Below are 144179 nucleotides of genomic sequence, written 5' to 3'. Positions count from 1 at the left end.
GTTGATGATAAATGAAATTTGAAAATGGTATAAAAAAAGCGAAAAAAAATATTTTTTATTGACACAAAGTATACTTTTTGTTACAGAATGGGAATCTACGCTGGAATTTACGCCATCAATGCAGATAGGCAAGCACTGGCTAAGGCCTTCCGTGAAAACCGTAGGCGATAGTACCCAGTGTATCAAATACTGAACACAGAACAACAGGTCAGCAAAAAGAATTTGCTGAGTTTATAACAAAAATGTTTAACCTTTGAAGCGGAATTGCTTGCGCCACCACGAGTTTGTGACGATTCATGATGGTATTGGGGCCGATACAAACTAATTACTTTCTGGGATCAACGTTCAATTGAAATGCAATGTTGCGCACCAAAAAAGATTAGCGAGATATGGCTAGCGCAGCACTGGATTTACTCAAGAAAGAAGATATTCCTTCTCGACCAATGACACATGTTTTGATACCAAGGATTTCCTCAGATCCTGAATCCATGCTTGGGAGACTAAGGGAATCTAATCCCAATCTTTCAACCACTGACTGGTAGATTGGTAGATAGAATGAGGCCGATGGCGACTGGAGACATGCAGTATTCGTACTAAACTACGGCTCGCAGACTCCAACAAGTCCGAGAGAGAAGTATCCTACTCTGCCCCTCATCAAGACAATTTTGGAACGAATCTTGTGAGTATGAACTCCTGTCGGACTCAGAAGATAGGCTTTCGCATCGGTGGTGGAAATTCTGAATCCTGAGTATGGTCCAGTTTCCACAGATAAATCTCCATCATCGTAAGGCCGCTTCCGCGGCACTAAAGATCTGATGGCAGGAGGATATGTCGTGGTTCTTGTCCAGGATACCCACGGTTCCTGAGGAGGATGGTTCATGGGCTAAGAATTCATGGAATTTAACTACTCAATTGGTATGGGAAATGGAAGACACAGAGCCTGTCTAAGCATTGAAGATGCAGAAGTAGCCAGCCTTGAAATTAGTGAGTCTCATTTCTGACTTGCTTCCCCGTATATGGTACACGATTCAGAGACACCGCCTTTAAGCCTTAAGTTGCTGATTGAGGCCGCTTCTGCAGGAAAAAAGACCCTCATAGTAGTAAAAGAGGCTAATGCACATCACCAGATATGGGGCACCAGATATCGGCACAGCTATCCGAGCACGAGATAGCCATGAGCACCACCCAGGCTATAAGATTGACGTCCGATCTGTGTGGTGTGCATTGCTGTCTCGAGAAGCTTAGCTGCGAGCTACCGGTCGCGTCCACAAATTGGGGATAGTGGTATGCTACATACGATGTAGCTGCAACGGCAGTCGTGGACAATCGGCGGTATCGAGCGGAGAGTCTCAGTGAAAGGACGGGCGGCGCCGGCTCTTGCAAAAATTCCGAGTGCCTCAGATGCTCTATATGACAAGGCGAGTTATTGGCGCCTTTAAATAACCAACGGCCACGCTGTTTCCACGGCGATCGGTCCTTTAGATCGGAACGAGCTTGCTCACCTACAGGAGCCTGACGAGGATCACTACCCCCACATGAACATGCGGCTACAACAACAACCAGATGTGGGAAGTTCAGATATCAACGAAAGGTGTGAGCTCCTTATCGATTATATTATAAGCTGCAACTTGTAGTAAAGGGAATAAACCAACCTTTATTACAAGAACCAGGCAGGAGGTACTAGATGTCACCGTCGTATAAGAAGTTTTAAGCGGAAAGATATGCGGCTGGAAGTGTTGGATGACAACAGCTTCTCGGCTTGTCGTTATATTAACTTATCCTTGGCGAAAATACTGCAGAATTTGTTCCCCTGCTATTGACAGATTGGGTTCAATTTCGGTACACATTCAGCACAACTATCCCTTCTAGACCAAAAACAGAAGTGGAAACTGCGAAGGACGTAGACATAATGGTCAAGCGGATCACCAAGGCCCTGAATGTCTCGATTGTGTCATCATGTCCTAGTGTCAAGCCAAGGGGAAAACAGCGACGGCCATGGTGGACCCCAGAACTGGTTGGTCTAAGAAAGGGCTGCACAAATTTTTTCATTAGGCCGAAGGCCACAAGGGTACAATACGATAGGGCTGAGCTACGAAAATGCAGTCGTAAGCTGAAGAAGGCTCAGTACAAATCCTGGCTGGAATTCTGCAGCTCTGTGGAGGATACATGTGAGGCCTCTGGGCTGTGGAAGATCCTATCCTCAAAAACTTTTACGGTGGGATATATTCAGAACGCATGGACAATGTCTAGTGCGGAAACACTAGAACTACTCGGTGACACACATTTCCCGGGAAACTCTCCAACGGGAAACTCGAAAATCCTTTGGGCGATAAGAAGTTCCGACACCTTTAAGTAGCCAGCTATCAATGGTTGAATCACAAGCTATATCCGTCAGACAGGCTCTTTGGCTTAGGGAGATAAACTCTACTTGTATCAGCATGTCGTATATACCTGTGCGGTTGAGGGACACAAAGGCCATTTTCATTCAAAAAGAAGGAAAACCTTACCACATGAAGACGAAAGACTTTCGTCCTATTAGTCTGTCATCCTTTATGCTGAAGACTCTTGAGAGGTTGATAGAAACATATATTAGGGCAAAGATCCCTGGAGATCGCCTGTCGCGGCAGCAGCATGCATATAGTAAAGGCAAATCCACTGATACAGCCGTTCACGACCAAGCCCTGAAAGCGAAAAATACCGGGGTGTTCTTCTAAACAGGAAATTGAAGTTAAAATCAAACATTTTGGAATGGTCAAAAAAAGTAACTCTTTTCCTATATATCCGCAAGAGAGCGATTGGCAAAAGTTGGAGGTTTAAACCGCGTGTTATGCATTGGGTATATACTTCAGTCTACAGACCTATAATGCTAAAATGCACATTCCTGTTAGAACCGAACTACGACATTCCTGGTAATAGAATAGAATTTAATGTACTTCTAAACGGATGGTTCCAAGCTAGATGACCAGGTGGGCTTTGGAGTGTACGCTGAAGAACTAGGACTGGTCATATAGCGTAGGTTACCCGACCACTGTTTGTTGCTTGTTGTTGTTGTTGCTATAGCGCCTATGTAAAATTTTCAAAATTTTAAATTTGATAACAAAAAAATTTTTATTTTAAATCTATTTATAATCAACGCTCTGCCTTCCGGGGCAGTTTGACCACCTTCATTTATTCACAAATGCCACCAGTATGTATTACTAACTTACTTAAATTGGCTCTGACAGAACATTTGTTCCACTAGCCGAATGTAAAATAGCGTTCCAAGCGCCTCGATCTTCTGCGCTCATTCTAAAATCTCTGACACCAAATTTCGAAGTGTCTCCCACCACTTGATCTTTCCATCGGGCTTTTGGTCTTCCCGGTTTGCGTGTACCACCGTGTTTGCCTTCAAAAGACTTCTTTGCTGGAGCTTCTTCATTCATTCTGACAACACAACCTAGCCAACGCAGCCGTTGTATCTTGATACGTGTAACTATGCTGTCGTCGTCATACAGCTCGTGGTTCATACGACGCCTTTATTCTCCATTAACGCAAACTGGTCCGTATATTTTACGAAGAATCTTTCTCTCAAATACAACGAGCACTGTCTCATCTGCTTTCACAAGTAACCTTCGTCTGTTGAAAGGTGGCCTTGTTTCTTAATTGCTTACTTAATCCAAAGTAGCATCTGTTTGCCAGTATTATTCCTCGCTTTATCTCAAAACTGGTGTCATTCGTTTCGGTTACGGCGGTGCCGAGTTAGATAACATTGCTAACTATCTCAAAGTTTCTTTATCTGCTCGGTTGTACAAGACGTTTTGGGAGTTGAAACCATCCATTTCGTCTTGTCTCCATTTACTGCCAGACCCATTTTCACTGACTCTCTTTCGATTCTTTCAAAGGCAGCAGTTACTACCTCCGGTGACCGACCTATGGTGTCGATGTCGTCAGCACAGGCGAGTAGCATGTGTTCTCTTGTGATTAGTGTGGCATATCTATTAACATCTGCATCTCGTATAATCTTCTCCAGCAGGATATTAAAGAGATAGGCTGTCTCCTTGTCTGAATCCACGTTTGGTATTGAATGGTTCGGAGAGATTCTTTCCTATTCTTACTGAGGAACGCGTGTCAGCAAGTTTCATCCTGCAGAGTCTTATTAATTTTTCAGGGATACCAAACTCAGACATGGCTTGAAATACCTTTGAACGTAAAGGGGTCTCGAAAGCGGCTATGTAGTCAACAAAAAGATGGTAGGTATTGATTTGTCTTTCTCCGGTCTTTTCCAGGATTTGGCGCAGTGTGAATATCTGGTCCAGGGTGGATTTACCAGGTCTAAAGCCACATTGATAAGGCCCAATTATCGCATTGACTTTAGGTTTTAATCTTTCGCATAGTACGTCGAGAGTATCTTGTATGCGATGGGGAGGAGACTTATTCCTCTGTAGTTGGCACATTCCGTCTTGTCTCCTTTCTTGTATACGGGACATAGCATGCTGAGGTTCCAATCATCGGGTATGAGTTCTTCTAGCCAGATTGCGCAGACAAGCTGATGCATACGCCTTATCAGCGTGCCGCCTCCGGTCTTAAATAGTTCATCGGGTAAGCCGTCGGCTCCTGCTTACTTATTGTTCTTTAGTTGGGTCACTGCTACTTGGACCGGTATCCTCTTCGCCGCCAACGTCGGACACTAACAGTTGGGTAAAAGGTTCTTTCCATCTCCTCAGCATGCTATCTGTGTCAGTTACCAGATTTCCTACGTAACTAAAAACTTTAGATCTGCATTAACTAAAAACTAATAAAAATTTATTAAGCGCTATATGAAGTTTAATTCTATTTAAAACTTTATTTTAACTCAACAATTGGGTCAATTTTTTTGTGAGTTATTTTTCATTTTTCATATATATATCATCCTTGCACGGGATATTTTCAGATCTTTAGCCATTTGATTGCCACTACGGCGTGGATTTCATGGATTCGAGCTTACACTCCCCAAACCATTTCAGGTGTTGATTGCTCATTTTAAGGCGTTTGAGTTCGCTAACAATAGCCGGTATTGACTCCACACTGTTACGGTTAAACTCCATTAGGAATATACATATTCTTGTGGCTTTTAAATAATATAATAAGCTGGCGATAAAACAAATATCATGTAACCGTCATTTCTAATTTAGCGGGTATAGTAGAATTTTCTGCGCACAATTTTTACAAAATATTTTCATCTGCTCGAATGTCATTTCAAAAAAAGCGACCGAGAGAGCTCCTTTTTTTTTAAATAACGCAATATATACAAATGAGGAAAGTCGGGGCTATTGAAATTTTAAGTTTATAGATTCAGGAGATATCACTGTAGAGCACTGTAAAAAGGTTTGGGAGAACCAAGTCGAACCCTTCCAAATATTTTAATTTTGATAGTTACTACAATGCGTTACTAACCAAATGTTCATCGCTATCACTAGAAACTTATCTGCGAGCTACCGGGCGCGTCCACTGGTTGCGGATAGTGGAATACTCCATATGGATTAGCTGAATCGGCAGTTGCGGACAATCAGCGGTATCGAGAGGTGAGTCTCAGTGAGAGGTCAAGTGGCACCGGCTCTTACACAAATACTGTATGCCTATGATGTTCGATATGACAAGGCGAGTTATTGGCACCTATAAATAACCAATGGCCGCCTTGTTCCCTACAGGAGCTTGACGAGGATCGCCACCTCTACATGAAAATGTGGCAATAACAACAACAAATCTGAAGATTCCGAGTCGACCCGCACGTTTTTTTTTATCAATGTAGGTTGTTGAGGATTGCAAATGGGTCATACCGGCTCAAAGTCATTTCATCCGATTTGGCTGAAATTTGCTATAAGAAGTACACCTTTGCCCTTTGACACTCACGCCATATCCCAACTAGGTAGGTTTATAAATATATATAGACCCCAAATTATCCAATATCCGGATTTGAATACTAGAAAGCTAAATGTATGCCCGATTTGAATACAAATTGGTATGTGAAGTGCAATTGTGTCCTCCAATACCTCTCAGTCAATACCAGATGTGATTGTTTCAAAATAATTCAAATACAAACTGAGTTAGCAAGGGTGCATACCTACCACCATAGATTCTGCTAAAATATCTATAGTGGTAGATATGCAAGATTCGGTCCGGCCGAACTTAGCGGGCTTAGTAAATAATTACATAATGATTAAAGTTTTTGTTCACTCCTTATAGCAGCTATTAGAGTCAACACAATTTATAAAAATTGCATAAAAAAGGCATCTACATTAAGTTTTTTTTACGGTACAATGAGCCAATTTGAAAGTGTTCGGTTAAATTTTCTTTATAGAGACGAGACAATGAAATTAACTTTTTGGACGAAAAAATGCCATAAATTCAATTTTTCACAGTTTTTGACATAGTATCAGCTTTTCAAATTAGTCAAAAATTTAAATCGGTTGAGAGATACCTTCACAAGTAACAAAATAAGGGACTAGCCTCTGCGAAAATTTCAAGAAAAAACTTGTTCGTCAAATTTCTTGGACACTATAAAAGATCTCCTGGACAAGTAAGCATTTTTTTCAAGCTCTTTCCAGCAAATAAAAAGTTTTGGAAATCGAGCCCGAACAAAATTTGGGCCTTCAGGTTAATTCTTCAGCTACAACAATGTAAAATTTCATGAATATATCTTTATTCGTTCAAAAGTGGCAGGCTTATTTCCACTTATTTGTCCTCACCCCATTGTGCAACGGTTCTGATTGGTTTTGACTTGGCAAAATTCAGGCTAATCTTGGTCTTTCTTCTTCATTCGAATACACTCAACCTAACTGCAAACCGTATTATAAACCCAATGTATGACTTCTTATGGATAATTTTATTTTGTGTGGCCTTTGCATCGTTGTGATTTGCCAAACATGTTCTGTTTTATTGTTAAATTGTATTATTTAATGCAAACTTGGCTTAAGCTATTTTTGCTCTCAAAAACGCAGCATCCATCCTCTTATGATGAATGGTAACGCAAATACCTGTATTTAAAATCTCAAGCAAGCACCTTTGCTGTTTTGCGTTTTAAAGTTCAACTTCAATAACGTCGTCGTCATCATCATGATCATCGTCGTCATCATCATCACCAACTTAGCTCCCATAGAAAAATATTGAGATATTGATGGAATCTGTGGAATGCTGTTGATTTTGTAAATTTACCTTGATAATGGTGTAACAATCAAAATAAGCAAAAATAACACAAAAACTTTAACAAAACGATCGCTGTGACTGCGTACATTTGTACTTACTCAGGGGCCACAGACGGTAGGAGATATCTACCGTTCCACCAACCCACCGACTAACATACCTGGTAGATAGATCCATTCACAGACTTATCGAAATTGAGGTAAAACTCGAACACGTGTACATTCGTAAATACACATACACACACAGCCCATCAATGTTTACACATTCCATACTTTTATATAAATCTACAACGACTTTGCCTTCACAGCTACCAAATGGAGTTTCGCTATTGCGGTCTTGGAACTTTTCTGTTTGGGCTCCAACCATCTCTATGGTAACAACATAAATAGCAGCAGATATGTTGAGGAATGTCCAACTTATTAATGCTAATCCAACACTTTGGCTGATTGTTTTGCAACGTGCCATTCGTTGTAATGTCAACAAGGAGAAATGGAATGTCCACGCTTTTCTTTACCAAGCAGATCAGCCGTGTGTCCAATTAAATTACTTTTTCACAATTTCTTTTATCGAACGATGAGAACATTTTTCTTCTTTTACATTTCATGTCGCAATGCCATTTGAACTAGAACGGCTACTGGATGGAGTGTGCAAGAGATCACACTTTTGGAGGCAAACATACATACTTTACTCTACTTCAGCTGACTATGACAGAACATATGTCCCATTAGCCGAATTTAGAATAGAGCGCTGTTTCTCCAATCTCTGACATCAAGTTTCGAGATCTTTCACGACTTGATCTTTCCATCGGAGTTTTGGTCGTTCCGGTTTGCTAGTACCACCGTGAGCCTTCAAAAGGCATCTTCACTAGAGCTTCTCCATTCATTCTGACAACATGACCTAGCCAACGCCACCGTTGTATTTTGATACGTAGAACTATGCTAACGTCGTCATACAGTTCGTGGTTCACACGGCGCAGATACTGGTCCATTTTTTTTTACGAGATTCTTTCTCTTAAACGCTCCAAGCACTTTCTCGTCTGCCTACACAAGTACCATGCCTCGGAACAAACCAAAAACAACGCTGGTAGTATCAGTCTCTTGTATAGTGTAATATTCATCTGTCGAGAGTTGGCCTTGTGTCTAGCAGTTTAGACACAAGGCTTACCTTATCCAAAGCTGCATCTACTTGCTAGTATTATTCTTCGCTTTATTTTAAAACCGGTGTCATTCGCGTCGGTTACGGCGATGCCGAGGTAGATACAGTGGCTGACTATCTGCAAGTTGGGGATCGCAACTTTCTCCATTTTCTTTATTCAGCTTGGATGTTAAAGGCGTTGTGGCAGCTTATAACACCCATTTTGACTTATCTCTATTTACTGTCAGACCCACTTTCATTGATTATCTTTCGATTCTTTCAAATGCTGGAGTTACTACTTCTTCTCTATTAGGATATTAAAGAGATCACTCGATAAGTTGTTTCCTTATATGAAACCTCATTTGGTAGTGAATGGTTCGGAGAGATTCTTTCCTATTCTTATTAAGTAGTCAACGAAGAGATGGTAAGAGTGGGCCTGTTCTTCTCGGGTCTTTTCCAAGATTTGGCGCAGGGAACATTTGGTCTTCGGTGGATTTACCAGGTCAAAAGTCGCATGATAGGGCCCAATTGTCACATTGAATTTAGGTTTTAATCTATTACACAGTACGCTCGAGAATATCTTGAATGCGATGGGGAGGAGACGTATTCCTCTGCAGTCGGCACATTCCGTCATGTCTCCTTTCTTGTATAGCAGGGATGGTGGAGTTGCTATTTATATAAGAAATGAAATAGATTTCAGACCCATTACTTCGTCTGGTTCAACAGACAAAGGTAATAAATTTGTGCTGAATTGCACTGTTTGTGTAGAAAAGTTCTGGTTGGGGTTGTATATCGTCCCAATAAGAAGATGAAATATGATGACTTTGTGAAGAGACTTGAGGACATAAACTATCATTATAATGATATAATAGCCGCTGGTGACTTTAACTGTAATGTGCTTGAGGAAACCCATTTGACGGGGATCGTGCAATCAATATGGTTGCATGTTGTTCATTCCAATACTGCTTCACAACGACAACAGAGACTCTTATTGACTTGTTTTTCGTAAGTTCCAAGACTGATGTGAAGCCATATGATCAATTGTCGGCACCCCTATTTTCAAAACATGATTTATATTTTCTGACTTATGGCGTTCCAATGACGTACATGTATATCATATACGTACATAGATTATAGAAACATTGAATATAACTCACTACTTTGTGAAATTGCCACCGTTGAGTCGCAGGAGCTTTATGGTATGTCTTGCATAGACGAACAGACTGCATTTCTTCAACGTAATGTGATTGAGATTTTCGACCAATGTGTTCCTGTGAAGACCCGAATTGTTTTTACGAATGAGAATCAGTGGTTTGTTAATGATATTAAAGTATTTATACGTAGAAGAGATTGTGCGTACTCTTGATGGAAGCGTTTTAGAACACCTGAGCTTTTTAATGATCACAAGGTGAAAGGAATCAGACCACTTCTAGTATAAAGGCGAATAAAATAGCAAGAGGCATTAAACACGAAAGATACTTGGAGACGTATTAAGTCAATTGGAATAGGAAGTGATAATGCACCAATTGGTAGTCATGTTGATCTGGATGAAATTAATAAGAGTTTCTTGAACATATCTTTTCCTGAACCAAACGTTCATTTCAATGACAGTAAATTTAAAAACTTATGGTATTTTCGATTCTGAAAAAAAAAAATTAAATTAATGTTAAACTAAGCTAAATGCACTTATACGGGACAACATTTTACAAATGTCGCCCCACCCCTCTCAAAGTGTTACACTTTTTGCATTTTTAATTGAAACGCGTTCACTTACAAACGAACACTACACCCGGTGGTGGAGTTAAATTTTTTTGGACAAACGAACACAAAATGTCTATTTCAATGCAACATGTCGAAAAAATGCTACACTTTTTTGCACAATCGAAAACACCAATAGACCATAATGGTAACAACACCTCACAAGATCCGCGTTTTGATCTTGAGCATTTTGAACAAAGCGATATTGTTTAGGCTGTAGACTCAATAATGTCTAATGCCATTGGTTCTGATGGCATTGATCCAAAAATGTTTAGGATAAATCTACCCTTTATTCTTCCGTATTTGTGCCATCATTTTACCCATATTAATTTAAGGAGTTGCTATCCCCAGTCTTGGAAACGGGCGAGGATAGTCCCAATCAGTGTTGCCACTCAAGAAAAATATTTCCAACCAAAATTTAAGACAAATCCTACCAAATCCGACCGAAACCTACAAAAAGATCTACAAGCCAAAATTATTCATTTTCGACGCTACAAAGTACTAGATCGTCGTTTCGATCACGATCTAGACATCTCCGTCCGTCTGTTTGTTGAAATCATTCTACAGCCTAAAGTTCAAAGATGACCTTTATCTTGATGTAGCACCCTTTATACCGATTTCCCATAAGAAATCTTGAGTTCATAAAGTCGTATTTTTGCCCAGATTTCAATGAAAACTTTGTCGAGTTTGAATAAAGCAATCTCCCGATTGAAGTAAACCGATAATTACGGTTTGCTTGTTCGCCCTTACAGTGAGTTGCATGGACCCCTCATCATCTAAGTATGGACCAAATCCATATTTGTATCCATCTGCCGCATAGCCCTGTTTCCGATTGAACGCACTAAAACCGTATTTATTACACAGAATTTGCGAAATTGGGAAGAAATCCCTCAACTCTCATACAGTAACAGTCAATATCAAAATTTACGACCTTTATCGCAAAATTTTAAACAGTGAGTCCTCTTGTAATATAATTTGGGCCATCGACATGTATTCTGCACTATTAACGTCTGCACAGGAAAGACAAGAATTAATTTGAGCTATCCCCGTCGATTTTTTTGTCAATAATTAGGTTAGGTTAGGTTAGGTTGAAAGAGGGTGCAGATATCAAATCTCCCCATGCCACTTTAGACATACACGTAAGCCAGTAATCGGCTTATTGTGCGCTGTAAAAACTATAAAGTAACCTCTAAAAAAAAAGTTAGGAATTCCGTGCTACTTACAAATTCCTTAATTGTTTCAAGGCCACTCCCCTAAGTTGGTTCATCTCTGATATGGTATCTCCACCTAAGTACCGGTATCTGTTAGACGCCAAAGCCGGGCAATGATAAAGGAAATGCTCCAACGTCTCATCATTTTCCCCACATGCTATCACTTGCCGCACCGATTTAACATGAGGGAGCTCGTAGTCCGATGTGTCCCGTTATGATACCAATAGCTATACTGACCTCCTTCTTGCTTCCTTTCAGTAATAGCCTCGCCTTCTCACGATCTGGATCCCCCCCCCCCCCCCCCCATAGAATTTTTGACGTCCTACCGACCGTTTCGCTGTTCCACAATGTTGCACCACAATGTTGTTGGGCGCATTCCTTGCCCACTACCTTAACTCGGACTGCGTCGACCCGAAAGGCTTCGTGTTAATCATGTTTATTGACGGCAGTCCTCTGGCCTTCACCGTCAAATCGTCTGCTCTTTCATTTCCCCTTACTCCATTATGGCCCGGCACCCAAACGATGCGGATTTTCCCATCCTCAGAGAAAGCGTTAATCTCCTTCTTACACTGCAAGACTGTTCGTGACCTTACCATCCTGGTTGTTATTGCCCTTATGGCAATTTTACTGTCGGTAAAGGTGTTCACACTCGACGTCCTCGCGTTAGCACCACACCACTTTACACATTCCGTGATCGCCCGGATCTCTGCCTGCAGGACCGTATTGGGGTCAGACAGTCTAAAACAGATGTCAGTCTCTGGGTTTTCAATGTAGACGCCCAGGCCCACTCTGTCCTCCAGCTTTGATCCATCCGTGTACCATGATCTTCCAGATGGCAATACAAGGGTTCCGTCAATCCAAGACTGTGCCGATGGCAGCAGTGCGTCGCACTCGACTTCAAGGTTCATATCAGGTATCCGATCGCACACCCCTTCCCTTCCTTCCAGGTTTCCCATCGTCGCCTCGAATATACCGCGATGGTATGAGCTGCTCCCATCCTCAATCCATTCTCCATTGGTCGGATATCTAGAATAGTCTCCAGTGCCCTAGTGGGCGTGGTCCTCATCGCTCCACCTATGTCAAGACAACATATCTCTGAACCTGTTGTATAGTCCTTATGTTGCACTTTTCTTCATCAAACTACTGAGGCGTAAGTAAGTATTGGTGTAATCACGCTACTGTAGAGCCAGTGAACTATGCTAGGATTCAGGCCCCATTTCGAGCCTACGGCCCGTCTACATAGTGCCCAACATCTGTGAGCCTTCCCAGTACGCTCCTGAATGTGACACTTCCAATTCTGTTTCCTATCCAAGATCACACCTAAGTATTTGACCTTGTCAGTTATCGAAATCGTCTTATTGAGGAAACGTGGTACGTTAAATTCGCCCACCTCCGTCTTCCTCGTACAGGCATATTTCAGTCTTCTCTGGGTTAACATTGAGACCTTTGGGCCTATCCCAGTCATATGCCATATACAAAACCCTTTCGGCTTCTGCATAGCTCGCTCAGATCCTTACCAGTTAGAAGTATTATAACATCGTCTGCGTAGCAAACGGGTTCAAATTCCTCCTTAGTCAGCATCCGTAATAGGTCATTAATGGGTCGATGCATCCGTAATAGGTCGATGTCAATGCATTCCGCCAGTGTGTACGTCTTGGCATCGAAGGATTCTTCTATTTTATGCACTACCTCGTGCAGGGCAGCTTCCACCGACCTTCCCTTGACATAGGCATGCTGTTTGTATTTGAGCAGTTCGCTGGATGTCCTACTCTTTATCAAGGTGTCCACAATACATTCCATGGTTTTGAGTAATTCACTAATTACTCTTTTATTTATATGTTGGAAAAAGCTACGAATTATTCATTCTGTTTGTAACACCTCGAAATATGTGTCTTAAACCCCATAAAGTATATATATTCTTGATCGTCATGGCATTTTAAGTCGATCTAGCCATGTCCGTCCGTCAGTCTGTCGAAAGCACGCTAACTTTCGAAGGAGTTAAGCTGACCGTTTGAAATTTTGCACAAATACTTTTTATAAGTGTAGGTCGGTTGGTATTGTAAATGGGTCAAATCGGTCCATGTTTCGATATAGCTGCCATATAAACCGATATTGGGTCTTGACTTCTTGAGCCTCTAGAGGGCGCAATTCTCCTCCGATTTTATTGAAATTTTGCACGATATGTTTTGGTAGCACTTCCAACAATTACTCTATGTATGGTTTAAATCGGTTCATGTTTTGATATAGCTGCCATATAAACCGATCTTGGGTCTTGACTTCTTAAGCCTCTAGAGGGCGCAATTCCCGTCCGATTTAACTGAAATTTTGCACGTAGTGTTTTGGTAGCACTTTCAACAACTGTGCTAAGTATGATTCAAATCGGTTCATAATCTGGTATAGCTGTCATACAAACCTATCTTGGAACTTGACTTCTTGAGCCAATAGAGCGGGCAATTCTCATCCGACTTGGCTTAAATTTTGCATGATGTGTTTTGTTATGACTTTCAATAACTGTGCTAAGTATGGCGTAAATCGGTAAAGAACCTGATATAGCTGCCATATAAACCGATCTGGGATCTTGACTTCTTGAACCTCTAGAGGGCGCAATTCTCATCCGATTTTGTACAACGGCTTCTCTCATGACCTTCAACATACGTGCCTAATATGGTCTGAATCGATGAATAGCTTGATACAGCCCCCATATAAACCAATCTCCCGATTTTGCTTCTTGAGCCCCTACAAGGCGCAATTCTTATCCGAATGAACTGAATTATTACACAATGACTTCCACAATGTTCAGTATTCATTTATGGTCCGAATCGGACTATAACTTGATATAGTTCCAATAGCAAAACAGTTCTTATTCAATATTCATGTTTGTCTAAAAAGAGATACCGCGCATAGAACTCGACAAATGCGATCAATGGTGGAGGGTATATATGATTTGGCCCGGCCGAACTTAGCACGCTCTTACTTGTTTTCTTTTTTTTTGAAAATTGTGATAGCTGTAGGTTGCAGGAACTGACACATCGGCGGTGACATTTAGCCATAAAGTCAGAGCTGAATTTAACACTGAATGCCAACACAGTGCAAATGTCTTCTGGAAGTTGTATTAATGGCTTCGATCGCTAGACAACTGCAACTGCTCTTGCTGCCCAGGTTCGCATTAACAACGAAAAATACCCAAGAGTAGAGCCGCCTTAGAAAAATTCTAGCTCGAGTTAGGAAAGATGTATCGTAGTGAAAAGTAGACGACTGAAACCAGTTACAACAATTTTTCCAGTTTTGGGGGAAAACAGGCTTATCAAAAGTCGGCAATTTTTTATAACCCAAAAATCTAACGAAAAAATTTCTCAAAATTCTTAGGAGTGAGATTACTGGAATCCGTTTTAATGTGTTGTTACCTTTGATGGTTTCTATAAAAAAAAAATAAACTCATGGCAATAATTCTACTTCTTTTGACAGCAGATTCTATATAATGCCAAAATCATTAAATCCAGCTTTCTTTGCTAAATGCTTATAAAATATTAGGGAAAGGTTTTTTTTTTTGTTATAGGGGCTAAGGAAATAAAAAGATTCTTTTTTTAATTGTTAAAATGTTAAATATTTAAAAAAAATTGCAACGTCAATATATATTCTCTAAATTATAAATATACTAGCATATGCCCGGTCGCTTCCCTGCCACCCAATATCAAGGTGTAACTGTATCGCAATTTTGAGATCATCAGCTGAATGCGTAAAAATAGTAAAATTTTTACGTTTTAGTACCTAAATGTAGAAAGTTCAAAACAATCTAGCCACCCGTTATATACTGCCAAGATTAACCTGTATCCCTAATTTCTTAGATGTAGCTCAGTCTGTAAATAAAGTACCACTTTGACGTTTTAGTACCAAAATGAACGAATATCAAAACAAATCTTCTAGTCGCTCGGTACTTAGTACCTAGATGTAATTGTATTCCAAATTTCAGAGCTGTAGCTCAATCCATAAAGAAGGTGCCATATTATAAGTTTTAGTACCAAAATGTGCGAATATCAACAAAATCTTTTAGTCGTTCGTTACATACTGCCAAGATGTGCCTGTCTATAGCTCTGTCTATAAAGAAAGTACCAAATAATACCAATTACAGCACTTAAGTACTTTTTATTCCACTCTTGATAAGATTTCGACATTTCATATTTGGTACAACTTATTGTATATTTGTCAAGACATCGATCATTTTTAGTAAATTTTTTAATTTTACCCTTCTTTCGTACTTTTTGGTACCAAAAAGTTAAAAAATCACTTAGTCAACCAACAAATATTTCTTATATACCCTCCACCACGGATCGCATTTGTCGAGTTCTTTGCGCGGTTTCTCCTTTTAGGCAAGCAAAGAATAATGGATAAGAATTGTTGTGCTATCAAGTTATAGTCCGATTCGTACTATAAGTGAATTGAATATTGAAGATCATAGTGGACGTCATTGGGTTATATTACAGCCCATTCTATAAGAATTGCGCCTTGTAGGGGATCAATAAGCATAACCAGGGGATCGGTTTATGTGGGAGCTGTGTGCGGCTATAGAACGATTAAGACCAAATGGATACATATCTTGAAGGTCATGACAGAAGCCGTTGTACAAAATGTCTGCCAAATCGGATGAGAATTGCGCCCTCTAGAGGCTTAAGAAGTCAAGATCCCAGATCGGTTTATATGGCAGCTACATCAAGTTATGTACCGATTTGATCCATATTTATCGCAGTTGTTGGAAGTCATAACGAAATACTTCATGCCAAATTTCAGCAAAATCGGATACGAATTGCGCTCCTAGTGCCTCAAGAAATCAAGATCCAAGATCGGTTTATATGGCAGCAATATCAGGTTATAAACCGATTTTAACCATACTTAGCACAGTTATTGGAACTTATACCGAAACACAACGTGCAAAATTTCAGCCACATCGGATAAGAATTGAGCCCTCTAGATGCTCAAGAATTCAAGACCCAAGATCGATTTATATGACAGCTATATCAGGTTAAAAACCGATTTGAACCATACTTGGCACAGTTGTCGGAAGTGGTACCAAAACACTTCATGCTAAATTTCAGCCATATCGGATAAGAATTGCGTTCTCTAGATGCTCAAGAAGTCAAGACCCATGATCGGTTTACATGGCAGCAATATCAAAACATGGACCAATATTGCACGTTTCCAATCCCAATCGACCTACACTAATAAGATATATTTGTGCAAAATTTCAAGCGCCTAGCTTTGATCCTTCGAAAGTAAGCGTGCTTTCAACAGACAGACGGGCGGACAAGGCTAGATCGACCTAAAATGTCATAACAATCAAGAATATATATACTTTATAGGGTCTTAGACGCATTCTTCGAGGTGTTACAAACTGAATGACGAAATTAGTACACCCCTCCATCCTATGGTGGAGGGTATAAAATTCATACACACGAAGCGATTTATACGTTATTGCAGTTGTAAACTGCTTTCTTTCTTTGCCAACTAATTGATGTCAAATGACCTAGCGGCAAACGTAGGTGTAAAATAAAACTAGCTCTCATAGATATAAATCTGCTAACTAATATTATTTTAAGTTCGGAATTAAGTTCGTGTTTCACAGTGAAAATTTATATTTTTTACGATTAATTTTTGTTGATAATAGATTTGAAAGCAAAAACTCTTTCTAATTTTATTAATTTGGGCATTCCCATTATTTATGACTAAATTTCAATAAAATTGTTATGTAATCAGTAAAGTCCGGATTTTTATGCAAAATCGAAATTTTGACATCCTTTTTTTTTGCAAATGCGTTGGTATTTTGTAACATATTTAATTTTGTAAACATATATAATGTCTTCAGAACTTCGATTCTGCATGCATATATGCAAACTACCAACGCATGTCCCAAATAATTGATGCCAAATTTTGGATTATGCATAAACATCCGGACTCTAGTTATCAGTGATATTTTTGTAGTTTTTCAAAAAATAATAGTGAAAAACGTGGGTATTTCACCGTGGAACACCAAACACCAACTCGTCGAATTTCATTAGAGATTTTCGTACACAAGGAAATCATTATTCGCAAAATATTTTCATCGTAAAATGAATGGAAGAAAATCAAAAATTCAAAAGTAAATTTTAAAATGTTTTAAATTATATTTCACTGTGCCCAAATCTACAGTCAAAGCCAACAGAACTAAAAATTTCTACTAGAATTTTCGTCCCTTAATCACTATGAGCTCCGTATCAATTGCCTTAAATACTGTATTGTGAATTATGGAATTTCAAGAAAAAAAAAAACGAAACGGTTTTATTTGAAATAATTATTTTTAAATGTAAATTAATCTGGGTGATCATTTCGGGTTTTTAAAATTGTGTTCCCGAGTCCATAAAATTTTACATTTCAACAAGGCGTAAAGTGACACCAGTTACTACAATTTTTCCTGTCATGTTTTGGGGGGAAAACTGGGTTGCCGAAAGTCGGCAATTTTTTATATCCCAAATATAAAACAAAAAATTTCTCAAAATTCTCAGGAGTGAGATTTCAGGCTTTAATGTCTTGTTGCATTTGATGGTTTCTATATTAAACAAATAAATTTATGGCAACAATCCTACTTCTTTGACAGCAAGTGCGATTTTATGCCAAAATCATTAAATCCAGCTTTCTTCGCTAAATGGTCATAAAATATTAAAACAAATAAAAAGGCGTTAAGTTCGGCCGGGCCGACCTTTGGATACCCACCACCTCGGGTGTATACGTAAACCACCTTTCATCAAAATCCAGTGAAAATTGCATACCTTATGTCCCATAGCAATGTATTGTATATCGAAATATGATCCGATTTGGACCAAATACTAATAAGTAGAAGTCATTGTTCAATTATGTATAACAAAATATTGATCTTTTTAGAAGGTATATCTAAAAATAAACCGATCTGAACCATATACAACAGGAATGTCGAAAAGCCTAACATAAGTCAATGTGTCAAATTTCAGTTAAATCGGATTATAAATGCGCCTGTTTTGGGTCCAAGACTTTAAATCGAGATATCGGTCTTTATGGCAGCTATATGCAAATCTTGATGATAGACCAAATTGCAGAAATATGTGAAGGGGCTTAACTTAACTCTGTCCCAAATTTCGGCAACATCGCACAATAAATCCGCCTTTTATCGGCCCAAAACTTAAAATCGAGAGATCGGTCTAAATGGCAGCTCTATCCAAATCTGAACCGATCTAAATGAAATTTAAGAAGTATTTCGAAGGGCCTAACACAACTCACTGTCCCAAATTTCAGCAAAATCGGATAATAAATGCGGCTTTTATGGGCCTAAGACCCTAAATCGGAGAATCGGTTTATATGACAGCTATATCCAAATCTGGACCGATCTGGGCTAAATTGACGAAGGATGTCGAAGGGCCTAACACAACTCACTGTCCAAATTTCAGCAAAATCGTATAATAAATGTGGCTTTTATGGGCCTAAGACCCTAAATCGGAGGATCGGTCTATATTACAGCTATATCCAAATCCTGACCGAACTGGGCCAAATTGACGACGGATGTTGAATGGCCTAACACAACTCACTGTCCCAAATTTCAGCAAAATCGGATAATAAATGTGGCTTTTATGGGCCTAAGACCCTAAATAGGAGGATCGGTCTATGGCAGCTATATCAAATCTGGACCGATCTGAAACAAATTGACGAAGGATGTCGAAGGGCCTAACACAACTCACTGTCCCAAATTTCAGCAAAAGCGGGTAATAAATGTGGCTTTTATGCGCTTAAGACCCCAAATCGAAGGATCGGTCTATATGATAGATATATCCAAATCTAAACCGATCTGGGCCAAATTGACGAAGGATGTCGAAGGGCCTAACATAACTCACTGTCCCAAATTTCAGGAAAATCGGATAGTAAATGTGGCTTTTATTGACTTAAGACCCTAAAAAAGGAAAAACAAGTTAAAGCGTGCTAAGTTCGGCCGGGCCGAATCTTATATACTCCCGGCATCTCTTCTTAGGCAAAAAAAAGGATATAAGAAAAGATTTGCTCTGCTATTAGAGCGATATTAAGATATGGTCCGGTTTGGACCACAATTAAATTATATTTATGTTGGATACCTGTGTAAAATGTCAGCCAATTCGAATAAGAATTGCGCTCTTTGTGGGCTCAAGAAGTAAAATAGAGAGATCAATTTATATGGGAGCTGTATCGGGCTATAGACCGATTCAGACCATAATAAACACGTTAATGGTCATAAGAGAATACGTCGTACAAAATTTCAGGAAAATCGGATAATAATTGCGATCTCTAGAGGCTCAAGAAGTCAAGATCCCATATCGGTTTATATGGCAGCTAAATCAGGTTGTGAACCGACTTGTACTTTATTTGACATAGTTGTTGAAAGTGACAATAAAACACGTCTTGCGAAATTTCAGCCAAATCGGATAGGAATTGCGCCCTCTAAAAGCTCAAGAAGTAAGTCCCCAGATCTGTTTATATGACAGCTATATCAGGTTATGAACCAATTTGAACCATATTTGGCACAGTTGTTGGACATCATAACAAAACACGTCGTGCAAAATTTCATTCCAATTGGATAAGAATGGCGCCCTCTAGAGGCTCAAGAAGTCAAGACCCAACATCGGTTTATATCACAGCTATATAAGGTTATTTACCGATTTGAACCATACCTGGCACAGTTGTTGGATATCATAACAAAACACGTCGAGCCAAATTTCATTCCAATCGGATAAGAATTGCGCACTCTACAGGCTCAAGAAGTCAAGACCCAAGATCGGTTTATATGACAGCTATATACGGTTATAGACCGATTTGAACCATACCTGGTTCAGTTGTTGGATATCATAGCGAAACACGTCGTGCAAAATTTCATTCCAATCGGATAAGAATTGCGCACTCTAGAGGCTCAAGAAGTCAAGACCCAAGATCGGTTTATATGGCAGCTATATCAAAACATTGACCGATATGGCCCATTTACAATACCAACTGACCTACACTAATAAGAAGTATTTGTGCAAAATTTCAAGCGGCTAGCTTTACTCCTTCGGAAGTTAGCGTGCTTTCGACAGACAGACGGACGGACGGACAGGCGGACAGACGGACGGACATGGCTAGATCGATATAAAATTTCACGACGATCAATAATATATATACTTTATGGGGTCTCAGACGAATATTTCGAGTAGTTACAATCAGAATGACAAAATTAGTATACCCCCCATCTTATGGTGGAGGGTATAAAAAGAATCTGTACAAAATTTTAGCTCAATATCTCTATTTTTGAAGACTGTAGCGTGATTTCAACAGACAGACGGACGGACATGGCTAGATCGTCTTAGATTTTTACGCTGATAAAGAATATATATACTTTATAGGGTCGGAAATGGATATTTCGATGTGTTGCAAACGGAATGACAAAATGAATATACCCCCATCCTTCGGTGGTGGGTATAACAAAGATTAGGAAATAATATTTTTTGTTTTCAAAAATTTTTAAAATTGAAAATATTTAAAAAAAAATGCAACGTCAATACAAATTCACTAAATTATTAATATATAAAATTTCATCAAAATCGGACAACGAAATCAAGGGTCAGACGTATTGAAATTTGTTTATAGACAAAAAATTAGGAAAATGTTGTCTGTAGTGTCGCAAAATGCTAAATTTTGGCATTGAAAAATAATCTCGAGGTTAGGTTGTCTTAAGAGAGTTTTGCGCTGAAATTTAATTCTGAATAAAAATTCGTTAATATCTTTAACAAAAAAATTATTGAACTTTTTTTAATTGAAATGTTGTCTTTTAAAGAAATTTTGTCTTTAAAAATTAAATTATTTCGAGGGGTGTCTGGCCCGTGCTGAAGTTTTGTCATTAGAATATAAGGATATAAGGCTGGAATTTTGTCTTTAGAAAAATTTCATTAAAATTTTTTAGAAAAAAAATTCATTCAAATTTTGTTTTTTGCAATTTTGACCTTATGAAAAATACTTTTAAGGCGGCCTGGGAATCAGCAAAGTTATGTCTCTGTAGAATATTATAAATAAGAAATTTTGTCATTTTAAAAAATGTTACTCAAATTTTTTTTAGAATAAATTTAATTTTAATTTTCTTTGGAATACAGCTGGCCTGATGGGAGCTATATATAAATCTGAACCGATTACTATGAAATTGGCCAGTAATTTCAAGAGTCATAGGAAAATCCTTAGTGCCAAATTTTGAGAGAATCGAATATAGCACTTTTTTGCAATATTTCTCAAAATCGGACGAACATATATGAAAGCTATATCTAAATCTGAACCGATTTCGACCAAACTAAATATATATATGTATATATATTATGGTAGTCGTCGAGGAAAACGTTGCACAAAATTTTGGGAAGATTAGCCAAAAAATGCGCTTGCAGTGGAATTCAAAATCGGGCGATATAATTATAAATGAGATTTATATCTAAATCTGAACCAATTTTTATGAAATTCACTAGTAGTATCGAGAGTCAAAAGAAGCTTCTTTCTGTCAATATTCAAATAGAATCGTTAAACAAATGACCATATTTTTACAATATTTGTCCAAATCGGTAGAACTTATATATCCAAATCTCAACCGATTTTTTCCAATTTCAATACGCTTGGTCTCTACGCAAAAAAAAATGTATGTGCCAAATTTGAAGACGATCGGATGAAAATTGCGACCTGTAGTTGGTACACAAATTAACAAGGACAGACGGACGGACGAACGGACGGATATAGCTAAATCGGATCGGAAAGTAGTTCTGAGTCGATCGGTGTACTTATCAATGGGTCTACCTCTCTTCCTTCTGGGTGTTACAAACAAATGCCCTAAGTTACAATACTTTGTTAATATTTCCCCGATCCAGAAGGGATAGAAATCTTGTCCCTTTTAGAAGAAGGAGCTTAGTTTCTGAATGGCAGTTTTATACGAGTACCATATGTCTTTGGAATATTCTTCCTCACAATATCCAAAACATCAGGAACGCATCAATTTATAAAAAAAAAAACTTTCCATTTTTCGTCGAAATTAGCTGTTTTAAAATTTTTTTCTTTTAAACAATATTATTTTCTAACCTATTCTAGGGTTTATTTTACAAATTCACTAAATTCTAGAGTTCTTTTTTGATTATTTTCTATAAAAATATTCGAAAATATTTATTCCTTTAAAAATTATTTTATTATTTTCTTAAGAAGGATAAATGACTGTTCTTATAAGCCTGCACTATTACTATAAGATTTAATCTTGCTGTGTAGGTCTTCATTAAATAAATAAATAAAAATTTGTGCCAAATTCATCGGTTAAAAATAGCATCTATTATGGGTCTGAGATCGGAATATTATGTGCATATGGCACCTATATCTAAATATAGATCGATCTGAACCATATACGACACGGATGTCGAAAAGCCTAACATAAGCCACTGAGTCAAATTTCAGAGAAATCTGATTATAAATGTGCTTTTTATGGGGCCAAGACCTTAAATCGAGAGATCGGTCTATATGGCAGTTTTTTTCCAAATCTGGGCCAAATTAAAAAAAAAAAAATTTGAAGGGCCTAACACAACTCACTGTCGCAAATTTAGGCGAAATCGGACAATAAAAGCGCCTTTTATCAGCAAAATCGGGTAATAAATATGGCTTTTATGGGCCTATGAGACTCTAAATCGGCGGATCGGTCTATATGGGGGCTATATCAAGATATAGTCCGATATTGACCATCTTCGAACTTAACCTGCTTATGGACACAAAAAGAATCTTGCAAAGTTTCAGCTCAATATCTCTATTTTTAAAGACTGTAGCCTGATTTCAACAGACAGATAGACAGACGGGCAGACGGACGGAAATGGCTAGATCGTCTTAGATTTTTACGCTGATCAAGAATATATATACTTTATAGGGTCGGAAATGGATATTTCGATGTCTTGCAAACGGAATGACAAAATGAATATACCCCCATCCTGCGGTGGTGGGTATAAAAATTTTTGATGTACATATTTCGCCCGTTTAAATTAATATGTCATGTTCAATACGGCCCAGATCGGTTCAGATTTGAATATAGCTGTCATATATACCGATCTCCCGAATTAAAGTTTTATGCTCATAAAAGATGAACTTATTAACCGATTTTGCTGAAATTAGGTACAATGAGTTTCGTAAGGTCCCTTGATATTCGTAGCGAATATGATCGATATCGGTCTAGATTTGGATATAACTGCCATATATACTTATCTCTCGATTTAAGGTCTTGGGCCCATAGTATGTGCATTTTCTGTCCGATTACGCAGAAATTTGGGACAGTGAAAAAATTATTTCTGACTGAATTTTTCTACAAAAATCCCCAAAATACAATATCTTTGCCCAAAGGCAAAGATGTTTTCAAAATCGGGGTCTTTTAAAAAATTGGGTGAGGATGCTACAAACATTGTTAGGTGGTAACATTTTTTTTCATGGTTTAGAGGACATATGGTGTAAAAAACATGTACCCAAAGTGGGCTTGATAATTTGAGAACCCGATGGGTTTTTAGAAATATTTAAAAAAATGCATATTTTGAAGTGTATATAGCACACGTTTAAGTTACATATCTTGTCTGAATTTCACTTAAAGCGCATCAACAATATGCCCTCTTTCCAAGAAAGGTAGAAAAATTACGATATTAAAGCAAATTTTTTCAATAAAGACTGGTCAAGGGAAATACAGTTTTTAGCTCAATGAATGCAAAAAACACTTTTTCACTTTTTTTTGCCATCCAAACTGTATAACTTTTAACTGAATTATCAGATATGGACACTTTTACTAGCAAAGTCGTTGTAAATGTTGTCACAAATTCAAACCAAAAACGAAGATTTGGGAGGCACAAGAGACGAAGCCTATTGAAATTGGAAGAAATCGGTTCTGATAAATAGTAGCTCCCATATATGTTTGTCCCATATATGTTTGGAATAAAATGGACATAAATGTCCATTGGAGCTACATTTTTATCAGAACCGATTTCTTCCAATATATATATATATATATATATATATATATATATATATGTTTTTTTTTTCTGAACCAATCTTCCCAAATTTTTGTACAAAGTTTTCCTCAATGACAACCACAATACATGAGAGGTTCGCTCAGATTCAGATCAAGACATAGCAAGATATAGACATAGCTCCCATATATGTATATCGCCCGATTTTCTCCTCGACGCCTACCACAATATCTGAGTTTGATCCAAATCGGATCAGATTTAGATATAGCTGCCATACATATGTCATTTGTCAACCGTAGTTATTACATATTCAACATATTTGCTCCAAATTTGATAAGGATTGTTTAATAACCCATCTGAAAACATTTGTCGAGGTCCATCAAAATTGTCTCAAAATTGGATATAGCTCCCACATTGCACTTATAGGGTAGTGTAGGGTATTATACAGTCGGCGCCGCAAGACTTTTGCCCTTCCTTACTGGTTTTTTACTACCTTTTTTCGATTTTCTCCACGTTGCACCGTCTCCCTGTCTCATCACAGTTGCATCTGACTTTCTGCGTACTTAATTCTACGCTAACTCGGACCAACAATATAAACAAAACTATTGGCGGGATATATAGCATGCTACGCAATTTGTAGGTATTTCGCCTGTCTACACCATTCCATATTTGTATGTTTCTAGCAAAATGCTATAAGATACCAACCCTCCTATATGGCTGTGATATCTTCTCTAACTGTGATTTTAAAGACAGTTGAAGATTAAATGTAGCTTTCATCGCAGTCACACCATACATCGTTATACAAAATCGGGAGCCCGAATATTTGTTTAACCATTTGAAATTTGCTTGTTCGAAAAGAGAAAAGAAAATAATCCCTCTCAGAATTTAGTGCCTGAACACCGACAGACAATTCTCCATATCCGCAACAGGTTTCTGGAGTAAGGTTAGCTTAGGATTAAGTGGCAGTCTGCCATCACAATGGACATTTTCGCCCATTGTGATACCCCAGGAAGAGAAGCAGGATACTTTTAACTTCCTACCGTTGTCCCATCCAGATCACTCTAACAGGCCCAACAACTTGCGAGTTTCACAACCGCTAAATCAGACAGGTTCTCAAAGAAATGAGAACCTTAAGTGGAACTCTTGTTTTCCGATCAAACAATCACCTGACGGAAAATCGTTGTTATGACATTATATCATAGCCATTCCAACACTTCTATTGGGTTGCCCAAAAAGTAATTGCGGATTTTTTAAAAGAAAGTGAATGCATTTTTAATAAAACTTAGAATGAACTTTAATCAAATATACTTTTGTACACTTTTTTTCTAAAGCAAGCTAAAAGTAACAGCTGATAACTGACAGAAGAAAGAATGCAATTACAGAGTCACAAGCCGTTGAAAAATTTGTCAACGCCGACTATATTAAAAATCCGGAATTACTTTTTGGGCAACCCTATAATTGCAAGGATCTCCGCTTGATACACACTGCAGTGTTCGGGTATAATTCTCGATATGGCCAGTCCACTTTCTTTAGAGTACACCCCAAAGCTCAACTGGTCGTCTAGTTTGGAATCATCCGAATAGAAGTCCATGTAATTTCTTTTACCAGGAAAATGGTACTTCCAATGGGTTCTATCAGGAAGAGTGGTACAGTAATTTTTATCAAAAAACGCCTCAGGCAATGTGCAATTCACACCGCCGGGAACATCGGACATTTTGCAAAGGATAGCACGAAAAGCTCCCTTTGCCTCACAGCAGTGGTTGCAGTTATTTGTCTAGCCATAATATCATTAGATATAGCATTATATCGAGTGCATCAGATGGTGTCATCCTCAATGCGGTTGTGATGGACAAACAAGCCATCCTTTGCTTCAGGCTGCGTATTGAACGGTAGGTGGCCTTTTGGAGCGCCGACCACCACACCACAACAACATATAGCATTATAGGTCTCTCAATTGCCGTATATACCCAGTATAAAACCCCAACTTTTGTCAATAGCTCTCTTGTTGTATAGTGCAAGATTTGCCTTCCTTGCCCTTTCCAAAAAGTAAGATTTGAAGTTCAATTTCCTGTCCAGGTGAACACCCAAGTATTTTGCGTTTTCAGTTAGAACATTCTCTCCTCCCAAGAAAAATATGCCTCTGAAGGTAATATGTAACTGCTGGTGAAAATAACTATATTCGTCTTGCAATGATTTACGTCTAGACCACCTTCGGTAACCAACTGTACCACTAAGAGCTTCCTGAAATATATTCCAAAGAGTGCCTGCCCTCTATCCGCAATTGCCTCTTTCTTCCTCCTAGTGCTGGCAACATTTGTGAGGTACTATGCCATGTAAAACTTCTCTTCAAAGAGGTGTCGCACTGCGGCACGATATCGGACTCGGCTATAAAAAGGAGGCCTCTAATCATTGAGCTTAAAACTTGAATTGGACTGCACTCATTGATACGTGAGAAGTTCGCCCCTGTTCCTAAGCGGAATGGTCATGAGCAAAATTTGAGTTACAATATTATATTGTTGATGGCAATATTACAAAGTAAAGGAGACAGTACGCCTCCTTGAGGTGTTCCTCTGCTTACCCATCTTTTTAAATCTACAGATCCCTGGCCTTTCGTAATGCATGCAACTTTCAATGTCAAAAAAATGCTACCACTGTAGATTCCTTGACAGCGAGAGACCACTCTATGTAGACGACTAGGTCGTGTAGGGCTGTTTCAGTGGACGTGCTTTTACTATATGCATGCTGTTGCCGAGACAAACGAACACCTGATATGTTTCTATCAGCCTCTTTAGAATCTTCACCATTAAGAATGACAGACTTATAGGGCGAAAATCTTTCTTCTTCGTGTGGTAAGGTTTTCCTGCTTTTGGAATGTAAATGACCTTTGTGTCCCTCAATTCCAAAGTGATGTACTTTACAAGCAGAGTATATCTCCCTAAGCCATCAGGGCCTGGCGATTTAAAGGAGTCGAACCGTTTCATCGCCAAAAGGATTTTCGACTCAGACACAATTTCCCCAAAAACCTCCGACGAATGCATATCAGTGACAAACTCTTCTGCATATCAGTGACAAACTCTTCCGCCATGTTGTACGTTGGAGTGTTACTCGGGCAATGTATATCAACGAGTAGTTCTAGAGTATCCTCACTAGACATTGTGCATATATTTTCTGACCCCTGGATATATCCCATCGTAATAGGTTTCGAAGACAGGATCATCCTTAGCCTAGAAGCCTCAGATGTATCCTCCACAGAGCTGCGGAATTCCACCCAGGATTTGTTCTGAGCCTTTCTCAGCCCGCCCTTGTATTTTCCTAGCTCAACCTTATAGACGTCCCAATCTTGTGGTACCCTTGTGGTTTTCTTTCTGTTGAAGAGGTGTCTGCAGCCCTTCCTTAGGCCAACCAGTTCTGGTGTCCACCATTGCGGTCGCTGTTTGTCCATTGGTTTGGCCCTAGGACATGCTGACACAAGCGAGTCATTCAAGGCCTTCGTAAACCGCTAGACCATTATGTCTATGTCCTCCGCAGTTTCCACTTCCTTTTCTGGTCTTGAAAGGAAAGTCGTGCAGAAAGTATGCCTAAATTTATCCTAATCCGCATTTCTTCTGCCTAGCTGATGGACCACTTCTGCAGTATTTTCCCCAATGGTGAAACTACTATACACTTTCCAGTCGATTATCCTTCCGCTTATATCTTCCGATATCTTCCCATCTAGTACCTTCTGCCTGCTTCCTAAAATAAAGGTTGGTTTATTCCCTTTATACAAATCAACAGATTGCAACTTATAATATTGCAGTCACCTGCAATCCGCCAGACTTAAAAGTTGTGGTCGATAGTTCATCAGACATTTGGTTAGCAACAAATGCTGAGTCGTCTCCTGATTCCCCAACATCACCGTTTCTATACATCTTCAATCTCAACTTGTTGAAGCCGTAGGATACACTCCTTCAGACTTATTGTGTTCTGAAACACAGTCGAAGTTTAGTACGAATATTGCATGTCTCCTGTCGCCATCAGCCTCATCCAATCTTCTAGTCGATGGTTGATAGATTGGGATTAGGTTCCCTTAGTCTCCTAAGTATGGATTCAGAATCTGAGGGAATCCTTGGTATTCAAGCGTTTGCCAGCAGTCGAGAAGGAATATCTTCCTTCTTGACTAGATTCAGTGCCGTGCCTGGTCAAAACTCGCGAATTTTTCTTAGGGCGCACACATGTATTTCAACTGAGCGTTAATCCCCGAAAACAATTAGTCACAAACTGGAGGAGGCCCAGGCAATTCCGCAAGGATATCGGAGTATGCAGATGACAGTCCATTGACTACCCACTCCAATTGTTCCTAGGTATGCACCCCTGTTCTTCTCCCTTGTTGCCAACTACCATAGCAAAGTTTCTTGAACCCGTATTACTATTGTTCTTATGTGCACGGGAGCCCTCCAGGTGGCTGACTGGGGTGCCATTTCCGAGCCCAATTTAGAGATCTATGCGCCTTTTACTATTCCAAACTTTAAAACGCTTATTGATTTCCCGAAGAAGACCGATTAAAGACCGATCAAATTAAAGGCATGCCATGTGTCTTCGTCAAAAGGCCCTGTTGACCAGTCGACTGTTGGCTAGTGGAGCCTGGAGCAGCCACTCCACCAGTTAATGTTTCAGTAGATTAACAAAATGCTATGGCCGACACCACCACCGCAGCTGTTGGGTCTTTGGAGTTCATTCTAAGCCTACTCCCGGGCTCTAGATCTGCCTCTCCAAATGAAAACAGACGCAGATCATCAACCACCAAATGAATAACACTATCGTAGCGACCCTTAAGTGACTTAAATTTTTTCCCGAAAATAACTTCCTATTAGGAGTTTTCTTGCGGAGCGAGTTAACAAAACGTCCGCTCCATTCAACGTTTCAAACAAGAATTCAAAGTAATCTTCTGTCCAAAACTCAACGCATAAGAAGAGATGGGCAAGAAGTATTTACCCCTATATAGCCAATAGCTGGGTGTTAATAATTTTGCGGATATCTCGGGTATAAAAACATTTTCCAAAAAAATTTTGTTGATTTCGTATTCTGTGTATATAAACCTAAATATGATATCATAAAATTGGAATTTAGTTATATATAGCCGCTATATCTATATATAGACCGATCTACAGACATAAAGTCTTGAGGCAATAAATTGGTAATTTTTCATTCGATTTCGATGAAAATTGAGACAGTGAGTCAGGTAGACTCCTATCCATTTCAGTTAAATGTGGTCCAGATCGGACCATATTTGGATATAGCTGCCTTAAAGACCGTTTTCTCGATATAGTGTATTGAGCCTATTAAAATAAGCATTTTTCATCCGATTTCGATTAGATTTGGCATAGTGAGTTTTGGTAGATCCCTACACCTATTTGTTGAATATTGTCCAGATCGGTTCATATTTAGATATAGCCAGAATTCTACACCGATCTCCCGATATAGAGTGTTGAGCCCATTAGAGGAGCATTTTTTCCGATTTCGATGAAATTTTGCTCAGTGTGTTTTGGTAGACCCCTACACTTTTTTGCTGAATGTTATCCAGAATGTTATCCGATCTGCCGATATAGTGTATTGAGCTTATAAAAGGAGCAATTTTCATCCGGGAGTTCTACTAGACCCCTACCCACTCCCGTCAAATGTGGTCCAGATCGGACTATATTTTGGATATAGCTGCCATAAGACCGATCTTGCGATATAGAGTATTGAGCTCTTAAGAGGAGCATTTTTCATCCGATTTCGATGAAATTTGGCACAGTGACTTTGGTAGACGGCTATTCATTTTTGTGAAATGTCCAGATCGGATCATATTTGGATATAACTGCCATATAGACCGATCTCCTGATATAGGGTAATGAGCCCATAAAAGTCGTATTTTTCATATTTTTATACCCACCACCGAAGGATGGGGGTATATTCATTATGTCATTCTGTTTGCAACACATCGAGATATCAATTTCCGACCCTATAAAGTATATATATATTCTTGATCAGCGTAAAAATTTAAGACGATCTAGCCATGTCCGTCCGTCTGTCTGTTGAAATCACGCTACAATCTTTAAAAATTGAGACATTGAGCTGAAACTTTGCACAGATTCTTTTTTGTCCACAAGCAGGTTAAAGCAGGTTTAAAGATTGGCTATATCGGACTTTATCTTGATATAGCCCCATATGGACCGATCCGCCGATTTAGGGTTTGAGGCCCATAAAAGCCACATTTATTATCCGATTTTGCTGATATCCCACTTCAATTTGGCTCAGATCGGTTCCGATTTAGATATAGCTGCCATATAGACCGATCTCTCGATTTAAGGTCTTGGGCCCATAAAAGGCGCATTTATTGCCCCATTTTACCAAAATTTGGGACAGTTGTCTTAGGCCCCTTGACATCTGTTTGCTATTTGGCCCAGATCGGTCGATATTTGAATATAGCTGCAATATAGACCGATCTCTCTATTTAAAGTCTTGGGCTGATAAAAGGCGCATTTATAATCTGATTTCGCTGAAATTTAAAACAGTGACTTATGTTAGGCTTTTCGACATCTGTATCGTAAGTGGGTCAGATCGGTCTATATTAGGATATGGTTACCAAAAAGACCAATATTTAGTTCTACAAAATTGAACAATGACTTGTACTTATTAGACCTCTCAATATCCATGTCGAATTTGGTCCAAATCGAACCATATTTGGATTAAGTTGCTATGGGGGCATAAATAACGCATTTTTCGCCAGATTATGATGAAAGGTGTTTTACATATATACCCGACGTGGCGGGTATCCAAAGTTCGGCCCGGCAGAACTAAACGCCTTTTTACTTTTTTGAATTTGAAACAGTTAGTTTTGATACCCTTCCATACTTGAATATTGCTGCCATATAGACCTATCTCCCAATATGGAATATTAAGTCAATAAAAGAAGCCTTTTTTTCAACAGATTTTGATGCAATTTGAACCAATGAGTTTTGATTGACTTCTAACCAATCTCTACGCATAAGCAAGAGACTATCTTGTTGTGTTGGTATGACAAAAACAATAAAATAAAATAAAATTATCCTGAACCACTCTGCGTCGTTTTGGCACAGGTTAAGGTTAACCGATTGTCATGCAAATTTGCCCATGAACAAACTTCTCACATTTAAATGAGTACTGTCCGATTCAAATTTAAGCTCAATGATACGGAGTCTCCTAGCCGAGGCGGCGGGCCGCAGTGCGACACCTCCATAGGGAAAAGTCTTTACATGGCATAGTAGCGCACAAATGAAGCTTCTCGCCAGGATTCGATCCCAGGCGTTCAGCATCATAGGCGGACATGCTACCGAACCGATTGGCCTCCAAACCGATTGCTATAATATAATCGGCACCTATGAGTTTCCCTATTTGTAAAAACAATATCCTTTCTAGCGTGGGTCACTTTGATATACTTTGTACATCATACGGAGTACATATCTGTCCAAAATTTCAAGATGGTTTATTTGTTTGAACGCTATTGTGATTTCGACAGACGGTCCTTGTAGAGTATTTCACTGTGCGCTAAGATATATTTACATTATGATCCACTGTTTCGATTAATCAGCATTTTTGGTTTACGAGTCGCTGGCCGTGTGGTATTTAACAAAAAAAAAGAAACTGTTGTCGGCTAAAGTTCAAAGTTATCACGACGATGCGCGCATGCGCATTAGTTGAAAACCACCTATAGCAACAAAAACAATTGTAACTCAACATCGACCACATCATCTCACAACGACAGCAGCGGTGACGACGACAACAACTTATCTGTAGGCACGGTTGCCATATTTTTTTTACAGAGAATTCCCCAAAATTAAAAAAAAAAACCTAAAAAATTCCCAATTAAAGGGCGGTATGCATCTCAAGCAAAATTTTCGTTTCCATATGATATACATTAAAACATTCTAAGCGAAATTTTCAGTTTCGATTCCTTTAGCGAAAATTTCGATTGCGAGAACGCACCTCAAATGAAATTTTCTTTGCATAACAGGGTGGCATGATAGGGATTAAAGAATGTTTTCTTGAAGTTATAAATAAAAATTTTTATATATTAATAGCTCCTTGCATCATGAAATAAAGTTATTTGCAAATAATAACGGTTCATTTCAACACATATGTACTTTATTAGCCAAAAATTATTAAAAATCTTCATAAATGGTAAATTGATGTTTGTCGCCATCTTGTAGTCTACATAGCTATTTTTCAGTGGTGACATAAATGTCGTGACTGCAACCGATAATTTCACGAGAGGTGCATAACCAGCTTAAATTTTTATACCCTCCACCATAAGATGGGGGGTATACTAATTTCGTCATTCTGTTTGTAACTACTTGAAATATTCGTCTGAGACCCCATAAAGTATATACTATATTCTTGATCGTCGCGACATTTTATGTCGATCTAGCCATGTCCGTCCGTCCATCCGTCCGTCTGTCTGTCGAAAGCACGCTAACTTCCGAAGGAGTAAAGCTAGCCGCTTGAAATTTTGCACAAATACTTCTTATTAGTGTAGGTCGGTTGGTATTGTAAATGGGCCATATCGGTCCATGTTTTGATATAGCTGCCATATAAACCGATCTTGGGTCTTGACTTCTTGAGCCTCTAGAGTGCGCAATTCTTATCCGATTGGAATGAAATTTTGCACGACGTGTTTTGCTACGATATCCAACAACTGTGCCAAGTATAGTTCAAATCGGTCCATAACCTGATATAGCTGCCATATAAACCGATCTTGGCTCTTGACTTCTTGAGCCTCTAGCGTGCGCAATTCTTATCCGATCAGAATGAAATTTTGCACGACGTGTTTTGTTATGATATCCAACAACTGTGCCAAGTATGGTTCAAATCGGTCCATAACCTGATATAGCTGCCATATAAACCGATCTTGGGTGTTGACTTCTTGAGCCTCTAGAGTGCGCAATTCTTATCCGATTAGAATGGAATTTCGCACGACGTGTTTTGTTATGATACCCAACAACTGTGCCAAGTATGGTTCAATTCGGTTCATAACCTGATATAGCTGCCATATAAACCGATCTTGGGTCTTGACTTCTTGAGCCTCTAGAGGGCGCAATTCTTATTCGATTGGAATGGAATTTTTTGTACGATGTGTTTTGTTATGATACCCAACAACTGTGACAAGTATGGTTTAAATCGGTCCATAACCTGATATAGCTGCCATATAAACCGATCTTGGGTCTTGACTTCTTGAGCCTCTAGAGGACACAATTCTTATCCGATTTGAATGAATTTTTGCACGAAGTATTTCGTTATGATATCCAACAACTGTGCCAAGTATGGTTGAAATCGGTTCATAACATGATATAGCTGTCATATAAACAGATCTGGGGATTTGACTTCTTGAGCTACTAGAGGGCGCAATTCCTATCCGATTTGGCTGAAATTTAGCATGACGTATTTTATTTTTACTTTTAACAACTGTGTCAAATAAGGTTCAAATCGGTTCATAACCTGATATAGCTGCCATATAAACCGATCTGGGATCTTGACTTCTTGACCCCTAGAGGTCGCAATTATTATCCGATATGCCTGAAATTTTGTACGATGGATCCTCTTATGACCATCAACAAACGTGTTTATTATGGTCTGAATCGGTCTATAGCCCGATACAGATCCCATATAAATCGTACTCTCTATTTTACTTCGTGAGCCCCAATGGGCGCAATTCTTATACGAATTGGCGGAAATTTTACACAGGTCTCCAACATATAATTTAATTGTGGTCCGAACCGGACCATATCTTGATATCGTTTTAATAGCAGAGCAACTCTTTTCTTATATCCTTTTTTGCCTAAGAAGAGATGCCGGGAAAAGAACTCGACAAATGCGATCCATGGTGGAGGGTATATAAGATTCGGCCCGGCCGAACTTAGCACGCTTTTACTTGTTTTTCCCTAAAGAAAACCCCTTAAAAAGACTTGAGGCCAAAAGAGAATGAGAGATTTGTTTTTGAGTGAAGCAAAATCAACTCGGTACAATTAAGCAAGTAAAAGCGTGCTTAAGGCGTTATTACACGGCATGTAGATGTCTTATGGCATGTCACTTTTTGTATTGACATGTAATTGAAAAGTGTTTATCAAAATTGTCAATTTACATACGATTTATCATTTTTGCTATCACACCTAAAAATTTTAGCAAAATCTGTTTATTTATGCGTAATATTTGTTAAAGTTGTGAGACTCATAAATTTATAAAAACAATTTAATTTGGAGTTGCTCTCATTCGACTAACAACAAAAACAGCTAATTTCTTTATGTTTTTCTCAGAAGGAATAGAGCACGCTCTAATCAAAAAAAAATAGCATGTGCTATTTTGAAAAGTGATTTTCATATGTTAGTTTCGCTTATATCACACGACATGTACAACTCAACATGTGCTAAATTTGACATGTCATAAGACAACTAATTGCCGTGTAAGAGAGCCTTAAGTGCGGTCAGACCGAATCTTATATACCCTTCACCATGGAACGCATTTGACAAGTTCTTTGAATTACTTTTTCAAATATACATTTAAGAACTATATCCAGTTATTGAACAATATGGACCGTACTTGTCATGCCGTACAAGTCATAGAAATATATCACCTCGAAAATTTCAGACAAATTGAATAATAATTGCGTCCTCAAGAGGTTCAAACAGTCAAATTTGGAGATCAGTTTAAATGGAAGCTATATCAGGTTATGAACCGATTAAGATCATACTTGGCATAGTTGTTGGAAGTCATACCAAAGCGACATATGTAAAATTTCAGCTAAATTGGATAAGCTATATCAGGAAATGGACTGATTTAGATCATACTTAACACAGTTGTTGGAAGACATAACAAAACACCTCACGCAAAATTTCATCCAAATCGTATAAGATTTGCGCCCCATAGGAGGTCCAGAAGTGTAGTCGGGAGATCGATTTACATGACAACTATATCAGGAGTAAGAGCAGTGATCTATTTTCCACAGGATACGACAGAACTCACGGAGACACCGGCATCTTGGAATATTGACGTTGACCAAAGGTTTATAATTACGGAATTTATGGTGAAGGAATCCTTCAGGAGCTTCAAACCATTTAAGTCACCCAGATCTGATGGAATATTTCCGGAGATACTACAGAAAGAGGCAGACTATCTGGCGCCTCCTCTGGCCAATATTTTCACAGCGTGCCTAGGACTTGCATATACTTTGAAAGCCTGGCAGGAGGCAAGCGTGGTGTTTATACCCAAGCCCAGCAAGGCAAGTTATGCGACACCAAAGGCCTACAGACCCATAGGCCTTACGTCCTCTCTACTCAAAACCTGGACAATATGATAAAGAGTAGGACATCCAGTGAACCGCTCAAATTCGAAAAGCATACCTATGTCAAGGGAAGGTCGGTAGAACGATCCTTCGATGCCAAAACGTACACCCTGGCGGTATGCATTGACATCGAGGGGCCTTTTACCAATGTGCGGACCGACAGAGTGATCCAATCCTTAAACCAGTACCGGGTGGACCCGGTCCTTAGAGACTGGAAAACCATATGCTAAGGAACAGGTGGATAAATTATGTGTCCCATGGCAAACATATAAGGGAGAAAGTGGCACAAGGCACGCCACAGGGTGGCATTTTCCGAAAGGACGAAAAGGTTTTCCATATGGCATATGACTGAAATAGACCCAGAGAGCTCAATGTTAACCCAGAGAAGACTGAAATATGCCTGTTCACGAGGAAAACGAAGGTGGGCCAATTTAACGCACCACGTTTCCTCAATAAAACGATTTCGATATCTGACAAGGTCAAATACTTAGGTGTGATCTTGGACAGGAAACTGAATTGGAAGTGTCACATTCAGGAGCGTACTGAGAAGGCTCACCGATGTTGGGCACTATGAAGACGGGCCGGGACGGGACTGAACGCCTGGGTTCGAATCCTGGCGAGAACATCAGAGAAAAATGTGGGCACGCCGTTCGAACTCGGCTATAAAAAGGAGGCCCGTTATCATTCAGCTTAAACTTGAATCGGACTGCTCTCATTGATATGTGAGAAGTTTGCCCCTGTTCCTTACTGGAATGTTCATGGGCAAAATGTGCAATTTACAACACACATACACTGCATTGGGAAAAGAACTGCTAGCAGACGGGGTGTCGAGTATTTGGTATGTTCTGCATTAACTTTTCAATTGCAAAAAATTCTTCGATTAATAAGCTCGTCTCGAAAGAGAAATAAAATGAGAATTTTAAAAAAGATCCTCGCCCTAACAGACAAACAAACTTAAACCAGTAAGGAAAGGAAAAAGTCGGCCGGTGCCGACTGTATAATAGCCTACATCTACCCTATATGGGAGCTATATCCAAGTCTGAAGCAATTTTGATGGACCTTGGCGGATGCTTTCAGATCAAATTGCGAGCAAACAACATATGTTTTAACTGTAATAAATACGGTTGACAAATGACAACGTTATTGCAAATTACTCAAAATCTGACGACCATATATGTGGGAGCTATATCTAAATCTGAACCGATTACTATGAAATTCACTAGTAATGTTAAGAGTTATAAGAAAATCCTTCCTGCCAATTTCGAGAAAATCGGTCAATAAATGAGCACTTAATTGTATTATTTCTCAAAATCGGACGAACATATATATGGGACTTACTTTACTTTAATTGGCTATGACAGAATATTTGTTCCACTAGCCGAACGTAGAATAGCGTTCCAAGCGCCTCGATCTTCTGCGCTCATTCTAAAATCTCTGACACCAAGTTTCGAGGTGTCTCGCACAAATTGATCTTTCCATCGGGCTTTTGGTCTTCCCGGTTTGCGTGTACCATCGTGTTTGCCTTCAAAAGACTTCTTTGCTGGAGCTTCTTCATCCAATCTGACAACATGACCTAGCCAACGCAGCCGATGTATTTTGATGCGTGTAACTATGCTATCGTCGATTATTCTCCATTAATGCAGAGTGGTCCATATATTTTACGAAGAATCTTTCTCTCAAATACTCCTCTCTTTTCATAAGTACCCATGCTTTAGAACCATATAACAGCACGGGCAGTATCAGTGTCTTGTATTTCAGAAGTTTGATTGAAATCGGTTCAGATTTAGATAAAGCCGTCTTGTCGAGACATATATATGGGAGCTTTACCTAAATCTGAACCGATTTCAATCAAACTTCTGAAATATTATGGTCATCGAGGAAAGCGTTGTGCAAAATTTTGGGATTGTAGAAGTTACAATCAGACGATATATATGCGAGAGCTATAACCAAATCTGAATCGATTTCCATGAAATGCACCATTATTGTTGAGAGTCATAAAAACATCCTTCCTGCCAAATTTCGATAGAATCGGTTAACAAATGACCACTTTATTGTAAAATTAGTAAAATCGGACGAACATATATAAGGAAGCTGTATCCAAATCTGAACCAATTTTTTCCAATTGCAATACCAAATTTTAGCAATACTATCGGCGACCTGTTCTTTGTACACAAACATGGACAGTCGGGCGGACATAGCTAAATCGAATCAGAAAGTGATTGTTAGTCGATCGGTATACTTATCAATGGGTCTATCTCTCTTCCCTCTGGGTGTTACAAATAAATGCACTACGTTATAATACCCTGTACCACAGTAGTTGTGTAGGGTATACCAAGTAAAAGTGTGCTAAGTTCGGCCGGGCTGAATCTTATATACCCTCCACCATGGATGGCTTTTGTCGAGTTCTTTTCCCGGTATCCCTTTTTAGGCAAATAAATATTAAAAGAAAAAAATTACTAGGAGCTATATCAAATTATGGTCCAATTCAGAGCATAATTGAAATGAGGGTTGGAGACCACAGTAGATGTCATTTAGTAAAATTTCAGCTTAATCGAATAAGAATTGCGCCCCTAAGCGGTTGAAGAAGTAAAATAGGTAGATCGCTGTAAAGGGGAGTTGTATCAGGCTATAGAACGATTCAGACCATATTTGCCACGTATATCGAAGGTCATGGGAGAAGCCAATGTAGAAAATTTCAGCCAAATCGGTTAATAATTGGGCCCTCTAGAGGCTCAGAAAGTCAAGATCCCATATCGGTTTATATGGCAGCTATTGAAGGTTATGGACCGATTTGAACCATATTTGGCACTGTTGTTGGAAGTCATAACAAAACACGTCGTACAAAATTTCAGCTAAATCGGATAAGAATTGCACCTTCTAGTGGGTTAAGAAGTCAAGACCCCAGATCGGTTTATATGGCATCTATGTCAGGTTATGAACTTAGCACAGTTGTTGGAAATCATAACAAAACACCTCATGTAAAATTTCAGCTAAATCGGATAAAAATTTCGCCCTATAGTAATTCAAGAAGTCAAGATCCAAGATCGGTCTATATGGCAGCTATATCAAGACATGGACCGATATGGCCCATTTACAATCCCAACCGACCTACACTAATAAGAAGTATTTGTACAAAATTTCAAGGGGCTAGCTTTACTGCTTTCGAAAGTTTGCGTGCTTGCGACAATCTGACGGACGGCGGACGAACATGGCTAGATCGACCTAAAATGTCATGACGATCAAGAATATATATACGTTATGGGGTCTGAGACGAATATTTCGGGGAGTAACAAATATCCTATACACTCAACCATCTTTGTTTTTCAAAACAGCAAAAATGTTTGCCAAAACAGCAGTTTTTGTCTGCTGAAAATGGGAAAGCAGACCTTACTGCTGTTTTAGCAAAAAATAGGGCTGCTGTATTAGCAAACATTTCTTAAAGCTGTTTCAACTAACAAAATTTTGGTGTTTTGAGTACACAAGTCCGGTGTGAAATATTATTGTAAAGAAGCTACCTAATCCATCTATCTATTGGTATACAGCTAAGCTAGCTCGCATTTTTGTTATTGCTCTGCTAATGTGAACATGACTGGCATGTTTTTTTGTTTCTAAAATTAAAGAAAATGCATTATGAAAATTATACATTCATTGGTGATTATAAACATCCGCGGAGACACATTTATGTATATTTACATTTGTGTTTTATTTTTGCTTCTAACATCGCCTTCATAATAAAGCAGCAGTAATTTTCGGCAAACAACAGACTTTTCAGCAGTGTGCCTGCTGCTCTGTAATTGCAGTACTACTGCTACAATGGGAGCAAAATGAACTACTAATATTCAGCAGGCAGTGTTTGCTATTTTTGGCAAACTTTTTTCTATGAGTGTAGTGGAGGGTATAAAAATAAGCCTCGGTGGAGTCCGGCCGGGATTCGAGCCTGGACACTCAGAGCAACAGCGATAGCCGTTGTATTTGTATAGCGTTCGAAGCCAGCGACAAAACTTCCGAAAGCTGCACAGAAACATGTGTATTCCAAGGTTATCATGTAGTTGCGTGAACAAAAATCTTCCACTACAGCACACAAAACATGCATAGGGAAAATAACAGCTAGCAGACGGGGGTCGACCTAGATCAGTGTGGTGCTTATATCATAAAGGCGTTCTGTGTAGCCAAGCTGTCAGTATAATTAGCAATTTTTGACGTTGTGAAAGTTTTCGGGTTCATCCAGTGCTCCTTCTTATACGGTGTGTGCTAGAGAATTCCACTTACTTGAAAGGTCACCAAAAAGTTATTGCTTCAATTCTTTTTTTATTTAAGAAAACAATATCTCATTTTTTATGCAGTCTTTGAAAATACTGCATAGAGGTTAGCATGTCCGCCTATGACGATGACGCTAAATGCCTGGGTTCAAATCCTGGCGAGATCAACAGAAAATTTGTTTAGCGATGGTTTTTCTCCTCCTAATTCTGATGACTGGTGAGATACTATGCCATGTAAAAACTTCTACCCAAGGAGATGTCGCATTGCGGCAAGCCGTTTGGACTCCGCTATAAAAGGAAGCCCCTTATCATTAACATTAAAATTTGAATCGGACAGCACTCATTGATATGTGAGAAATATCTAACTGGAATGTTCATGGTTAAATTTTCATTGCCTTGAAAATGACGTCGGTTAAATGGCGACAAGTGTTGGCAAGTGGCTTCTCGTTAAGTTCTTGCGGAACTATCTCGCTCCAATAACGCATGTTTTGCTTGAAATATGAAAGTTAGCCTCGTCACTGGAAAAAACTACCGCGTCTTCAAGCAGGTTGTAAATCGCGTTTAGTTAATTCGTGCACAACAGTCGATTTAAAGGGTGGAATGTATGTAAAGTCTTGATGGAGAATTCGTCGAACAGTGGTGTCAGAAATTCCCCCAGCAGCTGCGTGTTTGCTAGCCGAACGGCTGGCAGAACGCAGAAATGACTGCCTCACTCTTTCGATATTTTCTGGAGTTCTAATGGTTCATTGAAGTCCATTTATTCATGTTTGAAATTTGATACGGATTGTTTAATAACCCACCTGAAAATATTCGCGGAGGTCGTAAAATTTACCTATGAAAATTCCATTAAGGAACATAGGCAAACTTCACACATACGTATCAATGAGTTCTGTGAGATTCAAGTTTAATCTCAATTTTTAGTGACCTTTTTGTAGCCGAGTCCGAACGGCGTGCCATTGTGTGACACCTCGTTTGGGAGAATTGTTTACATGGCTGCCATACTAAATAGTACAGTACCTCACAATGTCGTTAACCTCTGTGCTAGAGTGGAATCCATTAATAAGAAGTATTTGTGACAAATTTCAGGCTCATAGCTAACCTCTTTCGAAAGTTAGCGTGCTTCCGACAGACAGACGGACATGGCTAAATTAGATCAATACTTCGATGTATTATAAACGGATTGATGAAATTTGTGCACCCCCATCTTATGGTGGAGGGTAAAAATATAACTGTTAAACCTATGGTGATGAAATTTCCCCTAGAAAATCCCAGTACCCCAAATGAGAACATTTTTCCCCGATCATGAAAAAAAATCCCCAGATTGGGGAAAGTTCCCCTAATCTGACAACACTGTCTGTAGGTAACACCAACACTTCATCCCAATAATTTCCGTTGGTAAACGAGCGTGAAGTTCCTAAGCATTTAGACAGCAGCGAACAAAAATTTTCGGCTGCGGTCTTCGGCCTGCTTTTGGCTTTCGAACTGGTTGGCCTTTTTCTCTATCTTCGTCGTCGTTATGTATTTTCGTTGGTAAGGTCTGGTACGGGGAGAGAGAGTGGTATCTACCTACCTCTTAGTACGAAAAATTATGACAGTGGGAAAATATTTGTTGAAGTTTCGCTTGGAATGTTGGATTATTTTTTGTTGGTGTTGCGTGTTGAATATGTAAGTATGTTTGTTTATTTTTGTTGTTGTTGCTGTGGCTGAATTTGTTTTAGTTGGCATTCATTGACAAAATCAGCTTTCAAAATGATCTCACTTTGAAAAAATAAGTCAAATCAAATCGAAAACCGGTTTCGTAGTCAAATCAATCGAAGAAGAAGAACAACAGAACAACACTTCATTATTAGATTAGGTCTCACTGCTACGCTCACTCATACACTAATACACTGGCGCGCGCACAAACACGTATGAATTAAAAGAATATATCATTAAATTTTTTTAGCACTTCACCACCAATCACAATTGAATTAATACAGAGAGAAGAATGGATCGCCTCTCACTCTCTTTGACGATGTGATATTTGCACACGAATTTAAGGCAGCGTTGCCATAAGACCATTGAGAACTATTTAGAACACTGTTTAATTTTTGCCATCGAATAGAGTTCATTGAACTTCACCTATTAACAGCAGTTGTTGGTTCCTTGCGTGCGTTGTTTTTTCTCGGAGCGAGGGATGGTTAATTCAGCTGCGAAACCAGTGCTCAACAAAATTATGGCGTCCTGCTTGTTTGAGGATTTTCAAAAGCATGAAATTTGCATTTGGTAGACGGACGCTATGGTACGGTACCGTTTGGTTGACACACTCATTTCAGTGTATGTGCGTTTACGTGTGTGTGTGTGTGTGTATTACTGTACACAAAGTATGAATAAAATGGAATAGCTTCACACTGAAAAAATTATCACTTATTAATTGATATTTGGATGTTTTTATTTCAAAATGTATACCTACTTCCATTCAATTGCTAAGGCGTGAGAGCTGTTTTCTAGACTTTGCCAGACAGTATGTCTTGGATAAATCTCAAGCCAAAGAAAAAGCCTCGCCACGCCTTAATTTTTGTTTTGTTTTGTAGTTTAAATTTGGGTCAGTTAGCAGCTTTCTTATGAGATTTTTAATTTCATTATGAATAAATCAAGTTTTATTCGTTTTTTACGTCACTGACTCCACACATGCATAGGAACTTTTTGTGTTTTTATTTCATTATAAAGCTCGACACTTTTTTCCATAAACTGCTCTATGCTAATGAGTTTCGTTATTATTTTAAAAATTCATACACAACTTCATTCGATTATTTATGTACATCCGTATGATGATAAATATCTAAACTTAAAACGTTTACCGCCGATTTATGATGATCATTGTTTTTGTTTTACCCTTATGCTTATAACGTCGGCGACTAAAGTCTAACAAGACTGATACACATTAAAATTTTGTGTTGGAGAAAATGGGTTTTCAAAAAACAAAACTTTTAAATTAAATCGCAATTTTACTATCAATACCGTTTACATATATTTTTTTGCTATATGCGGTCAAACAATGCCTTTGGAATACATTTTTTATTTTATTTTCTGTTACAAATAGTTTCTTTTATGAGCTTTTAAAGTAGTTTTCTTTTTTAAATCGAATAAAACGCAAATTTGTATTACATATTCAAAACTTTTATTGAAATCGATATAATGGACTTTGGGGGTTCAAATGGTCGATTCGTAAGGTGCAAGTTTTTTCACCAAATTTTCGTGCAATACGGTTTGTATTCCACGAATAACACTTGTTATGTTACTCTAACGGCCTTATTCTCAAAACATAAAGTTCATTTGAAATAGGTATATTTGACAGATTTCCTTTATAGAACTGTCACATAAACCTATTTTAAGGCTGCATTAAGTTTTGTGAATAAGGCCGTAATGCTTCAATCGTGTTTGGGTTGCCACCTCGACAAACGACTTCACATAATTCCTCAAGAAATAGTCAAGATGCGTCAAACACACGATCTTGGCTGCCAACTGACAGTCCAATGTCATTATTCAATATGTTAATTGTTTCACGAGATGAAGAGTATCATGGCTCGATATCGTTCGCCATTGACGGTAACGTTTCTTCCACGGTCGTCTTAACGAAAAAATTACCGAAGATGCCACCAGCCCATAAAACTTTAATTTTCCGGAATGCATCGGTATCTCTCGTACCATATGGGGCTGTTCCTCATCCCAGATGTGACAGTTCTACTTGTTTACGTATCCACTTACCCAGAAATGAGCCTCATCGCTGAACACATTTCTTCAATTTTCGACATTTGTTACAGAGCACGAACTATGATAATATATTTCAACAAATCGCAGTCTTGCTCGTTTAAATGTTTCTGTAAAATATAATGGCAAAATATAATGAACACTTTTCACACAGATATAAACCAGTTCTTCCAACCAGAAAAACTAAACTATGTAATCAAAAATCACCAGTAATAATTAGAAATAGACCTACTACTTTGGACTATGTATTGGTAAGATTTTAAGTCAAAGACATTAACATCCACTTTTCTTTGCTAATTGGTCATAAAATATGAATAATTAAACTAACTGAATAGAAATTTTTCAAAATAGTTTTTTTCCGTGAAAACATAGCATATTCCTTTGCAATAGTTAAGAGAGTATAAATAGTTCTTCATTATTAGTTTTTAATTTTTCGCTGCAATATTTCAAATTTTATTTATTTTTCTTATTTATTATAAATGTGTTGTGATGTTCAACTTTTTAATAAATTAAGAGAATAATGCAAATGTAAACATACATTTTAATAAATAAACTCTTGAAGAGGTCGGAAAAACTTTGCGAAAATTATGAAAAAAAAACTTATTTTATTTGAATTTTAAAAAATATTGGCCCTAACAACCCGCAAGACCTCAACAACTCGAAAGAAATTAACAAATAACAGTGGTCACTAACAAAACTAACACGAACGAATACATTTTTTACTTTTTTAAATTTTTTAAAATTAAAATCTTATATACCCCCACCATGGATCGCATTTGTCAAGGATAATGGAACAGAATTACAACACTCATAGAAATTTGATAAAAAAAAATTAAGTCAGCACGTAACTTTTGAAGGAGTAGTGCTAGCCGCTTGAAATTTTGCACAAATACTTCTTATTAGTGTAGGTCGGTTGGGATTGTAAATGGGTCAAATCCATGTTTTGATATAGCTGCCATATAAACCAATCTTGGGTCTTGACTTCTTGAGCATCTAGAGGGCGCAATTCTCGTCCAATTTGATTTGGCACATAGTGTTTTTTGATATCACTTCCAACAACTGTGCTAAGTATGGTTCAAATCGGTCCATAACCTGATATAGCTGCCATATAAACCGATCATGGGTCTTGACTTCTTGATCTTGTTTGTATCACTTCCAACAACTGTGCTAAGTATGGTCCAAATCGGTCTATAACCTGATGTAGCTGCCATATAAACCGATCTTGTGTCTTTGTACAACGACTCCTCCCATGGCCTTCAACATACGTGTGCAATATGGTCATAATAGATCTATAGCTTGATGCAGCTCCTATATAAACCGGTCTCCCGATTTTGCTTCTTGAGCCCCGAATCGGACTATAACTTCATATAGCTCCTCCTCCGTCCTTATTCACTATTCTTTGTTTGCCTAAAGACAGATACTGCGCATAGAACTCGACAGATGCGACCATGGTGGAGGGTATATAAAATTCGGCCCGGCCGAAATTAGACGCTCTTACTTGTTTCTTTAAATTTAGACACAAAAGCCAATTTTAGTCATATGCACTTTAGTAGACAAAAACAAAAAATGCGATGTGCCTGAGCTACATTTCGAAATGTATAAGAATGGATGAATCAGGTAGCTTCCTTACAGTAATATTCCACAAAGTAAAATCCTCTCTTCCAACAATTTCTGAGAAAATTAAAACAAGTAAGAGCGTGCTAAGTTCGGCCGGGCCGAATCTTATATACCCTCCACCATCAATCGCATTTGTCGAGTTCTTTTCCCGACATCTCTTCTTAGGCAAAAAAGGATATATTTAAAACGATATCAAGATATGGTCCGGTTCGGACCACAATTAAATTATATGTTAGAGACCTGTGTAAAATTTCAGCCAATTCGTATAAGAATTGCGCCCATTGGGGCTCACGAAGTAAAATAGAGAGAACGATGTATATGGGATCAGTATCAGGCTATAGACCGATTCAGACCATAATAAACACGTTAGTTGATGGTCATGAGAGAATCCGTCGTACAAAATTTCGGGCAATTCGGATAATAAATGCGACTTCTAGAGGCTCAAAGAGTCAAGATCTTAGATCGGTTTATATAACAGCTATATCAGGTTATGAACCGATTTGAACCTTATTTTGACACAGTTGTTGAAAGTAAAAATAAAATACGTCATGCAAAATTTCAGCTAAATCTGATAGGAATTGCGCCCTCTAGAAGCTCAAGAAGTCAAATCCCCAGATCTGTTTATATCACAGCTATATCAGGTTATCGACCGATTTCAACCATACTTGGCACAGTTGTTGGATATCATAACGAAATACTTCGTGCAAAAATTCATTCAAATCGGGTAAGAATTACGCACTCTAGAGGCTCAAGAAGTCAAGACCCAAGATCGGTTTATATGGCAGCTATATCAAGTTATGAACCGATTTGAACCATACTTAGCACAGTTGTTGAATATAATAACAAAACACGTCGTGCAAAATTTCATTCCAATCGGATAAGAATTGCGCACTCTAGAGGCTCAAGAAGTCAAGACCCAAGATCGGTTTATATGGCAGCTATATCAGGTTATGGACCGATTCGAACCATACTTGGCACAGTTGTTGGATATCATAACAAAACACGTCGTGCAAAATTTCATTCTGATCGGATAAAAATTGCGCACGCTAGAGGCTCAAGAAGTCAAGACCCAAGATCGGTTTATATGGCAGCTATATCAGGTTATGGACCGATTTGAACTATACTTGGCACAGTTATTGGATATCATAGCAAAACACGTCGTGCAAAATTTCACTCCAATCGGATAAGAATTGTCCACTCTAGAGGCTCAAGAAGTCAAGAGCCAAGATCGGTTTATATGGCAGCTATATCAAAACATGGACCGATATGGCCCATTTGCAATACCAACCGACCTACACTAATAAGAAGTATTTGTGCAAAATTTCAAGAGGCTAGCTTTACTCCTTCGGAAGTTAGCGTGCTTTCGACAGACAGACGGACGGACGGACGGACGGACGGACGGACAGACGGACGGACATGGCTAGATCGACATAAAATGTCACAACGATCAAGAATATATATACTTTATGGGGTCCCAGACGAATATTTCGAGTAGTTACAAACAGAATGACGAAATTAGTATACCCCCCATCTTATGGTGGAGGGTATAAAAATGCCTAAAGCAATCAAAACATATAACAGGCAACCGTTAATAGTAGCATACAAATGTTTTTTCTCAGACTTGTGTACTCAAAACAGCAGATTTTGCTAGGTGAAATAGCAGTAAGAAATGTTTGCTAATACAGCAGCAGTTGAAGCAGCAGTAATGTCTGCCTTCCCATTTTCAGCAGACAAAACCTGCTGTTTTCGCAAACATTTTTGCTGATTTGAATTACAAATTTGGTTGAGTGTAGGATTGCTCCCTAAATTGGCTCAAGAAGTCAAGATTTGAGATCGGTTTAAATAGGAGCTATATTAGGTTATAAACCGATTTAAACCATACTTGGCACAGTTACTGCAAATCAATATAAACCACTTCACGCAAAATTTCGGTTTATATGGGAGCTATATCAGGTAATGAACCTATTTGGACCATACATACTAACTCACTCAACTACTAAGAGCGCACAACATGCCGATTACTAGGTTAGGTGTATGTCCATAATCGCATGGGGCGGACCGCACCCTCTTTTCAACCTAATCTAACCTAACCTAAACTACTAACTTAATTTCGCATGAACATTCCATTAAGGAACATGGGATGCTTCTATCATATCAATGAGTGCAGTCCGATTAAATTTTAAGCTAAATGATTAAGCGCCTCCGTTTTTATACGGAGCCTGAACGGCTTGCGCATATCCACTTGGTACAGAGTGGATATTCTGAAAATTTTTCTGATGTTCATACCGAGATTTTTATCCAGGCGTTCAGCTCTATAGGCTGTACGCCACGGTGGCCTCCTTCAACTACATCAGTTCATTTGTGTAAATATTGAGTAGAATCTATGGTGATAGCTTACCAAGATTTGGTCCGGCCGAACTTAGAGCATTTGTGTGCATATAGCACACAAAACATACAGAAATTTTAACCAATTCTTCAATTACAAATTTAATTGAAAACAAAATCGTTTTCAACTTAAAATTAATTCAATAATTTTTTTTATTGTATATTTTTTCGCAATTACAGTTGTGATTGGCATTTTCAATTAAAAAATTAATTGATTCAATTAATTTTATATTGAATCTGAAAACAATGTCAATCGCAATCGTAATTAATTTTTGTTTAATTTCAACTAAAACTTAATTGAACAATAATATTTTTTATTAGATCTGAAAATTATATCACAATCATGATTCAAAAATTTCATATTCCCAATCGAAAACTAATTGATTCAAAAACTTTTTTAATTGAAGCTAGAATAATATTCGATAAAAGATGTTTGAAAGTTTTAACTTCTTTAACTAAAAAAATTACTGTTTCAATACTTTTTTTATTGAATCGAAAATTTTTGAATTACCCCTTGGTTTAGACCCTACACCGAACGAAAAAATGCAAAGTGAATTAATACCAAAACAATACCGTATGGTATGGATGATGAGAAGAGTTATACATTCCATAGCGTATTGTTTGATATTACTTCACAGTATTGCTTCATTATCAATGCTAATGATACCATTCTTTATAAATTTTTCGTTGAGTGTATGAGTTTTCTCTTATGATAGCTGTCATGTAGTCTTAATTGATTTTACTCAAGCATCATATTACATATCGTGGAAGGAGATTTCAAAAATCCACTCACAGAGAAAAGTTGATACCAGAAGTGCTCATTTAAGTACGATACATTATTGATAGTAAATCAACACTTTATGGTACAAAAATAATACCGTATGGTGTGGAGGAAACATAAAATGAATAGTACCGTTTGGTAGTAGCCTTATTACCGAACTAGTATTGGTTTTAATATCAACCTTTTATTGGTTTTAGCACGAGACCGTTATTGGTTTTAGTGCCAGACTGTTATTGACTATTCCTCCTCCGAATGAACCAAAAAAAAAAAAAAACACTGAAAATAATTTCAATCTAATTTTATTTCGATTATTTATGTTAATAATTGCAAAATGTAATGTTACACAGTGACCAACCTCAATTTTTTGTATTCAGCAATTGATTTCATACGCATTGATTCCCAGAAGTGGTTTTTGTATGAGTATATCAATATGTAATCGTTTTCCACACTAGAGACTATGAGTTTTTAGTGTAGAATGTCCTTAGAATTTGTACTATTTCCATTTTCACCGCTTTCGAGTATTTTAACAGGTGTTTAAGCACTCAAATTGTATAAAAACATTATATTTATTTGTTTAACAAATATTTTATAATGGCGTCAATATTTTAAATACAGCGGTCAAAAAAAGTATTCATCATTAGCAAAATTGATAATAAATTCACTTATTTTGGGTAATTGAAGAAAATTTAAAGTAAACAAATAATGCAGTTTTATGCAATAGTTTATTTTTCGTAATATGTTTTAAAATAAATTCAAAAAATAAATTTAATTAGCGCAAAAAATGCAATTTTATATAATAACACCAAAAACAGAACAAAAAAAGTATTCATCATTGATGTGCTATCATCAAAGTCAAATTCAAATATTATTTGGGAATCCCCCTTTTCTGTTTTATTTAGTAAAGGAGGCTTTGCCCTTGACAGCAAATATTTAATTTCATTGAAAATATAGTTTATGTCAAAATGGGTCGTAAGCAAAACGAGGTTTCTGATGAGGTAAAAGTTTTGATAATAAAACACCACAGGAATGGTTTAACTCAAAAAACTATCAGTGAAATATTAAATAGACCACGATCTACTATACAATCCATCATCAGAAAGTGGACAGAAACGAAAACTGTTGACAATAAACCAAGATCTGGTCGACCAAAAGCACTTTCAGTTGGAGATGTGCGTTGGCTAGTGCGGCAAGTTCAGAAAACTCCGAAGACAAATGCGACCATTCTTCGTAAAAACACTATGGAATATTTAGGGAAGGAAGTTACTACACAAACAATTCGAAATACACTCAAAAGGCATAGTTACAGAGGAAGAACTGCACGTAAGAAGCCCTTTATAAATAAAATAAACCGAGTAAAAAGGCTAAACTTCGCAAAAATGTATGTAAAACAGCCCGAATCATTTTGGAAAACAGTCATTTTTGCAGACGAGAGCAAGTTTAATCTTTTTGGGTGCGATGGAAAGGTCATAGTGTACAGAAAACCAAATACAGAGCTTGAAGAACGAAACACAGTTGCTACTGTAAAACATGGTGGAGGTGGTTTAATGGTTTGGGGGTGTATGGCGGCTTCAGGAGCGGGAAATCTTGAAATTATTAATGGAGTAATGGATCATAAGTATTACATTGACATTTTAAAGAGGAATTTAAAAGATAGTGCTGTAAAACTTGGGCTTGGTAATAACTTTCAATATTATCAAGATAATGACCCCAAACATTCTGCTTTAAATACCAAGATGTGGATGCTGTATAACTGCCCCAAAGTCATTAAAACTCCTCCTCAAAGTCCCGACTTGAACCCAATTGAACATCTTTGGGAACATCTCGAACGCAAATTGAGAACGCGCAATTTTTCGAGCAAGAGTCAAATGCAACAGGTGATAATGGAGGAATGGACTAATATAGACCAAAATATAACCGCTAAATTAGTCCAATCGATGTAAAACCGTTTAAAAGAAGTTATAAGACGCGGTGGTCGAATAACAAAGTATTAATTTTTTTAAATTATGTTATTTATTTTTTTGTTTTTTTGCAATGATGAATACTTTTTTTGTTTAATTTTTTGTGTTCAGCTGTAAAATGGCCCTTTTTGTTCCAATAAATACTATTTTTTTCTTTAAAAACAATGAAATTGTGTACATATATATCACACAAGCACTACTGCATCATTAGTTTAATATGTTTTTATTCCAATTGTCTTTTGTAGACTTATTAAAAAAAAAACATTGAATGATGAATACTTTTTTTGACCGCTGTACAAAACTCAACAACATTTCTGGCACGATGACAAGAATACAAATGTGACGTCGTCAATTCTCATAGCCTCCTTTGTCTGGTATTGAATTGATACCAAATGGTATTAAAACTCTTTGCCAATGAAGCGAACAAAACAATACCAGGCGGTATTGGAAAAGTTCCGTCATTTTTCTAACAGTGCATATATCCCACAGCTGGTCAAATCTGAGTAATCCCATGGCAGCCGGTTCAACGTACCGGATTAACCCGATGGAGTCTTTCGTCGGCAAGGGCATCCACCTCATTGCACAATACACTGCTACAGCAACAACAAATCTATAGGGCAACCCTAACCAGTACCCCAAATTTTTTGAAAACCTACCACTGGGGCAGTTTTTGTTAACAGGGCTGCCCACGTACATTTGCCCAAACAACGCACCTAGAGTTTATTTTATTGAAATGTTCAAAACAAATTCAGCACGGGTTTTTAATTAGATCAATTTAAAAATTGCATATTTACGTATTCCTTCTGAAGCCAGCCATAAAATATGTACGACACATGTAGGTTTATGGGAAATACAAATATGGCTGCCTGGGTTCATACCCCGGCGGGAACATCAATGCATATAGATACCTATATAATGTAGTGTTTTGGACATTTAATATATGTTGGTATATATCTACAAGGGAGAAAGATTAATCAGGCCATGTTTGATATGGGAGATAATTCCCATAGAAACTAGAAAGAATCGCATAGCAGTTTGTCTGTGTAAAAGTCTTGAAAAATAACAAAACCAAAACGATGTTATTGAACTTCCAGAAATGCCATGTTTCCATTGAAATGTGAAATTTGGCCTTTCTCTTAAAGGGTAATCTTCGTCATCATCATTAGTTTAACTTGTGCCACTCCAACCAACTACAATACTTTCGATTTCGAATGAATTTGAAAAGTGGCGTAGTTGTTCTTGTTGATTCCTCTATACCAAACACACACACACACACATGACCCTACATACATAGATATGTACATATTTTATTTTCAATATTCTAAATAGACTTCGAGATAGTCGTCGTTGCCGAGAGGTCGCAACTATTTATTCGCTCGTTACTTGGCTTGTTTGTTTTCGTTTTGTTGTTTCAGTCAATTAAATGAAACTATTTTTATAATTTCTCTCTGTTTTAAATTAACAACAGAGACAGACGACTGCGGCAGAAATACAAACAACACAAAACCACAACAAACACAAACAAGCCAGCAAATAGAGAAACAGCAAGTGAGAGAGAAAAAGAGCGAAAACGAGGAAACTCAGAAAACAAAATAAATAAATACGCAGTATATAAACGTAACGCCACACAACACAAAACAACAGCAAAAATAACAATATAATCAAAAAATTAAATATATATTTCAAATTAAAAGTGGATCACCAACAACAACAACAATAATAATAACAGCATGGAGATTCGTTGCTCTTCTTGTTGTTGTGTGAGCCTATGCCACCCAAAATAAATAACACGCATTTAAGTCTGAACTATTTGGGAAAGTATATAATATTTGCGTACAGACGGAAGGACGGTCGAACGAACGGACGGCCATTTAAACAGACGATAGTTTTTTTTCCATACACACGAATCGCACATATACGACGAGTCGTACCTAGAAAACTACGCATTTCCCCGCTTCCGAAAACAATAGCTAAACGGATTTTTTTTATATAGGCAGACATCCCTGCGTACGTACATTTATACAAATTGTACTATGGTGTGCGCTATAATAAGCACACATACATACATGGGAAACCTCTTTGTCTGATAGTTATAGTGTTGGTATTCCTAATTTTTGTATTTCCACTCTTTTTTGTTTTATGGGCACATTTTTATATCTATAGAAGACTACCTATGGGTATTGCAATTAAATTAAGAAAATATCCGTTAAACAAAAACTTTTTCACTACTTCAAATGCAAATGGCATAAAGCTTAACATGCATACATACATATGTACATAAATGTCTGGTAGTTTCCCAGCAGACCACGTCGTCAAGACGTTTTGAATGAAGGGTGCAAGCATTCTAAATTGTTGAAGAGATGCCGCGTTCAAGCCTTAAGTTGCTTGCTGAAGTCGCTTTTGCAGGGAAAAAGACCTCCATTCTAGGAAGTTATGCTAAAGCACATCATCAAATATGGGGATGTTCGGATATAAACGAAAGGGGTGAGCTGCTTATCGAATATATTACAAGTTGTAATCTGGCGATTTGTAACAAAGGAAATAAACCAGTCTTTATTGCAGGAAACAGGCAGGAGGTACTAGATATCACCTTTTTATCGGAAGATATAAGCCCACAGCTTCTCTGATCAGAAGTGCTCCATCGGTTAAGAAGAAGAAAGGCGGATTGGGATACATTCTGCACGACTATCCTTTCTAGAACAGAAAAGGAAGTGGAAGCTGTGACATAACGGTCAACCGGATTACGAAGGTCCTGAATGACACGCTTGTCTCAGCATGGCCTATTGCTAAACCAAGGGGGAAACAGTGGACCCAGAACTGGTTGGTGTAAGGAAGTGTTGCATGGGAAAATCCACAGAGCACACCACACGATTGGGACGTCGAAAAGGCTGAACTAAGAAAATACAAGGGTGTGCTGACAAAGGCTCAGAACATATATTGGGTGGAATTCTGCAAGAGGATACATCTGAAGCCGAAGATCCTATCCGTGAGCCCTATTACGGTGGGTTACATTCAAAAGTCAGATGATGTATGGACAAAGTCTAGTGAGGAAACACTAGAACTGCTAGTTGATACACATTTCCCGCGAAACTCTCCAACGGAGAACGTGGCGCCAGAAGAGGTTGTCACTGGCATGCAATCGTCGGACGTTAGTCAAAAAATTTTGTCTTAGTCGAAAATCCTTTGGGCGCTAAAAAGTTTCGGCTCTTTTAAGTCGCCAGCCCCTGATGATGTATCATCGGTTGACTGGCTCCTGAGTGAAGTGTAATAGTGGTCGCATAAGCTGATAACGTAGCAATTAAGGTTAGGAAAAAGTTTCCCAACACTCTTAGAGATATACTTCAGGAACCTCTAGTGCGACAGCGAAGTAGGCTACCGATTGTGGTCCATAAGTAAATCCGTGTGAGACGGAAGTAGTTCTTTTCAACAGGAAATACAAGTTACCTACAGTGGCACCTGTCTCCTTGGGAGGAAAGAATGTTCCATTTACTGAAAACGCAAAATACCTGGGTGTTTTTCTAGACAGAAAATTGACCTTCAGTGTTGCCTTTCTTGATCTTTCCAAAATGCTGGACTATTTTGGAAAGGTCAAGAAAGGCAACTCTTGCCCTATACACCTGCAAGAGAGCTATAGGCAAAAGTTGGGGGTTTAAACCGCGTGTCATATATTGGGTGTATACTGCAGTTGTCAAACCTATAATGCTGTATGGTGTTGTGGTCTGGTGGACGGCGCCTCAAAAGTCCACCTACAGTTGAATAATCAGCCGAAGGCAATGGATGGCTTGTTTGTGCATGACAGCCGCACTGAGGACGACACCATCTGATGCACTGAATTTAATGCTACACCTAATGCCTCTGGACACCGTGGGTAAAAAAGTTGTTGCGACCACTGCGACAAGGAAGCTTTCATTTTGGTTATTCGGCACCTAAAGACAATGTGTTTTTCTTGATACAATGCCCCAGAAACACAATGATACAATGGATTACACACTGCCTGAGCCATAAATATCTTCTTCGACAGCTATTAAATCCCTGGAGAATGTATTTCTGAATTCAAAAACCGGCTGCCATAGGATTGTCCCGCAGTGGTAGTCAGAAGGAGTTTCACTTTAGGTTCTCATTTCATTGAGAGCTTCTCTGATTTAGCGGATGTGAACATTCGCAATTTGTTTGGCCTTTTTAAGCGATCTGGATGGTTCAACGGTAGGAAATACAAAGCAAAAATTATGTGATCAATTTTTTAGTGCGATCTTAGATTACTTTAAATTTTTTCAAAAAAAAAAAAAAAAATAGTTGAACATGTTTATAAGTGATTCAAAACTTTTAATGTAAAATTAAGAATATGACATTGAGAGATTTGTCAAAACAATTTTCCCATTTTTTAGAGAAAAATTTTTTTGACAAACAAATGGAACCGTCTTGTTTGTATTAAAAATGGAATTCTTTAAAAAATATTTGAAATTAAATAATTTTTTTTAATAAGATCAAAATGAATTCAACTAATCTTTTTTGCGAAATTTCTCCCAAAGGGGAGAGCGGCGGGCGAGCTAATGACTATCAGAATGAATATCGTCGGAGAACAAAGGATTTTTATAGATTACTGAACAGAAATCGCCAGACAACATATGGAATTGATCACAGACATGTAAATAAAAGTACAGTAGTGTTCATAGCCTGACAGTTTTTATTGTGAAAACTTAAATCTAGGGAAAAAGCATATTTGATTTTTAAGTTTGGTTCCCACAAGCTCATTCTTGTAGCCGTTGGATCAATATTTTTTCATGTGTCAGTATAGCTCCTACTGTTCTCTGAGTGATTTCTTTGTTTCAAATGTCTGGTTTTTTCAGCTTTAATTGTCCTTAGACTAATAAAAAAGTTAATTGGAAATTTCTATATTTTTTTTTCATTGCATATGCAATATTTTTCAAAAGCCTTTTTCAAAAAAGGGTGATTGATATGAAGCAGGAGGCCACCATAGCGCAGAGGTTAGCATTTCCGCGTGTGACTCTGAACGCCTGGATTCGAATCCTGGTGAGACCATCAGAGATAATTTTCAGCGGTGGCCTTCCCCTCCTAATGCTGGCAACATTTGTGAGGAAATATACCATGTGAAAACTTCTCTCCCAAAAGGTGTCGCACTGCGGCACGCCGTTCGGACTCGGCTGTAAAAGGGAGGTCCCTTATCATTGAGCATAAAAGTTGAATCGGAGTGCACTCATTGATATGTGAGAAGTTTGCTCCTGTTCCTTAGTGGATTGTTCAGGGGCAAAATTTGCATTTTGATTGAAGCAATCTCAATTAAAAACTAATTGGATTAATTAATTTGTTTATTGAAACCAATTTACAATAACTGTTAAAACAAATCTTACCTCTGAAGATGGATACAATGACCAGAAATTTCGTTTGACCTAAAAGTAGAAAGAAAACAAAAATTTTGGTCAATCCATAGAATATTCCAAACTAGATACATATATATATATATATATATATATATATATATATATATATATATATATATATATATATATATATATATATATATATATATATATATATATATATATATATATATATATATATATATATATATATATATATATATATATATATATACTTATAATTCGAAACAAATGTCGTATTTCGTACCTGGCTATATTAGTGCTATGTTTAGGCTGCAAATGCTTGGGTTAAAATAAGTTGCCTGTTGCCAAAACAGGTTGGTCAGAATTGATCACAAGATAGCAACAGCTGGATATCCAGAAAGGCATTTACTGTCTTTGTGGAATGAAACATTTTTCCATGTTGTATAATATTTTATTTTATTCATTAAGGGGAATAGGTAATACATCATTTTTTCTCATAATGCCTAGCAAAATTCTTAAAAAGGGATCAAAAAGAGATTCTTGGGAACCAACCCTGCTCCATGTGCACAATAGAAAGGGCATATGAATTCTTAAATGAAAAACAAATGTCTTGCCCAAATTTAATAGCACAATTTCAAGTAAGAACAAAGAGTTTCACTGTGTATGTTTATGAAAAGGGATTCAGTTCCTGATTATTTTTGGGTTTACAATTTTAAAAGAAAAAAACTACTTTCGACGTATGTACATCTCGCCCATCATTCATTGTATGCAAATTTCTGTGTATGTTCTTTCTTTTTTGCAAAGAAATTAGATAAAGATTTTTTTGACTTGCACAAAAATGCGGAAGAAACAGCGGCAAAAAGGCAACAAAGAATGTTGAAGATTTGCTTAAGTACCCAGACACATTCACTTAAAAGCCATATCGTGGTGGTCTCTAAATCCATAGTTGCGGTGCAAGAGAATGGGAAAAAATTTTACCAGGAAAACTGGTTGTACCACATTCCAGCACGTTTCTGGCTTTCTTCGATGATCATGATGATGATGGTGGCAGTGGTAGGTTTTCTTCGCCGTCGAAGTTGTAGTCGACTTTACATGGATTTTTGGTGACTGGGAATAGTGGCCACAATGTTGAGGAGATGGTCGCTGCCGTGGTTGTTGCATAAAGAAAATACAATGTCCAAATAGGTTGTTGTGTACATGCTCCATTATGTGTTCATTTAGGTAGGAATTCTGCGATATCCATCCTTCTGTATGAACAATTGCTTTCAAGGAGCTTCACACATACTCAAAATTCCTGGGAATTCTGCATATTTTGATATTTTAAACTGAATACAGCAATTGGAGAAATAAGCAAGATCGAAAAATACAATTCCTTTTTTGCTTAGAGCCAGCAAGATGATGCTTCAATGATCACACAATAGCTATGGAAGATTTCCTTATTCGCGAATAAGCATTACTGCATACCAATAAGTTTGTCGATTAAGTTAAATTAATAAAGTGTCGAAAACACTTTAAAACAAAAATTTATAAGAAATACATATTTTTTTTAACAAATTTTCTTAAAATTTTTTAAAGAAAAAACATTTAAAAAAGATGGCCGGCTGCGGGATTCTATCCCGGGTTAGCAAAAAAGTAAGTAAAATTGAGATGTTTAACCACAAACTAAAAATAGTATTATCAATATTAATAATAGTTTAAAAATAATATTTTAAATCTTTACCATATTGTGAAAATAATTAAATCCGGCAAACGACAACTACATTACGTTTTTAAATGTTGACTATGTTATGAAATTTCGTTGGTTGTTGTTGTTTCATATGGTCAAGTATTTATTTTTATGATACAAATTGCTATATATATTGTTACCACAATCATGGCATTGTCGCGACAACAATAATATGCTAAAAACTGGCCATATAAAACCATATCTCTTCTCTGCGTGCGGATAATTAGTAAAGTCTTATAAAACTGAAATGTCCGTAAAGAATATATTACGAATTAGACGTAGATCTTATTGCAGCGCCCCCATTTATTTGTCTATTATAAATGGCACGAGATTATATAATACCCGAAGCACAAGATACCGGATAAATCGAGGATGTTGCCTAAACATTGTAAATGTTAAACTAAGCTGCTGAGACAACTAGCCCACGATTAATTCATAAAATAAGAAAAGGCTAGCTTCTTTGCCGAAGAGATATGCTGGGAAATTGTCCGGTACACAAGTTTTTCATTCTATACAATAGGAATTATGTTACGCATTTTTAATGGAACTGTTACATTCTCTTTTAATACCCTCTACCATAGGTTTGGGGGTTTGTAACACTTAGAAATATGTATTGTTCTAGGACCTAAGCATTTTTTATTGAGGTTAACGATCAACTCACCGTACGATAAAGAATTTAAGCGTTTCCATTTAGTTCTAGCCGTATATTATTAATTAATTGAAATCACGCAAATATAAAAAAGTTTGGTTTACATGGATGAATGAAGCAAATTAGTGTTTACTTGAAATGGAAATTTCCGAAATTTTAAGATATCTTTGTACAACAGATAAAACTTGTACAAATTCAATACGGTGATCCAAAATAATGCAATGCAAAGGCAACAGTATGATTGGTCTCATAAGGCACCTACCGACACCAAAATCTGTCACCGTCGATTACATCACTAAAAAAGCTTATTGGCTATGGACTGTTTTCTTAAACGCAAGCTGATCAAGGATTAATAGCAAAACTAGCTGCTTAATATTGCTTTTCTAACAGAGGTACAACTAAATATTGAATATTAAAATGTATGTACATGTATACTAAATGTATTTTGTTATCTAACACTTATTTTTATTGGAACAGATCTTAATAACTTGACAATAAGATACTAATCCTCAAAGTCTTGAACTATTTACGTTGCAATTAAATTTTATATACGTTAACAAATAATAATAATTCTTTGAAAAAAATATTTTTTCCGTCGTTATCTTTGGAAAACCCCGGGAAATTCCAAACTATTGGTTATCCCCCCATAATGCTGGGGACATTTGTGAGGTACCATACCTCCCAAAACTTCTTCCCAAAGGAGTGTCGCACTGCGATACACCGTTTCGACTTTGCTATAAAAAGGAGGCCCCTAATCATAAACTTGAATCGAACAGCACTTGGAGATTTGTGCGAAGTTTGCCCTGTTCCTTAATGGAATGTTTATCGTCAAATAAACACGCCAGTAGAACTATATGCATAGATCATTTTGGATGTCAGCCATCCCAGCAAACCAATAGGATGCTACATCCGACTTCGAATCTGAAATTGTAACGAACGAATTCTGGACGATTTCGCAATTAATTTCGTATTGAAAAATAAACATGTGTTAAGGACATCGCACGTATAACAACAACCTAACCCGGTTCAATAATTAAAAAAAACAAAACAAAAATTTCCGTCTGTGACTAAGAGAGAATAACCCACAAGACAAGCAGGAGAGAAATATGTATAGGCGAACATTATAAAACAACAAAAATATCTCCTTTAATGTAAAGAAATGGGTAAAATTATCCCTCAGAAAAATCGGACAGCAATCGGTTCGAAGATTGTTTCGAAATTGTTCAGACGTGTCGGATATCCGACATGTGGTTTGCTGGGATGTTCAGCGTTGGCTTGTGGGGATCGTGGTAAAGTGTCATCTTGTGTCATACTTAAAGACCATTGGTCTTTTAAGCGGGTGAAAGTATGGGCTTCGAAGAAATCGTTGGACGGTGGACCTGATAGCAATTATATTGAAATATTGGAGTTGCTCTATACACCAGATCCATTAGACAGTATATAAAATGTGGCAGGGTGCTTGTCGCTTTTGTTGTCGGTAATAACTTTGCTTGCTTTTTATCCCGCTTTCTAAGAAATTGCACTATAGGAGTTGATGAAGATGGGTTCTTATTTGACCAATACATAATGACTGCTGGAGTATCGCAAGGCTATGATATTTCTCCCAAACTTTTTCCTATTTTCATTAACAATATATTAGATCAGACTTCGAATCCGATCTGTTCCATCGGAGATGACAGCAACCTCTGTCATTCGGTTTTTATTTCACCGTAGATCGAGTCTTCAAAAGGTTAAAGTCAAAAGGCCAAATATGTACGAAACTTTTGTGAAAACTTGCTGAATTCTTATACATGCAAGATACAGTGTTGTGTCGATGGCACACTACAATCGAAAATATCTATCGACGGTGTAAATGTTAAGCAGTCACAAGCTCTTGATGTTCTCGGCATGAAGGTGCAATATGATGTCCGTTGGTCGAAAAATGTATTCGAAGCGTCGAAAAAGTATTCAAGTTCTTGGCCTTTTTAAGGTTAGGTTCTTACATAGACAATATTAGTCCACTGTGTTACTACAATAGCAAAAGACCATAGGCTCAGAAGGCAATCGAAAAAAAACAGCCCCCGCAACGGTAATCCAAGCACGCTACCCCTTCAGCCAAGGGGCGCTTGAGGTGAAAAAAGTATATATCTTCCTATAATCTTTTAATATCCACCCTAAGTACATCACGCCGAAGACGAAATATAACTCGCATATATGGACCGGCGGCTCTAGATTGTACTTGGAGCAACTTGACCGTATATACAGCTAAGCTATGGTGTTGATAAAAGACGTTGGACTATCCAGTTTTGTTTATTTGTTTGTTTCTATCAGTGCACGATCAACAGAAGTCAGAATTTTCATACCTGACCAAAAGTTTTATGCCAGAAATTCGGTTTGTAATCGATTTTCCAACTAACAACTTCGTATGTGGAACCGTCGCTATGTTCTGAGAGAAGCTGCCAGCACCAAATATTTCACAAATACTTTTAATTGATTTAGGTCGGTTGGCTTAAATCGTACCATGTTAAAATGTTACTCCCCATAGATCATTATCCCGGTATGACTTTTTGGGCCACTGGAGACGACACTTTTTATACGAATTGACTGAAAGTTTGCATGTTTGGTACTTTTACGATTTCCAGTGTCCATGCTAATCAAAACTTAATAAAGCTCCCATGTAAACTATCTTCAGATGTGACTGCTTGAGCCAATGAAGAACACAATTATTGTGTGATTTGGCGTCAAACATTACTTGTTTGGTTCTGTCATGAGATTCAATGTCAAAAATCAATGATCGTTTCAATCCAATCTCATCTTTTGATTTTTTGAGCGTCCTATCCGCCTGTGTGTATAGAATCACCAATTCCAATGTTTCTAAAACTATAAATACCGTTCATATAAATCGATCCTCCAATTAGATTATGGCTACGTGGCTATGTGACTACAATTTTGAATGTTCAAAATTTTCTTTTATGACTTTCAATGCCCGTTTTAGGTGTGGTCTAGATATAGCTCCCTTATAGACGATATCCCGATATGACTTTGCGAACCTCTGGCGAGCAGAATTCTTCTTTCATACGCGTTAGCCCGTATTTCTAATAAGAATTTGATAAATTTTATTATGTGGACTTTTGTTTTGACTTCAATCAACACAAATTCACTGCTTACCTGCGAAGGATGGGGTTGTTTTCATTTTGTCATTCCGTTTGCAGCATATCGAAATATCCATTTCCGACCCTTTAAAGTATATATATTCTTGATCGCCGTTAAAATCTAAAAAATGACGAGGTGGTCGGTATCAAATGTTCAGTCAGGCCGAACTTAATACCTTCCCTGTGAACCAAACGTTTAAATTTTGGCCAAAGTCTGTACGAAAATTTGCAAATTCATCCGAATTCGGACCCGAAATCTGTCCGAATTGTTGACGAAAAATATATGAAAAGGATGACACGACTTCGGAATGCAATGTCGGAGGGAAATTTATGGTTTTTGCCGACACTTCGTTCGACAAAATTATGGGAAATTCGGAAAATCTGACCGAATTCTGATGTTCAGTCTTAATGAATACGGATATGTTTTCCGACTTGTCCTATCGTTTTCTCCTGAAATTCCTTAAGATCCGGATGTACTTTCCGACCCGTTCTATCGAATTTCTTTCAGAATTCTTACAGTATTCGAAAGTATTTTCCGCGGGCAAATTAGCGCTTGAACATTCCCTTTTTATAGCCGAGTGCGAACGGGAGAACTTTTTAAATCGCATAATAACGCACAAATGTCACCAGCATGAAATAACCACGACTTAAAATTTTTTCTGATATTCTAGCCAGGATTTTGTCATATGCAAACATGCTAACCTCTGTGCTACGGTGACATCCAACGGTTCGTTCACAAACAAAAATATGCAAACAAGGAAGCGCAAAAAAGACAAAAACTTTCGACAACGAGTTCAGACATCGTTCAGAAGTCCTTCCGAACTATCGGAAAAATCCAAAAAAAACCAAGCACTCCAGAAATCGGTCAGAATTCATTTCGAACTGTCGGACGAAAAATTCAAAAAAAAAACTCCTACGAAAAGACATTCAGAACTCTTTCAGAGCTGTCGGAGGAAATCCCTCAGAAAATCGGACGAGTTCAGAATTTGTCCAGAAAACTGTTTTAATCAGAAAATAAATGACATTAAGTAATTTCGTTTTCGAAGCGAAATTCCATTTTTTTGTCGGTGTGGCAAGCCCACCTGTAATGTTCGTAATTAGCAGGGATTTTACAACAGCCTTACAAATCGAGCTCTTCCATACATTTTTGAAGACACTACTTATAATGGGATGGAATCTTTTTTAACGATTCGATGCCGTTGCCTTAGCATGACCATCGATCGTATAGACAGACGGCTCGTGCATGCACGAGTAGACTGTGAATGAAATTGGCTCGTGTTTTTATGAAATTGGGTCAATACTTTTTCAGTTTGTTTGGCATTTAATAGTGTTCCGTCGTTTGTGGCTACAGCAACGTCGACGACAGTTATTGTTTGCTGATGATGTTAATGCTGCTGCTGGCAATTTTTGCTTACTAGCTGTGGTTGCTGCTGCTCTTGTCAGTTTTGTTGCAGTCGAATGACTTTGTGGAGCCAACCGATGTTGTTTCGGCTCGACTCGGCTGTGCTTGAATAAACTTTTTAGTGGCGTTTTGTTGTTGCTACTGCTACTGCTGCTTTCAATTTGCTTCATTCATTTCTTTCACGCATACAATTTTTCACATTTCATTTCGACTTGATTAACGTGCATTTAATTATCTTATGTGGCACCAGCAGACTGTAGATGCTTTTACCGTTGTTGTTGCTGCCGTTGCTGCCTCTATAGCCGCGCCGCAGCACATTCATAGTGGAATAAGTGTCTGGGCTGTGCTTCTTTTTCGTTTCTTTCTTCAATGGTTTAACTGAACTTTCTATGTCTTCGGTGGGCTAGTATCATATATAACATTTTTATGGGCCAGCCAAGTTTATGAACTCCCAGCTAGTTGAATTGATTGAACTCTTTCTTTTCGGCAGAGCTTTTGAAGTGGACTTTACTTACTGACTGACTGGCTGACTGATTCGAAGAAATCAAAAGCGAGCCACGAGCATAAATAATTCACATTCTTTAAACCACACACAGCCTTCAAACATTGTTAAAAAAAAAACAAAACCAACCCAACCAACTACCTTTTTATAAATATATGTACATACATACCATTTCATATAAATTAATATATCATAATCTCAGAAAACGAAACAAAAAAAGCTTTGTGGTAGCACATCGTGGGAAACGTCTATAGAGCGCGTTGTTACGCTTGCGCTTAACCATTTTTAACATTCCTCACATCACCTTTATCGGTCACAGAGACGGTGGCACGCACAGTGGTGTGAAAACGCGATGAAATTCCGAATCGATTTAAAAAAATTCCCATGCATGACATGTTCTTTCCTTTGGAATTGATGGAAAAGCCAGAAAACTTTCCCTTACAAAGTGAATTGTTGAGCTTATTTTATGCAAAAACACTAATCTGATATTGCCATTTGTGAAATCTGATATTGCATAAGGAAACGTTGCAGGTAACCGTAGCTCAGAGGTTAGCATGTTCGCCTATGATGCTAAATGCCCGGGTTCGTATCCTGAGCGGTCATCCGATCCTAATGTTGGCAACGGTTGTGCGGTACTTTGCCATGTAAAACCTTCCCCCCAAAGAGGTGTCGCACTGCAGCATGCCGTTCGGACACGGTTATAAAAAGGAGACCCTTTTCATTGAGCTTAAAACTTGAGTCGGACAGCACTTATTGATATGGGAGAAGTTTACCCCTGTTCTTTAATGGAGCGCCAGGCAGTTCGGACTCGAAGGCCCCTTATCATTGCTCTTAAACTTTAGTCGAACTGGACTCATTGATATGAGAGAAGTATCCCCTGTTCCTTAGTGGAATGTTCATGGAAAATTTAGTAGTAGTAGTCATTACGCAAATTCTTTTTTTTTAGTAAAAAGGGCTTTATGCTAATGATGGAATGAATGAAATGACTAACTGATATATCTCATCTAATCTGTTTGGGTGTAGAGTACAAATCTGACATTCCAATTTGGCATCAAGTGCCCAAACCTTTAAACCAAACAGCAGGCCAATTGGTCTTCTAATAAAATGTATTTGGAACTAAAGTACGGTTCTAAAAATTAAATTTGTAGTCACGGAACAAAAGGGAAGGAAATATCCGTAAAAAACACCCAAAACTGTATAATTCTGATATGTTTGAAGTGCATTTGATTTTACGTGAAACTGACATTTCTAGAAATTAAGGTTGTAAAAAGCTCGTTGATTCTTTGATAAAATGGAGAAATTTGTGAAAATGTTCCAAATAATAGCACCGGTATTCATAAAATGAAATAGGTTTATTTAATAGGTTTCCTATACAGAATTGTCGTGGATTTTGGTACACTTTTAAAGAAAATCGTTTTTCGACAATTATTTTTTATACCCTCCACCATAAGATGGGGGGTATACTAATTTCGTCATTCTGATTGTAACTACTCGAAATATTTGTCTGAGACCCCATAAAGTATATATATTCTTGATCGTCGTGAAATTTTATGTCGATCTAGCCATGTCCGTCCGTCTGTCTGTCGAAAGCACGCTAACTTCCGAAGGAGTAAAGCTAGCCGCTTGAAATTTTGCACAAATACTTCTTATTAGTGTAGGTCGGTTGGTATTGTAAATGGGCCTTTTCGGTCCATGTTTTGATATAGCTGCCATATAAACCGATCTTGGGTCAAGACTTCTTGAGCCTCTAGAGTGCGCAATTCTTATCCGATTGGAATGAAATTTTGCACGACGTGTTTTGTTATGATATCCAACAACAGTGCCAAGTATGGTTCAAATCGGTTTATAACCTGATATAGCTGCCATATAAACCGATCTTGGGTCTTGACTTCTTGAGCCTCTAGAGTGCGCAATTCTTATCCGATTGGAATGAAATTTTGCACGACGTATTTTGTTATTATATCCAACATTTGTGCCAAGTATGGTTCAAATCGGTTCATAACCTGATATAGCTGCCATATAAACCGATCTGGGGTCTTGACTTCTTGAGCCTCTAGAGTGCGCAATTCTTATCCGATTGGAATGAAATTTTGCACGACGTGTTTTGTTACGATATCCAACAACTGTGCAAAGTATGGTTCAAATCGGTCTATAACCTTATATAGCTGTCATATAAACCGATCTTGGGTCTTGACTTCTTGAGCCTCTAGAGGGCGCAATTCTTCTCCAATTTGAATGAATTTTGGCACGTAGTATTTTGTTATGATATCCAACAACTGTGCCAAATATGGTTCAAATCGGTTCATAACCTGATATAGCTGTTATATAAACAGATCTGGGGACTTGACTTCTTGAGCTTCTAGAGGGCTCAATTTCTATCCGATTTGGCTGAAATTTCGCAAGACTTTTTTTATTGTTACTTTCAACAACTATGTCAAATAAAGTACAAGTCGGTTCATAACCTGATATAGCTGCCATATAAATCGATCTGGGATCTTGACTTCTTGAGCCTCTAGAGGTCGCAATTATTATCCGATTGGAATGAAATTTTGCACGACGTGTTTTGTTATGATATCCAACAACTGCGCCAAGTATAGTTCAAATCGGTCCATAACCTGATATAGCTGCCATATAAACCGATCTTGGGTCTTGACTTCTTGAGCCTCTAGCGTGCGCAATTCTTATCCGATTGGAATGAAATTTTGCACGATGTGTTTTGTTATTATATCCAACAACTGTGCCAAGTAGGGTTCAAATCGGTCCATAACCTGATATAGCTGTCATATAAACCGATCTTGGGTCTTGACTTCTTGAGCCTCTAGAGTGCGCAATTCTTATCCGATTGAAATGAAATTTTGCACGACGTGTTTTGCTATTATATCCAACAACTGTGGCAAGTATGGTTTAAATCGGTCCATAACCGGATATAGCTGCCATATAAACCGATCTTGGGTCTTGACTTCTTGAGCCTCTAGAGGGCGCAATTCTTATCCGAATGGAATGGAATTTCGCACGACGTGTTTTGTTATGATATCCAATAACTGTGCCAAGTATGGTTTAAATCGGTCCATAACCTGATATAGCTGCCATATAAACCGATCTTGGGTCTTGGCTTCTTGAGCCTCTAGAGGACACAATTCTTATCCGATTTGAATAAATTTTTGCACGAAGTATTTCGTTATGATATCCAACAACTGTGCTAAGTATGGTTGAAATCGGTCCATAACCTGATATAGCTGTCATATAAACAGATCTGGGGATTTGATTTCTTGAGCTTCTAGAGGGCGCAATTCCTATCCTATTTGGCTGAAATTTTGCATGACGTATTTTATTTTTACTTTCAACAACTTTGTCAAATAAGGTTCAAATCGGTTCATAACCTGATATAGCTGCCATATAAACCGATCTGGGATCTTGAATTCTTGACCCCTAGAGGTCGCAATTATTATCCGATATGCCTGAAATTTTGTACGACAGATCCTCTCATGACCATCAACAAACGTGTTTATTATGGTCTGAATCGGTCTATAGCCCGATACAGATCCCATATAAATCGTTCTCTCTACTTTACTTCGTGAGCCCAATGGGCCCAATTCTTATACGAATTGGCTGAAATTTTACACAGGTCTCAAACATATAATTTAATTGTGGTCCGAACCGGACCATATCTTGATATCGTTTTAATAGCAGAGCAACTCTTTTCTTATATCCTTTTTTGCCTAAGAAGAGATGCCGGGAAAAGAACTCGACAAATGCGATCCATGGTGGAGGGTATATAAGATTCGGCCCGGCCGAACTTAGCACGCTTTTACTTGTTTTTGCCTAAGAAGAGATGCCGGGAAAAGAACTCGACAAATGCGATCCATGGTGGAGGGTATATAAGATTCGGCCCGGCCGAACTTAGCACGCTTTTACTTGTTTTACACTAAAGATTATTTCTAATGTATTTTTACCAGTAATCCGAGTATTAGAGCTGGCAAACTATCGATAATCTCAATTCTCGATATTTCTAATAATAACTATCGATACTATCGTTTATTTCCAATCACCTGCATTTCGAAAGAAAATTAGAAGTAAAAATCGGGAGATCGATTTATTAATGCACGGACTGAAGAAACTAAATTTAATAAAGTCAGTTGGAAGTGCGTCACACGGAATCAATTTGGGGATATGAATAAATTCACATACAATAAGTGAGTTATTTCGGTTACAAAGCGCCTGTAAAAATTCAGCAATTTTGAAATTTCAATTATCAACTAGCTACAGTCGAAACCGGATAAGTGAAACGCAAAAAAATACATCAATTTGGAAGACTAAAGAGAAATTTCACGTTAACGTTCTAATTATTTAAGAAAATGCTTGGGTTGCAAAATGGCAATGCTCAGTAGAACTCTTTACTCCGATTTGACTGAAGTTTTGTACAACGACTTTTCCTATGACCTTTAAAATCGTGCCAAATATGATTCAATCAAAGAAATGATTTGGAAATTTTCAACAAATTTTTTTATTGGTTCAATTAAAAAAACGTTCAATCGATTTTTTAATTGGATCAATTACAAATTTAATTGAAAGTATGCAAATATAAAATTCAATTAAAATTTGTTCGGGAAGCCCGCTGTATAAATCACACTCTCGATTTCAATCCCACATGGTTCACATATGTATAACTCTTGGAACACGAATTTGATGTTTATGATGGGTCCATGATCTCTCACTTGGAAACAAATGATTCCCTGTTTTTTTTTCCAAAAATGCAGCAGAAAATATTGTATAAAAGAACAGTAACTATATGAATTACATACATTGGGGAAGTAAACCCAACAGAAAAACATTTATCTAGAATATGTTATAATTGGATCGAAGCACCTTTTGCTCATAAACAATAATTACAATTGTGTCTAGAAATTTAAAAAGGTAGTCGAAGGACTGTTTTTTTTTTTTTTTGGGAGATTTTTATCTTCTATAAATTGATGGTATTTATCAAAATTTTGAACGGCTTTTTCATCAACGGACAGTCATAACAAAAAAATTCCGATTCAATGTATGTCACTCGATTCGTTCCCCAATTCAATGAAATGATCGATGGATCGAGTGACAAAAAGAAAGAAATTTCTAGGTCGTTATTCTTTAATCGAAAAAGATAACATTCACAGTCACATTTTATATATAAAATCTTTTTAGATTCAATTAATAAAATGTTTGAATCAATCAATTTTTTAGTTGACAATTGGAGGGTTTAACTTAACTCCTTTTCTGGGCCCAAAATATTAAATCGAGAGATCGGTCTATATGGCAGCTATATCCAAATCTGGACCGATCGGAGTGAAATTGAAAAAGGATGTCGAAGGGCCCAACACAACTCACTGTCCCAAATTGCCGCAACATCGGACAATAAATGCGCCTTTTCTGGCCCCAAAACCGAGAGATCGGTCTATATGGCAGCTATATCCAAATCTTCACCGATCTGTGCCATAATGCAGAACTATGTCAAGGGGTTTAACTTAACTCAATGTCCCAAATTTCGGCAACATCGGACAATAAATGCGCCTTTTATGGGCCTTAATCGAAGCTATATCCAAATCTGTACCGAACTGAGCCAAATTGACGAAGGACGTAGAAGAGCCATACACAACTCAATGTCCTAAATTTCGGCAAAATCGGATAATAAATGTGGCTTTTATGGGCCTAAAACCCTAAATCGGAGGATCGGTTTATATGGCAGCTATATCCAAATCTGGAGCGATCTGGGCCAATTTGACGAAGGCTGTCCAGGGGCCTAACACAACTCACTGCCCCAAATTTCAGCAAAATCGGATAATAAATGGGCTTTTAAGGGCCTAAGACCCTAAATCGGCGGATCGGTCTATATGACAGCTATATCCAAATCTGGACCGATCTGGGCCAAATTGACGAAGAATGTCGAAGGGCCTAACACAACTCACTAGGGTCGGGAATGGATATTTCGATGTGTTGCAAACAGAATGATAAAATGAATATACCCCCATCCTTTGGTGGTGGGTATAAAAAAATCAGACTCAATTAAAAATGATTGAATTAATTAATATCTTAATTGAAAAAGACAAAAATTTCATTCGATTTCATGCGATTGAACTTGAAAAAAATCAGATTCAATTAAAAAAATTACTGAATCAATTAATTTTTTAATTAAAAATTGCATAATTTGCAATCACGATCGTAACTGAAAAAACTTCAATTTTAATTAAAAAATGATTAAATCAATTAATTTTTTAAGTAAAATCATTTTTGTTTTCAATTAAATTTTTATTTGAAAACATTTTGGTGATATTTTTTTGTGTGTAGGTCGCGATTCTTATCCGATTTGGTCCGAATCACTCCATAATATGATATAGCTCCAATAGCATGACATTTTGTATACATTATTCTTTGTTTGCTTATAAAGAGATACCGGGCAAAGAACTTGACTTGCGATCCACGACGGAGGTTATATAAGATTCAGTTTGTAAACACACACTCATGGGATGGATGAAACACAGGTTCGAATCTCTGCAGCACACAAAAACTTTTTTCAATCTTAAAGAAAGACAAGTCGTTGTCAGAATGTGAATGGTAGTGGAAAGTTTGTGACGTTTTGTTCACAAAACGAACTGTTGTTAATTTATGAACATTTGTGGTTGATCTGATAACATCTGTGTGTTGATTCACTTTTATTGATTTATTGACTATTTCTATGGGTGAAAGAACGGTTGGAGCTAAAAGTAATGTATTTTTAGAATTCTTTTGGTTCAAATAATTCCTAACAAAAATCTCCTTAATATATATTTTTGCGGAAAATTTTAGTGTGATATGGACTAAACTAAACTAAAAGCGGGCAAGAACAAAATGCTTTATATAGTAGGTGTAAGCCAATAGTTGAAGGCATTTCTCTTGTGGACCAACCAAGTTTAGTTTTTATGTGCCACGCAGACACTGTGTGGGAGAAGGACACATGCATACGAAAATTTAAGAAATTTATTTTGCCACTCCACAAACTATCTTTCCACAACACACACATACTTTGAAGTGGTATCGATTTTTTGGCATTGACTGTATGTGAGTTATTTGATTTCAAACACGTTTTTAAAGCACGCCGTATGTGTTTGGGCCCATTCCCCCCATGCATACACACACTCACACACACACATACAAATGTAGTGCAGATAGGACATAAAAACAAAACAATATTTGTGTATCTTTTAACAAAGTCAACAACTTCAACATTCTTTTAATGTCTTATGTCTGCTTGCTTATTGTTGTAGCTCTTTTTTTTTCCTAGTCTTCGTCTGCATTCTTTTACAAAATTTGCTGACTCTCTCCTTTTTTTTTGCTGTAGTTAGACTTTGCGTTCTGCGCTCCACACTACTTAAGCTACATTCCGTTAAAAACGATTTCTGAGACAGTAGTGAGCATCGAGCCAGCTAACACCTCCTCCGCGCTCTAACTTTGCCATCAATAAACTATAAATCTCCGAAGAGAGAACTCCCCATGCACCCTTTGTTTCGCTCTCCATATATATCTTTCTCTTACAGTGTGCTTGACTGGCGTTTGCTACAAGTATAGTTCTGCACTCGCTCATAAATCACCGTACTACTGCGAATATTACTACTAGTTCCAGTAGGGTGCTGTTAATCGTGTCTCGTCGTCACAGTGTGGTGTTCGCGTGCATGAGTTGTTGTTGTCGAACGATCATCAATGACGGCGACATTCCATGCTGGTGGTTGACTTTTCACAAAAAAAGAAGCAAATAAAACAATATTCAAGTATTGCCTTGTTGTTTTATTCTGTTATTCTGGTTGGTTTTGGTTCGTTCTTCGTTGTTAGTTTTTGCTGTGTCGGCTAATTTGAGCTTGAGTTTTATGGGAGCTTTTCACAAGATTACCACAGTAATGCTATGAATTTGCTCCAATGATCCATGAAAGTCTTAGGGGACCTAAGGCAATTTTACTCCACCAGCACCACACACACATTGTGTATTGAATTACACTCATTCACAATTTATTAACGCTGAATATATAAAAATTTTTGATCACCCGAATGGTGGGAACAGCAGTCGTCACTCTCTTTTAAATCAATGAAGGAAGGAAATGCACCAAAACAAATTTGTGGTATGCGTGGAAAAGGCAACCATGTTAATATCTAAGGAGAACTCCTCCGAAATTTGAAGTTATTGTCAGCAATGCATGTGATTATAAAATTTGTTATTCCTCTATTCATAATTTTGCCATAATGGCTGGTACTATGTTCGTTTTTCAAAGTAGAAAACACATGTTTTTCGCGACACTACAAAAATCTCAATGATAACATAATACATTTATTAAAATTACTTAGTTATGAGAGCATGTCCTGCTGAATGAAATCATCAAGTTTTTTTTGGATCAAAATCAATTACCTAAAAAATATAATCAATCAATCGAACATAGTACCAGCCTTAAGCTGTTTTTAGAGTGTCCTTTGGTTATGAGTTTTCAAAATAAGAATTCGAAATAAATGTTATACAGGGTGGCTGATGAATATTGCTACAATGATGAATATTGCTACATTTTTTTTTCGGTGTATGGAATACATTTTTCTTTTATTCATGTTAAATTAAATTATTAAATTAATTATTAAATTATTATTAATTAAATTAATTAATTAATTAATTAAATTAATTATTAAATTATTATTATTAAATAGAAAAAAAGTTATTACATTTTTTTTTGGTAGCGGCTTTCATCAGCCACCCTGTAATAGCAATTGAACTGTTTAAAAATTGTCTAGACTTCCAGTTGATAGACTTTTACTTCGGTCAATCCCAACTTTCCATGAGGATAAGTTTATAATTGCAAAAACATTTCTGTATTCAAATTAAACAATTACTTTCTACAAAATCCTAAAAAAAAACGAAGATACAGTTTCCGAAAATCACGAAACCAAACCGATATTTGCGTATTTAAAATATATCCATAAAAATCATTGCGAACTAAGGGAGCGTAAAGATAAATTTTTGTTAAAATATCATATCTCGAGAACATCCTATTAAAGAATTTATATCAAAGAGAACGGCAAGTCCTTGCCCCAGTGTAAAGCTACGTGTACACTGCACACTAAAGCATGGTTTATGATTGTTGCATAATTTACGTGCTAGATCCTGTTTTTTTTTTGCGCCATGTTTTATCATACAAAAAGAAATCCAATTTTCGCTGGATTTATAAATAAATTCTATTTCGTGGCGGCATAATCGATACAAATGCCAAAAATACATCTGTCGTCATATGCAAGTACATGTATAAGCATGTACGCTTATGTATGTGTCACTTTACCCCAAACGCAGTGTAAACGGTCTGGATTAATTTTTGGATTTAGGTAAATCGAGATAATTTATTTTGCAAGGTAAATGTAGCATCACTATCCCAGCAGTAGGATAATGAAAGTCTTTTACTGGAGGAAATAACGACTAGACTAGAGATCATCAGACAAACAACTATATCAAGGATGAATTATAGATAGTGTGAGTAGTGTAGTAAAACTTCTAATCTTACATACTGCTCATGGTACTGCTACATGGTACTCATGGAAAACCAATTTTAAACCGAATTAAAATTTGGACTTTAATATGTATGAGAAAAATATTGTAAGAGAAAAGAGAATAATCCCTGGAAGCGAGAATCCACTTTGGAATCTTTGTTCCATACAAAGAGTTCATCCCATTAAACAAATTCAATTAATTTTTTTTAATTTAAAGGCTCTGCTATATACTTTTTGGCGTTGTTTTTTTTCTTGTCCCTTTTAAAATAATAAATTATATAATATATAATAATATTAGTTGTGAACTGTACAAAAATATTCTAGTACATAAGATTAAATGTGTTTAATTACAGAATTGTCATAACATATGGATATGATGCACGTTCTCACATAAAACCTCTTCAGATATGCCAAAATGAGAGATTAAAAATTATATTTTATCTACACTGGAATAATTCTACAATCATGTTGGACAAGCTCTCGCAAGTATACGAAATATTTATCATTGAAATATTTACTGCCACGCTCGATGGCAACAATCAGAAAATAACCTTATTGAAAACATTTTTAGACAAACCAAAGTCTGCTGCTTAATTATGCTTTAGTTCATATTTGTTTTTTCAAGGGGTTTCAAGTTTTATTTTCTTTCACTATTCTGTTTTATTTGATATAATCACTAAAAATTTCTTCAAAGATTCGTGCGTATACTATTTTAGAACTAGGGTAAAATCATTTCTTTAGTATTTTCATTGTAATTTATAAATAGATATGAATAAATGTTTTACTACTTGCATAAAAAATAGCATATGATATGTCATATCAAAGTAAAATCAATAATCTGAGGAAGTGAATAATAACATATACTTTTCACCGATTTATTGTATGTCTTATTGACATCGTGTATCAATATGTATATATTGCTCTCGTTCATTTATAAAAAAATGTATAGCGTTTCATCATTTCTCTTTCTTGTATACATTAAATGTCACAGATGTATATATTGCTCTCGTTTATTTGTAAAAAATGTATAGCGTTTCATCATTTCTCTTTCTTGCATACATTAAGTGTCACAGAGATCAGGCTTTTTTATTATCACAGACTGAAAGGAGTAATTACGCGTATTTTGTTAAGTATGCCAACAATAGAAAAAAACTAACTTTTGCTATTTCCTGTCCTCCGTTTCCCACAAATATTGAATCACACATAACTAAGCATTGAAGAATATCTATTATTGTAGGAATGATGATCATAAGCTTCATCACTTATCAGTAAACTGTATATATATGTGTGTGAGCGAGAGAACAAGAGAAAAAAATAGGAAGCGAGAGAGAGTGCGCTTAGTGATGTAAATATGGGCTGTACGTATGATGACGACTTTAAAGATTTTTAAGATGTTGCTATGAATAGTTTACGCTACGATTGTTGTAGTGTTAATTGTTGTTGATCATGGACAATATGATGATGACTCATGCCAGAGGAATGTGGTAGCGTCAAGTCTTCTGTTCCCCTTTGATAAACAATGGATGTATTGTTGTATGCGTTTGAAACAGCTTTTTTTTCTTTAAATTATAATAAATATGGACTACATTACTAAATCAATGGGGACGTATGTTAAGCGGAAGTTTGACACTTGAATTTGTTGGTGATTCTTAGCTAAGATCAGAACTTACTTTTGGTGTGCGGCGGCATCTGCCGACGGTTATTGTTGGCAATAGCTGGAAGTCTTCTTTACTTAGTTCCGTTCATATTTGGCTGGGGAATTTTACAAACAATCTCGATATTGATTAGAAGTAGTAAGTGACGTTGATGACATTATCGCGGACTACTTATTGTAGTTGTAAAAATATTTGTATTTGCCTGGTTGGTTCTGGAAAAACCAGTATACACATTTCCAGCGTCATACATCCATCGAGCGATAAACACACCATCATACACCGCAGCCAGCCAGCAGTACAAAGCACGCTAATTCAATGGTATGTATGCTGTATGCCCAGAGAACGGAACCACATTCCAAAGCTTGGCGTTGCTGTTTTTTTTCTGCTACTCCTTTTTGCAACTAATGGGGTTCGAGTCAGTGTCGTCTACATTCAGGCATTCATAGAATTACCCGTCCGTGGTAGATCAAAACGACTTACATATGTATAAAGACGATAGTTTTCTTCAACACATTTTCTCTTTTTAGCACTTGTTGCGTTTTGCATAGAAATTTTGTTTGAATTTTTAGCTAAGCTCACATATGTACTTGGTCACATTGCTTCAACGTTTTATTGCGTTTTTATTTCAATTCAATTGGCTTCTTCGCATTTAAATATAGATATCCTTAAATTTTTAGTTGAGAAAGCCACTAGATCTTGACAGTTTTCATAATTTTGTTCATTTTTTTGTTTTTCTTTTTCCATTGTAGGTAGTTTTTTAAATATATGTACTTATATGTATGGTTTTTTATATGTGTCATATTAATTATTAAATTTATTTTTCTTCTTTTTTGCGCTTCCCATATGGTTTTTGTCTCTCGCTTTAAACTCAAGTCACATTTTTTTTATCAATACATGTACATGAAGATTTTCACTTGAAGCGGAGCGGAGCGCGCGTGCTCACCGTTACGATGTGTTAACTACAACTGAATTTTACTGAATGAAAATGTTAGTTTTCTTTCGCCCGATCTTTCTTTAGGCGTATTTTTGCTCCGTTGCTGTATTTACACAGATACACTCGCACACACAGCCAACGGTTTTTTTGCTTCTTAAAAACCGACAGAATGTGTAACGCCTCTGCGACTGCGGCGTACTCTCTGACAATCTTCAATGATCTTCGGTGTCCAAACATTCAAATTCACTCGGCCGCTCAGCGCTGTAAGTCAAATGACGCTGTTTGTAAGAGTGTTAGAATGAGAAATCATGGTGGCGGAATAAGAAGGAAAAAAGCAAAACAAGCAAAGAGCACAAAAATCAAGTGAGAGAGATCGGAAGTCATTCGGCTGGTTGCTGGGGAGTGGAAGAGCGAAAGAGAAAGAAAGATACCAAGTCACTGCCAGTGATAATGGCAGCTGCCTTAGCTCGCCCGTGCGGGCGAAACCAAGATAGACGTTTATTCAATGGCAGCATGTTCCCCGGCTGTGTTATGAAAACAAATGTGATGTATGAAAATTTCAGAGAGCTGTGCTGTGAGCGAATTGTTCGTATTTTCGTTATGATTGTGTTGTAAATTGTTGACGTCGATGTGGTATTGTTGTTGCTATTGCTGTTTCTTACTTTACAAGTTTTGTTTGTTGTAAGTGATGACGGGGTCGTTCACGATGACAGACAGTAAAATATGTAGCCTCGAAGAAGAACAAGAGAAAACAATAACAACAACACAACCTCAAACTCATTCTAGAAGTTACAAAACGACATTCCACAGTTAGGTTTGTTGTTGTTTGTTGGCTTTGAATGTGTTTGTACAAGTACTCGCGTCCATCCTTCCCCACTGTACGTCTTCAGCAACAAGGTTCTAGCAACACAATTTCTTGCACAAACATTGCTGTCGTGGTCTGTAAAAGCGCCCCAATATGAGAGTGGTAAGTTAAACATCGACATAATCACATGTATTATGCGCCAGTGATGGAATTTAAGGTACCCCATAATTTTGGATTGTACTTTTCGAATCGAAATGGGATCTTTTGCAGAAAACGTTAATCATAACAGAATCTGGCCTTTGCAAAAAGTCCTCGAGTTAATGTTACTGTTATGTTAATTAATTGTTAATTTCAAATAATGTTGTTAAATACAAATATTATTATTCTGTTTTCCTAATTCTGTTCCAAAAATGTCGAGCCTGACTTCAACTGGATCAGGTAGCTTCTTGACAGTAATATTCCATAAATTTAAATCATCTCTTTCAATAAAACTTCTAAAAAATGCCTAAAGTAATCAAAACAAGTAACAGGCAAACATAAAAATTGGCATAACATTTTTCCAGCAGATTTTTGTACTTAAAACAGCAGATTTTGTTTGCTGATTTAGCTGACTGACATGTTTGCTAATATAGCAGCCCTGTGTTTGCTGAAACAGCAATAATGTCTGCTTTCCTATTTTCAGCAGATCAAAATTGCTTTTTAAGCAAACATTTTTGCTGTTTTGAAGGTGCATTTTAACGTACAAATAGAGGCACACTGTCAATATTGGAAAAGTATCGAAAAAGTAAAAGCATATACATTATAAGTTAAACCGTGCTACGTTCGACCGTGCCGAATCTCTGAAACCCACCATTATGGATTCTGCGTAAAATTGGCACAGAATAAAATTAGTTGGAGGACAAAATTTGACTCTACGTACCAAATTTCTGGCAAAAATTATAGCTTCTAGGAATCGTAGAAGGATAATGGAGAGATCGATTTATATGGGAGCTACATAAGGTTAAAGACCGATTTTGACCGTACTTGGCACAGTTACTGGAAGTCGTACAAGAACTCCATACCCAGAAAAATTAGTCTGCTGATATCAGTAAACACTGTCTGCTGATATTAAATTAAAAACTTTAAACTTTTCAGTAAACACATTCAAAAATTTTTTAAGTTTTATCAACAATGAAGGCATTTGCTATCCAATTTATACAAAATGTACGCCAATTTAGGCTTAACTATTTTTGTTTAAAAGCATAAATATAATAGTAGTAGTTACTTTGTCTGCTGTTATTTAAATTTGATGAAAAACTAGCAAATTGTACAATATTTTACAAAAATATGTAAGTAATAAGCTTGTAATAGCAGAGTATAAATTTTTTTAATATTTCCGACATTCATGAGCTTTTTTTAACTTTTTGGAGTTTGAAGCGGAAAATGTTTGCTGTTTTACCCACAAATTACTGTTGTCCCATTTTCAGCAGACTTTGTACTGTTTCAGCAAACATTTTTGCTGTGTTTACTAAAAAATTGCTAAGAGTGCACGTTTATATGGGAGATATATCAAGTTATAGACCAATTTCAATCGTAATTGGCACAGTTGTTGAAAGTCATAACACTACATGCTAAATTTTAGCCAAATCGGGCAAAAATTATGGACTGCGGGGGCTACAGATATCAAATAGAAAGATCGGGTTTTATGGGTGCTATATCAGGTTATAGACCGATTTCAGCCGTACTAGGCACAGTTGTTGGAAGTCGTAACAGAGCACTACATTCAAAATTTCCCCCTAATCTGATTACTTCTTGTGGCTAAATAAATATATCAAATCGGGATATGGCCCGTTTGCAATCCCCAATCATCTACATCAATAAGATGTGTCTGTGCAAAATAAGTGGTTGTGCAGAGCACCGACGTAGCCCGACCCAATTTTTTCCAAATCGAATTTCTCAGCATTTTCTGCAATTGGGAAATGGATAGATATACTTTCATTTTTTTCTACTCGGCTCATGAACTGACCCATCGATGGTGACATTTGGTCACTAAAGGTTTTCGATATACTATTACAGAATTTTTGGTTGGTTTTTTCTCTAACAGTTTGTAAGGTAGTTTTTATGCCGACTTGACGTGGCGTGTTTCGTTCTAGTTTCCAAGATCTTATTAAATATAATAAAATAAGCTGAAGAGGATGTAGAAAAAATGTTGCATTTTTGACGACAACCCTATTTTAAAATAATAACATTTGGTGCAGTTTTGGAATACATCCAGATTCACAAAAATACATTTCTTCTACATCCTTGAAAGCAAATATTTGGCTAAGGCTATTAAGGGGACGGTTAGACCATCCAAAATCAAAATCAGAATGTGGTGTCTGTGCGGGTAAATCAGTTTTATAAGAAGATGTGGGCTATTCAATTGTTTTGTTAGAAATTTCGGCGAATTAACTTCAGGGCCGCTTTCTCGTAGAAAAAATAGAGTTTAGGCCTATCCAGAATGCGCGCGTTGAGGAGCGTCGCTTTGAAAAGTGCAACTCTGCAAACAAATGTTAAAAAAGCAACTCCCAAAAGTTAAACTACATCTAACTTTGACGACCAAAAATACTTCTTCAAGTGTGGCAACACCGAATGGCGCTCAGGTTTAAGCATCAAAAACCAAAGCTCAACCCCCTCATTTTGTTTTGGTATTTAGTGATAACTAAACGGTACATGAATTGATCGAGGGAATAAACCTCATGTAAACAAATTTGATTTTATTGTACACTTTTAAGGCAATCAGCAACAAGAGTGTTCGCGTACTCAAAAATGTGTACAAATTTGCAAAAATTTTTACTGGAAGTCGTTCGTTTGCCGGTAAGAGGGAGCGCACAATGTTGTGATTTCATGGTAAAGACCAAAAATAGAAGGAGTTAACCTAGGTGGATGAAACATGAAACAGATGTTAAGAATTTTTATGAAGACTTAGAACAAAACATGGACCAAATAGGCCCACTGTTTGGAATAGGTTCCATACAGACGGTCCTTCCGATTTAAGGTCTTAAGCCCATAAAAGCTGCATTTTTCCCGATTTGGCTGAAATTTTAAATAATGAATTGTTTTAAGCCTACCGTCATCCGACCCGAATATGGTCGACATCGGACCATATCTAGATTTAGCTACCATATAGACCGAACTGCCGATTTAGGGTCTTTAGCCCATAATAGACGCATTCATTAGTTAAGTTGTTTTAAAACTTCTTTCACCCGACCCGAATATGGTTAAGATCGGACTATATTTAGATATATCTGCCATATAGTCAGATCTGCCGACATATACCCGCATTCGCAAGACTTAGTGCACCTTTAAAGTAGGTCTATTTGACAATTCTATAAAGCAAATCTGTCACATAAACCTACTTTAAACCTGCACTAAATTTTGTGAACATGGGCAATAGTCTCTAAAGCACCTAAAAGACGCATTTATTACCCAATTTCGTTGGAATTTAAACAATTGAGTTGTATTAAAATTCCCGACGTCCGACCTAAATATGGTCTAGATCTAAAACCCACCACCATGGATTCTGCGAAAAATTTCCACAAACTAGTTGAACCACATGTATATACTTAACATACCAAAGTTATGCCAAATCAAACAAATATTGAAATTTCCAGGGACCGTAGAAGATTATTCGCGGAATCGGTTTATATGTGAGCTATATCAGATTACAGTACAATTTGGACAATGTTTGCCATGGATATGGAAAGTCAAATTAACCCGCTACTTGCAAATTTTCAGCCCAATCGTACATCAATTACGATTTCAAGGGGCTAAAGATGTCAAATCGGCAGATAGGTTTTTATGGGAGCTATGTCAGATTATGGCCGGATTTAAACCATACTTGGCACTGTAATTGTAAGTCATAACAAATCAATCCGATCAAAATGTCAGCCAAATCGGACAAAAATTGAGGCTTCTAGTGGCTTAAGAAGTCAAATCGATATTTTATATGGGAGTTATCCAATCCCGCCCTATGGTGGCGACTTTTTAAAGATGTATAACTTTTGTTGTTGCAAACAGATGCACATGCCACTTTTACAGGTTTAAGAACATACTTTTTAAGACTTGAAAAACATGTGTGCTTTTTCACTCACAAGAAAAAAAATGTAGTTAACTCACGACTTTCTATACCGACTCTCGTTCACGAGACAAAAATTTTATTCACGCACGACTCACGAGAAAATCACGACTGACGAGACAATCATGATTCACGAAACACTCACCACTCACGAGAAAATCACTACTCACAAGCCATTCACGACTCACGAGGCTCTCACGACTTACGAAACGCTCACGAAAAACTCACGACTCACGAGACAATCACGACGCACTAGACTCTCACGAGTCATGGTTAAACAAATATTTTTCCGAATAATTTTTTTTCCATACATTTCAAATCATACCGCATTTGAACGTATGAATGTTAATGTATAAAATATATATTGGGTTGCCCAAAAAGTAATTGCGGATTTTTTAAAAGAAAGTAAATGCATTTTTAATAAAACTTAGAATGAACTTTAATCAAATAAACTTTTTTTACACCTTTTTTCTAAAGCATGCTAAAAGTAACAGCTGATAACTGACAGAAGAAAGAATGCAATTACAGAGTCACAAGCTGTGAAAAAATTTGTCAACGCCGACAACCATCTGAGCCAAATTGAAGTCGGATATTGAAGGACTTTACACAACTCACTGTCCCAAATTTTGGTGAAATCCGATAATAAATGCGCCCTTTATGGGCCCAAACCCTTAAATCGAGAGATAGGTCTATATGGCAGCTATATCCAAATCTAAACCGATCTGGGCCAAATTGTAGAAAGATGTCGAAGGGCTTAACGCAACTCCCTATCCGAAATTTTGGCAAAATTGGACAATTAAATCGAGAGATCGGTTTATATGACAGCTATATCCAAATCTGGACTGATCTGGTCCAAGTTGAAAAAGGATGTCGAAGGGCCTAACAAAACTCACTGTCCCAAATTTCAGTAAAATCAGACAATAAATGTGGTTTTTATGGCCCTAAGACTTTAAATCGGCGAATCGGGCTTTATGGGGGCAATATCAAGATATAGTCCAATATAGTCCGTCTTCGAACTTAACCTGCTTATGGACAAAAAAAAATCTGTGCAGACGGTGCAGCTCAATATTTCTATTTTTAAAGACTGTAGCGTGATTACAACAGACTGACGGACGGACGTGGCTATATCGTCTTAGATTTTTAGGATGACCAAGAATATATATAATTTATAGGGTCGGAAACGGATACTTCGATGTGTTGCAAACGGAATGACAAAATGAATATACCCCCATCCTTCGGTGGTGAGCATAAAAATCTGCTGAAAAAAAATTTTACTCTACCTTTTTATGTTTACTTGTTACATGTTTTACTTTAGGCATTATGTTTTTTTAATTTGTTGGGCGAGATGATTTTAATTTATGGAATATTGCAGTAATGAAGCTAGCTGATCCATCCATTGGTATACATTTTTAAATGTGGTTTAGCTCGCTCGCATATTTTGATATTGCTCTACTAATGTTCACATGACTGGCTTAGCCTTTTGTATCTTAATTTAAAGAAAAAATATTATGGAATTATGGTTTATGGTTTACATTCAATGGTGGTAATAAACATCCAATGAGACACACATTTGCATTTGAATTTTATTTTTTCGTGTAACATCCCCTTCATAATTAAGAAGCAGTCATTTTCAGCCAACAACAGACTTTTCAGCAGTAAGCCTGCTGCTCCAAAATTGCAGAACTACTGCTGTAATAGCAGAACTATTGCTACAATAGCAGCAAACTTTTTTCTATGAGTGCAGTAGTTGAAATGTTATCTAGTAAATTGCATCCAAAATTTTGTATTCCTTATATGTTGGCTTTTGCCTTTTTGGTCACGGCCGTGACACTGTGGAACGTGAGAGGAAAAACATTTTGAGAGACTTGTACAGGTTGCAAATTTCTGTTGGAAGTTTTCTCCCAGCAGAAATTTTTTACACTCCTGCAAATTTTTACTGGAAAAGTTGGCCAACACCCAATATTACGAAGCAATCGCAAAGCTGCTTACTATTGAATGATAGATTTGGATCCTGGAGCACGAAATATGGTCTTATCTGGACCATATGCTAGTCGTATGATGGGATGCTTAAATTAACTCACTGCTTCGAATTTCCACGAAATCTGGTAATAATAGCCGATTTTATGGGCTTAAGACCCTACATCGGCAGATCTATGGATATAGCGGCTATATCGAAATATGAACCGATCTGTATAATATTCGGACCGGATGAGGGGACGCCCAATGCAACACACTGTTTAGCATATCAGCGAAATCGGTTAATAAATGCGGGCTGAAGACCCCAAATCGGAATATCGGTGTATATGGCAGCTACATATATCTAAATATGGTCCGATTGTGCTCATTCAAGAACTTAACCTGCGTATGGATAAAATACCAAACTTTAGCTCAATATCTCCATTTTTGAAGGCTGTTGGGTGTTACAACAGACATACACGGATATCGTTAAAATGTCTTAGAATTTTAGGACGATCCAGAATTGATATTCTTTGTAGAATCGGAAATGGATATCTCGATGTGTTGCAAACGCAACGACAAAATTAATATGCCAACTTTTCCTATGGTGGTGGGTACAAAAATTTGACTTCAAATTGGGCCTAAAAAAAAAATTTGAAAAAAAGAAAATTGCATTACAATTACAAATTACATTACAATTACAAAATAAGAAAAAGTTTCATTTAAATTTTGTGTGTAAATAAACATTTATTGAAATTTTATTTTTAAAATATATGTTATAAAACTTTGTTTTTTTTTATAAAAATAATTTTTCAAGTTTTTTGTCTGTAAGGCCAAAGATCACTTTTATTTTACAATTTTCGTTTGTTTCTCTTTCGAGACGAGCTCAAGGGAAAAACAGGAGATCACCACATACCAATCACTATGGGACATGTTTCGTCATTTGGTTAGAATAACTTATCGGCAATATTAGGTGTGAAGTCTTCAAAGGCCGTATGTTGTGCTTATACCTTTTTTATTCCGAAAACGTCTCTATGATATCACATTACCCACGCTCAACAACCCCTTTTTCTAGCTGTTCCTTTCCCAATGCATGTGTTTGTGTATTGGCAGATTTTTTATCTACGCTATTACACCACTCCTATGGCATACACATGATTCTGTGCGTCTTTTGGAAGTTGTATTGATGGCTTCGAAAGCTAAGACAACAGTTGTCTAAGCGTTCGAACAGTTGTCTAAGCGTGAATACGATATAAGTACAACATACCATCGTACGGCCCTTGAAGTCTTCACACCAAATATTGTCGATGTGTTATTCTAACCAAATGACGAAACGCGTCCCATGGTGGTTGGTGTGTGTGATGATCTCTAGCTTACTTTTTACAATGCAAAAACAAAACAAAATCTCCAATCATTGAGCTCGGGCCCTTGAAGTCTTCACACCAACTATTGCCGATGAGTTATTCTAACCAAATGATGAAACGCATCCCATAGTAATTGGTGTGTGTGGAGATCTCTGGCTTTCCTTTTACAATGCAAAAAAGCAAACAACAATTCTTCAATCATTGAACTCGTCTCGAAAGAGAAACAAACGAAAAGTTTAGAAAAAATTTTTGAAATTTTGTCTGTAGAAAAATGTCAGTGAATTTCATTGAGATTTTGTGTTTAGAGGGCATTTCATTGAAACTTAGTCTTCAGAAAAATAATTTTGGGAGGAGCCCCCAACCCCTACCAACGTCCCTGGCTCCCATATAAACCGATCCCCGGATTTGGCTTCTTGAGCATCTAGAAGCCTTGTTTTTTCCGATTTGGCTGAAATTTCGTACATAAAGTACACTTATGGCCTCCAACACTCATGCCAAGTCCCAACCAGATAGATTTAAATATATATTTATATCCAAATAAACCGTTCTCCGGGTTTGACTCCTAAAAGCCTTAGTTTTTGTCCGATTTGTCTAAAATTTGGAACTGAAGTACACTGGTGGCCTCCAATAATCACAACGATTTGTTCATAAATATATAGGTCCCATTAAAACCTATACCCCAATATGACTTCTTGAGACCACATTATTGGGTCCTACTTCTTCGTTGACGATACCAAGCGTCGTTGACGATACAACGCTACCGCAACGTGCTCACTGACTATTTTTGACCTGAATTGGAAGATATGGACCTGGACGATATTTGGCTTCAGCAGAACAGTGCCACATTTTATTGAAGTGTAAAACAAGAGTTGTCAAGTCCTTAAATGAAAACTCGATACTGTGTAGGGTCGGAAATAGAAATTTCAATGTGTGTTCAATGTTCAATTATAAGCGGTACTCTTTATGGCCGAGTCCGAACGGCGTGCCCCAGTGCGACTATTTGAGCAGTAGTTTTTACATGCCACAGTACATCACAAATGTCGCCAGCATAATGAGGGATAAACCACCGCAGAAAAATGTTTTTCTGCTGATTTCGCCAGGATTCGAAAACAGGCGTTTAGCGTCATAGGAGGAAGGAAGGCTTAATTTTGGGTTGGAAATAATTGTAGCTAAAATCACCGACACCGCTTGCTAGAAATGAAAGACGTTAATGTCTTTGGCTTTGTGAGTCTCATGCAGACTCCCAATTTCCGACTTTTTGACAACCACGAGAATTGAAGTTAGCATACAGTTCGCAACCAAGCATTCTTACCCAAACAAAAATGATATGATCCAATGTTCGTCTAACAAAGGCATGTTTCTACCATTGCACAGCTCACTAATTCGTTAGTGGTGGAAGCATGTAATCTTTTTTGGGACAAAGCGGACTGATGATGCAGCTTGATTAGCTTCGAAATCTCGTTCTCTGTAGCCTGCCCGATGCATTATTTGCAACCACATTTTGCCTAAAACTTAAAAAGGGGTTTTATTTTGTTTTATAATTTAAATAGAAACAAAACATTGGTTTCTTCTGGACAAAAAAAAAATCCAACAACAAAATAAAACAACCAAAATAAAGTAGCGCAAAACAAAAAAAAATTTCTAGGCTAAAAATCACACTTAATATGGTTGAAAAGTCTTCTAACAAAAGACGAAACGCGTCCCATAGTGGTTGGTGTGTGTTGCTATCTTTGGCTTTCCTTTTTCATTTGCATCTCCGATCATTGAGCTTTTCTCGAAAGCGAAACAAACCAAAATTGTAAAATTTGATGATCTTGCCCTAACAGGCAAAAAACTTGAAAAATTAAAAATTCGGCAGAGCCCGGCCAAGATTCGAACCTGGGCACACGGAGCAACAGCGAGAGCCATTGCCGTTGTCTTAGCATTCGAAGCCATTAATACAACTTCCAACAGATGAACAAAATCATGTGTAGTACGGAAGAAGTGTAATTTATCACAGATATAATGCCTGTCATTACACAAACATACATACATTGGGAAAAGTACAGCTAATAAGCAGGGTTGTTGACCTTGGTTAACGTGGTAATTGTATCATAGATGCGTTTTAGGTATTAATAGGATTCAAATACAGCATACCAACGCACGGCCCTTGAAGGCATCACACCTATTATGGTGGAAAAGTCTTCCAACCAAAGACGAAACGCGTCCCATAGTGGTTGGTGTGTGTTGCTTTCTTTGGCTTTCCTTTTCCATTTGCATCTCCGATCATTGAGCTCGACTCGAAAGAGAAACAAACAAAAATTTTAAAATTTCAATGACAAAATTTAAACAAATTTTAATGAAATTCTTTCTAAAGAGAAAATTTCCAAAAAAAAATTTTAAGGACAAATTTTTTTGTTAATAAAATTTTTTTTTTTGTGTTGAAACATTTTTGGTGTTTTGTCCGGAGCTGACTGTAAGGAAAATTGTTCGACTCCGCAGCCCTGTTTACAACAATGTTCCTTCAAAGAACTTCTTATCTTCTATTCTGCATTTATTCTGACGGCACGATCTAGACAACGCCATCGTTTTATTTTGATGCGTTTAACTACGCTTAAGGCCAAAACAGAATGAACGCGTTGTACTTTGTTTATGAGTGTCGCGTTGAAAAATGCAACTCAAAAAATGCAAACAAATCCCACAAAAGCAACGCGCAAAAGGAAAACAATTTTTAACTTCGACGCCTTAAAACACTACTTCACGTACGGCAACACGAAACGACGCTCGATTTCCGTCGTCAAAGTTGAAAATTCTTTAATTTATGCGCTTTGCTTTGTCGCATTTGTTTGCAGAGTTGCATTTTTCAATGCAACGCTCCAAAACGAAGCACAATGCACTCATTCCGTTTTGGCCTTTATTTCGCTCGAAGACGATTTTTGAAGCGATTGCTCTTCAACAGCAGAACAAAGCCATATGCGCCATATACAAATTAATATGCAACGACATCACATCAATCGGGAACAGCATAGCTGTGAGGAATTGTCATCTGATGGTGAATATAGGGTCAGTCATCTGAACACCTATTCATCATTAAATTGTACAACCAGCGATCAGCAGTAGACCTTAGTGAGGAGCGAGCCATATTTATTCACATGTGCCTTGGAAAATCTTTCCCAGCATGATATAAAATCGATCTTACGATGTGTTGTCTCTCTGTTTAAAATCACGTTCAGTATTGTAGGTTTCAGAATGGTTCATTCCCTTTCTAACTGAGAAACGTGCATGCATCAACCTTCAGTCTTAACAGTTTTGCTGGGATACCGAAGTCTGACATGGTTAAAATGCGATTGAACGCATAGGGCTCTCGAAAGCGGCTTTGTACTTCACAAAGTGATGGTAAGTGTTTCACTTTAGGTTTTAATATTTCACACAGTACCTAATATGTAGTGGCAAGGATACTTATTCCTCTGTAGTAGGCACATACTGTCCTGTCTCATTTCTTGTGTACGTGGCATATTATGCAGCATTTCCAATGCTTGTACCAAAACCAAGGATTTGATGTTTGATTCTTTGGTAGGTTAGGTTCGATTTAAGCGGCAGTATGCCATCAGACTCACTTAGACGTTATCATCCATTATGATACCATAGGAACAGGAAAAGGAATTTACCTTCTAGTCCCTATAGTTGAACTATCCAGATCGCTTAAAAAAAACCAACCTTAAGTGGAACTCTATAGTCTCTTCTTCCTCGACGCTCTCACAGCTTCTGCAAAAGTCGTTACTTGCAACCTTCAGTATGTCTGCATGTTTTCCGGTCAGACAGTGACCTGTCACGTCGGACACAATGACTGAGACGCCTGTTTTGGTCAGCGACAGAAAAGCGGTAGTTCTCTTCAAGTCTAGATTAGGCAACACAATTTTGGAGTGTTCAGAAAACTCTCTTTGTGACCATCTGTCATTCGTTGACCTCCGGGCCTGATCTCGAAGAGTAAGCTTAAATGTCGCTAGAGGTATGGAGATTGTGGCTAGACAAATTGCTGCGACCACTGCTGTGGAGCTAAGGGAGCTTTCTCTTTGGTCATGCGGCGCTAAAGACACTGTGTTACACTTGATATAATGCCCGAAGTCCTGATAGAACCGTTTGGTGCAACAATCCCTTGTAATAGAAATTACATTGACTACTATACTGATGGTTTCGAACTAGACGAGCAGGTGGGCTTTGGGGTGTACTCTGAAGAACTAGAACTGATCATATCGAGAAGGTTGCCCGACAACTGAAGTGTGTATTAAGCGGATATCCTTGCAAATAAAGATGTGGTGGAATGCCTAAGATGAAATGTCATAACAACGATTGGCGTATATATATACATAAATGTTTTGTTATTCCAATTAGAGGAAATAGTACACATCCTTGAGGAGTTCCCCTGCTATCCCATCATTTTAGATCCCAAACCAGCCGTAATGCATCATTTTGTAAGTGAATTAGCAACAAACTTTCTTACGGTAATGTTGATACCTCCAGCTCCGTCATGATTGACGTCGGTTTTCCTTTATTGAAAACAATATTAATGTCAAGAAATGCTACCATTGTTTATGCATTCGATGAAGCCGATTAGATCGTGAAGGCCCGTTGCATGCTGCTGCCTTCTTCGTGAAATAAATAATGAAACTAAAACTTGTGGTACTCAAGTACTGGAGTTTAAAATGCGGTGGGCTATGGGGCTGTGACATTGGTCCGTTATGTAGTCGAGACCAGGAGTGCTTGCATCAAATAATTGTGTGAGTCGAGGAGAGTATGCCGTTGCGTTTGCGGCTTTTCGACGTTCGGCTTCCGTGCAGAATCATTTCGTATGTTTTGCATCACGCTAATGCGTACATCAAATACACTCGATGAATGCCTTCTTTGGCCTTGTGGACTTTACAATGTTGAAATCTGATGCTGCTAACTATCATGTTTTTTGGCGATGCAAGGTCCATTAGCTTAAATCCATTATCGGCCGTTATCTCGTGAAGGCTGAAGGGACTTGACATCAGGGCTGCCAGACGTGATAATTTTAGTTCATTTTGACGATTTTTTGGCCAAAACTTGGTCTTTTGACGCTTGGCGGTTTTTGCTTTGAATCCCATTAAGATTTGATGATTTTTTTGGAGAAATATATTTTTAAATGTTTCGCAAATTGGGAGAATTTTTTCGAAATTGTTAAAGTTTTGTTCTTAATATATTAAATTTTTTTATCTAGAGAAAAAATCACGGAATGCACAATTTTATTGAAATTTGTTTTATTGGGAAATTTTCATTTAAATTGTTATGTTGTTAAAATTTTCATTCAAAACCTTTTTATTAAAATTCTTGTCTTCGAAAATCTTTTTTTTTTTTTTGAAATTTTGCCTTTACATAAAATTTTGTTGAAGTTTTGTCTTTACAGAAATTTCTTTTTTATACCCTCCACCATAGGTTGGGGGGTATACTAATTTCGTCATTCTGTTTGTAACTACTCGAAATATTCGTCTGAGACCTCATAAAGTATAAATATTCTTGATCGTCGCGACATTTTATGTCGATCTAGCCATGTCCGTCCGCCCGTCTGTCTGTCGAAAGCACGCTAACTTCCGAAGGAGTAAAGCTAGCCGCTTGAAATTTTGCACAAATACTTCTTATTAGTGTAGGTCCATGTTTCGATATAGCTGCCATATAAACCGATCTTGGGTCTTGACTTCTTGAGCCTCTAGAGTGCACAATTGTTATCCGATTGCAATGAAATTTTGCACGACGTGTTTTGTTATGATATCCAATAACTTTGCCAAGTATGGTTGTAATCGGTCCATAACCTAATATAGCTGCCATATGAACCGATCTTGGGTCTTGACTTCTTGAGCCTCTAGATGGCGCAATTCTTATCCGATTGGAATGGAATTTCGCACGAACTATTTCGCCATGATATCCAACAACTGTGCCAAGTATGGTTCAAATCGGTGCATAACCTGATATAGCTGTCATGGAAACAGATCTGGGGACTAACCGATTTGGCTGAAATTTTGCATGACGTATTTTATTCTTACTTTCAACAACTGTGTCAAATAAGGATCAAATCGGTTCATAACCTGCTATAGCTCATATAAACCGATCTGAGATCTTGACTTCTTGAGCCTCTAGAGGTCACAGTTATTATCCTGAAATTTTGTGCGACGGATCTTCCTATGACCATCAATATACGTGTTTATTATGGTCTGAATCGGTTTATAGCCCGATACAGCTCCCATATAAATCGATCTCTCTATTTTATTTCTTGAGCCACCAAAGGGAGCAATTCTGTTACGAATTGGCTGACATTTTACACAGGTCTCCAACATATAATTTAATTGTGGTCCAAACCGGACCATATCTTGATATCGCTCTAATAGCAGAGTAAATCTTTTCTTATATCCTTTTTTTCCTAAGAAGAGATGCCGGGAAAAGAACTCGACAAATGCGATCCATGGTGGAGGGTATATAAGATTCGGCCCGGCCGAACTTAGCACGCTTTTACTTGTTTTAATTTTGTTTTTATTTGTCCATACAAAAAATTTTATTGAAATTTTGTATTTAGGGAAAATTTAATTGACTTAAAAAAGAGAGTTAAATTCTTGTCTTCGGAGAAAATTTCATCAAATATTAATATATTTATGATTCTATTGATTATAATAGTTAACAACCAACAAATCAAGCAACAGCCATAGCATTAACTTTTAGTGGTATTGTATCCATCGTAAATTGTGAAGTCTTGCTGAGTCGGTCAAATTTAAGGTGTGAAGATTAAAAAAATAAAAATTTGAAATTTTGCATTTTAAAAATAGTGTGGACCTAGAAAATCTAAGTCCAAATCACCATGAGGGCTTCAAAGGTCGTACGTTGGAAGGTTGTATTTATGTATCTCGCAGAAATTGCGAAAGAACCTCTAGGAAATGCATACCAACACACAAACCTATCCCGACACTCTTTCCTATTGGCTGTATCACTTTTTCAACGCATGTGTAGTCGTCTATTGCAGCGTGAATTTCTTGTCCGCATGCCTAAAATTTATCTTCCCGAGTATACACACCAGCTCTGGAGTCCACAATGGCGGTCGGTGTTTGCCTCTTGGCTTGGCACTAGGGCATGCTGACGCAAGCGAGTCATTCAGGGCCTTCGTGATCCGCCTGACCACTATGTCTATATCTTCCGTAGTTTCCACTTCCTTTTCTAGTCTAGAAGGGATAGTGGTGCACAATTTGTGCCGAAATTTATCCCAATCCGCCTTTTTTCTGTTTAGCTGAGGGACCACTACTGCAGTATTTTCTCCAAGGTTGAAAATAATATAACAATGATCGGAGAAGCTGTGGTCATCCGACACTTTCTAGTCGCATATTCTTACGCTTATATCTTCCGACACAAAGGCAATATCTAGTACCTCCTGCCTGTTTCTGGTAATAAGTAGCGGTTTTTTTTTATCGCCTTTATTACAAATCGCCAGATAGCAACTTATAATATATTCGCTAAGCAGCTCACCCCTTTCGTTGACATTCGATCTTCCCCATATCTGGTGACGTTCATTAGCATCACTTCCTACAATGATGCTCTTCTTCCCTGCAGAAGCGCCTTCAACCAGTACCCTAAGGCTTGAAGGGGGCATCTCTGAATCGTGTGCCATATGTAGGGAAGCCAGCCAGTAATGAGATTTATTTATTTTAAGGCTGGCTACTATTGAATCTTCAGGGTATAGCGACAGAAGAAGAATAAAATTTAGACTGCTCCTTGCAAGAATACAGGCTTTGTATCTCCCATTCCCCGTACCTTTGAGAAGTTTAAATTCCGGAATTCTTAGTCCACAAACCATTCCTCCACACAGCCATGGTCTCTGGATAAGAACCACGTCAAATCCCCCTGCCTTCAGGAGAACCTTTAATGCCGCCGAAGCGGCCTTACAATGGTGGGGATTTATCTGTAGAAACCGGACCATGGTCAGGGTTCAGAACTTCAACCACTGTACCGTTAGCGTCGTCTTCTGATTTCGCCAGGAGTTCATCCCGAACAATCTTAACTCTCTGATAAATCTATAATTTCACTGAGTTTTTTAAATTGCAAATTTTGCCTTTGAACATTCTACCAAGGAACAGGGGCAAACTTCTCCCATATCAATGAGTGCAGTCCGATTCAAGTTAAAGCTTAATGCTAAGGGCCTCCTTTTATAGCCGAGTCCGAACAGCGTGCCGCAGTGCGACACCTCGTCGGAGAGAAGTTTTACATGGCATAGTACCTCACAAATGTTGCCAGCATTAGGAGGGGAAAACCAAAGCTGAATATTTTTTTTTCTGATGGTCTCGCCAGGATTCGAACCCGTGGGTTCAGCGTCATAGGCGGACATACTAACCTCTGCGCTACGGTGGCCTCCAGGAGTTTATTAAGTGGTATATATATACGACGGCAGTGGTCATTGTCAGCTGAGTTTGAGCGATAGTAATGCACATGCAGAAGTTTAAGGTTGCTAGTGGGTCTACTAGCAATATTAAACGATAAGCGGTTAATAAGAAAACTGAGCTTATATTTCCGCAAAGTAAATTTAATATAAACGAGACATTAAGTATAATTTTTCTATTCTGGTAGTTTAATAAGGGTTAATTTTAAATCTTAAGATGGGGAGTTGGTATTATTCAAGCCTCTGTCACGCAGACAAAATTCACGCAATGAATTAAAAACATTGGATCCCAAATTACACAACAATATTCAAGTATACTACGGACCAAATGTTTGGTAATTGCAATATCAAGGAATTCCTTAAACCACCGCTTCAAAAAATCCAGACCAATGAAGGCTTTATTGACTACTTGAGTATATGTCATCTGAAATCTAGACGATGATCCAACAAAATACCATGATCCTGAATAGATGCTACAGTTTCAAGTTCTTGATCTGCTATATAGTAATTTACAAAGTTAATCAGTCGATGTACGGGAAAAGGAAATTATTTTGCATTTAGCTATGTTTAACTGCATTTAATTTAAATTACACCAATCGACAAAATTTTTAAGATCTAATTTTAAACTCTCAATGCCAGTAGGATTATTGAATCGTCAGCAAACATCAAAACATTGGATCTTTTAATAACATCTGGCAGATCGTTAGTAAATAACATAAAAAGAATAAAACCGAGATGGCTACCTTGGGGTACACCAGAGGTTACATAAATTTCTTCCACAAGGTACTTCCGAATTTTACCCTTTGGGAACGATTGTCAAGTTAAGATTTAATCCACAATGATAACGAATTGCAAAAACCTATTGAGCGGAGTTTTATTAACAACAGTTTATGATAAACTTTGTCAAAAGCTCTACTGAAGTCAGCGTAAACAGTACCGGTTTGCAATTTATCTCTAAAACTCTCATTAACCGTAGTCGTGAATTTCAAAATGTTTGTGACAGTAGATCGCGATTTCTGATAACCGTGCCGACAAGATGACAGATACCTGATGAGAAAGCATGTCTGTGACGATTTTTTCAAGCAATTTAGGAATGACACTTAGTTTTGCGATAGCTCTATAATTAGATGCATCTATTCTATTGCCTGATTTAAACAGTGGTATAACGAATGCAGAAGGAAAAAAAATATTTTTTACTGATCTGTTGATATCAGCACAATATTTAAGCATATTGCTGGGAACTCCGTCTGGACCGGGGGCAAATGAATCCTTCAACAACTTCAAATTCTTTAGAACAGTCTGAGAACTTAGTGTTGAAATAGATACTGGAGAAGTCTCAAGTATGATATGTGGATATTCATATTTAGTTTGGAATAAGTAGTTGCAAAAAAATCTGGAAATAGGTTATTGGTATCATGTTCACTATTGCTACAGTGGAACCATATTTAAGAGATTACGAAATTTTTTTACCTAGTCTTTTTTTCCAACTCAGATTTCTCGAAACTATACAACATAAAAATATGGTCGAATTTATGAATTATTTTAGGTTAGGTTAGGTTGAAAAGAGGGTGCATATATTAATCCGCCCCATGCCACTATGGACATACACCTATGCCAGTAATCAGCTTGTTGTGCGCTCTAAAAACTATAAAGTAACCTATAAAAAGAAAATTTTAAATTGGGAATTCCGTGTAACTTAAATCTCTTTCTTACACTGCAAGACTGTTCGTGACCTTACCGTCCTGGTTGTTATTGCCCTTATGGCCATTTTACTGTCGGTAAAGATGTTCACACTAGACGTCCTCGCGTTAGTACCACCCCACTTCCCGCATTCCGTGATCGCCTGGATCTCCGCCTGCAGGAGCGTATTATGGTCTAGCTTTGATCCATCCGTGTAACATGATCTTCCTGATGGCAATACTAGGGTTCCGTCAATCCAAGCCTGTGCCGATGGCAGCAGTGCCTCGCACTCGGCTTTAAAGTTAATCTCAGGTATCCGATCGATAACCTCTTCCCTTCCTCCCAGGTTTCCTATCGTCGCCTCGATATACCGCGATGGTATGAGCTGCTCTCATCCTCAATCCATTCTCCCATCTTATAGCCGCAGTGGCTGCTTTGCACTTAATTTGTATGTCAATGGGTCGGATATCTAGAATAGTCTCCAGTGCCCTAGTGGGCGTGGTCCTCATCGCTCCGCCTTTTCAAAGACAACATGTTCTCTGAACCTGTTGTATGGTCCTTATGTTGCACTTTTTCTCCATAGCAATCCACCAACCAAACTACTGAGGCGTAGGTAAGTATTGGTGGACTATCCTCGAATTCAAGCCCCATTTCGAGCCTACGACCCGTCTACATAGTGCCCAACATCTGTGAGCATTCTCATTACGCTCCTGAATGTGACACTTCAATTCAGTTTCCTATCCAAGATCACACCTGTGTATTTGACTTTGTCAGATATCAAAATCGTCTTATTGAGGTCTACCTTCGTTTTCCTCATTGAGGAAAACGACCTCTGCGACCTTAAGACCTCTGCGTCTAGCCCAGTAATATGCCATATGCAAGACCCTTTCGGCCTGTCTGCATAGCTCGTTCGGATCCTTACCCTTAGAAGTATTATAACATCGTCTGCGTAGCAGATGGGTTCAAATCCCTCCTCAGTCAGCATAGGAGTGGCGATAAAATGCCCACCTGTGCCACTTTCTCCCTTATATTTTTGCCATGAGAAACACAATTTATCCACCCGTTACTAGGCATATGGTTTATCCAGTCTCTAAGGACCGGGTCCACCCGGTACTGGTCTAAGGATTGAATCAGTGTGTCGGTCCGCACATTGTTAAAAGCCCCCTCGATATCAATGAATGGCATCGAAGGATTCTTCTATTTTATGCACAACCTCGTGCATGGCAGTTTCCACCGACCTTCCTTGACATAGGCATGCTGTTTGTATTTGAGCAGTTCCCTGGATGTCCTACTCTTTATCATGGTGTCCACAATACGTTACATGGTTATTTTGTTAAAATTGGCCCAAAACGGAAAACCAGATTTTGCAAAATATTTGTACATTTGAATTTATTCATAGTAAAAATTTCAAACAATTTATTCCAACAATTAATTTTATGTGAGTTAAAATTGTCGGACAGAGGTTAGCATATCCCCCTATGATGCTGAATCCTGGCGAGATTATCAGAAAAAATTTCCAGCTGTGGTTTTCCCCTCCTAATGCTGACGACATTTGCGAGGTACTATGCCATATAAAATCTTCTCTCCAAATAGGTGCTGTACTGCGGTACGCCGTTCGGACTCGGCTATAAAAAGGAGGAGAAATCGGACTGCACACCCTGTTCCTAAATGGAATGTTCATGGGCAAATTTGTATTTGCAATTAGAAGTTCATATGATTTCGCTATTTTTTTTTATTTATCTCTAGCGCAATATGAATCCCAATTTGATTGTAAATTGGTCCTTTTAACTGAACCATATATCTCACAGGCAAAGAACAAATCCAAAATGGTACTAGAATTGAACGAAAAATGAGTCGGAATGCTGTGAGATAAATTTTGTTTAGCCTACTTTTGGAAAATTGTCTAAATAATTCGTCAAAAGCAAAGTTTTCCAAGCAAAAGACACATTACCGTGTAATTTGGCGGGTAACCTGAAACACAATTTAGTAACCAATTACATTCAGGTATACTCTCAATATTACTTCAACATGGGAATATCATTGAAGGAAAGTGCTTCAGAGTAAACATACCACCAGATATAAATAATTAATTCTTCGTACAAATACTGAAGAGCTAAAAATAATTAGAATTTTGAACAACTCTAATCTACGCGATATGGTACTTAAATGAAAGAAAGTTCGAATTAGGTAACTAAAACGGAAAAATTTGCCCAGAAAGCAAGCCCGAGAAGGTTGCAAGAGATAATTTAAAATCCCTTTAATCTATGTGATATGGTACTTAGCTGGAGGGAAGAAGAGTATGTAACACATGCGGAACATTTTGAAAGATGGGAAGCCCGGGGAGGGTCCAACAGAGTTTAGAGTTTCTTTTACCTCCTTCATGTAGCATTTATAAAAGTTTTAAATAATTTCAATACTGTAAAAAGTGTAGATGATATAGAGGGTGTAATTACAACAAGTAAAAGCGTGCTAATTCGACCGGGCCGAATCTTGGGATCCCACCCCAAATTAAGTTGAAGGGCACAAGCCAAAATCTATGCTACTAGGAATCGAACAATGATGATCGAGAGACCGCTTTATGTGGGTTCTTTATCAGGTTATAGACTGATTTGGACCGTATTTGGTAGAGTTGTTAAAAGTAGTAACAGAACACCGCATGCAAAATTTCAGCCAAATCTGAAAAAAATGCGGCTTGTAAGGACTCAAGTAGTCAAATCGGGAGATCGGTTTATATGGGAGTTATATCAGGTTCTAAGCCAATTTGAACCGTGCTTGGCGCATTTATTTAACTTTAGGGCATTATTTAACTTTTTATTACCAAAAACTACATTTTTTTTTTCAGGGACGCTACAAAAGTAGACCGATAGGGTCATCAATCAACGCCATATTCTATGCAGCTCTTTTGACATTTCTCTTCAGGAAGGTTTGCTATTTCATGATTGGATGTGTATGTATGCGTCGTATGTTCGTAAATTGGGCTGAGCAATAACTTGAAAATGATTCGGATTTGCATAGAAAAATCATCTTCAGCGATGAGGCTCATTTCTAGCTGAATGGCTTCGTTAATAAGCAAAATATGCGTTATTGGTCAAACAGCATTCACACGTACTCCATGACTCATTATTGAATTCCGAAAAAATTCGGTTTGGTGCGGTTTATGGGCCGACGGCGTCATTGGGTCGTATTTCTTCTGTAATGATCAAGACCGGCACGTTTCTGTGGATGAGAATCGCTACCGTTCAATGATAACAAAATATTTTTGGCCTCAATTGGAAGTTATGGACTTGGAGGACATGTTGTTGCAACAGAACGGCGCCACAAGCCACACAGTATTTGTCGTAATAAATGGTCCAATCGATTGGCCGCCTCGATTGTGCGATTTGACGCCGTTAGACTATTTCCTGTGGGGCTACGTCTATGGTCTATGACAAGATATATTCATTTACAGGTAGTGGCAGTTGTCCAACAACAAAATATTGAGTACATTATCTGTCAAAATCAGTGATTAGTGCAACTCTGATTTTGAGTATGTTACTAGCTCGCGCCATTTTTCGTTGTTTGTGTGTGTCACGGTTCTTAACTATAATACACACACACAACCGAAAGTGGTTGACAGATAGTGCACTTCGCGAGAAAAAATTGTACTCAGCTGTTTACGGTACACTAGCTGGTAATAATGTCATGGTCTATGCCAACAAGCCAACGACGATTGATGAGCTGCGTAGAAATAACGAACGCGAAATTGCAGCAATATCGGTTGGTTTATGGTTGAAAACAGTCGAAAATTGCATTCAGCATCTGGACTTTTGCAAACGTGCCCGTGGTGGCGATGGAAAAGAAATTGAGTTTCATGCATAATGGCATCGAATGTAATTTCACAGAAATAAAGAATTTCATAGATATTCACAACCGTTTTTGTTTTATTTAAAAAAAAACTTTTGCAGTGCTCTTATTGAAAACTCCGATAAATATTTAACTCATTATTGGTAACCCATTATTTTTTAATTTTCCGTATTCTTACAAATAATAAGATTTTGATTTCTGGTAGTCCTGTGGGTAATGTTATGTGATTGGCTAGTTTTTGCTGGTTTGCTCCACTATTTTTTTCCTTTAAAAGAAAAATTATCAAAAACTACCCCCGTTTAAAAAGTACCAACTACTTAGGTAACCACAATTCCATCTCTATGTGGTGAACACTCAACACAGCTCTCATGAGTTTCCCCATACAGCCGAATTCCAACACATTTTAAAAAGGCAGCGAGTGAGTGTGAGAATGAGTGCGCGTGCGAGAATACAAGTTTGTAGATTCCCTCCCATACAGATAAACTTAAAAATCGTCATAATATTTTTTATGAATTAGTCCAAAAGGCAGCATTCTTCGCACAAACTTTTAGTTTTAGTTTCGTTCATTTTGGAAAAAATCGAAAAAGCTAAACGCACACATAGCCAGAGACATACACATGCACAATGTATGTATGGGCAAACTCGCATCGCAACGACGGCCTCCACAGGCATGGGTATACCCTACACTCCTAAACATATTTAAAAACATTTTTATTGTATTGCTGTTGTTTTGGTAAAATACACAATCCCTACGCCCTCTCTCTCCTCCGCCTCACTCCGCGCGAAGAAAAATATTTCTTTTTTTGTAATTTTCGTAAGCATTTAGGAATTTGGATTTTTTTTTCATTGTCGTGTGAGTGTGAGTGTTTTTGTGTGGTTGAATTTCTTTGGTATGGTTTTTCACCGCTTGGAATTTCTGTAATCTGTTTATGCATACCAAACTATTTTTTATGATTTTTTACAACCTCCGTACACTGTAATGCGACGCGTCCGACTTATTGCTGGAAGTATTTACAAATGTTTAAATTGAAGGCATCGACAATGTAGACTTATGTTTATGTGTCTCTACGAGGGCTGTGGGCACAGTTTTCTTGTCAAGGTAGCATTACTACCGCCGCACACGCACCCAATTGTCGCGAAATAATTACGTTTTTCAACCGATGCACTTTAGTGAAGTGGAATACATACAAATCGACGTGACATACATAGCTTAAAATCGTGTCCAAATAAGTTCATTCCATCTTTGTTTACGTTTATTGTTTTTTCATGTTATCTCCTACGTACGTGACATTTGATTACATTTTCAATCAGCATCTTTTGACATTTTTAATTTTCATTGCAACCTTTCCACTGCTTTGTTTTCGTTTTCTGTATCCTGTGCATAAAGTTTATCTTGACATCTGGAGAATGTCCCGTTATTTTACGTTGCTGGTGGTAGATTCGAATTGTACGTTTTCCAGCTGACTTAAGCTGTTATCACACTATATGTTCTTGTCTTATGACATGCCACTTTTTATGTATCGTTGGAATTTCATTATGTGTGCCGAAATTGTCAATTTACATTCAAAATCTATCACACTAATATATGTTAAATAAAGAAGGTACTAGTATACGTTAATTTTTGTATGACATACCCTACAAATGCGACAACAGCTCATATTTTAAAGCACATATTGCTTTTATCTGTCTGGCAGCAGAAACTGCTGATATCTTCATGTTTTTATCAGAAGAGATAGAGCACCGCTTTAAACGAAACAAGTAAAAGCGAGCTAAGTTCGGCCGGGCTGAATCTTTTGTACCCTTCACCATGGATTTGTCAAGTTCTTTGGCCGATATCTCTTTATAGAGATATCGGCAAACAAAGGATAATGGATAAGAATTGCTATGCTATTGGAGCTATACCAAGTTATGATCCGATTGGGCCAAAGTGGAATTCGTTGTGCAAAATTTCAGCCAAATCGTATAAGAAATAATATCGGCAGATTTGTTTATATGGGAGCTATGTCAGGTTAAGTCCATAATTGGTTGGAAGTCAAACCAAAATGATACGTGCAAAGTTTCAGTCAAATCGGATAAGAAGAAGTCAAGACCCAAGATCGGTTTATGTGGCAGCTATATCAAAACATGGACCGATATAGCCCATTTACAATCCCAACTGGCCTACACTAATAAGAAGTATTTGTGCAAAATTTCAAGCGGATAGTCTCACTCCTTCGGAAGTTTGCGTGCTTTCGGCAGATAGACGGACGGACGGACATGGCTAGATCGACTTAAAATGCCATGTCGACCAAGAATGTATATACTTTATGGGGTCGTAGACGCATATATTTTGAGGTGTTTCAAACGGAATGACGAATAATTAGCCCCCAATATATGGTGGAGGGTATATAAGTTAAAGATGACTTTCCAGTGCCATTTAAGCATATAACCCATTTGGAATAATTTAACAATAGCTGGCCCGGTGTGCTTCGTTACACCTTTAAGTGTTTGCGGCCTCTTTTGACATGTTCTAAAATAATCTATATTCCTATTTATCTCTCAAATACCTTTCATTAGCATCCCATATTGTCCCGTTTGGGGCGGTCACCCTAGGACATGACCACAAATTATTTTATAAATGGCATATTGCACTTCCAAAAACTTTTCATTTGATACCCAATCATTTGCTCCAATCAATAATAATTATTTTTTGGGATGTTTTCGGTGGAGTTGCGGGGCCCCGACAATATGTGTCAAATTGTTATACACCGAACAAAATTGATACCATATGATATCAATGGTATTGAAGACAAGCTATACGTGAATTAATACAAAAACAATACCGTATTCTGTTTGTAATGCTTTACATCATTCATACCATACGGTAACATTTTGGTATTACTTTACTATCAATAACGTTGGTGACAATTTTTCGTTCGGTGTATGGTATTTTGTTTTAATTCAAACACCCAGGGAAAAATTGATATCAAACGCGCGTTCAGTGGAATAGAGTATTGATAGTAAAGTAAAACCGGATGGTATTAAAGTAATACCGCATGATATGGATGAAATATAAAATGATTAGTACCGTTTGGTACTAGCTTTATTACCGAACAGGCATTGCTGTTAATACCAAACCAGACCAATTATGTTTTATTGTCAATCTCGTTAGCTTTTGAATATTGCACACTCTAGGTTCGTGTTAAGTTCAGCTGGGCTGCACCTTATATACCCCTACCATGGATGGCATTTGTCAAGTTCTTTGCACGGTTTTTTTTAGGCAAAAACTTAAAAAGGATAATGGGGGATCAAAACACGAAATCCCCACGGATTTTAACGTATATGCTTGGATAAGAATTGCTTCTGGAAGGTGCTCAACATGCCTGATCGAGAAATCGGTTTATAGAGGACGGACATGACTAGATCGACTTAAATTATCATGACAATGAAGAATATATACATATATTTTATGTGACTTTAGATAAATATTTCGAAGTGTTATGTAATGTTACATTGTTACAAACCTCAGTTCTTTGTATTCAGCAATTGATTCTATATCCATTGATTCTCAGAAGTTGTTTTCATACGAATACATCAACACAGCTTCGTTTACAACACAAGAGTTTTTATCAACTTTTTGTTAAAGATAGCTTCCTTAGAGTTTGTATTATTTCCAATTTCAAAGTATTTGAACACGTTCACACTCACACAAATGGAGGGTCTAACGCTATCTGGTTCCATACGCCATTTGGTGCAATCGAGAAAAACGCACATTAAGTTGGAGTCTCAATTACTCAAAACTAGGCCGTAAAGTATGTTCATGCATTTCTAAAGAATGTCCCCTTAAATTTTGTAGTTTTTCCATCCAGAAATTTTTCTTACAAAATATATAACAAAAAAAAAAAACTCATTTATTGGGTTGCCTAAAAAGTAATTGCGGATTTTTTAAAAGAAAGTAAATGCATTTTAAATAAAACTTAGAATGAACTTTAATTAAATATATAATTGCCATCGATAACCTTTTGCCATCTTCCTGGCAAATTTAGTATTACACGCTCATAGGACTTCTGGCCTTTATTTGCAAAAAACTGAACCAAGTGCGATTTTATAGCCTCATCATTGCCGAAAGTTTTACCATTTAAGGAGTTCTGCAAAGATCGAAATAAATGGTAGTCTGATGGTGCAAGGTCAGGGCTATATGGTGGATGCATCAAAAGTTCCCAGCCAAGCTCACTCAGTTTTTGGCGAGTGACCAAAGATGTGTGCGGTCTAGCGTTGTCCTGGTGAAATATGACACCTTTACGATTGACCAATTCTGGTCGCTTGATGGCTGTATTCAATTTGTCCAATTGTTGACAGCAAACATCCGAATTAATAGTTTGGTTCATTGGAAGCAGTTGAGCTGGTTCACCATGCTTGGACCATGATCGTTTTCGACTAACGTTGTTGTAAACAATCCATTTTTCATCTTCAGTTATGATTCGTTTTAAAAACGGATCGAATTCATTGCGTTTAAGGTGCATATCACAAGCGTTGATTCGGTTTGTTAAATGAATTTCTTTCAATACACGTGGTACCCATATTAAGATTGACGCCAAACAAACAAATGAAAACAAAAGTTCGCGCACTTTTTTCTAAAGCAAGCTAAAAGTAACTGCTGATAACTGACAGAAGAAAGAATGCAATTACAGAGTCACAAGCCGTTGAAAAAATTTGTCAACGCCGACTATATTACGGACAATTACCTTTTGGGCAACCCAATATTTAAATCCGGCCGAAGTTTGAAGACCAAAGGCATTAAATCTAAATGGGACAGTTATATCCTAATATGCCACGATGCAGATCATATGTGGCAAGAATGTGTATGTGTGAAATCGGATAACAACTAAGCCTTTAATGGGTGAAGTATCTTTAATTGGTAGACCTGACCAATAGCAGCATTTTCCAAATATAGTGTAATTTGAAACATATTTGGCCTGGGCCAAGATCATATACAATTCACTGAACCAAATTGTAGTGAAATGGTGTGAAAAATACCAAGAATTTAAATTGGGATGTCGCCGTATATGGCAGATATATCCAAATATGATTCTGTCTGAACCATATTCAGCACGATTGTTAAGGGGTCTAATACAACACACATTTCCACATACAGAAATCGGGTGAAAATGCGCTTTTGAGGGGTTCAAGACTGTAAATGTAAATCAATGCCGCCTAACGCACAGGGAGTAGACAATGAGACCAAACCCTACGCCTAAGAAGCCCATTTACTTAAGATTTGGAAAAAAAGTCTGTTGTTTGTAAATGTGTGTTTTAGCGGATGTTTATAATCACCACTGAATGTATACTTTCCATAACCTTTTTTCTTTAAATTCATATACAAAAGGCTATGCCAGTCATGTGCATCATTCAATTATCTCTTTCGGGTCAAAAGATATGATTTTTGCAACGAAAAAACTCAAATCGCGCAACTGTGCGACAATAGGCAACCTTGAAGGGAGGGAAAAGATTTCCGATCGGATACCTGAGACGACACTTGAGGTCGAGTGCGAGGCACTGCTGCCAGCAGCACAGTCTTGGACTGACGGAACCATAGTATTGCCGTCTGGAAGATCATGTTCCACGGATGGATCTAAGCTAGAGGACAAAGTGGGCCTGGGGGTCTACATTGAGAACCCAGGGACTGAAATCTTAGACTGCCTGACCATAATACGGTGCTGCAGGCAGAGATCCGGGCGACCACGGAAGGCGTTAGATGGTGTGGTACTAATCCGAGGACGTCGAGTGTGAACATCTTTACGGACAGTAAAATGGCTATAAGGGCAATAACAACCAGGACGGTAAGGTCACGAACAGTCTTGCAGAGTAAGAAGGGTATTAACGCCTTCTACGAGAATGGCACAATCGGCATCGTTTGGGTGCCGCGCCATAACGGACAAAGGGGGAATGAAAGGACTGACGATTTGGCGGTGAAGGCCAGAGGACTACCGTCTATAAACTTGATTAACACGAAACCTTTCGGGTCGACGGAGTCCGAGTTAAGGGCGTGGGCGACGAACGCATGTAACTCAGTGAATCAATCGGTAGGCCGGCGAAATTCCTATGGGGTGATCCGGATCATGACAGGACGAGGCTTTTACTGAAGGGAAGTAAGGGGGAGGCCAGAATAGTTTTTGGTATCACAACGGGATACATAAGACTACGAAATCACTTATGCAAAATCGGTGCGACAAATGATAGCATGTATAGGACATGTGGGGAAGATGATGAAACGTTCCTATGTCATTGCCCGGCTTTCGTAACTAAAGGACACCGGTACTTACGTTGGGACACAATATCAGACATGATCCAACTTAGGGGCGTGGTATGGAAAACAATTAAGGATTTTGTAGGTAGCATGGAATTCCTAGCTTAAAATTTCAGCCAAATCGAATAATGGTTGCACCATCTAGAGGGTTTATATGGAAGCTATATCAGGTTGTGAACCAATTTGGACCCCACTTGGCACGGCTGTTGGAAGTCATATCAAAACTATACGAGTAAAATTTCCGCCAAATCTGGCTTTTAACGGCTCAAGAAGTCAGTTTATATGGATGCTATATCAGATTATGAACCGATTTGGACCAGACTTGACACAATAACTTGGAGTCATAACGGAACACCTCATACAAAATTTAAGCCAAATCGGATACGAATTGCACCCTCTGGAAGCACAAGAAGCCAAGATCCAGGAACCGTTTATATGGCAGCTATATCAAAACATGGACCGATTTGGTCCATTTACAATCCCAACTGACCAACACTAATAATAAGTAGTTGTGCAAATTTAAAATTTCTTACCTCGAAAGTTAGAGTACTTCCGATTGACTGACGGACGGACGGATATGGCTAAATCGTCTTGGAATGTCAAGACAATGAAGTATATATATACTTCGAAAGGTCTTAGATGAATATTTCGATGTGATACAAAAAGAATGACGAAATTAGTATATCCCTATTCCATAGTGGAAGGTATAAATCAAGCTTGCTATGTTAGGTCATTTGGAAAGGTAGCTCTCACTTTGATCCCCGGCAAGAGGGGACGTCCTGAAGGCGCCAGACGCAAGTAAAAATCAGGTCGGATAAGTCTGAAATTTATCGTATAGGAAAAAAAAGGCCTGAAAACTTTTTTAAGCGTTCCCGGTCAGCCTAAATCGATGAAATGTGTCAAGACTTATTGCGGCGCTAACTGGCCACTGGTCCCATTGGTAAGATGCAAAGTGTCTTAAACACAATTGTGTAAATGCTCAGACGAGATGACAGTTTAATGCCTCCTTTGTCCCCACTCTGCGCTAATACAACGAAGACTTATATCTCTAAGTTGTCTGTTTCTCCTCAGTTTTGACGAGACAATGAAGATGATGAATTTGTCTCGATTTAGAATGGGAATGGATGTAATCACGAATGGAATAAAATCCAATAGTAGCAGTAAAATAGCCACTATTGCATGCAAAATGATATTATAGCATTTTAATTGAGGCTAGGATAATTTAGTGGCCACCACGTGAGCCAACCAAACAGCAACGAACCCACTACCCTGCCCTGATAAGCTGAATACAAAACCAACTAGCCTACAGCTGCGCCTAAAAATCCACATATAGTGTGATCTCAATCGGTCTTGAATAACTCTAGTGCTTGATTCTAATCCAATATAGCTGAAATGTTCCTTGAGATCCACTGTTAGCATGGGATCTACCGGGTTCACAATTAGATTAGATCCGATGTCTTTGCAGACATATGCTTAATCCAGTAATCGGCGTTCTTCATAGAAATTCCCATTCCTTAAACAATAAAACAAAAAGTTTGTTAAAAAAAAACACACACACAAAAATCAGAGATATAAACCTATAACGAAGTAGTGCAAAAATACATAATGTGCCTTAAAATTAAAGCCAAACTTTATTAATTTCTGTCTTTCATAACAAATAGTGAGTAAACATCAAAAAGAAGCAAAACAAAACGAAGTAAAGCGTGAGGGCGCTCGGTTGCTTATTATTCCTGATACTGCTCGGACGGCATTTTATGTATCTATAAAAAGCTTATATTTTATAAATTAAAAGAAATTATTACATTTTATGTATATTTGCAACATATGTGAAATGCTGCTATGTTCATATTAGCACAAGGAAAAGCGTGCTAAGTTCGGCGAAGTTCAATCATATATACCCTCCATCATGGATCGCATTTGTTACGCCCGGTATCTCTTTATGGGCATACAAAGAATAACGGATAAAAATGTCATGCCATTGAAGCTATAACAGGTTATGGACCGATTCGGACCATACTTGGTTTGGATGTTGAAGACCATAGTAGAAGTCATTGTGGAAAATTTCAGCCAAATCGGATAGGAATTGGGTCCCATAGGGCTCAAAAAGTAAAATCAGGATATCGGTGTATATGGAAGTTATATCAGGTTATGAACCGATTTGCACCATACTTAGCACAGTTTTTTGGAAGTCAAAACAAAACACTTTATGCAAAATTTCAGCTAAATCGGATTATAATTGCGCAATTTAGAGGCTCAATAAGTCAAGATCCGAGATCTGAGCTATATCTGGTTACGAACCGATTTGGACCATACTTAGCGGAGTTATTACAAAACACTTCATACAAAGTTTATGCCAAATCGAATAAGGATTGCGCCGCTTAGATGTTCAAGAAGTCAAGATCTAAGATCGATTTATGTGCCAGCTAAGTCAAAGTATGGACCGTTATGGCCCATTTACAATCACAACCGACCTACACTGATTAGAAGTATATGTGCAAAATACGGACTGCTAAATGACTAAATAAATCGGACGTCATAGAATGTCAAGAGGATCAAGAATATTCTTTGTTGGATCTCAGATCAATATTTTGATGTGTTACAAACGCAAGGACGAAATTTGCAGCAGCAAATTTGCAAAACTCTTATGCAAAATATGGAATGCAGATAGAGCAAGGAAGAAGGCATTCATTCATGTATGGCCCAGCACCCAAACGATGCGGATTGTTTCATCCTCAGAGAAGGCGTTAATCTCCTTCTTACACTCCAAGGTTGTTCGTGACCTCACCGTCCTGGTTGTTATTGCTCTTATGGCCGTTTTACTGTCCGTAAAGATGTTCACACTCGACGTCCTCGCGTTAGTACCGCACCACCTAACGCCTTCCGCGGTTGCCCGGATCTCGGCCTGCAGCACCGTATTATGGTCAGGCAGTCTAAGAGAGATCTCAGTCCCTGGGTTCTCAATGTAGCCCCCCAGGCCTACTTTGTCCTCTAGCTTAGACCCATCCGTGGAACATGATCTTCCAGACGGCAATACTATGGTTCCGTCAGTCCAAGACTGTGCCGCTGGCAGCAGTGCCTCGCACTCGACCTCAAGTGTCGTCACAGGTATCCGATCGGAAACCTCTTCCCTTCCTTCCAGGTTTCCTATCGTCACCTCGATTATACCGCGATGGTATGAGCTGCTCCCATCCTGTCCTTGGATTCTGGCCCCATTTCGAGCCTACGGCCCGTCTGTATAGTGCCCAACATCTGTGAGCCTACTCAGTACGCTCCTGAATGTGACACTTCCAATTCAGTTTCCTGTCCAAGATCACACCTAAGTATTTGACCTTGTCAGATATCGCAATCGTCTTATTGAGAAAACGTGGTGCGTTAAATTGGCCCACCTTCGTCCTCCTCGTGAACAGGCATATTTCAGTCTTCTCTGGATTTACATAGAGACCGTTGGGTCTAGCCCAGTCATACGCATTTTCAAGACCCTTTCGGCCCCTCTGCATAGCTGTTTCGGATCTTGATCTCTTAGAAGTATTATAACAACCTCTCCTTAGTCAACATCCGTAATAGTTGATTTAAGGTGGTCACCATAGGAGTGGCGATAAAATGCCCCCTTGTGGCGTGCCTTGTGCCACTTTCTCGCTTATATTTATGCCATGGGACACACAATTTATCCACCCGTTACTTAGCATATGGTCTATCCAGTCTCTAAGGACCGGGTCCACCCGGTACAGGTCTGAGGATTGAATCAGTGTCGGTCCGCACATTGTTAAAAGCCCCCTCGATGTCAATGCACACCGCCAATGTGTACGTATTGGCATCGAAGGATTCTTCTATTTTATGCACAACCTCGTGCAGGGCAGTTTCCACCGACCTTCCCTTGACATAGACATGCTGTTTGTATTTGAGCAGTTCACTGGATGTCCTACTCTTTATCATGGTGTCCACAATACGTTCCAAGGTTTTGAGTAGAATGGACGTAAGGTTCATAGGTCTGTAGGCCTTTGGTGTCGCATAACTTGCCTTGCCGGGCTTGGGTATAAACACCACCCTTGCCTCCTGCCAGATGAGGCGCCAGATAGTCGGCCTCCTTTTGTAGTAACACCGGAGATATTCCATCAGGTCCGGGTGACTTAAATGATTTGAAGCTTCTCAAGCATTCCTGCACCATAAATTCCGTAATTAAAAACCTCCTATCAATATCATTATTCCAAGATTTCGGTGTTTCCGTGAGTTTTGTCGTATCCTGTGGAAAATGGGTTTTCATCAATAGCCTAAACATGTTCTCTGTTGTCTCTGCTCTCACTTCCATGTCGTCCACTAAAGTTTCAGTTGGAAATGGGTTTTTGAGAGAAACTTTTTCATCTTGGCGGCGTCATGAACGCTATCGACCAGGTCACAGCAAAGCTTCCAGGAGGTAATCTTATTGTATTCCAGGAGGTAATCTTATTGTATTCCTTAAAGACGTGCTCTTTTAAAAAGTCGGCGGACCTCTTTTCCAATGTTCCGCGTCTCCCCGGTCATTCAAGGTTTTTCTTGGACTGATTTCCTTTTCCGAAGAGGACAACTATCTTTGAAAGACTCCACTAGTGCAGTCGTAACCCAGTTGACATTGACGTCAATGTCTTCTATGCTTGTCTTCTTATGAATAGTCTTCTGAATTTTGGCCAGTTGATTTTCTACTTATCATGCTGGCCTTGTTTTCTAAACCTAATGTATCGATGGTCTGAGGTGGAATACTGCATGGACACCCTCCAATCTTGAACCTTATCCATAAGATTTTCCGAGCATATTGTCACATCTAAAACCACTTCCCTAATCCTATTAACAAAGAAAGCGGTGCTACCAACATTAAATGTTATTAGGTCGTTAGTATTCAAGAATTCTGCCAGGGCTTGGCCCCGCTTATTAATGTTGGTACTACCCCACGAAATATGGTAATAGTTCGCATCGCACCCTATTTGTACCACATTTCCTGTCTGTTTTGCTTTTCTCTCCAACCGTTCCAACTCCGACGTAGGTGGCGGTGTCGGAGAGTCGAAAGGCAGATAAAGTGATCATCACTGTTGCATCCTCCCTCTTATCCTAATTTTTAAAAACGCCAGGTCTCGGAAATGGGAAAATGCGAAATTTTGTTTGCCCCCTTATATTAACCTAAAAACAAAGACTTGGCATCCAAATTCCGGGAGAGGTACCTGGGGGAGCTAAAAAGCCTAAAACCCGCCAAATATATATATAGACCCATCACGACAATATAAATGAATATATATAGACCAATCACGACCATGGCAATATGTGGCTCAAATGAAATGTCTTTGGGAGTAGAGCACGAATCTGATATCAACATTCTGGAAGTGTCTATGGGGCCACCCCACCCCCATAACACCCCAAAAAGTACATATTTGCTGACCATTGCAATATCAGGCTCAAATAATAGGTATTTTAGAGTAGAACACGAACCTAAAGCCACGTTTACACTGCTCGTTAAATCCTGATTTAATGTCTCGTCAATTGATTTTATAAATGGAAAACAGGTGGACGAGCCAATAAATCCGTATCGAAAGAGCAGTTTAAACGGGGTATAATATATATGTTCTGGGCCAAGTCACTCAGTGGCCGCCCCATCCCCAAAAACACCCTACCCCCCAAACCGGACAAATTTGCCAACTATTGCATGAGGTGTTTAAATGAAATGAATTTTTGACTAGAAAGCGAATTTGATATCCACTTTTGGGGCGAAGTGTTTGGCCCTCTTAAACCAATGTTAATATGGAGTTCAAATAAAAGATATTTGGGAATAGAGCACGATGCCGTTATTTTTTCAGTTCTAAGTGTTTGGCGTACCACGTCACTCCCTAAAACATACCTAAATCGGACATATTTACCGACCATGGTAACTGGGATTGATAAAGGAATGACCAGCGGATCTATAAAAATTTTCTATCTCAAGTTGTAGCTTTGAAATATGAGTTTGAAAGTAGATAGCTAATACAAAAAAGAAACAGCCCTGAATGTCTTGATCACCACACTCAGCCAAATTTTTTATTAAAAAAAGCAGAAATGTTTGCTAATACAGCAGTTTTTGTCTGCTGAAAATGGGATAACAGGCATTACTGTTGTTTCAGCAAACAAAGGGCTGCTGTATTAGCAAACATTTCGGTCAGCCAAATAAGCAAAGTACAAAAATGTGCTTTAAAAAAATTTGTTTCCTTTTTTATGTTTGCCTGTTATTTGTTTTGATTACATTATGCATTTTTTTTAGAAATTTTGTTCGAAGAGGTGATTTTAATTTGTCAAATATTACTATAAGAGAGCTACCTGATCCATCCAGTGGTATATATTTCGAAATATGGCTGAGCTCGCTCGTATTTTTATACCCACTACCGAAGGATGGGGGTATATTCATTTTTTCATTCAGTTTGCAACACTTCGAAATATCCATTTCCGACCCCATAAAGTATATATTCTTGATTGTCATAAAAATCTTAAACGATCTAGCCATGTCTGTCCGTCTGTCTGTTGATATCACGCTGCAGTCTTTAAAAATTGAGATGTTGAGGTGAAACTTTGCACAGATTATTTCTTTGTCCATAGGTAGGTTAAGTTCGAAGATGGGCTATATCGGACTATATCTTGATATAGCTCCCATATAGACCGATACGCCGATTTATTGTAGGTCTTAGGCCCATAAAAGCCACATTCATTATCCGATTTTGCCTACATTTGGGACAGCGAGTTGTGTTGGGCGCTTCGACATCTTTCTGCAATTTTACCCAGATCGGTTCACATTTGGATATAAATGTCATATAGACCGATTTTTCAATTTAAGGTCTTGGCCGATTTCTACAAAATTTAAGACAGTGAATTGTGTTAGGCTCTTCGACATCCTTCTTCAATTTGGCTCAGATCGGTCAAGATTTGGATATTGCTGCCATTTTGGTCCCAAAAAGTTGCATTTATTAACCGATGGCGCGGAAATTGTGGACGGTGAGTTGTGTTAAGCTCCTCGACATCTTTCTGCAATTTAGCTCAGTTTGGTCCAGAGTTGGATATAGCTGCCATATAGACCGATCCCTCGATTTAAGGTTTTGGGCACATAATAGGCGCATTAATTGTCCGATGTCGCCTAAATTTGGGACAGTGAGTTGTGTTAGGGCCTTCGATATCCTACTTCAATTTGGCCCAGATCGCTATGGATTTGAATATAGCTGCCATAATTTGGCCGATTTCTACAAAATTTAAGACAGTGAATTGTGTTAGGCTCTTCGACATCCTTCTTCAATTTGGCTCAGATCGGTCAAGATTTGGATATTGCTGCCATTTTGGTCCCAAAAAGTTGCATTTATTAACCGATGGCGCGGAAATTGTGGACGGTGAGTTGTGTTAAGCTCCTCGACATCTTTCTGCAATTTAGCTCAGTTTGGTCCAGAGTTGGATATAGCTGCCATATAGACCGATCCCTCGATTTAAGGTTTTGGGCACATAATAGGCGCATTAATTGTCCGATGTCGCCTAAATTTGGGACAGTGAGTTGTGTTAGGGCCTTCGATATCCTACTTCAATTTGGCCCAGATCGCTATGGATTTGAATATAGCTGCCATAAAAGGCGCAATTGTTGTCTGATTTCGCCCAAATTTGGTACAGTGAATTGCGTTAGGCCCTTTGACATCCTTTTTCAATTTGACCCAGATCGGTTTAGATTTGGATATAGCTGCGATCCGGACGTAGCCAGGGGGGGGGGGGTGGTGGGGTTGGCCCTCGAGCCCGAGCTCGAACCCCCGCCCCCCTCCAAAATTATTTTGTCTAAACAAAAAATTGAAATTAAATTTATTCTAAACAAAAGATTTCATTAACAAAATTTTATATTTTTAATGTTCTATGAAGACATTTTGATATGGGCTATCATAAAATTATTTTTCATAAGGACAAAATTGTAATGAAGTCCTCAGTGAAAGCAAAATTTTAATGAAATTTTTTCAAAAAAAATTTAATTTTATTTTTCTACAGACAAATTTTATCGTTATATCCTCTTATGACAAAACTTCAGCTCGGGCCCAATTCCCCTCAAATTATCTTTTTAAACACTAAAATTCTTTAAATTTTTTTTCAGTCCTTAAAAAAATCCTTAAATGTAGTCTTTAAAAAAATTTTATAATTTTTTTTATAAACTTTTGTGTTTAATTTAATTTCTTCTAGAACAAAATTTTTTATAAAAAAATTATAAAATTTTTTTTAGAGACTACGTTTTAATGAATTTTTTTAAGGACTAACTTTCAGCGAAAGACTCTCTAAAGACAACCTTAACTGGAGATTATTTTTTAAAATTAAAATTTAAGTTTTGCATAATTATTTTTAAAGTCTTGTTATTATGCTTATCTGTCCGAAACAACATTTTCCTAAAATTTTTTTTATGAACAAATTTCAATAAGTATTTTTAAAGACAAAATTTTAACCTTTGCGTCTAGCCCTCGATTCCGTTGTCCGATTTTGAAGAAATTTTATCTCTACATATAAAAGAGATGCGTGATTGACTGAGTGATCAACGCCCAGGCCAAGCGCCTAGAGTCATGAAATTTGGCACGAATGTGGGTCTTGGGTCGTAGGCTCGCGATAAGATGGGGTTTTGATAATCGTACGTTTAGGTACGAAAAAGTACGAAATGGTGAATGAAATAGGACCGGAAGTGGGAAATATAGTACGTTTAATACCGCAATTGGTACTGTTTGGTACATTGTTATACCCACCACCGTAGAATAGGGGGTATATTCATTTAGTCATTTGTATTTGCGTTTGCAACACATCGGAATATCAATTTGCGACCCTACAAAATATATATATATTTCGGGTTGTCGTAAAATTCTAAGACGATTTAACAATGTCCGTGTGCCTGCCCGTTCGGGCCAAATCGGACCATATTTGGATATTGCTGCTATATAGACCGATCTGCCGATAAAGGGTCTAATGCCCATAAATGCTTTATTTTTTATTCGATTTCACTGAAATTTGAAACAGTGAGTAGTTTAAGGCTTCCTGACAACTGATCTAAATATTGTTCAGATCGGAATATATTTAGATATAGCTGCCATATAGACCGATCTCCCGATAAAGGGTCTGAAGACCATAAAAGCTTTATTTATTACCCAATTTCGCTGGAATTTAAAACAGTGGGTTATTTTAAGCATCCCAACATCTGAACTAAATATGGTTCAGATCGGACTATATTTAGATATAGCTGCCATATCCGATCTTCCGATAAAGGGTCTGAAGACCATAAAAGCTTTATTACCCGATTTCGCTGAAATTTAAAACAGTAAGTTATTTTAAGCCTCCCCACATCTGACCTAAATATGGTTCCGATCGGTTTATAATTGGACATATCTGCCGAAAAGACCAATATTTTGTTCTACAATATTTAATACTGTCATATATATTAGACCACTCAATGTCCGTGCCGAATTTGGGTGCTTAGGTTATCCAATTTTCACCGGATTGTGACGAAAGGGGGTTAACATATATAGCTTAGGTGGTGGGTACCCAAAAGGTACGAAATGGGTGGACTTTGCATGGGCCGAACGGGTAGACGTAGAACTTCCAAATTTGGCTTTAAGGATTTTTGTGGCGAAATGAAGGAGGTGGATAGAAAAATATGAAAAATAGTAATGGAAACGGAAGAACCTAAGAAATATTGTATATGTTGGCTGACTAAGTGATTTTTTAACAAATCCTACATTTCGGTACCAAAAGTACGAAATAGCATATTTACTTTTACAGTGAACGGAGAAGGGTAAAATTAAAAAAATTGCTAAAAATGATCGATGTCTTGACAAATATACGATCAGTTGTACCAAATATGAAATGTTGAAATAGTACCAGGAGTGGAATAAAAAGTACTGCAATTGGTACTATTTAGTACATTCTTTATAGATTGAGTTACATATTTGAAATTTGGGATACAGGCACATCTTGGCAGTATGAACCGGACGACTGGAATATTTTGTTGATATTCGCACATTTTGGTTCTAAAACGTACAATGTGAAACCTTCTTTACAGATTGAGCTACAGCTCTGAAATTAAGAATGCAGTAATATCTAGGCACTATGTATCAAGCGACTGCAAATTTTTTTTGATGTTTGTTCATTTTGCTACTAAAACGTACAAAGTTGTACTTTCTTTACAGACTGAGCTACATCTGTAAAACTAGGGATACAGGTACATCTTGGCAGTTTGTAACGGATGACTTGAAGATTTTCTTGAAATGTGTATATTTAGGTACTAAAACGTTCAAAATGGTACTTTATTTACGGATTGAGCTAAAGATCTCAAAATTGCGATTCAGTTACACCTTGACAGTTTTTATCGTCCGATTAGAGTTTTTTTTTTTTAAATTCGCACTAAAACTTTCAAAATGTTCTTTCTTTACGGATAAGTTAAAGCTATTAAAATTACAGATATTATTTGGTGTTCTATTGGGGGCGGCGAAGCGGCCGGGCTAGTATGCTAGTATATTCATAATTTAGGGTATTTATATTGACGTAGCTAAAAATTTTTTCAAATATTTTGATTTTTATCAGTTTTTGAAAAAAAATCTTATTTTCTGAGCCCCTACAAAAAAAAAAAATAATGTTCCTTATATTTATGACCATTTAGCGAAGAAATTTCCGATTTCGACAAGCCAATTTTCCCCCTTTTTTTAGTCGATAATGTAACCTTGGCACACGCACACGCAGCAGCAGCAAGAGCTGTTGCTGTTGTCTAGCGTTCGAAGCTTGCTGTGTTGGCAATCAGTGCAAAATTCAGCTCTGACTTTATGACCAAATGTCACCGCCGATGGGTCAGTTCCTGCACACAATAGCGACAACAATAAAAAAGAGGCAGTTTTACCAATTTCACAGTAACAGAAGAATTTTGGCAATTTTCGATTTTGAAAAAAAAAAAAATGTGGGTGAAATTTGCCACAGTAACTCATGTTAGGTTTTTAGATATCCGTGCCGTATATAGTTCAGATCAGTCTATATTTGGATATAGCTAATAACAATATTTTGTTCTACAGAATTGAACAATGACTTGTACTTATTATATTAGACCAATGTTCGCGGCGAATTTGGTCCATAAATTTGGGGGCATAAATTATGCATTTTTCACCGGATTATGGCGAGAGGTGGATTACATATATACCTGAGGTGGTGGGTATCCAAAGTTCGGCCGAACTTAACGCCTTGTTACTTGTTTGTTTTTGCTCTACTAATGTGTACATGACTGGCATGGCCTTTCATTTCTAAATTTGAAGAAAACGATTATGGAAAGAATACATACAACCACTAGTTTACTATAAACATCCATTTTCAAAAAGCCATGGTGAAGCGAACGAAGCACACCGGGCACACTAGGATATATATAGCATAAAGCATACAGTCCTTTTTTTCTTTTGGACCTAATAAGCGAAATACGAAATATCATGACGATCGTTTAACGATAACACGTGGCGCAATGGCGTCCAGAATTGGAAAAACTCAATTTTTGGGATCCATTACAGGAATTTAATTTATACAATTATGACTCTTTTTGTTAGCTGAACACAAGTTGCAACTAGAACCACTACTTCAGTAGTGTATCGATCGATTCAGAATTACTTCTACCCATATCCGTTGGGGCGCGAATCCGTCTATCTGTCTGTCTGCGTTTTCTATTCATGGTGCAGGTAGCAGAAGTATCCTATCATCACGAAATTTTGCACATATCACCGTAGGCCACCGTAGCGTAGAGTTTAGCCCATGACGCTGAACGCCTGGGTTCGAATCTAGGCCATAAAATCAGAAAAAAAATTCAGCAGTGGTTATCCCCTCCGAATGCTGTCGACATTTGTGACCTACTTTGCCACGTAAAAACTTCTCCCCAAAGAGGTGTCGCTCTCCTGTACGCCGTTCGGACCCTACAAAATGAGGTCCCTTATAATTGAATCGGACAGCACTCTTTAATATGTGAAAATTTTACTCCTTTTCCTTAATGGAATGTTCATGGGCAAATTTGCATTTTATCACTTTTTTAGCTTTTTAGCCCTAGGTTAAGAATTAAATAGAGCTTCCACATATATATATATTTGAGTTATGTTTATTTACAGGGCTACTTTGGCCACGTTTCAAGCGTTATATATTCAAGAGGCATATAATATCAGCCGCATAATCGATGTCTCTGAGAAAGTCGTTTATACCCCAGCGAATGCTCTAGGATGCATCAGCATTTGTCGCCTCTAAGACGGTATTTACTAAAATTAAAAGAGCTTCGGCGATAGGATGCACTCCTGCTTCTCTTTCTATATTCCATTGAAACAGCCCGAAACTTCAGGATTCCTATACAGCTCTCTAACGAGTGTGACGATCTTTTCTGGGATGCCCATATTCAACAGCGTTCTTCACATAGATGTTCGCGAAACTGTGTGAAAGGCACGCTCGAAGTCGATAAACGATTATTCTCAAGGAGTTGATGTGGTCGGCACTAGAAAGTCCGGATCGAAAACCCGCCTATTCCTTTCGCAAAATGGAGCCAAGTGCAGGCAAAATACGCAGAAGCTGAACTCATCCTTCTTTGGGATTGTGACTATGCTTCCTCATATCCATTCTGGGGGAATAATATTTGTATCCCAGGCCTCTCTGATGATTCGTTGCGAAATGTGGTGTGCTCCGTATCGCAACAGTTCGGCAGGTACGTTGTCAGGACTCGTTGATTTGGAGTTTTTGAGTGATATGTTATGCAATTATGTTAAACATTTGACTATTTCTGCTACTGCTGTTTAACTGTGGCCAACCAAATTAATGCAGATGAAATCAAAATTGAACGAAAACCAAAGTTTCAAGCGCAAATTCGGAAATTTCCTTGAAAATTGGAACAGGCCTAATAATGACAATGACAAACAATTGGATTAGTTTGAAGAAATCAAATCGGGTAATGATTGACACTTCTGGTGGCTCAAGAAGTCAAATCAGCGGATTGGTTTATATGATTTGCAATATAAGCGAAACTTGGCCTGAGTGTTGAAAAACATAGACGAATTTGTACTTCTGAATCTTGAGAGCACAGCTTAGTTGTCTTAATGACTGTCGTTGGTAGCATTTGAACGCAGTCAAAAAGCTTTAAACCAACCTCGTTTTGGGGAAGATGTCTCTACTATGCCTCGTCTACCCTGTCGTCGTCGGCATTGTGATCAGTCGGTTAGTCTTTTGTTCGGTCGATCGATCGTTTGTTAGATGTACGTACAGCCAAAAACAATTTTTTAAACCAAGAAAGCCAAACACAAAAGTTATTGTCATTGAACGAAGCAGCGGACAAACAAACGCACGTTTGTGACAAATGTAAAACCGTAAAGTCCAGCAACAAATATTTTATGTTTTTATTCCATTCGGTGGGGGAAGGGTGGGGGAAGGGTTGAATGGGCGGACGGACAAACGAACCGACGAATGCATGGATGTGTGCACCGCATACAATATACATACATACCATGTGGGGTTTTCGTTTTCAAGTTAAGAATTTCATTAATAAATAGTTGATTTTATTTCGTTATCATTGTCATTTGTATACCACATTGGAATGTGATATTTGTGTATCTTATCATCGTTCTCATGTGAAATGAAACCTTCGGCTACACATACACAAACACGCATTGGTACAAGGAGAGGGGTACTAGGGCGGACTGAAAACAGCTTTTCTTGCCGTTTTCAAAAGTGGGGCTACATGTCTGGAGCCAGCATACAATAATTGGGCCAATGCATAACTTGTTGTAAAGGGTGATTTTTTTGAGGTTAGGATTTTCATGCATTAGTATTTGACAGATCACGTGGGATTTCAGACATGGTGTCAAAGAGAAAGATGCTCAGTATGCTTTGACATTTCATCATGAATAGACTTACTAACGAGCAACGCTTGCAAATCATTGAATTTTATTACCAAAATCAGTGTTCGGTTCGAAATGTGTTCATTCACCGTAACGTTGCGTCCAACAGCATCTTTGAAAAAATACGGTCCAATGATTCCACCAGCGTACAAACCACACCAAACAGTGCATTTTTCGGGATGCATGGGCAGTTCTTGAACGGCTTCTGGTTGCTCTTCACTCCAAATGCGGCAATTTTGCTTATTTACGTTGCCATTCAACCAGAAATGAGCCTCATCGCTGAACGGTGAATGAACACATTTCGAACCGAACACTGATTTTAGTAATAAAATTCAATGATTTGCAAGCGTTGCTCGTTAGTAAGTCTATTCATGATGAAATGTCAAAGCATACTGAGCATCTTTCTCTTTGACACCATGTCTGAAATCCCACGTGATCTGTCAAATACTAATGCATGAAAATCCTAACCTCAAAAAAATCACCCTTTATAAAAAATCACTTTGATAGAACAAATTTTCTGATTGTCAGACTGATGGACCACGCCATTTATAAATATTCGAGAGGTAAAAATGGATTTATATCTTGTATATAAAAATCATTGTGTTTTTGTAGGTTCCATGTAGACTTAAAAACGCCTGAAACGGTTTTCCGGAAGTTTTACGAATCAAACACTCCAGGGATTTATTAGTATCTGGCTGTCCGAGATGAATTTGTCATTCGTCGTTGTGATATTACATCATAGCCATTCCACAATTTCTTGAATTGCAAGGAACTCCGTTTAATACACACTGCAGAGGTTGGGTAACAATTTCGATATGACCAGTCTAAGCTCTTTTGAATTCTATCCAAAGCCTGGTCTGGAACTATCCGAATAGAAGTCTATGTAACTTCAAACAAATAAAAACAGATAAAATTCAGAAAAATGTATATAATCTTTATTGGAATCGATAGTACGGTTCATATAATTTAATATTTGAAGATTATTTCATGCAAATGTGGACTGTGGCTGCGCCTTTCAAACATTTTGGGCGGTATCTCACGAATTAATGCTTCAATGTTGTCTTCCAATGTGTCAATTGAAGCGGGCTTGTCTGTATAGACATGAGCTTTAACATAGCCTCAATAAAATAGTCTAAAGGCGTTAAGTCGCACGATCTAGGCGATTAATTGACCGGTTGGATATCATCTCACGGTAGCGCTCACCATTCACAGTTACGTTACGATTCGCATCATCCTTAGCCGCACTTAACTGTGACTTTTTCTGAATGCATCGGTAGCTCTTGCAATGCTTCTGCCTGATCTTCACTCCTAAATCGAAAATTCTGCTTATTTACGTAACCACACACAAACTTTCTAAACAGAGCACGCATTTTGATAGGAAAATTCAATAATTTGCAAGCGTTGTTTGTTTGAAGACGATTCATGGTTAAATTATAGACCAAACTGAAGATGTTTGGCTGTGAAACCAAACACAAAACGTGCGTGAGCTGTTTAAACCAGTGCTGCCAAAAAAGTAATAGCTCAAAAATCACACTTGTTTCAATCGGTTTTTCAGGAATAGTAGTACAGATCTTTTTATCAAAAACCGGCTCAGGCTATGTATAATCCACACTGTCCGGAACATCGGGCATTGTAACAAGGGTAACACAGTGTCCGTAGGTGCCGCATTACCAAAGAGAAAACAAAACATCCTTCGCCTCACTGCAGCAATCGCAGCAATTTATTTTGCCGCAGTGTTCAGAGGAAGACTTCAGTCTTGAGTTACCTTTCCAAAATGTTTGATATGAAGCTCAATTTCCTGTCCAACAGGCATTTTCCGCATGGAAAACTTTCTGTAGCTGCCCTCGTTGTTGCACATGTAGCCTCCTTAAGTGTATCTCTAAGAGTACTGGAAAAATTTACCTTTATATATATCCTGAAGGCCACATTCCAAAGTATAGCAGACAGAACACCTCCTTGAGGTGTTCCTCTGCTGTACCATCTTTTTAGATCTACAGGTCCAAAGCCTGCCGTAATTGATTCTTAGTTAGGAAGTTATTAATAAACTTTCTTACGGTAGTATTGTTGCCCTTACTATATATATGCTTTGGTAGCTCTTGCAATGCTTCTGGCTGATCTTCACTCCAAAATCGACAATTCAGCTCATTTACGTACCCGTAGAGCTAAAAATGAACTTCGTCGTAAAATGGAAGAAGTACGCGATGAACTTTCTTAAGAGAGTACGCATTTATATAATAAAATTCCATAATTTGCAAGCGGTGTTCGTTTGTAAGACGATTCATGGTTAAATGGTAGGTAGATACTCTGTTCATCTTTTCAAAAAAAAAAAAAATTAGAGATGAAAAAATGTGTAAAAAAGGCTTAGAACTCAAAGAAAGCAGTTTAAACAACTAAACCTTGTGTAGTATGAAGGCAAGATGGCGTTGGTAAAGAAAATTCTTGTAATTATTATAAAAAAACAAGTAAAGCTTGCTTCGTTCGGCCGGGCCGAATCTTATATACAAACGATAATGCAAAGGAATTGCTGTTGGTTATACACTGATTCATACCATATTTGGAACGTATCTTGAAGGTTATAGCAAAGTCAGTGTGAAAAATGTCAGCCATCGGATTAGAATTGTGCTCTCTAGACGCTCAGGAAGTAAAATCAGGAGATCGGTTTATATGGGAACTATATCGGGTTGTGGACCTACTCAGATCACATTTAGCACGTATGTTAGAGGTAATAGAGTCAGTTACTGTGCAAAATTTTGGCCAAATCGGCTAAGTATTACGCCCTCTAGAAGAATCAAAATCGGGAGATCGGTTTATATGGGAGCTATATCAGGTTATGAAGCGATATATACCATACGGCACGGATGTTAATTGTCATAAAAAAGTAAAAATTTCAACCAAATCGGGCGTTAAATGCGCTTTCTAGAAGCTCAAGAAGTCAAATCTATATCAGGTTTTGGGTTGATTTGAATCATACCGTGCACAAATGTTGGAAGTCACAACAGAATGCTCAAAAATTCAAATCGAGAGATCGGTTGGCCCATTTACAATCCCAACTGACCTACACTAATAGGAAGTAGTTGTGCAAAATTTAAAGCGTCTCGCTTTACTCCTTCGAAAGTTAGTGTGCTTTACACAGACGGACGGACATGGCTAGATGAACTTCAAATGTCATGACGATCAATAATATATATACTTTTGGGGGTCTTACACGAATATTTTGAAGTGTTACATACGTAATGACGAAATTAGTATACCCCATCCTATGGTGGAGGGTATAAAACTGAAATATTTTGATAAAGTTTTTTGCCTCTATTTTGAAAGCAGAAGAGTGCGCCCTGCTTCAGTCGCTAATGTCAGTGTAACAAAACATGTTCCCTATTAGTTTGAGGTTTTATCAACATGACGCTTTTTTACGTAGTTTGGTTATTATACCCTCCACCATAAGATGGGGGGTATACTAATTTCGTCATTCTGATTGTAACTACTCGAAATATTCGTCTGAGACCCCATAAAGTATATATATTCTTGATCGTCGTGAAATTTTATGTCGATCTAGCCATGTCCGTCCGTCTGTCCGTCCGTCTGTCTGTCGAAAGCACGCTAACTTCCGAAGGAGTAAAGCTATCCTCTTGAAATTTTGCACAAATACTTCTTATTAGTGTAGGTCGGTTGGTATTGTAAATGGGCCATATCGGTCCATGTTTTGATATAGCTGCCATATAAACCGATCTTGGGACTTGACTTCTTGAGCCTCTAGAGTGCGCAATTCTTATCCGATTGGGATAAAATTGTGCACGACGTGTTTTGTTATTATAGCCAACAACTGTGCCAAGTATGGTTCAAATCGGTTTATAACCTGATATAGCTGCCATATAAACCGATCTTGGGTCTTGACTTCTCGAGCCTCTAGAGTGCGCAATTCTTATCCGATTGGAATGAAATTTTGCACGACGTGTTTTGTTACGATATACAACAACTGTGCCAAGTATGGTTCAAATCGGTCTATTACCTGATATAGCTGCCATATAAACCGATCTTGGGTCTTGACTTCTTGAGCCTCTAGAGTGCGCAATTCTTATCCGATTGGGATGAAATTTTGCACGACGTGTTTGGTTATGATATCCAACAACTGTGCCAAGTATGGTTCAAATCGGTCCATAACCTGATATAGCTGCCATATAAACCGATCGTGGGTCTTGACTTCTTAAGCCTCTAGAGTGCGCAATTCTTATCCGATTGGAATGAAATTTTGCACGACGTGTTTTGTTACGATATACAACAACTGTGCCAAGTATGGTTCAAATCGGTCCATAACCTTATATAGCTGTCATATAAACCAATCTTGGGTCTTGACTTCTTGAGACTCTAGAGGTCGCAATTATTATCCGATTTGCCTGAAATTTTGTACGACGGATACTCTCATGACCATTAACATACGTGTTTATTATGGTCTGAATCGGTATATAGCCCGATACAGCTCCCATATAAATCGATCTCTCTATTTTACTTCTTGAGCCCACAAAGGGCGCAATTCTTATTCGAATTGGCTGGCATTTTACACAGGCCTCCAACATATAATTTAATTGTGGTCCAAACCGGACCATATCTTGATATCGTTTTAATAGCAAAGCAAATCTTTTCTTATATCCTTTTTTGCCTAAGAAGAAATGCCGGGAAAAGAACTCGACAAATGCGATCCATGGTGGAGGGTATATAAGATTCGGCCCGGCCGAACTTAGCACGCTTTTACTTGTTTTCTTCTAGAGAGTGATACTGGCCACGTTTTTATAACCACCATTATAGGATGAGGGTATACTAATCTAGTCATTCCGTTTGTAACACATCGAAATATTGATCTGCGACCCCATAAGTATATATATTCTGGACCGTCTCGTCTAGTCGATTTAGCCTTGTCCGTCCGTCCGTCCAGTTGTAGAAGTCACAATAGCGGTCAAACGCGTAAAGCTAGCCGCTTGAAATTTTGCACAGACACTCAATACTGATGTAGGTCGTTGGGGATTTGAAATGGACCATATCGGTTCCGATTTGGATACAGCCTCAATATAAACCCTTTCCGCGAATTTTCATCCGATTTGGCTTGAATTTGGAACAAATACTTGAGTTATGATTTCCAAGGGTCTATAAACAGATAAAGCCCCATTTAAACTGATCCCCTGATTTTAAATCTTGAACCCTTGGAAACCTCAATTTTAAATTTTTGGATGACTTACAACATCAGCGCTAAGTTTGATCCGAATCGGTCTAGGTCCCCCTAAGTATCCATATCCCGATATGAATTCTTGAGATCAAAATAATTCAAATATAAACTCAGTTAGTAAGGGTACATTGTTAGCGGAATCCAAGGTGGTGGGTACCCAAGATTCAGCCCGACCGAACTTAGCACGCTTTTACTTGTTAAAATTGTTATGTAAAACTTGGAAGTAATAATTATGACAACCCGGGTGATCAGCTTCCATGGCTTAAATAAAGGAGGGAGCAGTTGGCTGTGTCTAGTTTAAGTCCCCCAGAATCTTAGTATCCAACATCCTTTCAATGAACCATTCAAATCAAATCACGTGTTTAATTAAATTGTTCATAAGTCACAATATTTTAAAATTGCGATGAGAAATTTTTGTCATCTATAGACGACAAATTTTCAAGTAGTTTCTGACAAATCGTTTAAATACGTCATTTCACAAATAGGTATCCTTAATAAGTGGTATGCACATATGACTCAATCGTTTGTCCTCTCTTCACAGGTTTTCGAACTTTGATATGTTTCCAAGGGCGATTGAAGTGGTGCCAATATGGTAAACAATTATTCACATTCTTCAAATACACGACCATTGATAATAGTTTATTGTCATTGGAACACAAAGTACACAATTCAGTCAAGTGCATTCCATCGTTTAGTATCTTTACGGCATGGTCATGACTTAAATAGAGATTTTTTTTTTGTATTTTAATCTGCGAAATAGGTAACTATAAATCATTGAACCTTAAACAGATTGCACTAGTCGACACTTTTAAGTTTTAATGATCGGGGGAAATCGACTATAACGTCTTTTATTGAATTAACTTATGGCTCTTAACAAATATTATTAGTCTTAAATCACACTGCTGCTGCTCCACATATTTGAGCTGTGTCCTAGGGAGTCAACCCATAGAAATGCGGTTGAAATCAATAAATTATATAAATCGCCCCGACTGATAGGATCTGGCTAAACCCGGTCTTAGCGGGATGAGTTGATTGGTGAAGTACATGCAATTAAGAATTCATACTTGCTATAACCAAACAACATTTTTCTTTCAACCATTCAGTTAAGTAGTAACCCAGCAAGAACTCTCACTGCTAAATAAGCAGATCGGTAAGTATATTCAAAAACTAATAACTACTAAAATAAGTCACTGTATAATTGTGTAGAGCAAAATATTAGTCTTTTTGGCAGCTATATCCAAATATATACCGATCTGAACCACATAGGATAAGGATGTCGAAAAGCCTACCATAAGTCACTGCGTCAAATTTCAATGAAATCGGATATTAAATGTGCGTTTTGTTGGGCCAAGACTTTATATCGAGAGATCGTTCTATGTCTCAACTATAACCTAATCTGGAACAATCTGGACCAAATTAAACAAGGATATAATAATCATCCTATTTTATTATAACTTTTTATGGGATTAAGACCCTAAATTGGAAGATCGGCCTATATGACAGCTATATCTATATAGTCTGATTGAACTCATATTTAGGTCGGATGTCGGGAGGCTCGCAACAACTTCGTGTTTAAAATTTCAGCGAAATGGGGTAATAAATGAAGCTTTTATGGGCTTCAAACACTATATCTATATATAGTCCGATCTTAACCATATTTAGGTGAGATGTCGGGATGCCCAAAACTATTCACTGTTTCAAATTTCAACGAAATAGGGTGATAAATAAAGCCTTTATGGGCTTCAAACCCTTTATCGGCACATCGGTCTATATAGCAGTTATATCCAAATATGATCCGCTTTGGTCCGTTCAAGAATTTAACCAGAGTGCAAACGGAATATACCCCCTATCCTATGGTAGTGGGTATAAAAATGATGTAGTCAACAGTGAAATATTTTAAATCACATTTAGCAAATTGCCGCCAGATTGATTGCCACCACCTAGTGCTATTAGGTAGCTAGGCTATTAAGTGGTGTCGCTTTGTGGCAAGCAGTTTGGACTCGCCCGTAAATGGAGGAGGTTTAGCTTAGACTTGTATCGGACTACACTCATTGTGAGAGAAATATCAATTATGAAGTAGTTTTCCATTTGCATGTAACTTTCTTATTCGTCAAAGAAAAATTGCTCACTACCCTATCTAAGTAAGTTCTACTTCTACAAAGTTAATGTAGTTACCCGTTAAGGAATTTTAACTAACGTGAGAAAAGACCATGAACTAGTCTATATAATATCCTTAACTTATACTTACGAAAAACTATTTTTGAATATAATAGTTTCTAGGCCTGACCAGGGAATAGTAATGACTTTTTTCTATTATTTCAATTAAGTGGATATTATTGAGCTTTATCGAAGGTTGGTTGTAACAACATACGTATTACCGGTAACACAAATGATATTCCTGTTGATAGCCCATTATAATTAAGCAATTAATATATCTAAGAATAATGAGTTTTCCATTATTTTTCATGTCAACAGTAATGACATGTAGTTACCACACTTTTGCTGGAAAATTGTACACTTATTCATGATAATTACCATCATTTGAGATAGTTATTTATACATATTTATACAGGGTGGCTGATGAAAGCCGCTACCAAAAAAAAATGTAATAACTTTTTTTCTATTTAATAATAATAATTTAATAATTAATTTAATTAATTAATTAATTAATTTAATTAATAATAATTTAATAATTAATTTAATAATTTAATTTAACATGAATAAAAGAAAAATGTATTCCATACACCGAAAAAAAAATGTAGCAATATTCATCATTGTAGCAATATTCATCAGCCACCCTGTATTATGTACAAGCTGAAATCGGCTTGGCTTCATACTCTGCTTATGATCTCATGTATGATAGCCAGCCGCGCATGCTCTAGCATGTTTTTCTGCTTCAAAATCTTTTATATAAAAAAAGTAATTGCGAAAAAATATTGATTTTCATTGCGAAAAGCGAACACAATACCAGCCTTAGGTTAGGTTGAAAAGAGGGTGCGGATGTTAATCCGCTCCATGCCACTATGGGCATACACCTAAGCCAGAAATCGGTTTCTTGTGCGCTCTAAATACTAAAAAAGTAACCTCGAAAAAGAAAGTTTTAAGTTAGGAATTCCGTGCTACTTACAAAATCCTTAATTGTTTTCGATGGCACGCCGCTAAGTTGGTTCATGACTGGTATTGTGTCCCCGCCTAAGTGCTGGTATCTGTTAGACATAAGTGAGCTCTTGTCCTATGTGTCCCGTTATCATACCAATAGCTATACTGACTTACTTCTTACTTCCTTTCAGTAATAGCCTCGTATTTTCACGATCTGGATCCTCCCATAGGATTTTCGCCGTCCTAACGACCTTTTCGCTGTTCCACAGGGTTGCATACGCATTCGTCGCCCACGCCCTGAACTCTGACTGCGTCAACCCGAAAGGGGTCGGGTTAAGCAAGTGTAGTGACGGCAGTCTTCTAGTCTTCACCGTCAAACTAAACCAGCCTTAACTGAACGAAATAATTTGTTGAAAATTCACCAATTTTCAAACATTTTGTCTGTTAACTTCTTCAACAAATAAATTCTTCAATTGAGTAAAATTCATTGAGATAAACTGTTTCACATACAAATGTGACTGTTAATTTGTTCTTACAGTTATTTTTTTCAGTGAATGTGACACAAAAATTCGAGAAGCAATTCGCATTTCTCCCAGTTTGTACGCCACACAGAAACCGCGTGATGTGATTTGATTGGAGCTAATTTTCTGTGCACAGTCCATATTTTAGCCAGTTCTCTGCTTCGCGTTAGTCCTCCATCAGAAATGTCTAAAGTCGGTCTTCATTAAAGTTGAGCTTAAAAAATTCTTTTTTGAAACAGGTAATCACATCTCAGAGCATTGCGAGAAAAATAGCTTTCCAATTCTATATTACACTTGTCCAAACAATCGCCTACCGTTTACAACGGTTTAAGCTGGCTGATTTTGCTAACCTACAAAATTGTTAATTATACCCACCACCGAAGGATGGGGGTATATTAATTTTGTCATTCCGTTTGCAACACATCGAATATCCATTTCCGACCCTATCTTCTATCTTTCTATACATATAAAAATGAATTTGTGTTTGTTTGTGTGTTTGTAAATTTGTTTGTTCCGTATAGACTCAAAAACGGCTGAACCGTTGTCTTTCAAATTTTTACATATTGTTGGGAGTGGTCCGGAAGGAGCAATAGGCTATATAATTTATTGATATTGGTAGGTGGTAAAAGTACGACCCCAAAATAACAGTGAACCGATCGGAACAATATGGAATTCAAATGAAAGGTATTCAAGAGTAGACAACGAATTTCATATTAACAAGTAAAAGCGTGCTAAGTTCGGCCGGGCCGAATCTTATGTACCCTCCACCATGGATCGCATTTGTCGAGTTCTTTTTCCAAGGCAAAAAAGGATATAAGAAAAGAGTTGCTCTGCTATTACAACGATATAAAGATATGGTCCGGTTCGGACCACAATTAAATTATATGTTGGAGACCTGTGTAAAATGTCAGCCAATTCGTATAAGAATTGCGCCTATTGGGGCTCACGAAGTAAAATAGAGAGAACGATTTATATGGGATCTGTATCGGGCTATAGACCGATTCAGACCATAATAAACACGTTTGTTGATGGTCATGAGAGGATCCATCGTACAAAATTTCAGGCATATCGGATAATAATTGCGACCTCTAGGGGTCAAGAAGTCAAGATCCCAGATCGGTTTATATGGCAGCTATATCAGGTTATGAACCGATTTGAACCTTATTTGACACAGTTGTTGAAAGTAAAAATAAAATACGTCATGCAAAATTTTAGCCAAATCGGATAGGAATTGCGCCCTCTAGAAGCTCAAGAAGTCAAATCCCCAGATCTGTTTATATGACAGCTATGTCAGGTTATGGACTGATTTCTACCATACTTGGCACAGTTGTTGGATATCATAACGAAATACTTCGTGCAAAAATTCATTCAAATCGGATAAGAATTGTGCCCTCTAGAGGCTCAAGAAGTCAAGACCCAAGATCGGTGTATATGGCAGCTATATCAGGTTATGGACCGATTTAAACCATACTTGGCTCAGTTGTTGGGTATCATAACAAAACACGTCGTGCAAAATTTCATTCCAATCGGATAAGAATTGTGCACTCTAGAGGCTCAAGAAGTCAAAACCCCAGATCGGTGTATATGGCAGCTATATCAGGTTATGGACCGATTTGAACCATACTTGGCACTGTGGTTGGATATAATAACAAAACACGTCGTGCAAAATTTCATTTCTATCGGATAAGAATTGCGCACTCTAGAGGCTCAAGAATTCAAGACCCAAGATCGGTTTATATGGCAGCTATTTCAGGTTATGGACCGATTTGAACCATACTTGGCACAGTTGTTGGATATCATAACAAAACACGTCGTGCAAAATTTCATTCTGATCGGATAAGAATTGCGCACGCTAGAGGCTCAAGAAGTCAAGACCCAAGATCGGTTTACATGGCAGCTATATCAGGTTATGGACCGATTTGAACCATACTTTGCACAGTTGTTGGATATCATATCAAAACACGTCATGCAAAATTTCATCCCAATCGGATAAGAATTGTGCACTCTAGAGGCTAAAGAAGTCAAGACCCAAGATCGGTTTATATGGCAGCTATATCAAAACATGGACCGATATGGCCCATTTACAATACCAACCGACCTACACTAATAAGAAGTATTTGTGCAAAATTTCAAGCGGCTAGCTTTACTCCTTCGGAAGTTAGCGTGCTTTCGACAGACAGACGGACGGACGGACGGACAGACGGACGGACATGGCTAGATCGACATAAAATGTCACGACGTTCAAGAATATATATACTTTATGGGGTCTCAGACGAATATTTCGAGTAGTTACAAACAGAATGACGAAATTAGTATACCCCCCATCTTATGGTGGAGGGTATAAAAATTGGATCCAAGTAACTGGGGGGCCGTCCCAAACACAAACCCACCTTAAATAGGTTTATTGGAAGATAATGACAATATGGGACTCGAATAAAAGGTATTTGGGAGTAGATTACGAAAATTGTCAGGAAGGGGGAAAGGGCTTTTTAGTTTTTTTGATATTGAAAGGGGGCGGACCCTTCCCCCTTACCCCAAAAACACCACCTAAAATCAAAAGTGGGCCAATAGCGATAATATGGGTATCAAATGAAATGTATTGGAGAGTATTATACGAATATGGTATTAAAAATTGGGATGAAGTATGCGAGGGGTCGTCCAACCCCAAAAACTCCCCCACACAAACATATTGGACGTAAATATCAATATGGGACTCAAATGAAAGGTATTCGGGACTAGACTACAAATATGACATAAACTATGAGGTCCAAGTAATTGGGGGTCTCCCCACCCTCAAATGGGAATATAATTCGATCCTAGCTAGATGAGCCTCAAATTAAAAGCATTTGGTACCAGATTACGAATATGATTTTAAACTTTGTGTCCAAGAATCTAGGTGGTGCCTTACCTCCCCATTAAAACAATTGGGGTTAAGTGATAGATATTTTTAAGTGGAGTGCGTCATTCAAATTTGTGCTCAAGTGGCAGATGGAGTGAGGCGTCCCCCACGAAACGGCTGTATGCACGAATTATGACAACATGGGGTTAGATTCAAAGTATAAGCTTGTGGACTGCGATTATGATATCTTTATTCTGCTCATATATCTAGCGGACCACCTCACCTCGAAATAGTTGATCAATTATAATGACTTAACAGGACACTGCCGCCGTACTATTCAACAGGTAGCCATATAGTAAGTTATAGACAACTAACACGTGATGATCAATGTTACAGGCGCTAAGCCCCTCCAAGCGAGCAGCAGCATAGACAAAGGAAATTTATAGATTCATAACATATGTTCAAAAAAGCTCTAACAGATGGGAGAAATGTAAAATTCTCAGTCGTTTATATGTGATTGCGCAAGCATCCAGGGCGACATGGAACGGAGAACTTTTAAGTTATTTTGTTTGCATTTTGGATATTGAAGTCTAAACCTTTCGTTATCGACGGCAACACTAACATTTTAATAGGCGCCATCTATTCTGTTTGCAAATGGATCACCTGAATAGAAACGCCACCACCAACAGAAAGAGGGCAGAGTGGTAAAAATTTACCCTGCAGCATTTATCTTTGTTATGGCAACCTATCGGTCCGTAAAATAAAGAAAAATAAGTCTATGAATTTCGTTGCGGTTGTTTACTGTACTATTTTTTTGCAAATTTCCCACCCTAAGATAGATAATACAGGTAGTTTATGTGGCTATCTTTGCCATAGATAAATTTTTTTTAGTAGAGTGGGAATATCCAATTTAGTGTTACACTGTTAGAGGGGAAGGCTCAACGAACGGAATCAGAGCTGTTGGAGAGTAGGTCACATTACAGAGGTGACATTTTTCTACGTCTTGAAAGCGAAAGCTCAGTGGAACGGGTTTCATTGCAAATTTAGCTGAAAGATAAGAAGCCTCCCTTTTATAGTCGAGCCCAAGTGGCATGCCGATGAGCACACATTTTTTTCGTTTTGACACTCGATTCGTTCGCCAAGTCATTGAAAACAGCTGATTTTATAAAGGGAAAATAGCTGTTTTCAATGACTTGGCGAACGAATTGAGTGACAACAGTAAAAGCGGGAAAAGTTCGACCGGACCAAATCATACATACCCTCTACCATGGATCTCATTTGTCATTTTTTTGCCCGATATCTCTTTATAGGCAAACAAAGGATGATGGATATAAATTGTAAAGCTATTGGAGCTATTTCAGGTTATCAACCAATCCGGAACTTGCTTGGTTTGGCTGTTGGAGACCATAGTAGATGTCATTGCGCAAAATGTCAGCAAAAATTGGATTAAAATTGAGCCTTATAGTGGCTTAAGAATTTAAATCGGGAGATCGGTTCATATGGGAGCTATATCAGGTTATGGACCCATTCGGACCATATTTGGCACGTATATATAAGGTCATAGGAGAAGTCGTTGATATAGTGTTTAGCCAAATCGCATAAGAATTGCGCTATTTAGAGGCTCAAAGAGTCAAATTAGGAGATCGGTTTATATGGGAGCTACATCAAGTTTTTAACCGGTTTGAAGCATACTTAGCACAGATGTAGGAAGTCATAACAAAATATATTATACAAAGTTAGAGACAAATCGGATAAGAATTGCGGCTTATATGGCAGCTATATCAAAACATAGACCAATATGGCCCATTTAAAATCCCAACTGACCTATACTAATAGAAAGTATTTGTGCAAAATTTTAATGCGCCTAGCTTTATCCCTTCGAAAGTAAGCATGCTTTCGACAGATGGACGGACCGACACGGGTAAGTCGACTTAGAATGTCAAGACGATCAAAAATATACATATATACTTTGTTGGGTCTCAGATCAATACTTCGATGCTTTACAAACGGAATGACAACATTAGATTATGATGGAGGGTATAAAATAAAGAGAAAACATATTTAGTGCTCTAGGCCGTAAGTTTTTGTACTGAAGTCATAAATTGATAATGATTATTGTCGCAACTATTATTGAAGGAATATCCAGTGCTCACATTTTTTCTGATATTTTTGGAATGGGTATGGCGAAGATGCTTACCCATGCGCAATGATGACATTAGATAGGACGAAAAAAGTGGAAATTCGATTGAATTTAAAAATAGACAAAATGATGACAATGTGATTGAAAACAACAGCGAGCATCACCAACAACAAATTCAGCGCCATCTATTGGGAGATAGAAATTATTTGAAAAGGCAAGCAAACCCGAACTGAGAAAAAGAGCGCGAGGGGTACAGGAGAGTGTGTTCAAAGTTGATCATATGCTTTTCACTACAGTTTTGACAAGTTGTCTGTCCTTCGAATAAATAAAATAAAGGAACTAATCTTTGACTGTTTTCGTTATTTTTTGTTTAACCATCCTACCCTGGGACAAGCTTCCACAATGGTCCAAAAGTTCTATAAAAACATGCCCGCAAAATGTATACGTAACTTGGTGAATGCAAAGAATAGTAATTGAAAAGAAAGTTGTAATTCATATGATGTAAAAGGAAGCGCTGCGAAGCGGGCCGGGTTCAGCTAGTCTTATATATAACAAGTAAAAGCGTGCTAAGTTCGGCCGGGCCGAATCTTATATACCCTCCACCATGGATCGCATTTGTCGAGTTCTTTTCCCGGCATCTCTTCTTAGGCAAAAACAAGTAAAAGCGTGCTAAGTTCGGCCGGGCCGAATCTTATATACCCTCCACCATGGATCGCATTTGTCGAGTTCTTTTCCCGGCATCTCTTCTTAGGCAAAAAAGGATATAAGAAAAGAGTTGCTCTGCTATTAAAACGATATCAAGATATGGTCCGGTTCGGACCACAATTAAATTATATGTTTGAGACCTGTGTAAAATTTCAGCCAATTCGTATAAGAATTGGGCCCATTGGGCTCACGAAGTAAAGTAGAGAGAACGATTTATATGGGATCTGTATCGGGCTATAGACCGATTCAGACCATAATAAACACGTTTGTTGATGGTCATGAGAGGATCTGTCGTACAAAATTTCAGGCATATCGGATAATAATTGCGACCTCTAGGGGTCAAGAATTCAAGATCCCAGATCGGTTTATATGGCAGCTATATCAGGTTATGAACCGATTTGAACCTTATTTGACAAAGTTGTTGAAAGTAAAAATAAAATACGTCATGCAAAATTTCAGCCAAATAGGATAGGAATTGCGCCCTCTAGAAGCTCAAGAAATCAAATCCCCAGATCTGTTTATATGACAGCTATATCAGGTTATGGACCGATTTCAACCATACTTAGCACAGTTGTTGGATATCATAACGAAATACTTCGTGCAAAAATTTATTCAAATCGGATAAGAATTGTGTCCTCTAGAGGCTCAAGAAGCCAAGACCCAAGATCGGTTTATATGGCAGCTATATCAGGTTATGGACCGATTTAAACCATACTTGGCACAGTTATTGGATATCATAACAAAACACGTCGTGCGAAATTCCATTCCATTCGGATAAGAATTGCGCCCTCTAGAGGCTCAAGAAGTCAAGACCCAAGATCGGTTTATATGGCAGCTATATCCGGTTATGGACCGATTTAAACCATACTTGCCACAGTTGTTGGATATAATAGCAAAACACGTCGTGCAAAATTTCATTTCAATCGGATAAGAATTGCGCACTCTAGAGGCTCAAGAAGTCAAGAGCCAAGATCGGTTTATATGACAGCTATATCAGGTTATGGACCGATTTGAACCCTACTTGGCACAGTTGTTGGATATAATAACAAAACACGTCGTGCAAAATTTCATTCCAATCGGATAAGAATTGCGCACGCTAGAGGCTCAAGAAGTCAAGACCCAAGATCGGTTTATATGGCAGCTATATCAGGTTATGGACCGATTTGAACTATACTTGGCGCAGTTGTTGGATATCATAACAAAACACGTCGTGCAAAATTTCATTCCAATCGGATAAGAATTGCGCACTCTAGAGGCTCAAGAAGTCAAGACCCAAGATCGGTTTATATGGCAGCTATACCAAAACATGGACCGATATGGCCCATTTGCAATACCAACCGACCTACACTAATAAGAAGTATTTGTGCAAAATTTCAAGCGGCTAGCTTTACTCCTTCGGAAGTTAGCGTGCTTTCGACAGACAGACGGACGGACGGACGGACGGACGGACGGACAGACGGACGGACATGGCTAGATCGACATAAAATGTCACGACGATCAAGAATATATATACTTTATGGGGTCTCAGACGAATATTTCGAGTAGTTACAAACAGAATGACGAAATTAGTATACCCCCCATCTTATGGTGGAGGGTATAAGAATCAATTTGTGTTTGTTGTAGGTTTGTTTGTGTATTCCTTATAGACTCAGAAACGGCTGAACCGATTTTCTTGAAATCGGTGCATAATGATCCCATGGTGAAAATAGGGTACTACATTTTATGATATATGAAGGGGGACAGACCCCTAATTTTCAGAAACGCCAGATCTCGGAGATGGGTGGTGCGATTTAACCGAAATTTTGTGTGCTCTCTTATAGTAACCTACAAACAAAAATTGAATATCCAAATTTCGGTTGGGGTACCAAGGGGACCGCCTCACCCCCAAAAACTACCAAATATATATATAGTCCAATCACGACAGCATGGGATTCAAATGAAATGAAAACGTATTTGATATCCAATTGTCGGACCAAGTGTTTGGGGGACCACTCCAACCCCCAAAAACCCCCCTAAATCGGACATATTTACTGACAATGGCAATATGGGACTCAAATGAATTGTATTTGCGAGTAGATTACGAATTCGATATCCAAATGTGGGACCAAGTTTCTGGGGGTCCACCCCTCCCAAAAACATCCCCCTAAAGGGACAAATTTACGACCATAGCAATATGGGGCTCAAATGAAAAGTCTTTGGGAGTAAAGCACGAATCTGATATCAGAATTCGGGAAAAAGTGTTTATGGGCCACCCCTACCCCATAAAACCACCCACGTAGGACGCATTTGCTGAACATTGCAATATGGGGCTCATATAAGAAGTAGAACAAGAATCTGATATATATATTTTCAGGGCCAAGTCACTGAGGGACCACCCTCAAAACAGCCCTCGAAACGGACATGTTTCTCGACAATGGAAATATGGGGTTCAAATGAAAGATAATTGGGAGTAGACTACGAATGTGATATCAACATTCGGGACCAACTGTCTAACCGACGTCCCACTCGCAAATAGGACGTATTTGCTCACCATGACAATTTGGGTATTTAAGAGAGTGGAGATCGATATTGATAGTTTTTAGGGCCCATACCCTAAACCTAACATGCTGACTTTTGCAGTAAGGGGTTTAAATAAAAGTTATTTGAGCTTAGCAAACGTATTTGATATCCAATTTTGAGGCCAATGGCAATATGGGGTTCAAATAAATTATATTCGAGAGTAGAGCAAGATGCTGTTATATTTCCAGGGCTAAGTGTCCCCAAAACTCCCCTAAATCGGACATATTTACCGAGCATGTCAATGTGGGGCTAAAGTGAAAGGTATTGGGGAGTAGTGCACGAAATGGGTACCCACTTTCGGAACCAATACAGTCTTTAAAAATAGAGATATTGAGCTGAAACTATGCACAGATTCTTTTTCTGTCCATATGCAGGTCAAGTTCAAAGATGGGCTATATTGAACTATATCTTCATATAGCCCCCATATAGACCGATCCGCCGAATTTGGATCTTAGGCCTATAAAAGCCACAATCATTATCCGATTTTGCTGAAATTTGGGACATTGGGTTGTGTTAGGCCCTTCGACATCTTTCTACATTTTATCAGCTCGGTCCAAAATTGGATATAGCTGCCATATGGACCAATCCACCGATTTAAGGTTCTAGGCCCATAGAAGCCACAGTTACTATCCGATTTTGCTGAAATTTTGAACAGTGAGTTGCGTTAGGCTCTTCGACATTCTTCTTCAATTTGGCATAGATCGGTTCAGATTTGAATATAGCTGTCATATAGACTGATCTCTCGGTTTAAGGTCTTGCGTCCATAAAAGGCGCTGTCCGATTTTGCCAAAAATGTGGGATATTAAATTATGTTAGGCCCTTCGACAACCTTCTTCAACTTGGCCTAGATCGGTCCAGAGTTGGATAAAGCTACCAATCTCTCGATTTAAGGTTTTGGGCCCACAAAAGGCGCTTTTATTGTTCGATGTCGCTGAAATTTTAGAGTTATTCTAAGCCCCTCGACATACATTTGCAATATGGCACAGATCCGTCCAGATTTGGATATAGCTGCCATATAGACTGATCTCTCGATTTAAGGTTTTGGGCTCATAAAAGGCGCATTTATTGTCCGATTTCGCCAATATTTGGGACAGTGAGTTGCGCTAGGCCCTTCGACATTCTTCTTCAATTTTGCCCAGATCGGTTTAGGTTTTAATATAGCTGCCATATAAACAGATCTCTCGATTTAAAGTTTTGGGCTCATAAAAGGCTCATTTTTTCCGATGTTGCTGAAATTTGAGGCAATGAGTTAAGTTAAGCCCCTTGACATATTTCTGCAATATGGCCAATATTGATCAAGATTTGCATATAGCTGCCATATAGACCGATCTCTCGATTTAAGGTTTTGGACCCATAAAAAGCGCATTTATTGTCCGATGTCGCCGAAATTTGGGACAGTGAGTTGTGTAAGGCCCTTCGACATTCTTCTTTAATTTGGCTCAGATCGGATCAGATTTGGATATAGCTGCCGTATAGACCGATCTCTCGATTTAAGGTTTTGGGGCCATAAAAGGTGCATTTATTGTCCGATTTCGCCGAAATTTGAGACAGTGAGTTGTGTTAGGCTTTTCGACATTTTTCTAAAACTTGACACAAATTTGTTCAGATTTTGATATAGCTGCTATATAGACGGATATCTCGATGTAAAGTATTGGCCCCATAAAAGGCGCATTTATAATCATATATCACTGAAATTTGACACAGTGACTTATTATAGACTTTTCGACATCTGTGTTGTATATGGTTCAGATCGGTTTATTTTTAGATATAGCTACTAAAAAGACCAATAATTGGTTATACAAAATTGAACAATGACTTGTATTTATTAGTATTTGGTCCAAATCGGAACATATTTCGATATAGCTGCTATGACGAAAGGTGGTTTATGTATATAGCCGAGGTGGTGGGTATCCAAAGTTCAGCCCGGCCGAACTTAAGTCCCTGCAGAAGCAGTCATTCTTCCGCTTAACTGAGATATCTATCAAACATTCCCAATATGTTTGGATAATGTGTGTTACCCTTATACAAATTTTGTTTGTTTGTTTTTCTTAATTTTTTTATTTATATTTATGAAAAATTAATGGGTGTTTGTTTCATTTTGAATTGTAAAACAATACGCAGTAAAATTTTGATAGCCCAATTTAAAATATTTATTTATTTTACTCCCTTTGATAAGCAGCAGATCGACAACCTGTTCCATATAGTTTAGTCAAATTGCGTTAAAGTGCTTTTATTGGGAAGTAACTGCCTGTGCCCTTGTGGGAATTCAACAAAGAAAATCTATTTTCCGCGCTAGTTATGATTATTGTGGCTTCTCCGTGTGGTGCTTGACCAGTCCTAAAGAGATTTGGTCAGAGATTCGTGAATATGTATAACCATGTTTAACCCATGGCTATATCACCGACATGTTTTAACTAAGAGAAATCGTTGTCCTCTCCAAAACTCACAGCCCCAGCCGCTTTGGCGCCGATGCTATGAGCAAACTGCGCATCAATTTTATGGGGTTATTTACCAGCCAACCCGTTATTTAATAATACTGCGTAGCACATTTAAAGTTAAATTAAGATATCATTTTGAAGCGCGTAGCATTGAAATCAGGCTGGTAGGTAAACTGAAAATTTTAGTTTTGAATAGTACTTCCTAGATGGCTGGAAGTGTTAAAAAATTTAAATTCGTTTTTTTTTTTAATTGGTGCGTTTTGTAGATATATATGTCTATCATAATATTATAATGTGTAACTGAGGCTGTTGTTTCAAGTGAAACATTTTGAAATGTTCTATAAAAGCCAATCGCATTATAACGATTTACTGGAACCGCAATATACTCAAAATAGCAATCTGTTAGGCATATACATACTGAAAGATAATATAATTCCAATTTGAAAATGTTTACGAAAAGCTGTAAGACACCACAACTTTTTATCTGATGAACCGAGCGGTACAAAATGGTCTAGTGTTTTATAGAGAAGGACATTGGCTTTCAGATTGGTCTATATATTTAATAGAGTTTGAGATACAGGGTGTCAAAGTTGACCACTTTCGATTTTGCCAACCTTTAAGGGGCTTTTACTATTGATCTACAGAACCAAATAGCATTATTTAGAGCTCTGGCGAGATTAAAAAAAAGCATGTATTGCTGACCACCCCATCGTCTACTGTTACGGAGATATGAATAGTTTAATTTTAAATATCAAAATTTTGCTGTTTTTTTGTGTTTCTTAATAACTTCATCACTAAACTACACACTAAACGGTGCCAACAAATTGTGGAAATATCAGGCATGTTCCGATAGCCGCAATTGCAAGAATTTTGCGAATTCTTCTTTATTTATGTTCCAGTAATCGAAAATCGTAAAAAAATTGCGATTTCAAATTGGTCAGACTTGCCTCTGCGAATTGAAATTAAATCCACTGGTTTTATTTTGTTTGCACTTTCTTTTTTCGGTTTTAAAATCTTATTAAGATTCCATTGCAGGATATTGTCTCGCTTTAGACCATTGTCTAATGCTTTCTATTCAAGTATAGCAAAAAACATTTAAAAGTCAGCAAAAATGTGTTGTTGCTAGAAGCATTTGACTGGTTTGCCGCATCGCAATTTCAATTTCGACCATGAACAATTTTCACAACTTACAGATTACTATAGACATATATGAATCTTACTATAGAAAAATAGTAAAAAGGCGTTAAGTTCGGCCGGGCCGAACTTTGGATACCCACCTCTTCGGGTATATATGTAAACCACCTCTCGTCATATTCCGGTGAAAAATTCATAATTTATACCCCCAAATTTATGAACCGAATTCGGCGCGGACATTGATTGGTGTCATAAGTACAAGACAAGACACAAATTGTCTTGGTGAGCAAATACGTCCAATGCGGGGTTGTTATGGTGGTGGGACGTCCCCTGGCCAGTTGGTCCCTAATGTTGATATCAGATACGTGGTCTACTCCCAAATACCTTTAATTTGAGTCCCATATTTCCATAGTCGGCAAACATGACCGGCTTGGGGGTGTTTTGGGGGATGGGCGGCCACTCAGTGAGTTGGCCTTGAAAATATATATCGGATTAGTTCTACTCTAAAAACCCTCTTATTTGAGCCTCATATTACAATAGTCAGCAAATACTTCCTATTTGGGTGGTGTTGTGGGGGTGGGGTGGCCCCATAGACACTTTTTCCGAATATTGATATCAGATTCGTGCTTTACTCCCAAAGACCTTTCATTTGAGCCCCATATTGCTATGGTCCTAAATTTGTCCCCTTGGGGGATGTTTTTGGTCCCATCTTTGGATATCAGAATCGAATTCTACACTTAAATACCTTTTATTTAAGCCCCATATTCCCATGATCAGCAAATAAGTCCTGTTTGGGGGGATGTTTTGGGGAAGGGGTGGACCTCCAGAAACGTGGTCCCACATTTGGATATTAGATACGTATTCTACTCGCAAATACCTTTCATTTGAGTCCCGTATTGCCATGGAGGGTAAATATGTCCGATTTAAGGGGGTTTTTGGGGGTTGGGGTGGGCCCCCAAACACTTGGTCCGACACTTGGATATCAAATAAGTTTTCTGTTCTTAAATACCTTTCATTTGAATCCCATGTTGTCGTGGTTGGACTATATACATATTTGGTAGGTTTTGGGGGTGTGGCGGTCCCCTTGGTATCCTAGCCGAAATTTGGATATTAAATTTTTGTTTGTAGGTTACTATAAGAGAGCACACAAAATTTCGGTTAAATCGCACCACCCATCTCCGAGATCTGGCGTTTCTGAAAATTAGGGTAAGGGGGAGGGTCTGTCACCCCTTCAGATATCATAAAATGTAGTAACCTATTTTCACCACGGGATCATTATGCACTATCTGTGAAAATTTCAAGAAAATCGGTTCAGCCGTTTCTGAGTCTATAAGGAACACACAAACAAACCTACAAACAATCACAAATTGATTTTTATTTATAAGACTAGCTGCCCTCTTCGCAGCGCTTCCTTTTACACCATATGAATTATAACTTTCTTTTCAATTACTCTTCTTTGGACTATTGTGGAAGCTTGTCCCAGGGTAGGATGGTTAAACAAAAAATACCGAATATAGTCAAAGATCAGTTCCTTTATTTTATTTATTCGAAGGACAGACAACTTGTCAAAACAGTAGTGAAAAGCATATGATCAACTTTGAACACACTCTCCTGTACCCCTCGCGCTCTTTTGCTCTGTTCGGGTTTGCTTGCCTATTCAAATAATTTCTATCTCCCAATAGATGGCGCTGAATTTGTTGTTGGTGATGCTCGCTGTTGTTTTCAATCACATTGTCATCATTTTGTCTATTTTTAAATTCAATCGAATTTCCACTTTTTCGGCCGATCTAATGTCAGCGTTGCGCATGCTTTGCTTTGTCACAGTTGCAATGATTTGGCGAACGAATCGAGTGACAAAACGAAAAAAATGTGTGCTCATCGGCATGCCACTTGGGCTCGACTAAAAAAAGGGGGCTTCTTATATTTCAGCTAAATTTGCAATGAAACCCGCTCCACTGAGCTTTCGCTTTCAAGACATAGAAAAATGTCTCCTCTGTAACGTAATCTATTCTCCAACAGCTCTGATTCTGTGTACGTTCGTTGAGCCTTCCCCTCTAACAGTGTAACACAAACTTGGATATCCGCACTCTACTAAATAAATTTTTATCAATGGCAAAGATAGCCACATAAACTACCCCCTCTAACAGTTTAACACAAAATTGGATATTCGCACTCTACTAAAAAAAAATTTTATCTATGGCAAAGATAGCCACATAAACTACCTGAATCATCTATCTTAGGGTGCGAAATTTGCAAAAAATAGTACAGTAAACAACCGCAACGAAATTCATAGACTTTATTTTTCTTTATTTTACGGACCGATAGGTTGCCATAACAAAGATAAATGCTGCAGGATCAATATTTACCACTCTGCCCTCTCTCTGTTGGTGGTGGCGTTTCTATTCAGGTGATCCATTTGCAAACAGAATAGATGGAGCTTATTTAAATGTTAGTGCTGTCATCGATAAGCGAAAGGTTTAGACTTTAATATCCAAAATGTAAACAAAATAACTTAAAAGTTCTCCGTTCCATGTCGCCCTGGATACTTGCGCAATAACATATTAACGACTGAGAACTTTACATCTCTCTCATCTGTTAGAACTTTTTTGAACATATGTTATGAATCTATTAATTTCCGTTGTATATGCTGCTGCTCGCATTGAGCGGGTTAGCGCCTTTAACATTGATCATCATGTGCTAGTTGTATATAACTTACTATATGGCTACCTGTTGAATAGTACGGCGGCAGTGTCCTGTTAAGTCATTATAAATGATCAATTATTTCGAGGTGAGGTGGTCCGCTAGATATATGAGCAGAAAAAAGATATCATATTCGCAGTCCACAAGCTTATTCTTTGAATTTATCCCCATATAGTCATAATTGTTGCATACAGCCGTTTCGTGGGGGGATGATTTACTCCATCTGTCACTTGAGCACAAATTTGAATGACGCACTCCACTTAAAAATATCTATCACTTGATCTCCCATTGTTGTAATGGGGAGGTAAGGCACCACCTAGATTCTTGGACACAAAGTTTAATGTCATATTCGTAATCTTGTAACAAATGCTTTTGATTTGAGGATCAAATTATGTTCCCATTTGAGGATGGGGAGACCCCCAATTATTTCGACCTCATAGTTTATGTCATATTTGTAGTCTAGTCCCGAATACCTTTCATTTGAGTCCCATTTTGATATTTACGTCCAATATGTTTGTGTGGGGGAGTTTTTGGGGTTGGGCGACCTCTCGCATACTTCATCCCAATTTTTAATACCATATTCGTATAATACTCCCCAATTCCTTTCATTTGATACCCATATTGTCCCTATTGGCCCACTTTAGATTTTAGGTGGTGTTTTTGGGGTAACGGGGGAGGGTCCGCCCCCTTTCAATATCAAAAAAACTAAAAAGCCCTTTCCTCCTTCCTGACCAATTTCGTAATCTACTCCCAAATACCTTTCATTCGAGTCCCATATTGTCATTATCTACCAATAAACGTATTTTAGGGGGTTTGTGTTTGGGCGGCCCCCTAGTTACTTGGATCCAAGTTTAATATGAAATTCATTGTCTACTCTTGAATACCTTTCAATTGAATTCCATATTGTTCCGATCGGTTCAATGTTATTTTAGGGTCGTACTTTTAGGTTAAGTGGGAGTGTCCGCCCCCTACCAATATCAATAAATTATATAGCCTATTGGTCCTTCCGCTCCCACTCCCCAAAATCTGTGAAAATTTGAAAGAAATCGGTTCAGCCGTTTTTGAATCTGTACGGAACAAATATATATATATATATATATATATATATATATATATATATATATATATATATATATATATATATATATATATATATATATATATATATATATATATATATATATATATATATATATATATGTATATATAATATACAATATATATATATATGTATATATATATATATCTATATATATATATAGATATATATATAGATGTATAGTACTCCAATTTTGAACATTTCTGCGTAATTGTAGTTGAAAATGTATTCCAATTTTCTACACTCAAGTACCTCTTATTTAAACCCCACATTGCAGTGGTCAGTAAAAGTCCTACTTGGGGTGTGGTGGACCTCCAGACACTTGGTCCCGCAGTTCCGCAATTGGATATCAGATTCGTTTTCTACTTTCAAATACCTTTAATTTGAGTCCTATATTGTAGTGGTTGGTCCATAAATCCGTTTGCCGGGTTTTGGGGGTGGGCGGCTCTTCTAGGCATCCCACGCCAGAATTTGATACCAAATTTTTTGCTTTTAGATCCTTCCTATATTTTATTTTTCTTTATTCAAAGGACCCATAGGTTGCCCAAAAAGTAATTGCGGATTTTTCATATAGTCGGCGTTGACAAATTTTTTCACAGCTTGTGACTCTGTAATTGCATTCTTTCTTCTGTCAGTTATCAGCTGTTACTTTTAGCTTGCTTTAGAAAAAAAGTGTAAAAATAGTATATTTGATTAAAGTTCATTCTAAGTTTTAATAAAAATGCATTTACTTTCTTTTAAAAAATCAGCAATTACTTTTGGACAACCCAATACATGCTGATGATTAATTTTTACCCCTCTGCCCTCTCTCTGTTCATGTTGGCATATTTTCTCTTGGATCAACCAAATCCAATTGGATCAAACAATTTCTGCTGAAGACTGTCTGCTGAAATCACGCTACAGTCTTTAAAATTAGAGATATTGAGCTGAAATTTTGCACAGATTCTTTTTGGTCCATAAGCAAGTTAATATTGAAGACGGGCTATATCGGACTATATCTTGATATAGCCCCATATAGACCGATCCGCCGATTTAGGTTCTTAGGCCCATAAAATCCACATTTATTATCCGATTTTACTGAAATTTGGGCAGTGAGTTGTGTTAGGCCCTTCGATATCCTTCGTCAATTTTACCCAGATCGGTTCAGATTTGGATATAGCTGCCATATAGACCCATCCTCCGATTTAGGGTCTTAGGCCCATAAAAGCCACATTTATTATCCGATTTTGCTGAAATTTGGGACTGTGAGTTGTGTTATGCCCTTCGATATCCTTCGTCTATTTGGCCTAGATCGTTCCAGATTTGGATATATCTGCCATATAAACCAATCTCTCGATTAAAGGTTTTGGGCCCATAAAAGACGCATTTTTTGTTCGATGTCGCCGAAATTTGGGACAGCGAGTTAAAATAAGCCTCTTGACATACTTATGCAATATGGCACAGATTGGATCAGATTTGGCTATAGCTGCCATATCGACCGATCTCTCGATTTAAGGTTTTGGGTCCATAAATAGCGCATTTATTGTCCGATGTCGCCGAAATTTGGGACAGTGAGTAAGGTTAAGCCCCTTGACATACTTTTGCAACATCGCACAGATCGGTCCAGGTTTGGAAGCTGCATATAGACCGGTATCTCAGTTTTAGATTTTGTATCCACAAAAGGCGCATTTATTGTCCGATGTCGCTGAAATTTGAGACAGTGAGTTTAGTTAGGCTCTTCGACGTCCTTCTTCAATTTGGCCCAGATCGGTCCAGATTTGAATATATCTGCCATATAGATTGATCTCTGAATTTAAGGTTTTGGGTCCATAAACTGCGTATAATTGTCCGATTTCGCCGAAAAAGTGTTGTCCAGCAACACGTCGTTTGGTCTCGTCTATCGGTGATCTAAAAGTGGTTGCCACCTTATGGTTAAGGTTTGCAACTCCTTCTTTCACGCTGAGTGTTATAATTTCGGGGCTATGGCGGCCTACACATTAATTAGGCCGTTAGGTCATTATAATTGATCGACTGTTTTGGGGTGAGGTGGTCGGCTAGATATATGAGCAGAATAATGATATCAGATTCGCAGTACACAACCTTATACCTTTAATTTAACCCCACATTGTCATGATTGGCGTTCTTCGACACAACGCTTAATATCATGTTCGTAATCTGCTCTCAAATACCTATC

This window comes from Stomoxys calcitrans, chromosome 1 (genome assembly GCF_963082655.1).
Source record: "Stomoxys calcitrans chromosome 1, idStoCalc2.1, whole genome shotgun sequence".
In the NCBI taxonomy this organism is placed as follows: domain Eukaryota; kingdom Metazoa; phylum Arthropoda; class Insecta; order Diptera; family Muscidae; genus Stomoxys; species Stomoxys calcitrans.
This window is presented reverse-complemented; position numbering follows the sequence as displayed.